At 38.6% G+C, this 144,179-nt stretch overlaps 8 protein-coding genes across 16 annotated transcripts; all 8 read right to left on the bottom strand.

The window, feature by feature from the left end:
* Nucleotides 1–15,400: 15,400 nt before the first annotated feature.
* On the bottom strand, nucleotides 15,401–16,950 carry LOC114473044 (zinc finger protein OZF-like). The gene has a single exon (XM_028462434.1). It carries the CDS (start codon nucleotides 16,916–16,918, stop codon nucleotides 15,635–15,637), a length of 1,284 nt encoding a protein of 427 aa, XP_028318235.1. The 5' UTR covers nucleotides 16,919–16,950; the 3' UTR covers nucleotides 15,401–15,634.
* Nucleotides 16,951–35,407: 18,457 nt separating this feature from the next.
* Nucleotides 35,408–36,981, bottom strand: LOC114473049 (zinc finger protein OZF-like). The gene is made up of 2 exons (XM_028462438.1): nucleotides 35,922–36,981; nucleotides 35,408–35,837 (listed from the first exon to the last, which is right to left on the bottom strand). Exons 1-2 carry the CDS (start codon nucleotides 36,947–36,949, stop codon nucleotides 35,741–35,743), a joined length of 1,125 nt encoding a protein of 374 aa, XP_028318239.1. The 5' UTR covers nucleotides 36,950–36,981; the 3' UTR covers nucleotides 35,408–35,740.
* A 13,609-nt stretch (nucleotides 36,982–50,590) lies between these two features.
* On the bottom strand, nucleotides 50,591–74,106 carry LOC114473031 (zinc finger protein OZF-like). 3 transcript variants are annotated; one of them, XM_028462410.1, is made up of 2 exons: nucleotides 58,193–59,781; nucleotides 50,591–51,624 (listed from the first exon to the last, which is right to left on the bottom strand). In XM_028462410.1, the coding sequence occupies exons 1-2, from the start codon at nucleotides 59,747–59,749 to the stop codon at nucleotides 50,806–50,808; spliced, it is 2,376 nt and encodes a 791-aa protein (XP_028318211.1). In that variant the 5' UTR covers nucleotides 59,750–59,781; the 3' UTR covers nucleotides 50,591–50,805. The 3 variants fall into 3 exon arrangements, with proteins under 3 accessions (XP_028318211.1, XP_028318210.1, XP_028318209.1); XM_028462409.1 differs by lacking the exon at nucleotides 58,193–59,781 and adding an exon at nucleotides 64,031–64,183 and having other exon boundaries at nucleotides 50,601–51,962; XM_028462408.1 differs by lacking the exon at nucleotides 50,591–51,624 and adding an exon at nucleotides 72,117–74,106 and having other exon boundaries at nucleotides 57,900–59,237.
* Nucleotides 74,107–86,797: 12,691 nt separating this feature from the next.
* On the bottom strand, nucleotides 86,798–95,443 carry LOC114473036 (zinc finger protein OZF-like). 2 transcript variants are annotated; one of them, XM_028462420.1, is made up of 2 exons: nucleotides 95,267–95,443; nucleotides 86,798–88,855 (listed from the first exon to the last, which is right to left on the bottom strand). In XM_028462420.1, the coding sequence occupies exons 1-2, from the start codon at nucleotides 95,409–95,411 to the stop codon at nucleotides 87,030–87,032; spliced, it is 1,971 nt and encodes a 656-aa protein (XP_028318221.1). In that variant the 5' UTR covers nucleotides 95,412–95,443; the 3' UTR covers nucleotides 86,798–87,029. The 2 variants fall into 2 exon arrangements, with proteins under 2 accessions (XP_028318221.1, XP_028318222.1); XM_028462421.1 differs by lacking the exon at nucleotides 95,267–95,443 and adding an exon at nucleotides 94,981–95,255 and having other exon boundaries at nucleotides 86,798–88,536.
* An 8,430-nt stretch (nucleotides 95,444–103,873) lies between these two features.
* LOC114473042 (oocyte zinc finger protein XlCOF6.1-like) lies at nucleotides 103,874–124,344 on the bottom strand. Of its 5 annotated transcripts, none has more exons than XM_028462429.1 (3): nucleotides 123,850–124,344; nucleotides 123,564–123,765; nucleotides 103,874–105,018 (listed from the first exon to the last, which is right to left on the bottom strand). In XM_028462429.1, the coding sequence occupies exons 1-3, from the start codon at nucleotides 124,339–124,341 to the stop codon at nucleotides 104,168–104,170; spliced, it is 1,545 nt and encodes a 514-aa protein (XP_028318230.1). In that variant the 5' UTR covers nucleotides 124,342–124,344; the 3' UTR covers nucleotides 103,874–104,167. The 5 variants fall into 5 exon arrangements, with proteins under 5 accessions (XP_028318230.1, XP_028318231.1, XP_028318232.1 ...); XM_028462430.1 differs by having other exon boundaries at nucleotides 124,018–124,344; XM_028462431.1 differs by having other exon boundaries at nucleotides 103,874–104,380; nucleotides 123,346–124,344.
* On the bottom strand, nucleotides 113,608–114,588 carry LOC114473054 (zinc finger protein 813-like). Its single transcript, XM_028462443.1, has one exon. The coding sequence runs from the start codon at nucleotides 114,564–114,566 to the stop codon at nucleotides 113,640–113,642; it is 927 nt and encodes a 308-aa protein (XP_028318244.1). The 5' UTR covers nucleotides 114,567–114,588; the 3' UTR covers nucleotides 113,608–113,639.
* A 6,352-nt stretch (nucleotides 124,345–130,696) lies between the features above and the next one.
* On the bottom strand, nucleotides 130,697–132,021 carry LOC114473052 (zinc finger protein 813-like). Its single transcript, XM_028462442.1, has one exon. The coding sequence runs from the start codon at nucleotides 131,987–131,989 to the stop codon at nucleotides 131,033–131,035; it is 957 nt and encodes a 318-aa protein (XP_028318243.1). The 5' UTR covers nucleotides 131,990–132,021; the 3' UTR covers nucleotides 130,697–131,032.
* Nucleotides 132,022–137,176: 5,155 nt separating this feature from the next.
* LOC114473051 (fructose-1,6-bisphosphatase 1-like) lies at nucleotides 137,177–143,575 on the bottom strand. 2 transcript variants are annotated; one of them, XM_028462440.1, is made up of 8 exons: nucleotides 143,320–143,575; nucleotides 141,999–142,161; nucleotides 141,821–141,913; nucleotides 140,453–140,593; nucleotides 140,230–140,367; nucleotides 138,764–138,883; nucleotides 138,485–138,687; nucleotides 137,177–137,402 (listed from the first exon to the last, which is right to left on the bottom strand). In XM_028462440.1, the coding sequence occupies exons 1-7, from the start codon at nucleotides 143,487–143,489 to the stop codon at nucleotides 138,499–138,501; spliced, it is 1,014 nt and encodes a 337-aa protein (XP_028318241.1). In that variant the 5' UTR covers nucleotides 143,490–143,575; the 3' UTR covers nucleotides 137,177–137,402; nucleotides 138,485–138,498. The 2 variants fall into 2 exon arrangements, with proteins under 2 accessions (XP_028318241.1, XP_028318242.1); XM_028462441.1 differs by having other exon boundaries at nucleotides 137,177–137,399.
* Between the last annotated feature and the right edge of the window lie 604 nt (nucleotides 143,576–144,179).

Below are 144,179 nucleotides of genomic sequence, written 5' to 3'. Positions count from 1 at the left end.
AAGTCGCTCCCCTGGAGGCTGGATCTGGCGATACAAAACTCCATCTTTAACTTTTATTCTTGACCACTGCTGTACCAGTTTCTTTACGTCTTTGCTTGCAGCATTTAGAGCTTGTTTGTTCGGGGGGACCCCACTGCTCCAGTACTTCAGGAACTCACTAATACTAGGGTCAGCTGCTTGTAGTGTGGTGAGGTCAGCACTTGGGCGAAAGGGGTGGGCTGATATTGCATTGCACTGTGCTCTGGTCATTGAACTGGATGGCTGAGTCGACTGATGGACCTCTCCTGGGACCATAAAGCCCGGGGCAACTAACGAGATGTCTTGTGGTTGTGTTTGACGTGATAAGGCATCGGCATTTCGATTGGCCGGACCAGGGCGGTACTTTATTTCAAAGTTAAATACTGCTAGCTCCGCAGCCCAGCGTTGTTCAACTGCACTCAAATTTGCTGTCTGAAGGTAACTTAATGGGTTGTTATCAGTAAAAACGCAAAACGTGCTACCCAACAGATATTCACGAAACTTTTGGGTGACAGCCCATTTGAGGGCCAAAAACTCAAGCTTTCGAGAACTGTAGTTAGACATGTTTCTCTCTGTGGGTCTAAGTCCGCGACTAGCGAAAGCAATTGGCCTGCGTCTACCATCTTGGTCTTGTGATAACACTGCCCCTAGCCCTGCATGGCTTGCATCCACTTCAAGGATGAAAGGTTTTGTAAAATCAGCATAGCCGAGTACTGGAGTGGTCGCTAGCATCTTTTTGAGTGTCTGGAATGCACTTTCACAATCCTCTGCCCAGAGCTCTGCAATAGCATTTTTTCCTCTAGACTTTCCCTGTTTTATGCCCCCCAACGTTGCTACGAGCTTGTGAAGGGGCACTGCATGTTTGGAGAACCCTTCCACGAACCGGCGATAATAGGAGGCGAATCCTAAGAAAGACTGCAGCTCTTTACATGTAGTAGGTCTTGGCCACTCAGTGACTGCACTTATTTTAGCTGGATCTGTCGCTACTCCGGCAGCTGATATAACGTGACCCAAGTATTTGACTTCAGATTGGAAAAAGTTACATTTTTTTCGCTTCAGCTTAAGGTTATTTTGTTTTAGCCGGGACAGAACCAGATCGAGTCGATGAAGGTGCTGATCAAAGTTGGGGGAAAAAATAATGATGTCGTCAAGATACAACAACAACGTTTGGAAGCTTTGATCTCCAAATATGCGCTCCATTAGTCTTTGAAATGTACTTGGTGCATTGCACAGCCCGAACGGCATTCGATTAAACTCAAAAAGCCCAAATGGTGTGCAAAAGGCGGTTTTATTCTTATCCTTTTCTGCCACCGGCACCTGATTATAACCACTTGCGAGATCTAGTGTTGAAAACCACTGGGCACCAGTAAGAGAGTCTAAAGTCTCCTCTATTCGCGGCAATGGATACGCGTCTTTCTTGGTTTTGGCATTCAACATTCTGTAATCTACGCATAGTCTCATTTCCCCCGTTTTCTTAAAAACAGGCACAATCGGTGATGAAAATGGACTTGAACTTGGTCGCGCCACCCCTTTGTCTAACAGCTCCTGGATGTGAGTCTTTACCTCTTCATACTGGGATGGGGGGAGGCGTCGATAGCGCTGCCGCACTGGAGCGTCATCCTGCAAGTGAATCTCATGTTCCACTAATTCAGTGCACCCCAGGTCCCCACCCCCCTGACTGAACACTGAATTATGCTTCTCCAACAGTTTAGCCGCCTGCTGACTTTGCTCAGGGGAAAGGTTTGACCAGGAGAAATTTGGGGGGTCAAGAGGCAACTCATCCGCTTCCACCTGTCAGATAACTGCCACAGCGTCTTGGTCTTCCACCTCTTCAAACACAACAGCCTTTCTAGATTGTTTTAAGTCTACTACATGGAGCGCACCTAGTTGAGAGAGAGGCCGCAGCCAAACATCCTCGGAGCCCACATTAACAACAGGGATCTCCACATTTCCTTGATGAATGGCGAGGAGGGCTGATGAGACCAGGAGACCTGCTGGCAGGGTAACTGTTGCTGCTGGTGGCTCGAATAACACAGATGGAAGTGTTAATTGGGAGGCAGAAGTGCATACAGTGTGGATCCACGTCAGGGAGCCGGCTGGGACACACACGGCTTGGCCTGGGGCTCTGGCTTTTCCCAGATACCCTTTTGAGGTCAGAGCTTCTATGCTTTGGCATTTCACTAGTGCTTCCCCCCAACTTCTGTCAGCAGCTTGAATGACAGGCGCTTGAAGAAGACCAGGGCCAAACTGTTCAAACAAACGATTATAACAGCAACGAATGATATTCATTCCGAGGAGCCCAGGCACCGCAAGTTGTGGTTCTGTGGACTCATTGGGGGGATCTTCAACCACCAGAACTCCCATATTAGGCAGAGTTCTTCCTAGGACATCAACTTCAAGCTCCATATAGCCCTTATAGGGGATTTTTAACCCATTAGCAGCCTTAAGTTGTAACCAATGGCATTTTTTTAGCAATCCCATCCCCTCAGGCTTGAAGAATTTTTCAAAAAAACTTTCTCGAATTGTGGTGACCATGGATCCAGTATCCAGTAGGCAGGGGACCATGACATCCCCCATTTTGACCTGTACCACTGGACATCTGCCCACCAGGCGGGAGTAAAGCCTGGTTTGTTCTTTGGGTGAGCCCACAGATCCCATTTCTGATGCTTGGCTCTCTGCACCAGAGGGGCTTAGTTTCCCGACAGCTGAGAGTCAGGACCCCCCCCAACCACTTGACTACATGCGACAGCTTCTGAAGTAGAAAATGCACGACGGTTAATGTTTAAATTTACCCTACAGAACCTTGCAATATGTCCCACTTTATTGCAACGATGGTAGATAAGCTTACCATCGCCCTGTACACGGGGCCGTTTTACAAAGCTCTGAGGTTCATCATCAACCTTAGGCTGAGGAAGCTGTGCCGTGAGATGCTGCATTATGGTGTCTAATTGAGACTGCTGTTTACGGAGTGATTCTTTTATCTCTGCTATTTCATCACTCGGTTTAATAGCCACTAGATTAGCACTAGCTTCAACCATTTCCGCACACTGGGAGTCACAGGAAAATGCTCGAGATCGACTTTTGTTAGAGGTTCTACTGGCTTCTGTCCATTTTATGGCCACCGCACGAAGTTCAATAAAGGAAAGGTTAGGTTCTTTGGAGACACACTGCTTCAGTTCCCTACGTAAGGTATCATCCGAGATGTGTTCCACGAACTGGTCACGCAGAATCAAATCATTATTTGGAATACCGCCGGGCGTTTTACGGATGGCTATATCCATTAATGACTTTAACACATGTGAATAATCACGAAGCGTTTCGCCTTCCCGCGGTCTACGTTGGAATAATTGTAATTGTGCGGCTATGTAAGACTGTGTGCAACTGTAATTCTCAGTTAAAATGGTGAAAATTTTGTCTGGAGTATCTCGGTTAACACTCGGGTAGAGATCAACTTCAGCCTTGGCACTACCATCCAAGTGGTCTCTAACAAATAACATTTGTTCAGCCCTAGGCATGTATTTAACCTCCAAACACCTACGTACCTCTTCAAGCCATTGGTCAACAGTAAGCAAATCAACACTCATGTTACCAGTAAACTTCGGACACTTGCGTTCTTTAGGCACATATACATAGCGTATCTCAGTTTCATTGTGTAAAATACCAGTGCTAGAGGAAGCCATGTTCAGGGTGGAAGGCCCAGGCCTAGAGTCAGATGCCTGGCTATCTCGAGTCTGTTGGAGCTGTTCCTTCAGTTGTTCATTGGATGCTTTGAGTTGTTGTAGTTGCTCCAGAAGTTCATGCAGATTTTCCATGTTGCCCAGTCACCCCGAGGAGGATGGTGCAGCTTCAGCCGTTCCTTCCGCAGTCCCCCGACGCCGCCGACCTATCACTGTTTTATCCCACCACACCAAAACTAATCAAAACCCAAAACCAGCCACCCTGCTCGCAGCGCCAAATTCTGTAGCAATTAGAATTAAAAATAGGTGTCCAGAATTAACTGAAAAGGGCTGGAGGTAGGTTGTAGTACATTTATTAACACTGGCACATCAAACAATATAAGCCCAGTAATCACAATAAGTATACTATCACTTTGAACTCAGGGCACACAGCAAAACAGCAAAACCACAGCAACTTCAAATACGGCCGCAGTGATAGATAAATATAATGATTACCAGCAATACATGATTACCAATTAAGGTGACATGATTACATTAAAACATATACAAATGGTTAAAAGGTTGGTGGGATAAAAACAGTGACAGGTAAAAAGGATTCACTCACAGTCCTAGAGAGAATACAAGTTATTAGACAATCAATCAAACAGAATTAAACAAATCTATTACAAGTGGAATTCATACCTTTGCCAAAACGGGTCCTTTTACAGCCCTTTACACATCCAGATAGTTATGGTAATTTAACCCATAAATATTCAACTGGAGCTTCACTGTCTCGTTCTGGCCGGAGATTCAATCCCGTTCTGCTTTGATCATGCCTAATTATACAAACGTGCATTTGTTTAGGTTAAAAGGACGGCATGTAAAGTGACTAGTGCAATGAGCTTTAAAAGGCTAAAGAAACTTACAAGCTTTATCTCGGGATTCCGTGCACAGCAGCCGTGTTGTGCTTTCAGTGAGGAGCAGAGAGGGAGACGGACTGCTTGTGCGTCGGTTAAATAGGTCCGTCAATACCACGGACGTCCTCCGTGGTTCCCACCCACTGACTTCCGTTCACCCGTTACACTTGTAAGTACTGAAGAAAATTACTTTTATTTATATTGAATGTTTGGGTTCGATTGTTATTAGTCCTGAGCTTATCATTTTCGAAGAGGTCTTGAAGATGAATAACTCTGCTCTCTTCCCTTTTTTTTCTGTTTCTAAAGTCGGGGTTATGCCAGATTGGAGACAGCATGCTAGTTTTTAAATGAACATTTGTAATGTCCATGGCTTTCCACCACGCAGTTAGGGTGGAGACAATCAGTGGGTTTTTAAAGCAGTTATAACGTTTGAGGGTTGCGGTGATAAAGGGGAGATCAGAGAGTTTAATATGTTTGCAGTCTAGCTGTTCTATTTCGAGCCAGGTGTTGTGGTATTCTGTTGTAGGTTTTGGGCCAATGAGAACGTTGACACCGGTGTTGGTCGTTATCAGGAACATGGGAACCTATTATCTGTTCTAGATGTAAGACTTGTTTTACCAAATCTGTGATACTGAGATGATGAGGCCCCTATCTTATGTCTCAAGATGATGATAAACTGTTTCTCTGTACATTCACAACCTAGAACTGGGCTGTTTTATTATAGGGTGATGAGCTAATGTTAAAGGTGGGAGGACTTATTTTGAAACATATATGGGAACACAAACTCTGACCAGCTCAGAGTTTTGCATCAATTGGCCAGCAGCTATCAGCAGGTCTTATTTTTCGTAACCTGTTAGGACTTTTGATTGTATTAATAAACTGCATATTATTTACAAGTCTCTGGTCCCGAAGACTTTTTCCACACCACCTTTTTGTCATCACTTCCACACCACAAGAAACAACATTACCCATTCTGTTAAATATAAAATTTGATTTGCTAAGTAATAATACATGAAATTAGGGGCTTCCAACCCACCCTCGCTTTTATTTTTTGAAGGGTTGAAAGGCTTATTTTGGGTTTTTTATTTCTAGCATAGAATTTTGTAATTGCTAAGTCTAATCTTTTGAACCATTGCGTTGGTGGTTTCAGTGGGATCATAGAGAACAGATAGTTTATTTTAGGTAAGATTTTCATTTTAACTGAGGCTATTCTGCCAAGGAGTGAGATGGGGAGATTGTTCCATCTCCGCAGATCTTCTGTGACTTTATCCAACAGCGGATTTAGGTTCAGATTAATTAATTCATTTAGGTTTGGTGATATATTTAAGCCTAGATATTTAACTGTATTTGTGGGGGAGGGGTATTGTGGGTTTTGGCTTGCCGGGTTCCATTAATTTTTTGTTAATGGAAGGATTGATGATTTTGACCAGTTAATCGAATACTCTGATAATTTAGAGAAGCTGTTTATTAGTTTAAATAATTCTTCTAATGAGGATTGGGGTTCTTCCAAATAGAGTAAAATATCAGCCGCATAAAGATTAATTTTGTGTTCTGAAATGGATGAGTGGATTCCTTTAATAACAGTATTCTGACGAACAGCTGCTGCGAGAGGTTCAACAAATATTGCAAAAAGCAAAGGTGAGAGTGAGAAACCTTGTGGAGATCCATTGTATGAATGATTCTCCAAAGCCAAATTTGCCAAGGACAGCAAGGAGGAATGACCAGTTGACTCTATCAAATGCTTTTTCTGTGTCAAGTGACATGATTATTGTTTTCTTTTTAGAGTTCTGTGCCATGTTGATTAAATTAAAGTCTTCTAACATTGTCTGTGGAGTGTCTATTTTTAATAAATCCTGTCTGGTCTTGGTATATAATTGACTGTACTACTTTCTCTAACCTGGAAGTGAGTGCTTTGGAAATAATTTTTGTCTGTGTTAATAAGTGAAATGGGACGGTAGCTTAAGGGTAACATGGGGTTTTTGTCTGGTTTAAGTAATAATTTAATGTTTGCTGTATTCATGTGGCCTCCTACGTAACCTTTATTTTTAATCTCTGTTACTACTCTGAAAAGGAGCGGAGCCAGCATTGACCAGAAATGTTTTAGGAATTCAGCAGGGAACCCATCTGGACCGGGTGCTTTGCCTGTTGACATGCTATCCAAAGCATTTTGTAGTTCTTGTAAGGTTAATGGTGAGTCTAAGGTGGTTTTCTGATCTATGGTGAGCTGTGGTAGGTTTAAGTTATTGAGGAAGGTTTTAATATCTTCAGGGTCAGGGTTTAAGTTTGATGAGTATAGGTTTTGATAATAATCATGAAAAACCTTAAGGTAAGTTTAAAGTTTTACCTGAATTATCAGAAATTGCCGCTATGAAATAGTTTTTTTTGTTGTGTTTAAGCTGATTTGCTAAATATTTGCATGATTTATTATTGTAGTCCACGTTTTTGTACCATAATTGCTGCTAAATAAAATCAGTTTTTTTTAGATAAAATGATGTCCAGATTAAGTTTTTATATATTGGAGTTTTTTTAATAAAAGTTCAGATGGGTTAGCTGCGTATTTTTTGTAAGTTTCTTAATTTTTTCTTCAATCGTTTTTTTCTGCTATCCGTTCCTGTTTTTTCTTGTAAGAAGAGTATGATATAATCTTCCCTCTGATGACAGCCTTGCCGGTTTCCCAGAGTAAGGACACTTCCAGAGAATCGTTTGTTAATAGAAAGTCCTCCCATTCTTTTCTCATCATTTTACCAAATTTCCCAGATCCCAAGGGAAGTGGGAGACATGGAGTCCGAGTGGACCATGTTCTCCTCCTCCATTGTCGATGCGGCTGTTCGCAGCTGTGGCCGTAAAGACTCTGGTGCCTGTCGTGGGGGCAATCCCCGAACCCGGTGGTGGCGCCCGGAAGTAAGGGATGCCGTCAAGCTGAAGAAGGATACCTACCTGGCCTTTTTGGGTGGTAGGACTCCGGAGGCAGCCGAGAGGTACCGGCAGGCCAAGCATGCTGCAGCCCGCGCGATTGCTGAGGCAAAAACTCGGGTCTGGGAGGAGTTCGGAGAAGCCATGGAGGAGGACTATCGGTCGGCCTCGAAGAGATTCTGGCAAACCGTTCGGCGCCTCAGGAGGGGGAAGTAGTGCTTCACCAACACTGTTTACAGTGCTGGGGGGAGCTATTGACCTCAACTGGGGATGTTGTCAGGCGGTGGAAGGAGTACTTCGAGGGTCTCCTCAATCCCACCGCCATGTTTTCCAATAAGGAAGCAAAGGATGGGGACTCAGAGGCGGACTCGCCCATCACCCGGGCTGAAGTCTCCAAGGTGGTTGGAAAGCTCCTCGGGGGTAGGGCTCCGGGGGTGGATGAGATTCATCCTGAGTACCTTAAGGTTCTGGATGTTGTACGACTGTCTTGGTTGACACGTCTCTGCAACATCGCGTGGCAGTTGGGGACAGTGCCTCTGGATTGGCAGACTGGGGTGGTGGTCCCTCTCTTTAAGAAGGGGGATCGGAGGGTGTGCTCCAACTACAGAGGGATCACAAGGCAAGGTCGACTCCAGGGTGCTGGAGAGGAGGATCCGGCCAATAGTCGAACCTCGGATTCAGGAGGAACAATGCGGTTTCGTCTTGGACCTGGTCCAGTTTCATCCTGGACCAGCTCTATACCCTTCATCGGGTGCTCTAGGGTTCGTGGGAGTTCGCCCAACCAGTCCACATGTGTTTTGTGGATCTGGAGAAGGCGTTCGACCGTGTCCCTCGTGGTGCCCTGTGAGGGGTGCACCGGGAGTATGGGGTCCGGGGCCCTTTGCTAAGGGCTGTCCGTTCCCTGTATGAACGCAGCAGGAGCCTGGTTCGCATTGCCGGCAGTAAGTCAGACCTGTTCCCAGTGCATGTTGGTCTCCGCCAGGGCTGCCCTTTGTCACCGGTTCTGTTTATTATTTTTATGGATGAGGATCAGCACCTCCAAATCTGAGGCCATGGTTATCCACCGGAAAAAGGTGGCTTCCCCTCTCTGGGTCGGTGTAGAGTCCTTGCCTCAAGTGGAGGAGTTCAAGTATCTCGGTGTCTTGTTCACAAGTGAGGGTTGGATGGCGTGTGAGATCGATAGACAGATCGGTGCGGCGTCAGCAGTGATGCGTCGCTGTATCGGACCGTCGTGGTGAAGAGGGAGCTGAGTCGGGGGGCAAAGCTCTCAATTTACTGATCAATCTACGTTCCTACCCTCACCTATGGTCATGAGATTTGGGTAATGACCGAAAGGACAAGATGGCGGATGCAGGCGGCCGAAATTAGTTTCCTTCGCAGGGTGGCTGGGTGCACCCTTCGTGATAGGGTGAGAAGCTCAGTCACTCGGGATGAACTCGGAGTAGAGTCGCTGCTCCTTCACGTCGAAAGTAGCCAGCTGAGGTGGCTTGGGCATCTGTATTGGATGCCTCCTGGCATGTCCTACTGGGAAGAGGCCTCGTGGAAGGCCCAGGACATTCTGGATGGACTGTCTCTGAGCTGGCCTGGTGTCGCCTCGGGGTCCCCCCAGAACGGCTGGAGGAGGTGTGTGTGGATCGGGAGGTCTGGGCATCTCTGCTGAGACTGCTGCCTCCGCGACCCGGCCCCAGATAAAAGCGGAACAAAATGGATGGCTGGATGGATGGATAGTAGAGCCCTAAACAGCTGGCCATCAACGTAAAGCTTGTCTACGACCAGTTAGGAATTAGAGCCTCTCTGTCGGTTTTCTTTCAAGATAGGATATAGGGTTTTTCGGTGTTCATTTATTTCTCGAGGGAATTGATCTTTCATGCCGAATTGCGTATTTTTAAGTTCCCAACCTTTACTTTTGACCTGCATTTTCTGTTGAAAGTGTTCAAATTTGGCAATGATAGGGCGTGGGTGGTTACCTCTGCGTGGACCGAGACAATGGACACGGTGAAAGGTGATGTTTTTCACGGTTTCTGCCAGGATTTTAAGTGCAGACGACATGAAGTTTTTCAGCAGAGCCTCTGGGTCGTCATTGGGGGTTCCTGGGATACCTGAGAAGATCACGCATACTGCGAGATTGGATATCCAGGACTGTCTCTATAAGAAGCTTGTTTTCATTTTTCAGTTCTTTTACCTCCGAGGTCACCACAAATGAAGCCAAATGGATATCTTGATTGACATTTTGTAAGTACTGAATTTGTTGGTATGCAAATTCCAGGCTGGTTTTCCTTTCCTGAAAATCTTGGTGCAGTAAATCGACCACACCCAGCCTCTTATTGATGGATTTTAGGACCTCCGTGTGAGACTCTGCCTCCAGATCTGACGTGTCTGTTGATGTCGATGATGAATTTTTTTGGCGTTTTGCAGACTTTCCTGATGTACTCACGGTTTTTGGTCCGGTTTCCATCACGTACTCGGCGTAATATCGGTCGATGAACTCTTCGAGGTCCTCCACTCTGGCTGGCGAGAGGGCACGTGGTCGGCTCTCGTTTGTGCCGTGGATTTAACGGTAAGAAGCGTTAATATGTGCAAGTAAACAAAGTTGGCAGACTAGTCAAGGCAGCGAGCCTCCATGTTGAATTTTCACAGACTGTCACTTGACTCTCAGAACATCTCGCGTGACTTACCTCTCTCCTCTTCCATCATGTACTGAGATTTGAAGAGAAACTCAGTACAATGTGAACTCAGACCGTGACACCGGAGTGTGTGTCAGACAGCAAGGCCTACACCCAATCACACACACCCTCATTCACTCATTCTCTGGTCCTACCAGAAACCACCTAAAGAGTTAGAACATTTAAAAGTAAAATTATGACATATTAAATAGATTTTAAAAATAAAGCCTTTTATTAACTATGTGATGTGCTCGCTGCTCATCTGCAAGTTTTTTTTTTTATGTCCCTGTATTATTAGCAATGAAATGCTGGGATTAAAGTATTTCGTTTTTACTGGTCTTTTAACCTTTTTAATATTTTATTGGTCTTAACTTGAATATTGAATTTAATCCAAGTGTGAGGTCAATGTGATAGTTAGCTGCTGTGATAGTTAGCTGCTGTTGTAGTTGGCTGCTGTTATAGCTTGCTGCTGTTATAGTTGGTTGCTGTGATAGTTAGCTGCTGTTGTAGTTAGCTGCTGAGATAGTAAGCTGCTCGGGGACGATGAGGCTGCTTTCGTTCCGTGAGTACCGCAGATGGCCGGATCTACAAATGCATCAACAGACGGTGGAGACACTGCTCCTAACCTGTCATCAGAGAAAGACAATTTGCTACTAAACGGCAACAAAAAAATTAACAAACTACGGGAAGACATTCATCGCCTTTCTAACGAGCTAAAAAAGAAAGATGAATTACTCACCAAACATACAGACACTGTTGTACAGCAGTCAGTAGCGCTGTCATCCTTCCTCTTTAATAATCCATTTGACAATGACACAGTTCCCTGGGAGAATCCGGGTCCAGGACTGTCCTGTTCCACACCACGCCTGCCATCGTGGGCTGAGGTTGTTGTCTGCAGACATAGATGACAGAATAACACAGAAAGTGGTGTTCCTCCTCCTCCGCTTACTCTCCACAATCGTTTTGAAGCTCTCTCATATGAAAACGGGGACAAACTCAGTCCAATGAAGCTGACCGAAACAACCACCAAAATAACGCCTCTACCACCACCTGGATTAAATTCTCACCAGCCGAAAACCTCCTCTGTAGCCCTTCAAAACCTCCTCAAAGCTGCAGTCCAGAGGCATGCTACTGCAGCACCACTTCAATGCCATCTGATGACGGAGGATCACCCACCGACATCAGCAACCCTCGCGCCGTTAGAAGCAGAACCTTCTCTTTAATGTTCTAAAGGCAAGTGGGAAATCAATTTTAATTTCTGGCCCTCTTCCTACATTAAATAGGGGTATAGAACGATTTAGTCGCCTACTACAGCAGCAAAACTTCTTACAATCCTGCTGCAAACTCCATAATTTCACATTTAATGATAATTTTGATTTCTTTTGGAAACACACTGATTTATCCAAAAAAAACAGTGTCCACCCTAATTTACATGGAGCACAAATGCTAAAATTAAATCTAGTCTGTGATTCACAATTCCACAAGCGCATGACTAGCTGAGAATAAACCGGCAGTTACAACAAACACTTCTATAGATAAGCCCCTTACTCAAAACATAGAGCAATTATACATCATTAACACTGTGCTGAGCAGTATAATAATAAAAATCTCATCAAAATTAAAACTACAAACAGAACACAATACAATGAAAAAACCATTAAATGTGGACTATTAAATATCAGATCACTTTCATCTCAATCCCTCTTAGTGAGTGATCTTATAAATGACCATCAATTAGGTGTACTGTGCCTCACAGAGACTTGGCTCAAAAATGAAAATTTTATTGCTCTTAATGAAGCCAGCTCTCCCAATTATGGTAATCACCATATTCCCCGTGAGAGTGGTCGGGGAGGAGGAGTAGCAGCAGTTTTTCACTCAAACTTATCAGTTACCCCAAAAAGCAAACCTAACCAAAATTCATTCGAAAGCCTCTCACTTGAAATTGGTAATCCCAAAAACAAGATAGAAAAACCCACTTTACTGGTTATAGTTTACCGTCCTCCTGGTCCATTATCGGAGTTTCTCTCTGAATTATCTGACTTTCTCACTGATCTAGTGCTGAGCACTGATAAAGCTATCATAGTAGGTGATTTTAACATTCATGTTGATAATGAAAACAACAGCATAAATAAATATTTTACCTCACTATTAGATTCAATCGGTTTCACACAAAATGTAAACAAACCAACTCATTGTCATATTCGTACCCTGGACCTTGTTCTAACATATTGTTTAGATATTGACCACCTGACAATATATCCTCAAAATCCTATTCTTTCAGATCACTTCCTGTTATCCTTTGAATTCAAAATATCAGCCTGCTTAAATTCTGAGAGAAGAGTACACTATAGTAGATCACTGTCTGAAAAAGCTGTAGCTATATTTAAAGATTTAGTTCCATCATTGCTTACCTCTGATCCATATGATGTCGCAACAGAAAGGAGCTATCAATGTCTAACAACAGAGAAAATGGATTTTCTTGTCAACAGTGCAATGTTGTCACTGCACACAGCTCTGAAAACTATTGCTCTGCTTCAAAAGAAGACGAGATGTTATAAAAAGGTAGCTTCCTGGTATAATTCTGAATTGCGTCATTTAAAACAGGCATCGCGGAAATTGGAAAGGAAGTGGCTCTCTTCAAACATGGTAGAAGTTCATATAGCCTGTAGAAAGAGTTTAATTTATTTTAAAAAAAAAAGCTCTTTGCAAAGCTAGAACTTCCTATTACTCAACTCTAATAGAAGAAAACAAAAATAATCCTGGGTTTTTATTCAACACTGTAGCCAGGCTCACCAAAAGCCACAGCTCTGTCGAACCCTCTATTCCTGTTAACCTGAGCAGTGATGACTTCATCAACTTCTTTACTGATAAAATTCTAACAATTACAAACAAAGCTAATGCCCTTTGCAGGAATGCTCAATTATTTCTTAAACAAAGCAGCTCCTGAAATATCCCCAACATGCAGCTTTTATTTACATAGTTTCACTCCACTTGGTCTATCTGAACTGACCTCAATAGTTAGTGCTTCTAAACCAACAACCTGTCTTTTAGATCCAATTCCAACTCCACTATTTAATTATGTTCTTCCACTAATTAGCACTAATATGGTGAACTGTATTAACACATCTCTAGTAACAGGTTATGTACCACAGGCCTTTAAAACGACTGTAATCAAACCTCTCCTTAAAAAACCTACCCTCGATCCAAGTGACTTGTCCAATCATAGGCCAATATCCAATCTCCCTTTTGTTTCCAATTTCTTGAAAAAGTCATTGCAAGTCAACTATGTGATCACCTACCTAGGAACAATTTATACAAGAACTTTCAGTCTGGCTTTAGAGCCTATCACAGCACAGAGACTGCCTTAGTAAAAGTGACCAATGATCTGCTCTTAGCCTCAGACAGAGGGTTGATCTCGGTTCTGGTGCTCTTGGATCTCAGTGCAGCTCGATACAGTGGATCATGATCTACTGCTGCAGAGACTGGAAAGTGTTTTTGGGATTAAAGAAACAGCATTGGGTTGGTTTAAATCCTACCTATCAGACAGAACCCACTTTGTTCATGTTAATAATCTCTCCTCAGCGCATGCCAGAGTTAATCATGGAGTTCCACAAGGTTCAGTTTTCGGACCAATACTATTTACATTATATATGCTTCCACTAGGTAACATTATCAGAGAACATGATACAAAGCTCTACATGATCAAGCTCCTGTATATCTTAGAGACCTGTTAGTACCCTATCGTACGGGCAGATCACTCCGCTCTCAATTTGCTGGCCTTCTGGAAGTTCCTAACGTGTCTAGAAATAGAACAGGAGGAAGAGTTTTCAGCTACCAGGCCCCTCGCCTTTGGAACCATCTTCCAGTCTCAGTACAAGAGGCTGCTACTCTCTCCACCTTTAAGGCTAAACTCAAAACCTACTCATATGCTGAACCGTATACCGTATAAAAACATTAACTTAACGGCTAGAGCAGACATGAGCTCGTCCTTAAACGGTCGCATTTTAGAGTCCCTGGAGTCACTATTAGATTGCATATAAACTGGAAGAGATTCAAATTTTGATGTAGCTGGTTATGATTTACAGTCCGTATAAACAGGACTGAATCAAAACACAATCTGATCGCTAGAACGAACGGGCTCGTCTGTAAACGGTCGCATTTTCTGGTTCAATAAATGGGAAGAGATTCAAATTCTGATGTCGCTGGTTATGATTTACAGTCTGCACAAACAGGACTGAATCATAAGATAATCTAACCACTAGAGCGGACATAGGCTTGTCTGTGAACGGTCGCATTTACAGACCTTGGAGTCACTGTTAGCTCACCAATAACCAGGAAGAGATGTCACTTTTATAATAAGTGCTGACTAGGCCACTGGGAGTGAGGCCCAAGGCCAAGGCAGGCTGACTTAATAATACTGAATCATCTTTTTCTGCAGTCAGTGCCTTCTCCTCGCCCTTCTCTATTTCAGGTGTCGTGAAGCTGATGATGGCAGTTCGTGGTTCGCGGCTCAACTAGTCTGCAACACTCTGATGTTCTATCTCTCTATCCTGTTCTGTTGGTCTCTCTGTTGACTAACCCCAACCAGTCGATGCAGATGGCTGCCACCTCTGAACTTGGTTCTAACGGAACACATACAATATGACGATAAAAAAAACAAAAAACTCCTTAAAAATATACACAAACATACATGAAAATACACAAAAGAATTCCAAACACACAACAAAAGCGCACTTTGCTGTTTCATGCGTTAATGCTCAGATTGGTCTATATTCTAATGCTGACATGAATGTTGATCATGTGACCCTCAGATCAGATACAATCAGTTTTGTGGCTGCGCTGTGATAAAAGCTGTTCATCTCTAGGTTAGATCTTTTTCCTTCTAACAAAGGAAGACACATTTCTCCACAGATTGGTTAGAAACACTTGTATAATAATTGAGTCATATAGTGTGAGCAGTAAACCACTGGACCCATGTTGAGTTTGCTCGCTGCTTTTAAATGGATCCCAAGATGTCAGCTAGTTAATAATTAATTATCTAACCAATATTGCAATCTGTAAAAACAAACTGCAGAAGTGTAAAATGTTTAATGAAGAGCAAACTTTTTTAATACAACACAGATGAGATTTTAATATTTAAAAGTAAAGCAAGTAACACAAAATCTTTATAGTCATACTTTTAGAAGGTAAACAATTACACACAAAAAATCAATTGTAAAAACAAACTGCCAACTCTAAAACTTCTGCCAAAATCTGTTACATTAACTTACTGAAAGAAGTAACTTACAAAACTCTAACAACACTTAAAACTTCAACTATACCAAATCATATGTAGCTAAAAAAAAAAAAAAAAACAATGAAAAACTAATATTAAAATATTTACTACACACATAACATTTTAAAGTTTTTTGTGTATGAACTCTCACGTGGATCTTTAGTTCAGACTTCTTTTCATAACATTTCCATGTCAAACATCACATTTAAATAGTTTCTCTCTTGCGTGGATTCTAATGTGTTTCTTAAGGTTGCCCCTCTCTGTAAAACATTTAAAACAAACATCACATTTAAATGGTTTCTCTCCTGTGTGGAGTCTCATGTGTCTTTTCAGGTGAGCCTTTTGAATAAAACATTTATTACAAATATCACATTTAAATGGTTTCTCTCCTGTGTGGATTCTCATGTGTTTTTTAAGGGCAGACTTTTGATTAAAACATTTATTACAAACATCGCATTTGAATAATTTTTCTCCTGTGTGGATTCTCATGTGTAACTGCAGGTGACACTTTCGAATGAAACATTTACTACAAACTTTACATTTAAATGGTTTATCTCCTGTGTGGATTCTCACATGTGAATTAAGGCCAGACTTATCACTAAAACATTTACCACAAATGTCACATTTAAATGGTTTCTCTCCTGTGTGGATTCTCACATGTGAATTAAGGCCAGACTTATCACTAAAACATTTACTACAAACTTCACATTTAAATGGTTTCTCTCCTGTGTGGATTCTCACATGTGAATTAAGGCCAGATTTATCACTAAAACATTTACTACAAACATCACATTTAAATGGTTTCTCTCCTGTGTGGATTCTCACATGTGAATTAAGGCCAGATTTATCACTAAAACATTTACCACAAATGTCACATATAAGTGGTTTCTCTCCTGTGTGGATTTTCATGTGTTTTATAAGGTTAGACTTTTGACTAAAACATTTATTACAAACATCACATTTAAATGGTTTCTCTCCTGTGTGGATTCTCTCATGTAAATTAAGGCCAGACTTATCACTAAAACATTTACCACAAATGTCACATTTAAATGGTTTCTCTCCTGTGTGGATTCTCAGTCCTGAAGCTGCACTGAGTGATGCTTTCTCACCACCCACACATTCAGATCTCATTTTTACCTGAACCTTCTTCTTTGAACAAATCTGTTGAAATGAATTAATCTGTGTTTTGGAAGCTTTACATCCCATTTCAGCATTTTTACTTGAGTCAGACATCTTTCTATTTTTCCTGGTGGAGTCACAGTCAGCTTCAGTTTCAGTCTCTGACAAAGGTTTCTGCCAACAGTCTTCATCATCATCATCATCATCATCATCTTCAGCATCATCATCGCTACTACCTTCAGTCTGAGACGAGTCTGTTTCCGTTCCATCAGGACCTTGTAGTACTAAACTGCTTGGATCTGGGTTCTGGGCTGCTTCTGGTCCTTTGCTGTTAATTCCCACACTTTGTCTTGTCATTAATTCATTTAAACTGTAGGTTGAAGGTTCCTCCTTCATGTTCATTTCTGTTAGTTGTCTCCAGTGTAGCTGGGAGGCCTGAGGCTTCTCCTCTTCATCTTCACATTTAACAGGACAAGCAGCACTGTTTGTCTCCTGCTGCACACAAAGCTGCTTTTCCTCCTGACCTTCACTGAACATCTCTGGTTCCTCCTTTATGTGGAGACGCTCTGGGAGCAGCTGCTCCACATTCTTCCTCTCACTGAAAACACAATCAGTGACTGACGGCTGCTGGAGCTGTAATCTGTGCAGATGAACTTTGGGCATGAAAGCATCCAGCACAAGTTTTACACTTTGATCCATATTTGGAACAGATTGGTAACCTGAAGGTAGACACAAAACACAATATTACAAGAAAACTCAAACAATGTTTCTACTCATTTGACTTTAACAGAAAAAACCTAACTGTTGTTCAGCCTGTGTTTAATGTAATTTATTATTTATTTTATATTTAAGATCATGTATTATTAATTTCTTAAATGAGTTAATGTATTTTACTTAAAATGTTTTGTTTGCTAAAAAAAAAATAAAAATAAATATAAACACTAAAAAAATTAAATACTTTGTAATTTAGGTTAAATTATTGTGGAACTGAAACATTTCATTTCTTAACATTATAATAACCACTATGAGGTGATGTCATCATAAACCAACTGTCAGTAGTTTGTCCAAAAAACAACATTCATTTCTGTGACTCACTGAGGGATTTGAACCAGTTTCCCTTCATTCTGTTGTGCTCTCTAACTTTCCAGTGAAAACACTTACCTAATAGTCTACTGGTGTTATGGTGGAGACTGTTGTCAGGAAGGATCATTTTCATTTCACCATCCACTGGAACTTCTTGCACTCCATGTTCAGTCTTGATGGTTCGTAAAGGAGTGAATGTGTTTACTGATGTCCCTGCTGTCCTCTGATGGGACCAATATTGATTTCGTTCAAAGACAACATTTCTCTGTGGACTGCAGTGATCTTTAAAGGCTTGAAGAACATCCTCCATTGTCAGCTCATCTCCCTCACCTCTAACCGTCAGTGTGTTGAACACTTCCAGTGCATCCTCGCCGATGGTGTGGAGTAAAATGTCAATCTTTCCTTGTTCATCTTTCTCCCCTGAGGCCGCTATATACCGCCGAAAGCTTTGTTCCCAGCTGCACCAGTTGTCAGCAGGGTTAGCGGTGAGAGACAGTGGTGACGGTGCTTTGAACTGCTCCATTTCCTCCACTTTTTCACCTCTTTACTTTTCTATCCTGTAGCGTCTCGGCGGTGCTAGCTCCTCTGCTAGCTCGGTTAGCATTCTGCTCCAGCCTCTCTCTGTGTCTGTAACTCCGTCTTCTGACACCGTGTTGTGCTCTGTTACTTTCCACTGGAGCTTTAAGGCGCTATTATAGTGTGGCCTGACTCCGTCTGTAGGATGGATATTAATAACATTCACTGTTAGACTCACAGAGACATTTGTTGTTGTCTCTGCCGCTCTTCTTCTTCTTCTTCTTCTTCTTCTTCGTGTTTTAATGCAGTCGACATCCACCTTAATAGAGCATTACCGCCACCTTCTGCTCCGGAGTTAACTTAATGTAACTTTATTTTTTTAAATCAGTATAACCCAGTACAGGTACATCTCAGTACGTAGACGTCATGTACTGAGATTTGAAGAGGAACTCAGTACGATGTGAACTCAGACCGTGACACTGGCGTGTGTATCAGACAGCAAGGCCTACACCCAATCACACACACCTTCATTCATTATTTTCTGGTCCTACCAGAAACCACCTAAAGAGTTAAAACATTTAAAAGTAAAATTGTGACAAATTAAATAGATTTTAAAAATGAAGCCTTTTATTAACAATGTGATGTGCTTGCTGCTAGTGTTGTGTTCAAGACCACACTATAGACCAAGACTTGCCCGAGACCAGAATGCACCGAGACCGAGACCAAGACCAAGACCATAAACATTATTTTTTTCAATTTAAAAAAATCTATAAATAAATAAAATTATGACAAGTTTCGACAGTTAAATAACATTCTCTCTTTAATTTTAGTTTATTTTAAATACATTTGACGGACAAAAAAGGTGCCTGCAAAAAATTAACTAAAATATTAAAACTACTATTGCTACTGATAAATTCACAATTATTCTACATATTTGAAAACAATATTTTTATGTCAGCTGAATGTACAGCAAGTGTTTAAAAGCATTTCTGCCAAGAAATAATGATTCTTGATTCTGATTCTTTGAGTTGTTCAGGTCAACAGGTCACAGAGTTCACAAGATAATTTTTTAGTTTGAAAAAGCCTTTAAACAGGTTATTTTTATTAATTCACTTAGCTGATGTAGTTTAATTTGGTTACTGTAATGTAACTAGGATATTCAATTAACAAAGGTTTCCAACTGTAACTGTAAAAGTTAAACTTTCTGAAATAAAACTACAAACAAGTTGTCATCAGTGTAAAAAACATAGAGCTACAGGTAGATGTGAAACTATATAAAACAAACCCTGGAACAGTCATGTGACAAATCAATCAATTGTTCTTGTTGAGAATTATTATTATTATTATTCTGGATACAGTAGAAACAGAAACTATATAAAATAATTATATTGTGAACCTGTTTATATTGTAGGGAACATATTACATAAATGTAATTGGAGTCTAAAGCCACAAAAAAACACCACTTTAAAAAGAAAATAGACTAATATAAGACCTCTTTACAGTTATTTGACTCATTCTGGCTAGTGCAACTCTGTGGCGATGACGCGCTGGTGACGACATAATCCAAGATGGCGGCGGCCCGGACTACAGCCGACATTATGTTATAAAGCCTTAAAAGACATGGATAATATAATGAAAAGAGTGGATGGACAGATGCATAAACATGCAGACTTTCACACGGACACACACGGACTTATTAAACACACACAGACTTATTAAACACACACAGACTTATTAAACACACACAGACTTATTAAACACACACGGACTTATTAAACACACACAGACTTATTAAACACACACAAACTTATTAAACACACAGACTTATTAAACACACACAAACTTATTAAACACACACAGACCTCAGTAAACACGGTAAACGGAACAGGCTTCACCGCTCGGCTGGCACTAGGACCCAGAAGCAGAGTAAGTGCGTCCCCTATCCAGCCTTCACAGGCTGTAATATCATCAGTTTATCATTTTACCAGTTATTAGAGCTACTGTCTTTACCAGGGAGATAATATTTATTACTGGTGATTGTTTTCTGGAGTTTTACTGGGATTTTTACCAGTGATTAGTTCATTTCTCCCTTGCGCTCCGCGGTCCAAACTGACACCGTAGCCACACACGTATGAGTGTCACACACGTCACTCAGTCACATTAAGGAAGGTTGTGGTCATTATACAGGGTGGATTAAATAATGAATAAAGGATTGTTTCATCCTGTTCTTCTCCGTGTTATCACATTATAAAAAAGTTTAAAAATAGTAGGAATTAGTGCTGGTCTACAACGGTCTTGATGGAAAATCCCGAGTCCGAGACAAGACCGAGTCAAAATGCTTCAGAGTCTGAGACGAGACCAAGACCTTTAAAATTTGGTCTCGAGACCAGTCTAGACCACCACAACACTACTTGCTGCTCATCTTTATTTTATTTTTATGTTCCTGTATTATTAGCAATGACATTTTGGGATTAAAGCATTTACTTTTTACTGGTATTTCAACCTTTTTAATAATTTATTGGTGTTAACTTGAATATTGAATTTAATCCAAGTGTGAGGTCAATGTGATAGTTAGCTGTTGTTGTAGTTAATTGTTGTTATAGTTAGCTGCTGTTATTGTAAGCTGCTAGGGATGATGGAGCCGCTTTCATTTCGCAAGTTTAAAATCCTCCTGTTAACATACAAAGCTCTACATGATCAAGCTCCTGTATATCTTAGAGACCTGTTAGTACCCTATTGTCCGGGCAGATCACTCCGCTCTCAATTTGCTGGCCTTCTGGAAGTTCCTAACGTGTCCTGAAATAGAACAGGAGGAAGAGTTTTCAGCTACCAACCCCTCGCCTTTGGACCCATCTTCCAGTCTCAGTACAAGAGGCTGCTACTCTCTCCACCTTTAAGGCTAAACTCAAAACCTACTCATATGCTGAACCGTATACCGTATAAAAACATTAACTTAACGGCTAGAGCAGACATGGGCTCATCCTTAAACGGTCGCACTTTAGAGTCCCTGGAGTCACTGTTAGATTGCATATAAACGGGAAGAGATTCAAATTTTGATGTAGCTGGTTATGATTTACAGTCCGTATAAACAGGACTGAATCAAAACACAATCTGATCGCTAGAACGAACATGGGCTCGTCTGTAAACGGTCACATTTTCTGGTTCAATAAATGGGAAGAGATTCAAATTTTGATGTCGCTGGTTATGATTTACAGTCTGCACAAACAGGACTGAATCATAACATATTATGATAATCTAACCACTAGAGCGGACATAGGCTTGTCTGTGAACGGTGGCATTTACAGACCTTGGAGTCACTGTTAGCTTATCAATAAACAGGAAGAGATTTGTCACTTTTATAATAAGTGCTGACTAGGCCACTGGGAGTGAGGCCCAAGGCCAAGGCAGGCTGACTTAATAATACTGAATCATCTTTTTCTGCAGTCAGTGCCTTCTCCTCGCCCTTCTCTATTTCAGGTGTCGTGAAGCTGATGATGGCAGTTCCTGATCTGTGGTTCGCGGCTCAACTAGTCTGCGACACTCTTATGTTCTATCTCTCTATCCTGTTCTGTTGGTCTTTCTGTTGACTAACCCCAACCAGTCGACGCAGATGGCTGCCACCTCTGAACGTGGTTCTAACGAAGATTTCTTCCCTTTAAAAGAGAGTTGTTTCTTCCCACTGTCGCTAAATGCTTGTTCGTGTAAATCTTTTAGGGTTTTCTCTTTCTTATTATGAATTTTCTATTTTGATAAGCGCATTGAAATGACTTAAAAATGACAATAAAAACACCTACAAAATGACAGCAAAATACACAAAATGACAAATAAAATGGCTCAATAAAAAAATTGCAATAAAAACACACAATATGACGATAAAAAAACTCAAAAAACTCCTTCAAAATATACACAAACGTACATGAAAATACACAAAAGAATTCCAAAAACACACAACAAAAGCACACTATGCTGTTTCATGTGTTAATGCTCAGATTGGTCATTATTCTAATGCTGACATGAATGTTGATCATGTGACCCTCAGATCAAATACCATCAGTTTTGTGGCTGCGCTGTGATAAAAGCTGTTCATCTCTAGGTTAGAACGTTTTCCTTCTAACAAAGGAAAACACATTTTCCCACAAATTGGTTAGAAACACTTGTATAATTGAGTCATAAAGTGTGAGCAGTAAACCACTGGACCCATGTTGTGTTTGCTCACTGCTTTCAAATAGATCCCAAGATGTCTAGTTAATAATTAATTCTCTAACTAATATTCACTATTAAAAATTAAATGCAGATTTAAGAAATATCTGCTTTTGTGCAATCTGTAAAAACAAACAAACAAACTGCAGAAGTGTAAATTGTTTAATGAAGAGTGTTACGGCAGAATTTACGGTTGACCTCATTTGAGACATGATTCATTGCTCTGGTTGAATGATGGAATCCAGGAGAAGCATTGATGATTTTATATAAAAAATGTTTATTCTAAACTAAGAAAAAAGGTACAAATGGAACAAAGTGAAACAAAATTAGCGTCCGTCCAGGCGGACGTCCGAAGGAAGTGCCGCGCCCCGCTCCAACAGTTTCAAAGCTTAAGCTTTTTATACAGATAAGAAAAGGTCCCAACAGTGAGAGACAAAAGGGAGGGAGTCAGATGCCCATAGTGGAAATGTTGGAGGATGATGAAGATGTTATGAGAAGGTTTGGCTCCAGTCTTTATCTGTCTTGATAAGTGTGTGCGTCAGTGTATGTCTGCATGTGAGCCTTGGCAGAGACTGTGCTGCACTGAGAATAATACAATCTGTACTGTTTAATCATGATTCAGCTGTTCAAAAGTGTAAAGATTAATGGAGTCGTCATGTATTAAAACATGACAAATTGTACACATGAACATACATTTGAGGATATGATGATGAATATAAAAATTGCCATAACATTCCCCACTTTTGGTCGCCTCAACGACCAAATCAAGAAACAAAATTATTATATTCCACCTTTGCTGTCTGTCAGGGTTAACCATTAGCATCGTTATTGTCATACATTGGATATATTCTTCTTTTGTGAGGCACAGATATATCAAGAAAAATGTGTAAATAAACCTTAAAAAAAACTTCATCATTATTATCAATGGCATGAATCATCAAAAATCATCCTTTATTACATCTAGATAAGCAAAAATCATCATTTGCATCAAGGGCATCACTCGTCTTCATCGGCTGAGTTCAGTGGTAACTGGGGTAACCAATAGCCATGGTTAGAATCACCGCACTTGATTGGTGGCATCATGAGTGAAGAACCTTGAGTATTTTCCTCAATCGTAGCAGAAGGGTTTATGACTGTATTCCTGCAGCTAGGTGTGAGGTTGTCCTCCCTCAACCTAGCTATGAGCATTTGGTGTGGCTTATAAACAAAGCTAGGCCCTTGTTCTAGAGCGTTTTCTTGTGTGTGTCTCAGTGGCCTTGTCGGTTCCCCCTTCATTGTTCGGTCAGCCTCCGTCTCAGCATCAGCTGGTCTCGGCAATCATCTTGGATCCATGTTGCCTGCTCCGCGACCTTCACTGCCGTGTGGGTCGTTGTTTCCGGTCGGCGTTGTAGATGATTGGTTGTTGTCTGAGGAAGGGTAGTCTCCACACACCTGGCAACCTCTCTTGGGATCGGAAGGTACCTGAACAGAAGAGGGGGAAAAACACCGAAACAGAACTCTTGGGATTGGCTGGTACCTGAACACAGGCGCGATCCCACTACTGAGGCTTTAGCTGGTACCTGGACAGAAAAAAAAAGGGGTGGGGGGGAAAAACACTCACCCAAAATAAAATAAAATAAAATAAAATAAAACGAAATGAAATGAAATAAAATAAAATAAAATAAAATAAAATAAAATAAAATAAAATAAAATAAAATAAAATAAAATAAAATAGAATAGAATAGAATAGAATAGAATAGAATAGAATAAAATAAAAGTTTAGGGGTGTTAGGTTTAGTTAACTAACTAAATGAATAGTTAGTATGGCCAGGAAGGCAGAGACAGGTCAGAGGTCAGGATCTGAGAGCTTTTCAGATCCTAAAAGGTGCTGCTGCACAATCACACAATGGTTAGGTGTGGGTTAGTGAGCTTTTAGCCATGCTAGCTCTGTAGCCCATTCGCACGCGAGTGGGAAAATATGAGGCTTGAAAGAAAAGCAGGAAGTATTAATTCAATTTTCTTTTCCTGGAGTAAGAAGAAGCATAACTGGAGTTGCAGTGATTATCTGTGGTACATCTACTTACCTGGTGAGAAGCAATTTGAGAACCACTGTTTACAAGGACATGCAAGTCGGACGGAGAAGGACATGCAAGTCAGACGGAGAAGTGTGGAGTGTGATTACATGTCTTCTCAAGATGAAAACATACAATTGGGAGACATGGAGATGTGAGAAAGCTAAATGAGTTTAACCAAATAAATAAATAATGTTATTTATTTATTTAAATTGTTTGTTTCATTTTTTCTATCTCTTATTTGTGAAGGAGAAATCTTATTCTATCCTTTATTTATTCTGAATAATGTTAACACTCCACACCTATTCACATAGCCTAATTCTTTTATAGAGCTGAATTTTGTCAGTTCATTTATTTCATTCATTTCCCTCATAATTATTATTTGAGATGTAATTTACTTAATTTTGAAGGTCAATTGGTGGCAAAAGTGTCTCCTATTCTGTGTCTGAACCAGAGTTTAGCAAGATTATTGGCCCTTTAAGGTTAGACAGAATTAAAGTTAAGTTGAGTCGAACAATCATATTGTCTTTTGCTCTCTGTATTTATCCCATTCGTAGGGGTGACGAGCCCCAGCACGGTTTGGAGAGCTTCCTTAAATGCTTGGAAGTTACTCAACTTTAAACTTATTTCAATCAATTATCAAGAATTTCAGGAGGACCCTTTTTTAAATCTCAGGCGACCCAGATTGGGCCACCAACCCAATGTTGAGAACACTTAATTTTTCCCTTAAAAGTGTCTAAACCCAGTGAAGGTGTTTTATGGTCTTGCACGCTAAGTGCTGGTGGAACAAGAAGAAAATAGTTGGAGGGTTTGATGTATATTTTCCTATGATAAAATATAAATAAAAAACCAGAGGGACGTTGGCCCGCTCCCTTCCCTTTTTTACATAAGAATACATTTGGATTCTTAAAACCATATGATAAATATCATTGGAAAATCACTTATCTGATCATTTTGGATGTGTCTCCGTTTTCCTCTCTCTTGTGTCCGCCTGCCTTTGTGCCCTCCAACCTCCTCGACCTCCTTCTCCTCAGCCATAAAGGTCAAAGCCAGGGTCAACTGTACGCTCCTTTTGGAAATTTGAAGATCTGTCCCCACTTTTGCAGTTGGATTGGAAGTCGCTGTAGTCTCTGGAATAGATATTATGTTAGAACATCCACAATATGTCATATTGTCACGTGTCTATTTCAATCTATTTCCCCTTTGCTTCCCAGTTACAGTTATGGACAATACTTCCCTTTAATTCTCATCCTTCATCATAACAAGCAGTGACCAGGCATGGCGGCTGGAGGAAGGATCGGAGTCGAGAAGGCGGTGGCATTCTGTTAGGAAACACTCAGAAACAGAAAGAGAGGAAACCATTAAGACTTAACTGGATAATTTAAAATATCTCTTTTCTTTAGTTGGATCTGATTCGTCTCCTTACAGCGACCTGTATTTTGGAAAAAGCTACATAATAACAACAACTAAGACGAAGACGTAGACAAGTACACACCACAACGAGTATACACATATAACAACAAAAAACATGGACACTGAACATGAACAGTAAGGTCAGTCAAGGTCAAAGCCAGTCATTCCACTGAAAGTGGTATCATATATAAAAAACGTCGTTTGGTGTTTTTAAACACCCAGAAAAAAAACCCTTTAAAACCTGGTAAACTTTTTAGAAGGCCCAAGGCCTAAAACCATAGTTCTTTTAACAAGCAGCAGTGTTTTCTGAACACCCCACTACATAATTGGCAAAAACAGGGAGAAGATCTAGTGCATCAAAACCCAGGAGGAAAAGAAGGTGAAACAGAGGAACATGTGTAGTCAAACAGCCATTCATCGGTCAATCACTCAATGACACGTCCACGGCACATTCGCACTCACAACGCGGTTCTCTCAGGCATACGTAACGTGTCATCATTCAGTCACTCGTGCACCGCACACGTTCATGCCTCAATTTTCACGTCCATGCATTCACAAGGTTTTGCTGCAGTGTCTAAGTGGAATATAGGTCTCATCTAACCCACCAATGGCGATAGCCAGTCCACCTCGTCTCTCGGGGTCAATGAGCTCTTATTGCCCCCCCATGCTTGGCAACCTTTTAGTGTTAATTAATTGCTTTTTACTGGTATCATCTGATTACTAAGAGGTACGCTCCTTTTTACTTCCGCCTTTGCGGAGTCTTAGATTATCGCCCGTGGTACTGACAGTCTGCTCATCTGCTGATCAGGCAGGAATAGCACAGCCGTGTCTAACTCAACAAACTCAACCGCGGTACCAAACCGCGGGAAATTCACCCGCCGTCCGTCTCCAGAAATGTAAAAAAGAATCTCTGAATCAGCAGGGCTCAACCACCGCTCTCGAAAATAAGAGTTTGGGAGATAATTCACAACAGTACCAAACTGAAGGAAAACACAACCTTTGGTACCAAACCGAAGGAAAACTCACCCGCCGTCCGTCTCCAAAGATATAAAAAGAATCTCTGAATCAGCGAGGCTCAACCACCGCTCTTGAAAATAAGAGTTTGGGAGATAATTCACAACAGTACCAAACTGAAGGAAAACATCACACAACTGTCAGGACTTTTATTGGGCACCTCTAAGATTGGACGGAGCACGCAACCTCTAATAACCCTCACTCTAAGGGAACGTAGAAATTTGTTCAGAACGGTATTCGGTTACCAAGCATGTATCAAATCAGGTGGACCGCTATCCCCCAAAGAGCGCTTTCCCTAGCAAGGTTTATCCTTTTTCTGCACATTAAACCAGGACTTCTTGTTTGAAAAGTAATTGCCTATGTACTCATAGCAACTAATGGGACATTTTTTCTCAGGAAAAATTTGGTACCCCCCCCCCATGCTGTCGAGTGGCTTTGGGCCGGCCAGACAGTCCGACGCGGTAAGGGGGGAAGCGCGCAAAATGAAAACAATGAATGTTGAACTAGGCTGTCTGTCGCAAGCAGCTTCAAAAAGGGTAAGGTACAGATTGTTTACGAGGGTATCGGTCAAAAAAATGTCAAAATTTAAACTTGTTGAGGCTGCAGTCCTCAATCTCTGTCTCAATTTTCCTGAAATTGAGTAAAAACAAAAGAGAAAAAGAAGAATCGTTCAGAAATAACAAAGGAGAAAACGTGTGAGCTCAAAAAAATCATGACCAATAAAAATTAAAACTTCAGCTCCAAAAGCTGAGGCAACAGAGGGCTCTTTCTTCAGCGGATGTAACCATATCTTGCATTGTGGGGGCCTCCCCTCAATCAAGAAAATAAATGAAAGAAAAGCAAACAAAAACAACCTTATCAGTAACACTATTTTCTTCCCCTTTGTTTGTTGTTTTCTCATAAAGGCCAAAGCAGTGTAAATAAATGAGCAACATAATGAATAAAAGCAAAGATAAATGATGGGCACACTTGATCTCATGTGGCAAACAGAAGGGTTCTGTGTGAAGTTCTGTGTTTCTCATAGTTATGAATGTGGGTGTGTGACTGTATGTCTGGTCTGTCTGCGTGTGAGAGAATAAATGAAAACAAAATAATCTAGTGCACAGTCAGAAGATAGAGGGGTTAGTATTGTGCGAAGGAGAAGCTTGTTGGCTATTTGCTAGTTGTCCCCCTCCATGCCAAAGTTCAAGGCTAAAGTGATTTAGCTCTGTGCGTGCGCGTGCGCGTGCCTGTGCGTGTGCGTGCGCACTACCACCAAAGGCTGTGGTGGACTTCTTGTGGCTTGGTATCCTTGTGGCTTTTGAAACAGTGTCTTTTTGGTGAAGATTTCCAGCAGACGTGTGACCAGTCTGCAGTTGCTGCCCATCATTCAGGCAGTAGTCGTGGCGTTTAACTCGCAACTCATTGGTGGGGGGAGTGTCCACTCCGACGCCCACAGGTTCTCAGTCTTTGATGATGGGGCAGGATGTGTTAATCCAGCATTGGCATGCGGCCCATTCATAGACGATGAAGAGTTGACTTGGGACTGAGCGAGTTATTTCAGCATTGCTTTGCTGAATGGGAGTTGAGTCCTTGAGTCCTGAAAGGTCACACACCTTTGATTGTCCATTTCCTTCTGATGCTTGGTCCTTTGAATGATGTTGACATTCCATTAGCGTAAGAGTTGAAGATGTCGTTTCTTCAGGGGACAACCACAAAGCCAACAGAAACTAACAATTTAAATAATAAAAAATGATAATGATGGTAACAGTAATATTAAAATAAAATAAAATGAAATACTGTATTCATCTGTGTGTGTGTGTTTGAGTGTGCGTTGCCCATCAAACATGAAATCAAAATAAAATTTTAAATAAAAAATAAAAATAGTGTCTGTGTGTAATGGCACTATTCTATCGGCAGGGGGCAAGGTGAGAAATCACAATGTTGTGCCACAAGTGTGTAGTGCACTAAACTGGCCAGTGAGGGGCGCCACCTCTCTCTCTTGGGATGGGTGTGGCTGTGCGTGTGCGTGCGCCCGTGCGCGTGCGTGTGCTCTCTCTCTCTCCCTTTCTCTCTCTGTACGTGTGTGTGGGTGTGTGGGTGTGTGTGTGTGTGTGTGTGTGTCTCTGTGTGTGTGTGTGTATGTATGTGTGTGTGTGTGTAGTGTGTGTGTGTGTGTGTGTGTGTGTGTGTGTGTGTGTTCACACGTCCAAAAAAAAAGAAAAACACAGCAGCGACGTGTGTGTGTTTGGCTCTCTGTCTTTCTCTCCCTTTCCAAATGAAAGCATTAAAGCCAAGCCAAAGGGAGAAATCTGATTCCACGTTTAAACAAAATAAAAACAAAGATAAAAAAAAAGTAAAACTCGCCTGAAAGCATGATCTGAGTTCACATCATACCAAGATTGTATATGCGTATGCATATATTATTTGTTTATTGGGTTGTTCATCACAGAAACACAATTTACGTTAGATTCGGGGTTTTAATCTATTTTGCTTTCGGTAAGGCAAGGCAAGGCAAGGCAAATTTATTTATATAGCGCATTTCATACTCAAGGCAACTCAATGTGCTTTACATGATAAAACATTCAATTGTTTAAAATCAATAAGAACATTTAAATCAATAAGAACAATTAAAATCATCAGTAAAATCAATTAAAATCATCAGTAAAATCATCATTACATCAACAACATGACAAAAAATCTCTCTCTCAATCATATGCAGTAGAGAAAAAAAGTGCCTTTAACTTTGATTTAAAAATGTTCACATTGGATGCTGACTTCAGCTCTGCTGGCAGTTTGTTCCACTTCTTTGCAGCATAACAACTAAAAGCAGCATCACCATGTTTACTGTGAGCTCTGGGCTCCACTATCTGACCTGTGTCCATAGATCTGAGAGACCTGCTGGGTTCATACCTGACCAACATGTCACTGATGTATTCTGGACCAAACCCATTCACAGATTTATACACCAGCAGCAGAACTTTAAAGTCTATTCTGAGGCTGACTGGGAGCCAGTGTAAAGACTTTAAAACTGGAGTAATGTGCTCTGACCTCTTTGTTCTGGTTAAGACCCGAGCTGCAGCGTTCTGAACCAGCTGTAGCTGTTTGATGCTCTTTTGGGGGATTCCTGTCAGAAGACCATTACAATAGTCCAGTCTGCTGGAGATAAAAGCATGGACCAGTTTCTCCTGATCTTTCTGAGCCATTAAACCTTTCACTCTGGAGATGTTCTTTAGGTGGTAGAAGGCTGTTTTTGTGATAGATTTGATCTGACTGCTGAATGTAAGATCTGAGTCAATCAGAACACCAAGGTTTTTGACTTGGTCTTTAGCTTTTAAAGATCGAGACTCAAGATAATTGCTGACAGCAGTCCTCTTTTCCTTGTTACCAAAGACAATCACCTCCGTCTTGTCATGGTTTAGTTGAAGGAAGTTTTCACTCATCCAGCAGTTTACTTTTTCTAAACAGTCACACAACACCTCAATGGGACCATGGTCATCTGGGTTCAGTGATAGATATAGTTGTGTGTCATCTGCATAGCTCTGATAATCAACCTTACAGTTCTGTAAAATTTGTCCTAAAGGAAGCATGTAAAGGTTAAACAGAAGGGGTCCAAGAACAGATCCCTGAGGAACCCCACAGGACATTGGTAATCTGTCAGATTCAAAGTTTCCAATGCTTACAAAATAGCTTCGCTCCTCCAAGTATGACTTAAACCATTGCATTACTTTTCCATTTAGTCCGACCCATGTTTGCACTCTGTGCAACAAAATTGTATGATCTACAGTGTCAAATGCAGCACTTAGATCCAACAGAATGAGAACAGATACTTTTCCTGAATCAGTGTTCAACCTTATGTCATTGATCACTTTGATAAGAGCAGTTTCAGTGCTGTGATGAGAACGAAAACCTGACTGAAATTTATCAAATATTTTGTTGAATGTTAAGAATTGACTCAGTTGGTTGAAGACCACCTTCTCAATGATCTTGGCCATGAATGGAAGGTTGCTGATTGGTCTATAGTTAGCCAGTATAGAGGCATCCAGTGTTCTCTTTTTTAACAGCGGTTTCACAGCAGCTACTTTCAGGGATTTTGGTACGGTGCCTGATTGGAATGAGCAGTTAATTATCTGACACAGATCAGTGACAATTGACTTTACAACAGTTTTAAAGAAGTTTGAGGGTATTGTGTCAAGGCAACACGTTGATGGATTCAGCTGCTGAACAGTTTCCTCTATTGTTTTTGGGTTCACTGTAATAAACTCTAACATTGTAATTGACTCATCCCTCAGTGGTTGAAGCTGTTCAAGCTTTTTGTGATTTTGCTGGTTTGTTCTGATGTTTGACCTTATTGATTGTATTTTTTCATTGAAATATACAGCAAATTCATTGCATTTTCCAGCTGACAGTAATTCAGGGGCTATCTGATCTGGGGGGGTTGTGAGCTTTTCAATTACAGAAAACAACGTGCGAGAGTTGTTGACATTTTTGGCAATAATTTCAGAAAAGTATTGCTGCCTTGCTTTGAACAAGCCATCATTGAATTTTCGCAGACTTATTTTGTATAGTTCTAGATGAATTTGGAGTTTTGTTGATCTCCATTTACGCTCAGCTCTTCTACAGTCAGATTTCAAATTCTGCATTATCTCAGTCCTCCTCCAAGGTGTTTTCTGTGTGTTTGGTTTTCTCTTAGTTTTGATTGGAGCCACCACATCTATGACATTACAGACGTTTCTATTATACTCATCCAGAAGATCATCAACTGTCTCAGCACTCAATGTTGGTGTCATTGCTATGGCTTCCATAAACTGTGCACTTGTGTTCTCATTTATGTACCTTTTCTTTAAACACACATAACTAGGGGGAACAGATGTTACAGTCTCTAGGTCAAAAAGACACAGAAATGATCAGATAGAGCTAAGTCTCTTACATCAACAGCAGAGATATCAACACCTTTAGAGATAACCAGATCCAAAGTGTGACCTTGAGTGTGTGTCGGACCAGTCACATGTTGTGTAAGACCAAAAGTATCCATTAAAGCATACAGTTCTTTGGAAGTATTGTCCATGTTATTGTCTACATGAATATTTAAGTCACCTGTTAATATTAAAAAGTTGTATTCAGTGCATACAACTGACAGCAGTTCAGCGAACTCATCCATGAATTCTCCAGAATATTTTGGGGGTCTATAAATGACTAAAAACAGAACTCTTGAATCACCCTTCAGTAAGAATGACATATATTCAAAGGAGATAAAATCCCCAAATGTTATTTCTTTGCACTGAAATATTGATTTAAAAATGGCAGCAACTCCACCACCTTTCCTGCAAGTACGACACTTATTTAAATAAATAAAGTCTTGTGGCGCACTTTCATTGAGAATAGTATTACTGATACCATCATTCAGCCATGTTTCATTAAGAAATAAAAAGTCCAAGTGATGTGTCAAAATAAAATCATTAATTATTAGTGACTTGTTAACAAGAGATCTAACATTAAGAAGAGCTAATTTTAAAAACTTTACTGGAGACACTGGTGGACTTTTTGGATGACATGTTATAGGAGTCAAATTTTTATCTCTATAAAGCTTTTTGCTTTTCTTTAATTTCACAATTTTACCTGTGTTACCTGTCACCACAGGAATTAAAGAAGCTGCATTAACTCCATAGGGCCCTGACTTTTTCTGGTTGTTCCTAAAAATAGAGCTATTGCAGTCTGGACCCAGCACACATCAGGCCTGTGTCGCTCTAAGTTGAACACAGCTGGCCTGAGGAGAAGAGTGATCCTGAGCCTGGTATCTTCGAGGAGGGATGGGTGGTGCAGATTGACCATGGTGGGGTAAAGGGTGGGGTGTTAGTCTTGTGCCAGCCAGAACCAGCTCGTTCATCTGGGCAGTTAAATCCAAGAAGGCAGGGGTAGGAGAGAAGCTGGATGAGGTGGAAGTAGGTGAATTTTGGGGTGAAGCAGGTGGGTCCTGAGATGCGGGGGTTGGGTTGACCTCTTCATTTTGGCGATTTTTATTTCTTGCTGGAAGCTCATTGACTCCATGTTCTTTCCTTGTTGTTTTGTTCTCCGATGGTACATGTTGTCCTCTGTCTTTATCAGAACTGATAGCAGTGTGACTGGTGAAGTAAAACAAGTTGGATGTGAAGAGTTTTACTCCAGCCTTGTTTAGACACAGTCCATCTGCTCTAAAAAGATGACGACGTTCCCAAAAAATAGGAAAATTTTCTATAAAATTTAGTGAAAGGGCAGCACAAGCCGAAGACAGAAATTTATTCAAAGAGTAAATCCTTGAGAATTTCAGATCTCCTTTGCGGACTGGAGGTATCGGGCCACTGATGAACACTTTAGGCTGTATACAGCTCACAGTTTTTAGCAGATGGGTGAAATCCAGCTTTAACACCTCAGACTCCTCCTTGGCTAAATCATTTAACCCAAAATGAATCACAACATTTTTCAAATGTGGGTAATCTGCAACGATATGCAAGATTTTGTCAGCCAGGTCTGATACTGTGTCATTAGGTAAGCAGATCACTTTCACGTTGCTGCTAAACATCTTCTGAGCATCTTTAACAGAAACGTCTCCCACTATCAGTGTGTGAGGTTGTTGCTTTGGCCTACCATGTCGCTTTTGTTTTCCTGAAGCACTTTCAGTCTTCGCAGTTCCAGAAGGTTGTGTGTTGACCTCATTAGAGCCAGATCCTAGGTCATTCAGCAGTGGGGCGAATCGATTACCCAGTTCTACATGAAACTGGGTTTGTGACTTGGTGATACTCCTGCCTTTAGCAGATGTCCACTTTTGTGCCTGGGCAGACAAGGGAGTTGATGTTGAGGCTGCAGTCTGCGAAGCCAGTGCAGGCCAGTCCGTCTCATTATTGATATCAGGGCGCTTTGCTCGGCCCGTTAGCCTTTGAAGTGGATATGACTTTTTCTTAGGCTTAGCTCCCAGAGTATTCCAGGGAGGACTCGCACCTGTTGGCTTATCAACGGGAACAGGATCCTCCCTAGGCCTGATAGCTTTGTTAGCACAGGCTGGTAGCGAGTTAGCTTTATCCACTCCGCTGTTTTGAAACAGCGGCACAGTCGTATCATTATCATATCCACAGTGTCCATTAACCTCAATGTTTACTTGTATTCCTCGCACTGTAGTCTCCAGTTCAGTAATCTTTTGGAGAAGACTGCTGTATTCTGTTGTGGAAAGAGCCATTCTTCTGCTAGTTAGCTTGCTACTTGTAGCTAGCTAGCTTGCTACTTAGCTTTCCAGTTGAGCCAGCAAATAAAAAAGCAGTAGATGATTACCTCAGAGCCAGAGTCAGATGGTAAATGATAGAGTTTGATGTTGAGGTATCGTATCATTTCTCAGAAGAAAAAGTTCATGTTTAGTAAATAAATTCCTCTGTGAGCTCCGCTCTGCTCTTTTGCTGCTGTCAGCTCAGCTGCCGGAAGTATTTTTTGTACAGAGGTGAACTCAGATCATGGCACCGCTGGGATGTTTTGGAAACTTTGGTTGCCCGTCTATCTATGGTCAGGACCTCACAGGCTGTCTGTGGGTGTCCGAACAAAACCAAAGTAAATAATGACCAGCCGTATTTTATGCCTAAACAAAATATCCGAGCCCGAAGAAAACCAGAGAGAACCTACAGCATTAAAAAGCACAGAACCTCAACCATTTGAGCCTTTCTCATGGCTATTCACTGCGTCAAAACACAGAACAGCTGAGGATCAAAATCAAAGCTCAAAGCTGAAAATCAATACAATGCTTGACTGGTTCCAAAAAAAATCAACACAGAGCAAATATATATATATGTAAATGAAAATTTATACATATATGTTTATAAAGGCAGCTTTACCTTAGTCCGAATTGGTGTTTGAGGTTCAACCGATGGTTCGTGCTCCAGTCTCTGTCCGAGGGCGGACCACCGCGGGCCAGCCCCGGGGCTTCAAATGTGTCGACCCAGTGCTGGTCCACGATCGACGCCCCACAGAGCAGAAGATGGATTCAGTTCGTCGACGCCAATTGTTACGGCAGAATTTACGGTTGACCTCATTTGAGACATGATTCATTGCTCTGGTTGAATGATGGAATCCAGGAGAAGCATTGATGATTTTATATAAAAAATGTTTATTCTAAACTAAGAAAAAAGGTACAAATGGAACAAAGTGAAACAAAATTAGCGTCCGTCCAGGCGGACGTCCGAAGGAAGTGCCGCGCCCCGCTCCAACAGTTTCAAAGCTTAAGCTTTTTATACAGATAAGAAAAGGTCCCAACAGTGAGAGACAAAAGGGAGGGAGTCAGATGCCCATAGTGGAAATGTTGGAGGATGATGAAGATGTTATGAGAAGGTTTGGCTCCAGTCTTTATCTGTCTTGATAAGTGTGTGCGTCAGTGTATGTCTGCATGTGAGCCTTGGCAGAGACTGTGCTGCACTGAGAATAATACGATCTGTACTGTTTAATCATGATTCAGCTGTTCAAAAGTGTAAAGATTAATGGAGTCGTCATGTATTAAAACATGACAAATTGTACACATGAACATACATTTGAGGATATGATGATGAATATAAAAATTGCCATAACAAGAGCAAACTTTTTTAATACAACACAGATGAGGTTTTAATATTTAAAAGTAAAACAAGTAACACAAAATGTTTACAGTTATACTTATAGAAGGTAAACTATTACACAAAATAAATCAACTGTAAAAACAAACTGCCAACTCTAAAACTTCTGCCAAAATCTGTTCCAATAACTTACAAAACTCTAACAACACTTCAAACTTCAACTATACCAAATCATATGTAGCTAAAAAAAACAATTAATAACTAATAATAAATTAACGACACACATAACATTTGAAAGTCGGTTGTGTATGAACTCTCTTGTGGACCTTCAGTTCAGACTTTTTCATAACATTTTCATGTCAAACATCATATTTAAATGGTTTCTCTTCTGTGTGGACTCTCGTGTGTTTTTTAAGGTTAGACTTTTGACTAAAACATTTATTACAAACATCACATTTAAATGGTTTCTCGCCTGTGTGGATTCTCATGTGTTTTATAAGAGCAGACGTTCGACTAAAACATTTATTACAAACATCACATTTAAATGGTTTCTCTCCTGTGTGGATTCTCATGTGTGAATGCAGATGATACTTTCGAATAAAACGTTTATTGCAAACATCACATTGAAATGGTTTTTCTCCTGTGTGGATTCTCACATGTTTATTAAGGATAGACTTATCAGTAAAACATTTACCACAAAGGTCACATTTAAATGGTTTCTCTCCTGTGTGGATTCTCATGTGTAAATTAAGGCCAGACTTATCACTAAAACATTTACCACAAATGTCACATATAAATGGTTTCTCTCCAGCGTGGATTCTCAAGTGTAACTGCAGGTGATGCTTTTGACCAAAACATTTATTACAAACATCACATATAAATGGTTTCTCTCCTGTGTGGATTCTCGTGTGTTTTTTAAGGTTAGACTTTTTACTACAACATTTATTACAAACATCACATATAAATGGTTTCTCTCCTGTGTGGGTTCTCACATGTAAGTTAAGGCCAGATTTATCTCTAAAACATTTACCACAAATGTCACATTTAAATGGTTTATCTCCTGTGTGCATTCTCATGTGTTTTTTAAGGTCAGAATTTTGACTAAAACATTTACTACAAACATCACATTTAAATGGTTTCTCTCCTGTGTGGATTCTCAGTTCTGAAGCTGCACTGAGTGATGCTTTCTCACCACCCACACATTCAGATCTCATTTTTACCTGAACCTTCTTCTTTGAACAAATCTGATGAAATGAATTAATCTGTGTTTTGGAAGCTTTACATCCCATTTCAACATTTTTACTTGAGTCAGACATCTTTCTATTTTTCCTGGTGGAGTCACAGTCAGCTTCAGTTTCAGTCTCTGACAAAGGTTTCTGCCAACAGTCTTCATCATCATCATCATCATCATCATCATCATCATCTTCAGCATCATCATCGCTACTACCTTCAGTCTGAGACGAGTCTGTTTCCGTTCCATCAGGACCTTGTAGTACTAAACTGCTTGGATCTGGGTTCTGGGCTGCTTCTGGTCCTTTGCTGTTAATTCCCACACTTTGTCTTGTCATTAATTCATTTAAACTGTAGGTTGAAGGTTCCTCCTTCATGTTCATTTCTGTTAGTTGTCTCCAGTGTAGCTGGGAGGCCTGAGGCTTCTCCTCTTCATCTTCACATTTAACAGGACAAGCAGCACTGTTTGTCTCCTGCTGCACACAAAGCTGCTTTTCCTCATGACCTTCACTGAACATCTCTGGTTCCTCCTTTATGTGGAGACGCTCTGGGAGCAGCTGCTCCACATTCTTCCTCTCACTGAAAACACAATCAGTGACTGACGGCTGCTGGAGCTGTAATCTGTGCAGATGAACTTTGGGCATGAAAGCAGCCAGCACAAGTTTTTCACTTTGATCCATATTTGGAACAGATTGGTAACCTGAAGGTAGACACAAAACACAATATTACAAGAAAACTCAAACAATGTTTCTACTCATTTGACTTTAACAGAAAAAACCTAACTGTTGTTCAGCCTGTGTTTAATGTATTTTATGACTTATTTTATATTTAAGATCATGTATTATTTATTTCTTAAATAAATTAATGTATTTTACTCAAAATGTATTGGTTGCTAAATAGAAATATTAAATATACACACTAAAACAATTAATGACTCTGTAATTTATGTTAAATTATTGTGGAACTGAAACATTTCATTTCTTAACATTATAATAATAACCACTATGAGGTGATGTCATTATAAACCAACTGTCAGTAGTTTGTGCAAAGAACAACATTCATTTCTGTGACTCACTGAGGGATTTGAACCAGTTTCCCTTCATTCTGTTGTGCTCTCTAACTTTCCAGTGAAAACACTTACCTAATAGTCTACTGGTGTTATGGTGGAGACTGTTGTCAGGAAGGATCATTTTCATTTCACCATCCACTGGAACTTCTTGCACTCCATGTTCAGTGTTGATGGTTCGTAACGGAGTCTTTTCTTGCTCTGTTGCTCTGCATATTTCTATTGCTCTGTGTAACGTTAGACGTCTTTCCTGTATCAGTCTCTTTTTTAGGTGACAGTCTGTGATGCTTAACACAAGCTTATCTCTGAGCATGTCATTCTCACTTATTCCAAACTCACAGTCTTTGCTTTTGTGTCGCAGCTCTGTTATGAATGTGTTTACTGATGTCCCTGCTGTCCTCTGATGGGACCAATATTGATTTCGTTCAAAGACAACATTTCTCTGTGGACTGCAGTGATCTTTAAAGGCTTGAAGAACATCCTCCATTGTCAGCTCATCTCCCTCACCTCTAACCGTCAGTGTGTTGAACACTTCCAGTGCATCCTCGCCGATGGTGTGGAGTAAAATGTCAATCTTTCCTTGTTCATCTTTCTCCCCTGAGGCCGCTATATACCGCCGAAAGCTTTGTTCCCAGCTGCACCAGTTGTCAGCAGGGTTAGCGGTGAGAGACAGTGGTGACGGTGCTTTGAACTGCTCCATTTCCTCCACTTTTTCACCTCTTTACTTTTCTATCCTGTAGCGTCTCGGCGGTGCTAGCTCCTCTGCTAGCTCGGTTAGCATTCTGCTCCAGCCTCTCTCTGTGTCTGTAACTCCGTCTTCTGACACCGTGTTGTGCTCTGTTACTTTCCACTGGAGCTTTAAGGCGCTATTATAGTGTGGCCTGACTCCGTCTGTAGGATGGATATTAATAACATTCACTGTTAGACTCACAGAGACATTTGTTGTTGTCTCTGCCGCTCTTCTTCTTCTTCTTCTTCGTGTTTTAATGCAGTCGACATCCACCTTAATAGAGCATTACCGCCACCTTCTGCTTCGGAGTTAACTTAATGAAACTTTATTTTTTTAAATCAGTATAACCCAGTACAGGTACATCTCAGTACGTAGACGTCATGTACTGAGATTTGAAGAGGAACTCAGTACGATGTGAACTCAGACCGTGACACTGGCGTGTGTATCAGACAGCAAGGCCTACACCCAATCACACACACCTTCATTCATTATTTTCTGGTCCTACCAGAAACCACCTAAAGAGTTAAAACATTTAAAAGTAAAATTGTGACAAATTAAATAGATTTTAAAAATGAAGCCTTTTATTAACAATGTGATGTGCTTGCTGCTAGTGTTGTGTTCAAGACCACACTATAGACCAAGACTTGCCCGAGACCAGAATGCACCGAGACCGACCATAAACATTATTTTTTTCAATTTAAAAAAATCTATAAATAAATAAAATTCTGACAAGTTTCGACAGTTAAATAACATTCTCTCTTTAATTTTAGTTTAATTTAAATACATTTGACGGACAAAAAAGGTGCCTGCAAAAAATGAACTAAAATATTAAAACTACTACTGCTACTGATAAATTCACAATTATTCTACATATTTGAAAACAAGATTTTTATGTCAGCTGAATGTACAGCAAGTGTTTAAAAGCATTTCTGCCAAGAAATAATGATTCTTGATTCTGATTCTTTGAGTTGTGCAGGTCAACAGGTCACAGAGTTCACAAGATAATTTTTTAGTTTGAAAAAGCCTTTAAACAGGTTATTTTTATTAATTCACTTAGCTGATGTAGTTTAATTTGGTTACTGTAATGTAACTAGGATATTCAATTAACAAAGGTTTCCAACTGTAACTGTAAAAGTGAAACTTTCTGAAATAAAACTACAAACAAGTTGTCAGCAGTGTAAAAAACATAGAGCTACAGGTAGATGTGAAACTAAATAAAACAAACAAACCCTGGAACAGTCATGTGACAAATCAATCAATTGTTCTTGTTGAGAATTATTATTATTATTATTCTGGATACAGTAGAAACAGAAACTATATAAAATAATTATATTGTGAACCTGTTTATATTGTAGGGAACATATTACATAAATGTAATTGGAGTCTAAAGCCACAAAAAAACACCACTTTAAAAAGAAAATAGACTAATATAAGACCTCTTTACAGTTATTTGACTCATTCTGGCTAGTGCAACTCTGCGGCTGGTGACGACATAATCCAAGATGGCGGCGGCCCGGACTACAGCCGACATTATGTTATAAATCCTTAAAAGACATGGATAATATAATGAAAAGAGTGGATGGACAGATGCATAAACATGCAGACTTTCACACGGACACACACGGACTTATTAAACACACACAGACTTATTAAACACACACAGACTTATTAAACACACACAGACTTATTAAACACACACAGACCTCAGTAAACACGGTAAACGGAACAGGCTTCACCGCTCGGCTGGCACTAGGACCCAGAAGCAGAGTAAGTGCGTCCCCTATCCAGCCTTCACAGGCTGTAATATCATCAGTTTATCATTTTACCAGTTATTAGAGCTACTGTCTTTACCAGGGAGATAATATTTATTACTGGTGATTGTTTTCTGGAGTTTTACTGGGATTTTTACCAGTGATTAGTTCATTTCTCTCTTGCGCTCCGCGGTCCAAACTGACACCGTAGCCACACACGTATGAGTGTCACACACGTCACTCAGTCACATTAAGGAAGGTTGTGGTCATTATACAGGGTGGATTAAATAATGAATAAAGGATTGTTTCATCCTGTTCTTCTCCGTGTTATTATCACATTATAAAAAAAGTTTAAAAATAGCAGGAATTAGTGCTGGTCTACAACGGTCTTGACGGAAAATCCCGAGTCCGAGACAAGACCGAGTCAAAATGCTTCAGAGTCTGAGACGAGACCAAGACCTTTAAAATTTGGTCTCGAGACCAGTCTAGACCACCACAACACTACTTGCTGCTCATCTTTATTTTATTTTTATGTTCCTGTATTATTAGCAATGAAATTTTGGGATTAAAGCATTTACTTTTTACTGGTATTTTAACCTTTTTAATAATTTATTGGTGTTAACTTGAATATTGAATTTAATCCAAGTGTGAGGTCAATGTGATAGTTAGCTGTTGTTGTAGTTAATTGTTGTTATAGTTAGCTGCTGTTATTGTAAGCTGCTAGGGATGATGGAGCCGCTTTCGTTTCGCAAATTTAAAATCCTCCTGTTAACATACAAAGCTCTACATGATCAAGCTCCTGTATATCTTAGAGACCTGTTAGTACCCTATTGTCCGGGCAGATCACTCCGCTCTCAATTTGCTGGCCTTCTGGAAGTTCCTAACGTGTCTAGAAGTAAAACAGGAGGAAGAGTTTTCAGCTACCAGGCCCCTCGCTTTGGAACCATCTTCCAGTCTCAGTACAAGAGGCTGCTACTCTCTCCACCTTTAAGGCTAAACTCAAAACCTACTCATATGCTGAACCGTATACCGTATAAAAACATTAACTTAACGGCTAGAGCAGACATGGGCTCATCCTTAAACGGTCACACTTTAGAGTCCCTGGAGTCACTGTTAGATTGCATATAAACGGGAAGAGATTCAAATTTTGATGTAGCTGGTTATGATTTACAGTCCGTATAAACAGGACTGAATCAAAACACAATCTGATCGCTAGAACGAACATGGGCTCGTCTGTAAACGGTCGCATTTTCTGGTTCAATAAACGGGAAGAGATTCAAATTCTGATGTCGCTGGTTATGATTTACAGTCTGCACAAACAGGACTGAATCATAACATATTATGATAATCTAACCACTAGAGCGGACATAGGCTCGTCTGTGAACGGTGGCATTTACAGACCTTGGAGTCACTGTTAGCTTATCAATAAACAGGAAGAGATTTGTCACTTTTATAATAAGTGCTGACTAGGCCACTGGGAGTGAGGCCCAAGGCCAAGGCAGGCTGACTTAATAATACTGAATCATCTTTTTCTGCAGTCAGTGCCTTCTCCTCGCCCTTCTCTATTTCAGGTGTCGTGAAGCTGATGATGGCAGTTCCTGATCTGTGGTTCGCGGCTCAACTAGTCTGCGACACTCTTATGTTCTATCTCTCTATCCTGTTCTGTTGGTCTTTCTGTTGACTAACCCCAACCAGTCGACGCAGATGGCTGCCACCTCTGAACGTGGTTCTAACGAAGATTTCTTCCCTTTAAAAGAGAGTTGGTTCTTCCCACTGTCGCTAAATGCTTGTTCGTGTAAATCTTTTAGGGTTTTCTCTTTCTTATGTTACGGCAGAATTTACGGTTGACCTCATTTGAGACATGATTCATTGCTCTGGTTGAATGATGGAATCCAGGAGAAGCATTGATGATTTTATATAAAAAATGTTTATTCTAAACTAAGAAAAAAGGTACAAAATGGAACAAAGTGAAACAAAATTAGCGTCCGTCCAGGCGGACGTCCGAAGGAAGTGCCGCGCCCCGCTCCAACAGTTTCAAAGCTTAAGCTTTTTATACAGATAAGAAAAGGTCCCAACAGTGAGAGACAAAAGGGAGGGAGTCAGATGCCCAATAGTGGAAAGATTTGAGGATGATGAAGATGCGTATGTTATGATGAAGATGTGACGCCACCCTTATCTCCATGATAGTGTGTGCTGCATGCGAGCAGAGATTCTGGCCTTGGCAGAGACTGTGCTGCACTGAGAATAATACGATCTGTACTGTTTAATCATGATTCAGATGTGCAAAAGTGTAATGAGTAATGGAGTCGTCATGTATTAAAACATGACAAATTGTACACATGAACATACATTTGAGGATATGATGATGAATATAATAATTGACCATAACATTCCCCACTTTTGGTCGCATCAACGACCAAATCAAGAAACAAAATTATTATATTCCACCTTTGCTGTCTGTCAGGGTTAACCATTAGCATCGTTATTGTCATACATTGGATATATTCTTCTTTTGTGAGGCACGGATATAGATATATCAAGAAAAATGTGGAAATAAACCTTAAAAAAAAACTTCATCATTATTATCAATGGCATGAATCATCAAAAATCATCCTTTATTACATCTAGATAAGCAAAAATCATCATTTGCATCAAGGACATCACTCGTCTTCATCGGCTGAGTTCAGTGGTAACTGGGGTAACCAATAGCATCATGAGTGAAGAACCTTTTTCCTCAATCGTAGCAGAAGGGTTTATGACTGTATTCCTGCAGCTAGGTGTGAGGTTGTCCTCCCTCAACCTAGCTATGAGCATTTGGTGTGGCTTATAAACAAAGCTAGGCCCTTGTTCTAGAGAGTTTTCTTGTGTGTGTGTGTCTCAGTGGCCTTGTCGGTTCCCCCTTCATTGTTCGGTCAGCCTCCGTCTCAGCATCAGCTGGTCTCGGCAATCATCTTGGATCCATGTCGCCCGCTGTGCGACCTTCACTGCCGTGTGGGTCGTTCATTTCCGGTCGGCGTTGTAGATGATTGGTTGTTGTCTGAGGAAGGGTAGTCTCCACACACCTGGCAACCTCTCTTGGGATCGGCTGGTACCTGAACAGAAAAAAAAAGGGGGGGGTGGGGGGGAAAAACACTCACCCAAAATAAAATAAAATAAAATAAAATAAAACGAAATGAAATAAAATAAAATAAAATAAAATAAAATAAAATAAAATAGAATAGAATAGAATAGAATAGAATAGAATAGAATAGAATAGAATAGAATAGAATAAAATAAAAGTTTAGGGGTGTTAGGTTTAGTTAACTAACTAAATGAATAGTTAGTATGGCCAGGAAGGCAGAGACAGGTCAGAGGTCAGGATCTGAGAGCTTTTCAGATCCTAAAAGGTGCTGCTGCACAATCACACAATGGTTAGGTGTGGGTTAGTGAGCTTTTAGCCATGCTAGCTCTGTAGCCCATTCGCACGCGAGTGGGAAAATATGAGGCTGAAAGAAAAGCAGGAAGTATTAATTCGATTTTCTTTTCCTGGAGTAAGAAGAAGCATAACTGGAGTTGCAGTGATTATCTGTGGTACATCTACTTACCTGGTGAGAAGCAACAATTTGAGAACCACTGTTTACAAGGACATGCAAGTCGGACGGAGAAGGACATGCAAGTCAGACGGAGAAGTGTGGAGTGTGATTACATGTCTTCTCAAGATGAATACATACAATTGGGAGACATGGAGATGTGAGAAAGCTAACTGAGTTTAACCAAATAAATAAATAATGTTATTTATTTATTTAAATTGTTTGTTTCATTTGTTCTATCTCTTATTTGTGAAGGAGAAATCTTATTCTATCCTTTATTTATTCTGAATAATGTTAACACTCCACACCTGATTACATAGCCTAATTCTTTTATAGAGCTGAATTTGTCAGTTCATTTATTTCATTATTTTCCCTCATAATTATTATTTGAGATGTAATTTACTTAATTTTGAAGGTCAATTGGTGGCAAAAGTGTCTCCTATTCTGTGTCTGAACCAGAGTTTAGCAAGATTATTGGCCCTTTAAGGTTAGACAGAATTAAAGTTAAGTTGAGTCGAACAATCATATTGTCTTTTGCTCTCTGTATTTATCCCATTCGTAGGGGTGACGAGCCCCAGCACGGTTTGGAGAGCTTCCTTAAATGCTTGGAAGTTACTCAACTTTAAACTTATTTCAATCAATTATCAAGAATTTCAGGAGGACCCTTTTTTAAATCTCGGGCAACCCAGATTGGGCCACCAACCCAATGTTGAGAACACTTAATTTTTCCCTTAAAAGTGTCTAAACCCAGTGAAGGTGTTTTATGGTCTTGCATGCTAAGTGCTGTTGGAACAAGAAGAAAATGGTTGGAGGGTTTGAGGTATATTTTCCTATGATAAAATATAAATAAAAAACCAGAGGGACGTTGGCCCGCTCCCTTCCCTTTTTTACATAAGAATACATTTGGATTCTTAAAACCATATGATAAATATCATTGGAAAATCACTTATCTGATCATTTTGGATGTGTCTCCGTTTTCCTCTCTCTTGTGTCCGCCTGCCTTTGTGCCCTCCAACCTCCTCGACCTCCTCCTCCTCAGCCTTAAAAGGTCAAAGCCAGGGTCAACTGTACGCTCCTTTTGGAAATTTGAAGATCTGTCCCCACTTTTGCAGTTGGATTGGAAGTCGCTGTAGTCTCTGGAATAGATATTATGTTAGAACATCCACAATATGTCATATTGTCACGTGTCTATTTCAATCTATTTCCCCTTTGCTTCCCAGTTACAGTTATGGACAATACTTCCCTTTAATTCTCATCCTTCATCATAACAAGCAGTGACCAGGCATGGCGGCTGGAGGAGACAGGATCGGAGTCGAGAAGGCGGTGGCATTCTGTTAGGAAACACTCAGAAACAGAAAGAGAGGAAACCATTAAGACTTAACTGGATAATTTAAAATATCTCTTTTCTTTAGTTGGATCTGATTCGTCTCCTTACAGCGACCTGTATTTTGGAAAAAGCTACATAATAACAACAACTAAGACGAAGACGTAGACAAGTGCACACCACAACGAGTATACACATATAACAACAAAAAACATGGACACTGAACATGAACAGTAAGGTCAGTCAAGGTCAAAGCCAGTCATTCCACTGAAAGTGGTATCATATATAAAAACGTCGTTTGGTGTTTTTAAACACCCAGAAAAAAACCTTTAAAACCTGGTAACTTTTTAGAAGGCCCAAGGCCTAAAACCTTAATTTTTAACAAGCAGCAGTGTTTTCTGAACACCCCACTACATAATTGGCAAAAACAGGGAGAAGATCAAGTGCATCAGAACCCAGGAGGAAAAGAAGGTGAAACAGAGGAACATGTGTAGTCAAACAGCCATTCATCGGTCAATCACTCAATGACATGTCCACGGCACATTCGCACTCACAACGCTCTCAGGCATACGTAACGTGTCATCATTCAGTCACTCATGCACCGCACACGTTCATGCCTCAATTTTCACGTCCATGCATTCACAAGGTTTTGCTGCAGTGTCTAAGTGGAATATAGGTCTCATCTAACCCACCAATGGCGATAGCCAGTCCACCTCGTCTCTCGGGGTCAATGAGCTCTTATTGCCCCCCCCCATGCTTGGCAACCTTTTAGTGTTAATTAATTGCTTTTCACTGGTATCATCTGATTACTAAGAGGTACGCTCCTTTTTACTTCCGCCTTTGCGGAGTCTACACTTAGATTATTGCCCGTGTGGTACCGACAGTCTGCTCATCTGCTGATCAGGCAGGAATCGCACGGCCGTGTCTAACTCAACAAACTCAACAACTCTCGACCTCCGGCTTTGTAAAAGATAAAGCTGGGGAGAACTCTCAACCTCCGGCTAAAGCTCAACAACTAAAGCTGGGGAGAACTATGGGCACAACAACAACTCTCGACCTCCGGCTAACTGGGGAGAACTAACCTCCGGCTAACTGGGGAGAACTCTCGACCTCCGGCTAACTGGGGAGAACAACTCTCTAACCTCCGGCTAACTGGGGAGAACAACAATAAACACCAACTCTCGACCTCCGGCTAACTGGGGAGAACAACTCTCTAACCTCCGGCTAACTGGGGAGAACAACAATAAACACCAACTCTCGACCTCCGGCTAACTGGGGAGAACAACTCTCTAACCTCCGGCTAACTGGGGAGAACGCAGACTGTCAGGACTTTTATTGGGCACCTCTAAGATTGGACGGAGCACGCAACCTCTAATAACCCTCACTCTAAGGGAACGTAGAAATTTGTTCAGAACGGTATTCGGTTACCAAGCATGTATCAAATCAGGTGGACCGCTATCCCCCAAAGAGCGCTCTCCCTAGCAAGGTTTATCCTTTTTCTGCACATTAACCCAGGACTTCTTGTTTGAAAAGTAATTGCCTATTAAGTAATTGCAACTATTGGGACATTTTTTTTTTTTTTTTTTTTTCTCAGGAAAAATTTGGTACCCCCCCCTGTTGTCGAGTGGCTTTGGGCCGTCCAGACAGTCCGACGCGGTTAAGGGGGAGGCGCGCAAAATGAAAACAATGAATGTTGAACTAGGCTGTCTGTCGCAAGCAGCTTCAAAAAGGGTAAGGTACAGATTGTTTACGAGGGTATCGGTCAAAAAAATGTCAAAATTTAAACTTGTTGAGGCTGCAGTCCTCAATCTCTGTCTCAATTTTCCTGAAATTGAGTAAAAACAAAAGAGAAAAAGAAGAATCGTTCAGAAATAACAAAGGAGAAAAACGTGTGAGCTCAAAAAAATCATGGCCAATAAAAATTAAAACTTCAGCTCCAAAAGCTGAGGCAACAGAGGGCTCTGTCTTCAGCGGATGTAACCATATCTTGCATTGTGGGGGGCCTCCCCTCAATCAAGAAAATAAATGAAAGAAAAGCAAACAAAAACAACCTTATCAGTAACACTATTTTCTTCCCCTTTGTTTGTTGTTTTCTCATAAAGGCCAAAGCAGTGTAAATAAATGAGCAACATAATGAATAAAAGCAAAGATAAATGATGGGCACACTTGATCTCATGTGGCAAACAGAAGGGTTCTGTGTGAAGTTCTGGTGGTCCTGTGTTTCTCATAGTTATGAATGTGGGTGTGTGACTGTATGTCTGGTCTGTCTGCGTGTGAGAGAATAAATGAAAACAAAATAATCTAGTGCACAGTCAGAAGATAGAGGGGTTAGTATTGTGCGAAGGAGAAGCTTGTTGGCTATTTGCTAGTTGTCCCCCTCCATGCCAAAGTTCAAGGCTAAAGTGATTTAGCACTACCACCAAAGGCTGTGGTGGACTTCTTGTTGCTTGGTATCCTTGTGGCTTTTGAAACAGTGTCTTTTTTGGTGAAGATTTCCAGCAGACATGTGACCAGTCTGCAGTTGCTGCCCATCATTCAGGCAGTAGTCGTGGCGTTTAACTCGCAACTCATTGGTGGGGGGAGTGTCCACTCCGACGCCCACAGGTTCTCAGTCTTTGATGATGGGGCATTGGCATGCGGCCCATTCGTAGACGATGAAGAGTTGACTTGGGACTGAGCGAGTTATTTCAGCATTGCTTTGCTGAATGGGAGTTGAGTCCTTGAGTCCTGAAAGGTCACACACCTTTGATTGTCCATTTCCTTCTGATGCTTGGTCCTTTGAATGATGTTGACATTCCATTAGCGTAAGAGTTGAAGGTGATTTCATTCTTTCATTGAAGATGTCGTTTCTTCAGGGGACAACCACAAAGCCAACAGAAACTAACAATTTAAATAATAAAAAATGATAATGATGGTAACAGTAATATTAAAATAAAATAAAATGAAATACTGTATTCATCTGTGTGTGTGTGTTTGAGTGTGTGTTGCCCATCAAACATGAAATCAAAATAAAACTTAAAATTAAAATAAAAATAGTGTCTGTGTGTAATGGCACTATTCTGTCACAAGTGTGTAGTGCACTAAACTGGCCAGTGAGGGGCGCCACCTCTCTCTCTTGGGATGGGTGTGGCTGTGCGTGTGCGTGCGCCCGTGCGCGTGCCTGTGCGTGCGCTGTGCGTGCGCGTGTTTGTGTGTGTGTGCTCTCTCTCTCTCCCTTTCTCTCTCTGTACGTGTGTGTGTGTGTGTGTGTGTGTGTGTGTGTGTGTGTGTGTGTGTGTGTGTGTGTGTGTGTGTGTGTGTGTGTGTTCACACGTCCAAAACAAAAGAAAAACACAGCAGCGACGTGTGTGTGTTTGGCTCTCTGTCTTTCTCTCCCTTTCCAAATGAAAGCATTAAAGCCAAGCCAAAGGGAGAAATCTGATTCCACGTTTAAACAAAATAAAAACAAAGATAAAAAAAAAAAAAGTAAAACTCGCCTGAAAGCATGATCTGAGTTCACATCATACCAAGATTGTATATGCGTATGCATACATTATTTGTTTATTGGGTTGTTCATCTGTTTGATTCACAGAAACACAATTTAGGTTAGATTCGGGGTTTTAATCTATTTTGCTTTCGGTACAGAGGTGAACTCAGATCATGGCACCGCTGGGATGTTTTGGAAACTTTGGTTGCCCGTCTATCTATGGTCAGGACCTCACAGGCTGTGGGTGTCCGAACAAAACCAAAGTAAATAATGACCAGCCGTATTTTATGCCTAAACAAAATATCCGAGCCCGAAGAAAACCAGAGAGAACCTACAGCATTAAAAAGCACAGAACCTCAACCATTTGAGCCCTTCTCATGGCTATTCACTGCGTCAAAACACAGAACAGCTGAGGATCAAAATCAAAGCTCAAAGCTGAAAATCAATACAATGCTTGACTGGTTCCAAAAAAAAAAAATCAACACAGAGCGAATATATATATATGTAAATGAAAATTTATACATATATGTTTATAAAGGCAGCTTTACCTTAGTCCGAATTGGTGTTGAGGTTCAACCGATGGTTCGTGCTCCAGTCTCTGTCCGAGGGCGGACCACCGCGGGCCAGCCCCGGGGCTTCAAGTGTTTCGACCCAGTGCTGGTCCACGATCGACGCCCCACAGAGCAGAAGATGGATTCAGTTCGTCGACGCCAATTGTTACGGCAGAATTTACGGTTGACCTCATTTGAGACATGATTCATTGCTCTGGTTGAATGATGGAATCCAGGAGAAGCATTGATGATTTTATATAAAAAATGTTTATTCTAAACTAAGAAAAAAGGTACAAAATGGAACAAAGTGAAACAAAATTAGCGTCCGTCCAGGCGGACGTCCGAAGGAAGTGCCGCGCCCCGCTCCAACAGTTTCAAAGCTTAAGCTTTTTATACAGATAAGAAAAGGTCCCAACAGTGAGAGACAAAAGGGAGGGAGTCAGATGCCCAATAGTGGAAAGATTTGAGGATGATGAAGATGCGTATGTTATGATGAAGATGTGGCGCCACCCTTATCTCCATGATAGTGTGTGCTGCATGCGAGCAGAGATTCTGGCCTTGGCAGAGACTGTGCTGCACTGAGAATAATACGATCTGTACTGTTTAATCATGATTCAGATGTGCAAAAGTGTAATGAGTAATGGAGTCGTCATGTATTAAAACATGACAAATTGTACACATGAACATACATTTGAGGATATGATGATGAATATAATAATTGACCATAACACTTATTATGAATTTTCTATTTTGATAAGCGCATTGAAATGACTTAAAAATGACAATAAAAACACCTACAAAATGACAGCAAAATACACAAAATGACAAATAAAATGGCTCAATAAAAAAAATTGCAATAAAAACATACAATATGACGATAAAAAAACTCAAAAAACTCCTTCAAAATATACACAAACGTAGATGAAAATACACAAAAGAATTCCAAAAACACACACAAAAGCACACTATGCTGTTTCATGTGTTAATGCTCAGATTGGTCATTATTCTAATGCTGACATGAATGTTGATCATGTGACCCTCAGATCAAATACCATCAGTTTTGTGGCTGCGCTGTGATAAAAGCTGTTCATCTCTAGGTTAGAACTTTTTCCTTCTAACAAAGGAAAACACATTTTCCCACAAATTGGTTAGAAACACTTGAATAATAATTGAGTCAAAGTGTGAGCAGTAAACCACTGGACCTATGTTGAGTTTACTCGCTGCTTTCAAATAGATCCCAAGATGTCTACTCGTTAATAATTAATTCTCTAACTAATATTCACTATGAAAAATTAAATGCAGATTAAAGAAATATCTGCTTTTGTGCAATCTGTAAAAACAAACAAATAAACTGCAGAAGTGTAAATTGTTTAATGAAGAGCAAACTTTTTTAATACAACACAGATGAGGTTTTAATATTTAAAAGTAAAACAAGTAACACAAAATGTTTATAGTGATACTTATAGAAGGTAAACTATTACACAAAATAAATCAACTGTAAAAACAAACTGCCAACTCTAAAACTTCTGCCAAAATCTGTTACATTAACTTACTGAAAGAAGTAACTTACAAAACTCTAACAACACTTCAAACTTCAACTATACCAAATCATATGTAGCTAAAAAAAAAATGAATAACTAATAATAAATTAACGACACACATAACATTTGAAAGTCGTTTGTGTATGAACTCTCTTGTGGACCTTCAGTTCAGACTTTTTTTCATAACATTTCCATGTCAAACATCACATTTAAATGGTTTCTCTTCTGTGTGGATTCTCATGTGTTTTATAAGAGCAGACGTTCGACTAAAACATTTACTACAAACATCACATTTAAATGGTTTCTCTCCTGTGTGGATTCTCATGTGTGAGTGCAGTTGATACTTTCGAATAAAACGTTTATTGCAAACATCACATTTAAATGGTTTTTCTCCTGTGTGGATTCTCACATGTTTATTAAGGATAGACTTATCACTAAAACATTTACCACAAAGGTCACATTTAAATGGTTTCTCTCCTGTGTGGATTCTCATGTGTAAATTAAGGCCAGACTTATCACTAAAACATTTACCACAAATGTCACATATAAATGGTTTCTCTCCAGCGTGGATTCTCATGTGTTTTTTAAGGTCAGACTTTTGACTACAACATTTATTACAAACATCACATTTAAATGGTTTCTCTCCTGTGTGGATTCTCGTGTGTTTTTTAAGGTTAGACTTTTTACTACAACATTTATTACAAACATCACATTTAAATGGTTTCTCTCCTGTGTGGATTCTCACATGTAAGTTAAGGCCAGATTTATCTCTAAAACATTTACCACAAATGTCACATTTAAATGGTTTCTCTCCTGTGTGCATTCTCATGTGTTTTTTAAGGTCAGACTTTTGACTAAAACATTTACTACAAACATCGCATTTGAATGGTTTATCTCCTGTGTGGATTCTCACATGTGAATTAAGGCCAGACTTAACACTAAAACATTTACCACAAATATCACATTTAAATGGTTTCTCTCCTGTGTGGATTCTCATGTGTGACTGCAGATGATCCTTTCGAATAAAACATTTACTACAAACATCACATTTAAATGGTTTCTCTCCTGTGTGGATTCTCAGTTCTGAAGCTGCACTGAGTGATGCTTTCTCACCACCCACACATTCAGATCTCATTTTTACCTGAACCTTCTTCTTTGAACAAATCTGTTGAAATGAATTAATCTGTGTTTTGGAAGCTTTACATCCCATTTCAACATTTTTACTTGAGTCAGACATCTTTCTATTTTTCCTGGTGGAGTCACAGTCAGCTTCAGTTTCAGTCTCTGACAAAGGTTTCTGCCAACAGTCTTCATCATCATCATCATCATCATCATCTTCATCATCGCTACTACCTTCAGTCTGAGACGAGTCTGTTTCCGTTCCATCAGGACCTTGTAGTACTAAACTGCTTGGATCTGGGTTCTGGGCTGCTTCTGGTCCTTTGCTGTTAATTCCCACACTTTGTCTTGTCATTAATTCATTTAAACTGTAGGTTGAAGGTTCCTCCTTCATGTTCATTTCTGTTAGTTGTCTCCAGTGTAGCTGGGAGGCCTGAGGCTTCTCCTCTTCATCTTCACATTTAACAGGACAAGCAGCACTGTTTGTCTCCTGCTGCACACAAAGCTGCTTTTCCTCCTGACCTTCACTGAACATCTCTGGTGCCTCCTTTATGTGGAGACGCTCTGGGAGCAGCTGCTCCACATTCTTCCTCTCACTGAAAACACAATCAGTGACTGACGGCTGCTGGAGCTGTAATCTGTGCAGATGAACTTTGGGCATGAAAGCAGCCAGCACAAGTTTTACACTTTGATCCATATTTGGAACAGATTGGTAACCTGAAGGTAGACACAAAACACAATATTACAAGAAAACTCAAACAATGTTTCTACTCATTTGACTTTAACAGAAAAAACCTAACTGTTGTTCAGCCTGTGTTTAATGTATTTTATGACTTATTTTATATTTAAGATCATGTATTATTTATTTCTTAAATAAATTAATGTATTTTACTCAAAATGTATTGGTTGCTAAATAGAAATATTAAATATACACACTAAAACAATTAATGACTCTGTAATTTATGTTAAATTATTGTGGAACTGAAACATTTCATTTCTTAACATTATAATAATAACCACTATGAGGTGATGTCATTATAAACCAACTGTCAGTAGTTTGTCCAAAGAACAACATTCATTTCTGTGACTCACTGAGGGATTTGAACCAGTTTCCCTTCATTCTGTTGTGCTCTCTAACTTTCCAGTGAAAACACTTACCTAATAGTCTACTGGTGTTATGGTGGAGACTGTTGTCAGGAAGGATCATTTTCATTTCACCATCCACTGGAACTTCTTGCACTCCATGTTCAGTCTTGATGGTTCGTAACGGAGTCTTTTCTTGCTCTGTTTCTCTGCATATTTCTATTGCTCTGTGTAACGTTAGACGTCTTTCCTGTATCAGTCTCTTTTTTAGGTGACAGTCTGTGATGCTTAACACAAGCTTATCTCTGAGCATGTCATTCTCACTTATTCCAAACTCACAGTCTTTGCTTCTGTGTCGCAGCTCTGTTATGAATGTGTTTACTGATGTCCCTGCTGTCCTCTGATGGGACCAATATTGATTTCGTTCAAAGACAACATTTCTCTGTGGACTGCAGTGATCTTTAAAGGCTTGAAGAACATCCTCCATTGTCAGCTCATCTCCCTCACCTCTAACCGTCAGTGTGTTGAACACTTCCAGTGCATCCTCGCCGATGGTGTGGAGTAAAATGTCAATCTTTCCTTGTTCATCTTTCTCCCCTGAGGCCGCTATATACCGCCGAAAGCTTTGTTCCCAGCTGCACCAGTTGTCAGCAGGGTTAGCGGTGAGAGACAGTGGTGACGGTGCTTTGAACTGCTCCATTTCCTCCACTTTTTCACCTCTTTACTTTTCTATCCTGTAGCGTCTCGGCGGTGCTAGCTCCTCTGCTAGCTCGGTTAGCATTCTGCTCCAGCCTCTCTGTGTGTCTGTAACTCCGTCTTCTGACACCGTGTTGTGCTCTGTTACTTTCCACTGGAGCTTTAAGGCGCTATTATAGTGTGGCCTGACTCCGTCTGTAGGATGGATATTAATAACATTCACTGTTAGACTCAGAGACATTTGTTGTTGTCTCTGCCGCTCTTCTTCTTCTTCTTCTTCTTCTTCTTCTTCGTGTTTTAATGCAGTCGACATCCACCTTAATAGAGCATTACCGCCACCTTCTGCTTCGGAGTTAACTTAATGTAACTTTATTTTTATAAATCAGTATAACCCAGTACAGGTACATCTCAGTACGTAGACGTCATGTACTGAGATTTGAAGAGGAACTCAGTACGATGTGAACTCAGACCGTGACACTGGCGTGTGTGTCAGACAACAAGGCCTACACCCAATCACACACACCTTCATTCATTATTTTCTGGTCCTACCAGAAACCACCTAAAGAGTTAAAACATTTAAAAGTAAAATTGTGACAAATTAAATAGATTTTAAAAATGAAGCCTTTTATTAACAATGTGATGTGCTTGCTGCTAGTGTTGTGTTCAAGACCACACTATAGACCAAGACTTGCCCGAGACCAGAATGCACCGAGACCGAGACCGACCATAAACATTATTTTTTTCAATTTAAAAAAATCTATAAATAAATAAAATTCTGACAAGTTTCGACAGTTAAATAACATTCTCTCTTTAATTTTAGTTTATTTTAAATACATTTGACGGACAAAAAAGGTGCCTGCAAAAAATGAACTAAAATATTAAAACTACTATTGCTACTGATAAATTCACAATTATTCTACATATTTGAAAACAAGATTTTTATGTCAGCTGAATGTACAGCAAGTGTTTAAAAGCATTTCTGCCAAGAAATAATGATTCTTGATTCTGATTCTTTGAGTTGTTCAGGTCAACAGGTCACAGAGTTCACAAGATAATTTTTTAGTTTGAAAAAGCCTTTAAACAGGTTATTTTTATTAATTCAGTTAGCTGATGTAGTTTAATTTGGTTACTGTAATGTAACTAGGATATTCAATTAACAAAGGTTTCCAACTGTAACTGTAAAAGTGAAACTTTCTGAAATAAAACTACAAACAAGTTGTCAGCAGTGTAAAAAACATAGAGCTACAGGTAGATGTGAAACTATATAAAACAAACCCTGGAACAGTCATGTGACAAATCAATCAATTGTTCTTGTTGAGAATTATTATTATTATTATTCTGGATACAGTAGAAACAGAAACTATATAAAATAATTATATTGTGAACCTGTTTATATTGTAGGGAACATATTATATACATAAATGTAATTGGAGTCTAAAGCCACAAAAAAACACCACTTTAAAAAGAAAATAGACTAATATAAAACCTCTTTACAGTTATTTGACTCATTCTGGCTTGTGCAACTCTGCGGCTGGTGACGACATAATCCAAGATGGCGGCGGCCCGGACTACAGCCGACATTATGTTATAAATCCTTAAAAGACATGGATAATATAATGAAAAGAGTGGATGGACAGATGCATAAACATGCAGACTTTCACACGGACACACACGGACTTATTAAACACACACAGACTTATTAAACACACACAGACTTATTAAACACACACGGACTTATTAAACACACACTGACCTCAGTAAACACGGTAAACGGAATAGGCTTCACCGCTCGGCTGGCACTAGGACCCAGAAGCAGAGTAAGTGCGTCCCCTATCCAGCCTTCACAGGCTGTAATATCATCACTTTATCATTTTACCAGTTATTAGAGCTACTGTCTTTACCAGGGAGATAATATTTATTACTGGTGATTGTTTTCTGGAGTTTTACTGGGATTTTTACCGGTGATTAGTTCATTTCTCCCTTGCGCTCCGCGGTCCAAACTGACACCGTAGCCACACACGTATGAGTGTCACACACGTCACTCAGTCACATTAAGGAAGGTTGTGGTCATTATACAGGGTGGATTAAATAATTAATAAAGGATTGTTTCATCCTGTTCTTCTCCGTGTTATTATCACATTATAAAAAAAGTTTAAAAATAGCAGGAATTAGTGCTGGTCTACAACGGTCTTGATGGAAAATCCCGAGTCCGAGACAAGACCGAGTCAAAATGCTTCAGAGTCCGAGACGAGACCAAGACCTTTAAAATTTGGTCTCGAGACCAGTCTAGACCACCACAACACTACTTGCTGCTCATCTTTATTTTATTTTTATGTTCCTGTATTATTAGCAATGACATTTTGGGATTAAAGCATTTACTTTTTACTGGTATTTTAACCTTTTTAATAATTTATTGGTGTTAACTTGAATATTGAATTTAATCCAAGTGTGAGGTCAATGTGATAGTTAGCTGTTGTTGTAGTTAATTGTTGTTATAGTTAGCTGCTGTTATTGTAAGCTGCTAGGGATGATGGAGCCGCTTTCGTTTCGCAAATTTAAAATCCTCCTGTTAACATACAAAGCTCTACATGATCAAGCTCCTGTATATCTTAGAGACCTGTTAGTACCCTATCGTCCGGGCAGATCACTCCGCTCTCAATTTGCTGGCCTTCTGGAAGTTCCTAACGTGTCTAGAAGTAAAACAGGAGGAAGAGTTTTCAGCTACCAGGCCCCTCGCTTTGGAACCATCTTCCAGTCTCAGTACAAGAGGCTGCTACTCTCTCCACCTTTAAGGCTAAACTCAAAACCTACTCATATGCTGAACCGTATACCGTATAAAAACATTAACTTAACGGCTAGAGCAGACATGGGCTCGTCCTTAAACGGTCACACTTTAGAGTCCCTGGAGTCACTATTAGATTGCATATAAACGGGAAGAGATTCAAATTTTGATGTAGCTGGTTATGATTTACAGTCCGTATAAACAGGACTGAATCAAAACACAATCTGATCGCTAGAACGAACGGGCTCGTCTGTAAATGGTCGCATTTTCTGGTTCAATAAACGGGAAGAGATTCAAATTCTGATGTCGCTGGTTATGATTTACAGTTTGCACAAACAGGACTGAATCATAACATATTATCATAATCTAACCACTAGAGCGGACATAGGCTCGTCTGTGAACGGTGGCATTTACAGACCTTGGAGTCACTGTTAGCTCACCAATAAACAGGAAGAGATTTGTCACTTTTATAATAAGTGCTGACTAGGCCACTGGGAGTGAGGCCCAAGGCCAAGGCAGGCTGACTTAATAATACTGAATCATCTTTTTCTGCAGTCAGTGCCTTCTCCTCGCCCTTCTCTATTTCAGGTGTCGTGAAGCTGATGATGGCAGTTCCTGATCTGTGGTTCGCGGCTCAACTAGTCTGCGACACTCTTATGTTCTATCTCTCTATCCTGTTCTGTTGGTCTTTCTGTTGACTAACCCCAACCAGTCGACGCAGATGGCTGCCACCTCTGAACGTGGTTCTAACAAAGATTTCTTCCCTTTAAAAGGGAGTTGTTTCTTCCCACTGTCGCTAAATGCTTGTTCGTGTAAATCTTGTAGGGTTTTCTCTTTCTTATTATGAATTTTCTATTTTGATAAGCGCATTGAAATGACTTAAAAATGACAATAAAAACACCTACAAAATGACAGCAAAATACACAAAATGACAAATAAAATGGCTCAATAAAAAAAATTGCAATAAAAACATACAATATGACGATAAAAAAACTCAAAAAACTCCTTCAAAATATACACAAACGTACATGAAAATACACAAAAGAATTCCAAAAACACACACAAAAGCACACTATGCTGTTTCATGTGTTAATGCTCAGATTGGTCATTATTCTAATGCTGACATGAATGTTGATCATGTGACCCTCAGATCAAATACCATCAGTTTTGTGGCTGCGCTGTGATAAAAGCTGTTCATCTCTAGGTTAGAACGTTTTCCTTCTAACAAAGGAAAACACATTTTCCCACAAATTGGTTAGAAACACTTGAATAATAATTGAGTCAAAGTGTGAGCAGTAAACCACTGGACCCATGTTGAGTTTGCTTGCTGCTTTCAAATAGATCCCAAGATGTCTACTCGTTAATAATTAATTCTCTAACTAATATTCACTATGAAAAATTAAATGCAGATTTAAGAAATATCTGCTTTTGTGCAATCTGTAAAAACAAACAAATAAACTGCAGAAGTGTAAATTGTTTAATGAAGAGCAAACTTTTTTAATACAACACAGATGAGGTTTTAATATTTAAAAGTAAAACAAGTAACACAAAATGTTTATAGTGATACTTATAGAAGGTAAACTATTACACAAAATAAATCAACTGTAAAAACAAACTGCCAACTCTAAAACTTCTGCCAAAATCTGTTACATTAACTTACTGAAAGAAGTAACTTACAAAACTCTAACAACACTTCAAACTTCAACTATACCAAATCATATGTAGCTAAAAAAAACAATGAATAACTAATAATAAATTAACGACACACATAACATTTGAAAGTCGTTTGTGTATGAACTCTCTTGTGGACCTTCAGTTCAGACTTTTTCATAACATTTCCATGTCAAACATCACATTTAAATGGTTTCTCTTCTGTGTGGATTCTCATGTGTTTTATAAGAGCAGACGTTCGACTAAAACATTTACTACAAACATCACATTTAAATGGTTTCTCTCCTGTGTGGATTCTCATGTGTGAGTGCAGTTGATACTTTCGAATAAAACGTTTATTGCAAACATCACATTTAAATGGTTTTTCTCCTGTGTGGATTCTCACATGTTTATTAAGGATAGACTTATCAGTAAAACATTTACCACAAAGGTCACATTTAAATGGTTTCTCTCCTGTGTGCATTCTCATGTGTTTTTTAAGGTCAGACTTTTGACTAAAACATTTACTACAAACATCGCATTTGAATGGTTTATCTCCTGTGTGGATTCTCACATGTGAATTAAGGCCAGACTTAACACTAAAACATTTACCACAAATGTCACATTTAAATGGTTTCTCTCCTGTGTGGATTCTCATGTGTGAGTGCAGTTGATACTTTCGAATAAAACGTTTATTGCAAACATCACATTTAAATGGTTTTTCTCCTGTGTGGATTCTCACATGTTTATTAAGGATAGACTTATCAGTAAAACATTTACCACAAAGGTCACATTTAAATGGTTTCTCTCCTGTGTGGATTCTCATGTGTGAGTGCAGTTGATACTTTCGAATAAAACGTTTATTGCAAACATCACATTTAAATGGTTTTTCTCCTGTGTGGATTCTCACATGTTTATTAAGGATAGACTTATCAGTAAAACATTTACCACAAAGGTCACATTTAAATGGTTTCTCTCCTGTGTGCATTCTCATGTGTTTTTTAAGGTCAGACTTTTGACTAAAACATTTACTACAAACATCGCATTTGAATGGTTTATCTCCTGTGTGGATTCTCACATGTAAGTTAAGGCCAGACGTATCTCTAAAACATTTACCACAAATGTCACATTTAAATGGTTTCTCTCCTGTGTGCATTCTCATGTGTTTTTTAAGGTCAGACTTTTGACTAAAACATTTACTACAAACATCGCATTTGAATGGTTTATCTCCTGTGTGGATTCTCACATGTGAATTAAGGCCAGACTTAACACTAAAACATTTACCACAAATGTCACATTTAAATGGTTTCTCTCCTGTGTGGATTCTCATGTGTGACTGCAGATGATCCTTTCGAATAAAACATTTACTACAAACATCACATTTAAATGGTTTATCTCCTGTGTGGATTCTCAGTTCTGAAGCTGCACTGAGTGATGCTTTCTCACCACCCACACATTCAGATCTCATTTTTACCTGAACCTTCTTCTTTGAACAAATCTGTTGAAATGAATTAATCTGTGTTTTGGAAGCTTTACATCCCATTTCAGCATTTTTACTTGAGTCAGACATCTTTCTCTTTTTCCTGGTGGAGTCACAGTCAGCTTCAGTTTCAGTCTCTGACAAAGGTTTCTGCCAACAGTCTTCATCATCATCATCATCATCATCATCATCATCATCATCGCTACTACCTTCAGTCTGAGACGAGTCTGTTTCCGTTCCATCAGGACCTTGTAGTACTAAACTGCTTGGATCTGGGTTCTGGGCTGCTTCTGGTCCTTTGCTGTTAATTCCCACACTTTGTCTTGTCATTAATTCATTTAAACTGTAGGTTGAAGGTTCCTCCTTCATGTTCATTTCTGTTAGTTGTCTCCAGTGTAGCTGGGAGGCCTGAGGCTTCTCCTCTTCATCTTCACATTTAACAGGACAAGCAGCACTGTTTGTCTCCTGCTGCACCAAAGCTGCTTTTCCTCCTGACCTTCACTGAACATCTCTGGTTCCTCCTTTATGTGGAGACACTCTGGGAGCAGCTGCTCCACATTCTTCCTCTCACTGAAAACACAATCAGTGACTGACGGCTGCTGGAGCTGTAATCTGTGCAGATGAACTTTGGGCATGAAAGCAGCCAGCACAAGTTTTACACTTTGATCCATATTTGGAACAGATTGGTAACCTGAAGGTAGACACAAAACACAATATTACAAGAAAACTCAAACAATGTTTCTACTCATTTGACTTTAACAGAAAAAACCTACCTGTTGTTCAGCCTGTGTTTAATGTAATTATTTATTTTATATTTAAGATCATGTATTATTTATTTCTTAAATAAATTAATGTATTTTACTCAAAATGTATTGGTTGCTAAATAGAAATATTAAATATACACACTAAAACAATTAATGACTCTGTAATTTATGTTAAATTATTGTGGAACTGAAACATTTCATTTCTTAACATTATAATAATAACCACTATGAGGTGATGTCATTATAAACCAACTGTCAGTAGTTTGTCCAAAGAACAACATTCATTTCTGTGACTCACTGAGGGATTTGAACCAGTTTCCCTTCATTCTGTTGTGCTCTCTAACTTTCCAGTGAAAACACTTACCTAATAGTCTACTGGTGTTATGGTGGAGACTGTTGTCAGGAAGGATCATTTTCATTTCACCATCCACTGGAACTTCTTGCACTCCATGTTCAGTCTTGATGGTTCGTAACGGAGTCTTTTCTTGCTCTGTTGCTCTGCATATTTCTATTGCTCTGTGTAACGTTAGACGTCTTTCCTGTATCAGTCTCTTTTTTAGGTGACAGTCTGTGATGCTTAACACAAGCTTATCTCTGAGCATGTCATTCTCACTTATTCCAAACTCACAGTCTTTGCTTCTGTGTCGCAGCTCTGTTATGAATGTGTTTACTGATGTCCCTGCTGTCCTCTGATGGGACCAATATTGATTTCGTTCAAAGACAACATTTCTCTGTGGACTGCAGTGATCTTTAAAGGCTTGAAGAACATCCTCCATTGTCAGCTCATCTCCCTCACCTCTAACCGTCAGTGTGTTGAACACTTCCAGTGCATCCTCGCCGATGGTGTGGAGTAAAATGTCAATCTTTCCTTGTTCATCTTTCTCCCCTGAGGCCGCTATATACCGCCGAAAGCTTTGTTCCCAGCTGCACCAGTTGTCAGCAGGGTTAGCGGTGAGAGACAGTGGTGACGGTGCTTTGAACTGCTCCATTTCCTCCACTTTTTCACCTCTTTACTTTTCTATCCTGTAGCGTCTCGGCGGTGCTAGCTCCTCTGCTAGCTCGGTTAGCATTCTGCTCCAGCTTCTTCTTCTTCTTGGGTTTTAGTGCAGTTGGCAAACTAAAAGTGCATTACCGCCACCTACTGGATACTATGTCCCTCAAATATTGAAATGTTCTCCAGCCTCTGACTGACTGGTCACTAATAACTCTTTGCTGTAACAATTGTCCAACTTCTTCTTAACCCATATCCAAGAATTTCTCCACCGATTTCACGATTATCTTAATCTTTTCAGTTTTTTGGTAGCTTGAGCCGAACAGTTTATGACCTCTACTCATACCTGTCAAGTTTTGGATTCGAAAATAAGAGAAATGTTCTGACGCCGACTACGAGCCGTCCCACTTACCCAACCAAGCTCCAGTATCTCTTATATTTTAAGATAGGTGTACAAGAAATCTAAAATAGCCACTTACTAAATACAATTATGTGATTAGAATCTGGTAGATCGACCTTTATTAACATTGAAATGCTGTGAACATTCCTCCTAGGGCTGGGCGATATGGACCAAAACTCATATCTCAATATATTTTCTCAAAATGGTGATATATGATATAAATCTTGTTTTATCAAATAAAGTCTGACCAGAAAGACAATTCTGGGTTAAATTTGCTGATGCAAAATGTTACACAGACACATTTATTAACAAACAGCTGATCAATATGTGACTCATTAATTATCTAACTGAGCTTTACATATATATATAGTATCTATTGATATATGAAATATTATAGTTTTCTATATCGCCAAAATAGAAAACTTGATACATCTTGAATCTCGATATATCGCCCAGCTCTAACTCCTAAATTATAAAACAACCTAAATAAAAACATAAATGGGTATGTGAAGCACATGTGTTTATTTAATATACTTACAGTTTATATACAAGTCAACACATTTAATATTTACTGTTAATTTCACGTTGCTTGTCTTTAAGTTAGACATTTACATTTTATTTTCATTATACGTTTTCTTTTAAATTCTCATGCTCACTCATGTGGTTCTCTGGTATTCACTAATGACTTATTAGACACATTTATTACAGACTTTACATTATTTAACACTTTATAAAGCAGTGTATATTTGTGGAGCTTGTGATTGGATGATTTTTCATGGTGACTTACGTGGTTCCTTCCGCTGTGGTTGACGCTAAAATCTCAGTTATTAATCTAACAGAACGTGTAACTGTGTCACATCCTGATGCTCTTTAGGGAGGTAAACTATCTGTCATATTTCACATCGTATTTACACGAGTTCTTTGGTTTGTTTTTTTTCGCCGGAACGTCTTCATTCATCATCTCTCTCCTATGTTGCTTCCGGGTTTGTTGTCGCTGTCAGCACTAATATCGCGGTAACTGCCACCCAGGCTACTTCAGATGGCAGTCCTCGCGAGGCTCGTGACAGCGTTCATTTTAGTAAGGCATCTTTTAATTATTATTACATTAAAATACGGGATATTTACGGGAAAATACTAATACGGGAAGATGATCTCCAGCACATCGTTGCTTCCTCCTGTACAGAGACACTTGTTTTTGTCCCGCCGCTCTTCTTCTTCTTCGTCGTTTTATTGCGGTTTACATCCAGCTTAATGGAGCATTACCGCCACCTTCTGCTCCGGAGTGTGTGTCATACAGCAAGGCCTACACTCAATCACACACACCCTCATTCACTCATTTTCTGGTCCTTCCAGAAAACCCCTAAACTTTAGGGGGTTTAACCCTTTAGGGCTTAAAGGGTTAAAACATTTAAAAGTAAAATTATGACAAATTAAATAGATTTAAAAAGTAAAGCCTTTTATTAACTTTGTGATGTGCTCGCTGCTCATCTACAAGTTGTTTTTTTTAATGTCCCTGTATTATTACCAATGAAATGCTGGGATGAAAACATTTAGTTTTTACTGGTATTTTAACCTTTTTAATATTTTAATGGTGTTAACTTGAATATTGAATTTAATCCAAATAAAATCGAATGACTAGACCCTAAAATATCCTAGTAACACTGCCTTTACACATTGGAACATGATATGTCTGCTTCCTGCACTGATTTTTCATTACAAGGAGAAAAAAAAATAAGAGAAAGAGAGATTTGACAAGTGAGACATAATGAAAGAGTGCTGATGATGTGAGAGAAAATGAAAAAAACAAAGGACTTTGAATGTTCTTTACTACTTCTCTGACGTCAATTAATTTCCTAAATGTAAGACTGAAGTGTAAAATGTTCAATGAAGAGCAAACATTTTTAATACAACACAGATGAGGTTTAAATATTTAAAGTAACACAAAATGTTTATAGTCATTTATAGAAGGTAAACAATTACACACAAAAAATCAACACATAACATTTGAAAGTCTTTTGTGGATGGACTCTCTTGTGGACCTTCAGTTCAGACTTTTTTTCACATTTCCATGTCAAACATCACATTTAAAAGTTTCTCTCTTGCATGGATTCTAATGTGTTTCTTCAGGTGAGCCTTTCGAATAAAACATTTATTACAAATATCACATTTAAATGGTTTCTCTCCTGTGTGGATTCTCAGTTCTGAAGCTGCACTGAGTGATGCTTTCTCACCACCCACACATTCAGATCTCATTTTTACCTGAACCTTCTTCTTTGAACAAATCTGTTGAAATGAATTAATCTGTGTTTTGGAAGCATTACATCCCATTTCAACATTTTTACTTGAGTCAGACATCTTTCTATTTTTCCTGGTGGAGTCACAGTCAGCTTCAGTTTCAGTCTCTGACAAAGGTTTCTGCCAACAGTCTTCATCATCATCATCATCCTCGCTACTACCTTCAGTCTGAGACGAGTCTGTTTCCGTTCCATCAGGACCTTGTAGTACTAAACTGCTTGGATCTGGGTTCTGGGCTGCTTCTGGTCCTTTGCTGTTAATTCCCACACTTTGTCTTGTCATTAATTCATTTAAACTGTAGGTTGAAGGTTCCTCCTTCATGTTCATTTCTGTTAGTTGTCTCCAGTGTAGCTGGGAGGCCTGAGGCTTCTCCTCTTCATCTTCACATTTAACAGGACAAGCAGCACTGTTTGTCTCCTGCTGCAAAGCTGCTTTTCCTCCTGACCTTCACTGAACATCTCTGGTTCCTCCTTTATGTGGAGACGCTCTGGGAGCAGCTGACGGATTTACAGCTGAGAATAAACCGGCAGTTACAACAAACACTGCCCCTGACTCAAAACATCCATCCATTTTCATACCCGCTTATTCCTGTTTATCAGGGTCGCGGGGGTCTGCCGGTGCCAATCTCCGGCTCTCATAGGGCGCTGGGTGGGGGTACAGGGCGCCAGTCCATCACAGGGCAACACAGACAGACAACCATTCACTCCTATGGGCAATTTAGAGACTCTAATCAACCTTACAGTCATGTTTTTCAGAAAGGACCACCCCAGGGCTTGAACCCAGGACCTTCTTGCTGTGAGGCGGACGTGCTAACCACTAAGCCACCGTGCGCCCTGACTCAAAACATAGAGCAATTATACATCATAAACACTGTGCTGAGCAGTACAGAACAACATGCAATACAAATTAAAGCCCACAATAGAGGAGTTAACCATCAAAATATCATCAAAATTCAAACTACAAACAGAACACAAAACAATGAAAAAACCATTAAATGTGGACTATTAAATATCAGATCACTTTCATCTCAATCCCTCTTAGTGAGTGATCTTATAACTGACCATCAATTAGGTGTACTATGCCTCACAGAGACTTGGCTCAAAAATGCAGATTTTATTGCTCTTAATGAAGCCAGCTCTCCCACCGTGAGAGTGGTCGGGGTGGAGGAATGGCAACAGTTTTTCACTCAAACTTATCAGTTACCCCAAAAAGCAAACCTAACCAAAATTCATTCAAAAGCCTCTCACTTGAAATTGGTAATCCCAAAAACAAGATAGAAAAACCCACTTTACTGGTTATAGTTTACCGTCCTCCTGGTCCATATTCGGAGTTTCTCTCTGAATTCTCTGACTTTCTCACTGATCATTGGAAAAAGGAGGCAGGGGTGTCCCAGAAATTGAGAGTAAACTGAAGGCCATGTTTGTGACCCCAATGTTGAAAGCATGTCTGACCCCACAGGGAGGCTTAAGTTGGACCTATTTTGCCATTTTCTGGTTTGGCAGGAGTGTTATTAATGCATGGGGGAAAAGACCTCCTCAAAACAGACCTTATGCAGAAACCTGCCCCAAAATGTATAATGTAGTTTTCCAAGTACTGGGAAAATGTGCAATGGAACTCCCCTCTGACAAAATCACAAGAAGAGGTGTTGAAGAGATTATGTCCCCCGAACTTTCAAGGTGAACTCATGCAGGCACACTAACCAAAGTAAATGCAATAAAAGTTTGGTCAAATGTTAACAATCCCATACTATTATATAAGCACAAAGACTTAGCTTGGAAAATAGTCCACCGGGTTTTGCCCACACGAGACCTTTTAAAAAGACGAGGGTGCTGCAGCAGTTCCAAATGTCCAAGGCCTACCTGTGGAGACAGAGAAACTGTAAAACATCTTTTCTGGTCATGCCCCACTGTTGAAGGAGTTTGGTTTTTAGTATCACCATGGTTAAAAGCTTTATATAGAGAACCACTCTGTTATGATGAGATTGCTTATGGTTGCCTAGAAAAATATCAAACAGATGCACAAAAAAATGGTGGGCAGTCATTAACTGTGTAAAAGAAAGTATTTGGAAAGCAAGAAATGTATATGTTTCAAGAAAGTACTGCATGTCAAATGATGTTGTCATTAAGTCCATGTTAAATGGTTTGAATGACTATTTGTTAAAAGACATGTCGATGGGACACAGGGGAAAGAAAACCATGTTGTGGAAAGTACCGAAAACCAAAATGTTTCAAATGTTTCATTAACTGAAAGTATTCCCCCAGTTTTTTTGTCTTGTACTAATGTGACTTTGTACTGCTCTTGAGAGCAACCCTGCTTTTGGATTGATTTCACAATTATCTTAATCTTTTCAGTTTTTTTGGCAGCTTGAGCCGAACAGTTTATGACCTCTACCATGAGGAGTACAAAGCTTTTTTTTAATCCACAATCAACATGACCTTTTTTTTAAAATCTGAGAACAACTTCCACAAGCATTAACTACCGATTCTCTCTTTCCTTGGCATTCCTGTCAAGTTTCCCGTTTTGGCCGGGAAACTGCCGTATTTTGCCCTTCTTTCCCACCATCTTCCCGTATTATTATTTTCCTGTAAATATCCCGTATTTTAATATAATAATAAATAAAAGATGCCCTACTAAACTGAACGCCGTCACTCGCCTCGTGAGAACTGCCTCCTGAAATGGCCTGAGTGACAGTTCTCGCGATATTAGTGCCGACAGCCGCAATCCACACATGAGAATCCACACAGGAGAGAAACCATTTTAATGTAATGTTTGTAGTAAATGTTTCATTCAAAAGCCTCAACTGCAGTTACACATGAGAATGCACACTGGAGAAAAACCATTCAAATGCAATGTTTGTAATAAATGTGTTAGTCAAAGGTCTGTTCTTAAAAAACTCATGATAATCCACACATGACAGAAATCATTTAAATGTGATGTTTGTTTTAAATGTTTTACAGAGAGGGGCAACCTTAAGAAACACATTAGAATCCATGCAAGAGAGAAACTATTTAAATGTGATTTGAAAATGGAGCAGATATAGATATAGATATTAACTATGGAAATGGTCACTTGCGGCCCTTGTTTTATTTCTGTGTTGATCCAAAGCAAAAGCACAAAACAAAAATAAACAAAATGGCCCAAAAATCCCACAAAATAACTTACAGTAAAATGCAGTAAATTACAAAGATACACAAAAATATTCTAAAATGACAATAAAAAAAACCCCAAAAAAATGACAGTAAAATACATAAAATTACATAACGTAAAATGGCTCCATGAACACAATAAAATACAATGAAAACACACAAAAAACTTCTTCAAAATATAAACAAAATTACATGAAAATACACAAAAGGACTCCAAAAACACACAACAGCCATTTGTAAAGATGGCTGACAGTGCAGTAGGGCTGGCGTGAGCTCTCCATTTATCTCAGTCTGTCGCTGTTAATGCTGATAATGCAGTGATCGGACGTGATTCCAAAGCAGGTCCTCGGCCAATCATTGTAAAGTTCCTCTACTTTCAGCAGAAGCTCAGAGTTCTCCATCTCTCCCGCGACAAAAAGGAGCTTGTGTACAATGGAGCCAGAGTGCATATTTATCCTGACTTCAGTGTGGCACTGATGGAGAAGCGCCGCTCATTTAATACCGCAAAGAAGAAGCACCGTGACCTGGAGAACTGGGTCTATCCCTCTACTCTTCGAATCCATGCAGACAACGGCAAATTCCTACTGCTCCGTTCTCCTGATGAGGTGGAGGTGTACATCCGTAACGTTTCCAAATGATCCACACGACTCTGGTCTGTAAACCTTCTTTCTGCGTGTCACTTATATTTAAGTTTCTGATCTGATGCGGCTGACTGCTGACTGCTAACTATTGTGCACGCTGTTCTCTGTTTGCCGTAAACGGTGGCTGTCGTGATTTAATCACCTGATGCATATCCCGTCTATTTGACTGTTTGGAGCAGCAGATTCGACTGTTATAAAGTCAATAATATTAATGGTTGAGTGGTTTCCGTTTTTGTTACATTAATTAGGGTTTATTTAATTTTTCTCTAACAAATCCTATGTCTTTGATTGATATACATTTTGATATGCTATCTAGTCTAAGAAGATCTCCCTAATTTAATATTGCAGACTGAGATTTCTGTTCTGAGATTTCTGTTTTGTTTTTGTTGCTGTTTCTTGTATTATGTATGCATGTGTGATTGTGTGGTGGTGTGGAAGTGTATGTATGATTATAAGTGCTCTTGACTGGTTGTTCTCACTCTTATTTGTTGTAAATCGCTTTATATTTTTTCTCTATATTTTCTTTTTTTATTAAGTATGGTTAATGGTCTTAAAATGATTCATGTGAACATTAGAAGCTTACTTCCTAAAATCGACCAATTGAGAGCCTGGATAACTTACAATAAACCTAGCATTATTACAATATCTGAAACATGGCTTTCTTCTAGCATCTCTGACAATGATATTCATCTGGAGAATTATATTTTGTACAGAGCAGACCGAGGCTCTAGAGGCAGCGGCGTAGCCACCTTTATAGCATCTAATCTTCAAGCTCTGCTTATTCACCCAAAAGAAAAACAAGTGCACTTTGAAGGTCTGTTTGTAAAAGTTATTTTGCATGAAAATAAACAATTAATCATTGGTAATATTTACAGATCTCCTAACTCCCCTTCTGATTCAGTGAAAAATATATTGTCTACAGTTTCATCCTTAGGCCGTAATAATGAGATGATATTACTGGGTGACTTTAACATAAACTGGTTGGCTCCTTCCTCTGCATCTGAGTCAAACATTATTAATAGCTCAAACTTCTCCCAGTTGATTAATGACCCTACAAGAATTAGTCCCACATCACAATCTCTTCTTGATCTGATCTTAGTAACTCACCCTGAGCGCTTTTTAGACTCTGGTGTGTTATCTGACTGCTTTAGCGATCACTGTATTGTGTATTGTACAGTATATGGAAAATTAAACCTCCATGTCTCCCCCCAAAAATTATTAAAGTTCGTAGAACAAAATGGTTAAACAGTGAAAACTTTATTAACGATATTTTAAATATTAACTGGGACAGATTTTATTTAATACCTTCCATAAATGAAGCCTGGGACTATTTCTCCTCTGAACTGCTAAATGTTATTAATCTTCATGCTTCATTTACAGAAATCAGAGTTAAAGGAAGCCATCTTCCCTGGGTGAATGGAGAACTCCTCAGTCTGTTTAGACAACGGGATAAGGCCTGGTCAACATTTAATCAAACTAAGCTTGCTGCTGACTGGGATGTATATCGACACCTGCGAAATATATGTACCACTCAAACTAGAAATGCTTGATCAAATTATGACAAAAACAGTCTTACAAATAACTTTAAACATCCTAAACAGTTTTGGAAGCAAATAAACAAATTATCAGGTAAATCTAACTCTGCAACACATAATATGCTTATTAATGATGTAATTACTAATGACTCTGGTGCGATTGCTTCTGCCTTTAGCCAACATTTTTCACAACTTCCACAGGTCCATTCTCCTCCCCATGCTTCACTTTCTTCCTCTGATGCTCCATCTTGCAGCAGTTTCTCATTCAGTAGGGTAAGCCCAGCTGTAGTAGAGCAGATCATAAATTAACTTTCTCATAGCAGTGCTGGTCCAGACGGCATTGAGACCAAGTTTATCAAGCTCATGTTCTATGTTTTCCTCTAGCCGATTTGTTTAACTTATCATTTAGTACATGTGAAGTTCCCTCTGCCTGGAAATGTGCAAAGGTCATCCCCCTGCATAAAGGGGGTGACACTAGTAATGTAAATAACTACAGACTCTCTATGATTAACAGTATTGTTAAAGTCTATGAGAAAATAGTCTTTAATCAACTATCAGAACACCTCTCAACCAATAACCTCTTATCTCCATTTCAATCTGGCTTTAGAAAACACTTCTCTACTACATCTGCTTTATTAAAATTTACCAATGATATTTTTTCTGGCTTTGACAATAATCTGCTTACTGGTGCTTTATTTATAGATCTCACCAAAGCGTTTGATATGGTCGATCACTATTTGCTTTTAGACAAGCTTCATTCTATAGGCCTGGATAGGTCTTCGCTCCTCTGGTTCAATTCTTACCTTCATCATCGGCAACAGTGTGTGTTTTACAATGGCAGCTACTCTGAATTTTTATTTATTGAGGAAGGTGTTCCGCAGGGTTCTTCTCTTGGCCCACTTTTATTTTCAATATTTATTAATGATCTCCCTCTTGCATGCAATGACTAACATCCAACTTTATGCTGATGACACCGTGATTTATTCTGCAAAATCTAATATCTCAGATATTAATCACTCTATTCAGCATGATTTCAATGCAGTTCAATCCTGGCTACAATCTAATAAACTATTACTCAATAACTCGAAATCAAATTTTATGTTGTTCCAGAAGCGGGTTCGCCAGTCTCAGCCAATGAGATTAAACTTACTTTTTCTGATTTGTCACCAGTCCCAGTTGTTGATCAGTTTAAATGTCTTGGTCTATGACTAGACTCCTCACTGTCATTTAAAAATCATATACAAACTATTACAAACAAAATTTCTTATCGCTTAAAATTGCTTTATCAATCAGTTAATTCTTTTAGTTACTCAGTTAGAAAAAGGATAATTTTACAATTGATTCTTCCCATTATTGATTACAGTGATATTTATCAAAACACCACTGCCACGATTCTCCAACCACTTAATGTCACTTACAATAGTCTGTGTAGATTTATCCTCCGCTGTCCCTTCAGAACTCACCACTGCCAAATGTATGAACATTTGTCATGGTTCTCTCAGGCATCTAGACGACAGCTTCACTGGCTATTATTTATATTTAAATGTATTAATTTAAGTTTTCCTGATTATTTAAAACAATATATAATTCCTTTCAGATCGTCATACAGTTTGCGTCATGCTGATCAACCATCTCTTGTAGTCCCTAGAGTCAAAAAAGTAGTCGGTAAATTTTCATTCAAATATAAAGCCCCATTTGAGTGGAACATTCTCCCATTATCGATCCGCTCTCTAACCTCTGTCTGTTTAAAAATGCTCTTATCCTCCATCTCCAGAATATCTGTCAGTGTTTTTGATTATAGGCTATGTAACCTAAACCTTTTTTATTCATTTAGTTTAATGAAAGTTTTTACTATAATTAGATAGCTACTATTAATGATATCACTGTTATTACTTATTTATTTTTGTATAAAATATTTACTGTTTTGAGCAACTGTTAAATGTATACTGTGTGTGTGGGTGTGTATGTGTGTGTGTTTATCTATATTTTGTTGTATTTATTATTTTTGAAATATTGAATTATTGTATTGTCTGCTCTGCTGTATCTGTCATTTTATGTAAGTTGAGGACCACCTCGAAAACGAGATGTTCCATCTCAAGGGGCATATCCTCCAATAAATAAATTTGTAACAAAAGCACACACATGTTGCTGTTTCTTGTGTTAATGCTCAGATTGGTCATTATTTTAATGCTGACATGAATGTTGATCATGTGACCCTCAGATCAGATACAATCAGTTTTGTGGCTGTGCTGTGATAAAAGCTGTTCATCTCTGGGGTTAGATTTTATTCTTTCTAACAAAGGAAAACACATTTTCCCACAGATTGGTTAGAAAAACTTGAATAATAATTGAGTCATAAAGTGTGAGCAGTAAACCACTGGACCTATGTTGAGTTTACTCGCTGCTTTCAAATAGATCCCAAGATGTCAGTTAGTTAATAATTAATTCTCTAACTAATATTCACTATGAAAAATTAAATGCAGATTTAAGAAATCTGCAATCTGTAAAAACAAACAAATCAAATGCAGATTGTAAATTGTAAATTGTTTAATGAAGAGCAAACTTTTAATACAACACAGATGAGGTTTTAATATTTAAAGGTAAAACAAGGACCACCAAATGTTTATAGTCGTACTAATAGAAGGTAAACAATTACACACAACAAAATCAACTAAACAAACTGCCAACTCTAAAATTTCTGCTAAAATCTGTTACATTAACTTACTGAAAGAAGTAACTTACAAAACTCTAACAACACTTCAAACTTCAACTATAACTAAACACATGTAGCTAAAAAAAAACAATGAATAACTAATAATAAAATATTTACTACACACAACATTTGAAAGTCTTTTGTGTATGAACTCTCTTGTGGACCTTCAGTTCAGACTTATTTTCATAACATTTCCATGTCAAACATCACATTTAAATGGTTTTTCTCCTCTGTGCATTCTCATGTGTAACTGCAGGGTAGACTTTTGAATGAAACATTTACTACAAATGTCACATTTAAATGGTTTATCTCCTGTGTGGATTCTCACATGTGAATTAAGGCCAGACTTACCACTAAAACATTTACCACAAATGTCACATTTTAATGGTTTCTCTCCAGTGTGCATTCTCATGTGTTTTTTAAGGGCGTCCTTTTTAATAAAACATTTACTACAAACATCGCATTTAAATGGTTTCTCTCCAGTGTGGATTCTCATGTGTATCTGCAATTGACACTTTTGAATGAAACATTTACTACAAATATCGCATTTGAATGGTTTTTCTCCTGTGTGGATTCTCACATGTGAATTAAGGCCAGACTTAATACTAAAACATTTACCACAAATGTCACATTTAAATGGTTTTTCTCCTCTGTGCATTCTCATGTGTAACTGCAGGGCAGACTTTTGAATGAAACATTTACTACAAATGTCACATTTAAATGGTTTATCTCCTGTGTGGATTCTCACATGTGAATTAAGGCCAGACTTACCACTAAAACATTTACCACAAATGTCACATTTTAATGGTTTCTCTCCAGTGTGCATTCTCATGTGTTTTTTAAGGGCGTCCTTTTTAATAAAACATTTACTACAAACATCGCATTTGAATGGTTTATCTCCTGTGTGGATTCTCACATGTGAATTAAGGATAGATTTAATACTAAAACATTTACCACAAATGTCACATTTAAATGGTTTCTCTCCAGTGTGCATTCTCATGTGTATCTGCAATTGACACTTTTGAATGAAACATTTACTACAAACATTGCATTTGAATGGTTTTTCTCCTGTGTGGATTCTCACATGTGAATTAAGGCCAGACTTAACACTAAAACATTTACCACAAATGTCACATTTAAATGGTTTTTCTCCTCTGTGCATTCTCATGTGTAACTGCAGGGTAGACTTTTGAATGAAACATTTACTACAAATGTCACATTTAAATGGTTTCTCTCCTGTGTGGATTCTCATGTGTGACTGCAGATGATCCTTTTGACTAAAACATTTACCACAAACATCACATTTAAATGGTTTCTCTCCTGTGTGGATTCTCATGTGAATATGAAGGTCAGACTTACGAATAAAACATTTACTACAAACATCACATTTAAATGGTTTCTCTCCTGTGTGGATTCTCATGTGAATATGAAGGTCAGACTTACGAATAAAACATTTACCACAAACATCACATTTAAATGGTTTCTCTCCTGTGTGGATTCTCATGTGAATATGAAGGTCAGACTTACGAATAAAACATTTACTACAAACATCACATTTAAATGGTTTCTCTCCTGTGTGGATTCTCATGTGAATATGAAGGTCAGACTTACGAATAAAACATTTACTACAAACATCACATTTAAATGGTTTCTCTCCTGTGTGGATTCTCATGTGTTTTTTAAGGTTAGACTTTTGACTAAAACATTTACTACAGACATCACATTGAAATGGTTTCTCTCCTGTGTGGATTCTCAGTTCTGAAGCTGCACTGAGTGATGCTTTCTCACCACCCACACATTCAGATCTCATTTTTACCTGAACCTTCTTCTTTGAACAAATCTGTTGAAATGAACTAATCTGTGTTTTGGAAGCTTTACATCCCATTTCAACATTTTTACTTGAGTCAGACATCTTTCTATTTTTCCTGGTGGAGTCACAGTCAGCTTCAGTTTCAGTCTCTGACAAAGGTTTCTGCCAACAGTCTTCATCATCATCATCATCATCATCATCATCATCATCATCTTCATCATCATCATCATCGCTACTATCTTCAGTCTGAGACGAGTCTGTTTCCGTTCCATCAGGACCTTGTAGTACTAAACTGCTTGGATCTGGGTTCTGGGCTGCTTCTGGTCCTTTGCTGTTAATTCCCACACTTTGTCTTGTCATTAATTCATTTAAACTGTAGGTTGAAGGTTCCTCCTTCATGTTCATTTCTGTTAGTTGTCTCCAGTGTAGCTGGGAGGCCTGAGGCTTCTCCTCTTCATCTTCACATTTAACAGGACAAGCAGCACTGTTTGTCTCCTGCTGCACACAAAGCTGCTTTTCCTCCTGACCTTCACTGAACATCTCTGGTTCCTCCTTTATGTGGAGACGCTCTGGGAGCAGCTGCTCCACATTCTTCCTCTCACTGAAAACACAATCAGTGACTGACGGCTGCTGGAGCTGTAATCTGTGCAGATGAACTTTGGGCATGAAAGCATCCAGCACAAGTTTTACACTTTGATCCATATTTGGAACAGATTGGTAACCTGAAGGTAGACACAAAACACAATATTACAAGAAAACTCAAACAATGTTTCTACTCATTTGACTTTAACAGAAAAAACCTAACTGTTGTTCAGCCTGTGTTTAATGTATTTTACGACTTATTTTATATTTAAGATCATGTATTATTAATTTCTTAAATAAATTAATGTATTTTACTTAAAATGTTTTGGTTGATAATAGAAATATTAAATATATACACACTGAAACAATTAATTACTCTGTAATTTATGTTAAATTATTGTGGAACTGAAACATCTCATTTCTTAACATTATAATAATAACCACTATGAGGTGATGTCATTATAAACCAACTGTCAGTAGTTTGTCCAAAGAACAACATTCATTTCTGTGACTCACTGAGGGATTTGAACCAGTTTCCCTTCATTCTGTTGTGCTCTCTAACTTTCCAGTGAAAACACTTACCTAATAGTCTACTGGTGTTATGGTGGAGACTGTTGTCAGGAAGGATCATTTTCGATTCACCATCCACTGGAACTTCTTGCACTCCATGTTCAGTGTTGATGGTTCGTAACGGAGTCTTTTCTTGCTCTGTTGCTCTGCATATTTCTATTGCTCTGTGTAACGTTAGACGTCTTTCCTGTATCAGTCTCTTTTTTAGGTGACAGTCTGTGATGCTTAACACAAGCTTATCTCTGAGCATGTCATTCTCACTTATTCCAAACTCACAGTCTTTGCTTCTGTGTCGCAGCTCTGTTATGAATGTGTTTACTGATGTCCCTGCTGTCCTCTGATGGGACCAATATTGATTTCGTTCAAAGACAACATTTCTCTGTGGACTGCAGTGATCTTTAAGGGCTTGAAGAACATCCTCCATTGTCAGCTCATCTCCCTCACCTCTAACCGTCAGTGTGTTGAACACTTCCAGTGCATCCTCGCCGATGGTGTGGAGTAAAATGTCAATCTTTCCTTGTTCATCTTTCTCCCCTGAGGCCGCTATATACCGCCGAAAGCTTTGTTCCCAGCTGCACCAGTTGTCAGCAGGGTTAGCGGTGAGAGACAGTGGTGACGGTGCTTTGAACTGCTCCATTTCCTCCACTTTTTCACCTCTTTACTTTTCTATCCTGTAGCGTCTCGGCGGTGCTAGCTCCTCTGCTAGCTCGGTTAGCATTCTGCTCCAGCTTCTTCTTCCTCTTCTTGGGTTTTAGTGCAGTTGGCAAACTAAAAGTGCATTACCGCCACCTACTGGATTCTATGTCCCTCAAATATTGAAATGTTCTCCAGCCTCTGACTGACTGGTCACTAATAACTCTTTGCTGTAACAATTGTCCAACTTCTTCTTAACCCATATCCAAGAATTTCTCCACCGATTTCACGATTATCTTAATCTTTTCAGTTTTTTGGTAGCTTGAGCCGAACAGTTTATGACCTCTACTCATACCTGTCAAGTTTTGGATTCGAAAATAAGGGAAATGTTCTGACGCCGACTACGAGCCGTCCCACTTACCCAACCAAGCTCCAGTATCTCTTATATTTTAAGATAGGTGTACAAGAAATCTAAAATAGCCACTTACTAAATACAATTATGTGATTAGAATCTGGTAGATCGACCTTTATTAACATTGAAATGCTGTGAACATTCCTCCTAGGGCTGGGCGATATGGACCAAAACTCATATCTCAATATATTTTCTCAAAATGGTGAAATGTGATATAAATCTTGTTTTATCAAATAAAGTCTGACCAGAAAGACAATTCTGGGTTAAATTTGCTGATGCAAAATGTTACACAGACACATTTATTAACAAACAGCTGATCAATATGTGACTCATTAATTATCTAACTGAGCTTATATATATATATATATATAGTATCTATTGATATATGAAATATTATAGTTTTCTATATCGCCAAAATAGAAAACTTGATACATCTTGAATCTCGATATATCGCCCAGCTCTAACTCCTAAATTATTAAACAACCTAAATAAAAACATAAATGGGTATGTGAAGCACATGTGTTTATTTAATATACTTACAGTTTATATACAAGTCAACACATTTAATATTTACTGTTAATTTCACGTTGCTTGTCTTTAAGTTAGACATTTACATTTTATTTTCATTATACGTTTTCTTTTAAATTCTCATGCTCACTCATGTGGTTCTCTGGTATTCACTAATGACTTATTAGACACATTTATTACAGACTTTACATTATTTAACACTTTATAAAGCAGTGTATATTTGTGGCGCTTGTGATTGGATGATTTTTCATGGTGACTTACGTGGTTCCTTCCGCTGTGGTTGACGCTAAAATCTCAGTTATTAATCTAACAGAACGTGTAACTGTGTCACATCCTGATGCTCTTTAGGGAGGTAAACTATCTGTCACATTTTACATCGTATTTACACGAGTTCTTTGTTTTGTTTTTTTTTTCGCCGGAACGTCTTCATTCATCATCTCTCTCCTATGTTGCTTCCGGGTTTGTTGTCGCTGTCAGCACTAATATCGCGGTAACTGCCACCCAGGCTACTTCAGATGGCAGTCCTCGCGAGGCTCGTGACAGCGTTCATTTTAGTAAGGCATCTTTTAATTATTATTACATTAAAATACGGGATATTTACGGGAAAATACTAATACGGGAAGATGATGATGATGATGTTTTTGTCCCGCCGCTCTTCTTCTTCTTCGTCGTTTTATTGCGGTTTACATCCAGCTTAATGGAGCATTACCGCCACCTTCTGCTCCGGAGTGTGTGTCATACAGCAAGGCCTACACTCAATCACACACACCCTCATTCACTCATTTTCTGGTCCTTCCAGAAAACCCCTAAACTTTAGGGGGTTTAACCCTTTAGGGCTTAAAGGGTTAAAACATTTAAAAGTAAAATTATGACAAATTAAATAGATTTAAAAAGTGAAGCCTTTTATTAACTTTGTGATGTGCTCGCTGCTCATCTACAAGTTGTTTTTTTTAATGTCCCTGTATTATTACCAATGAAATGCTGGGATGAAAACATTTAGTTTTTACTGGTATTTTAACCTTTTTAATATTTTAATGGTGTTAACTTGAATATTGAATTTAATCCAAATAAAATCGAATGACTAGACCCTAAAATATCCTAGTAACACTGCCTTTACACATTGGAACATGATATGTCTGCTTCCTGCACTGATTTTTCATTACAAGGAGAAAAAAAAATAAGAGAAAGAGAGATTTGACAAGTGAGACATAATGAAAGAGTGCTGATGATGTGAGAGAAAATGAAAAAAAACAAAGGACTTTGAATGTTCTTTACTACTTCTCTGACGTCAATTAATTTCCTAAATGTAAGACTGAAGTGTAAAATGTTCAATGAAGAGCAAACATTTTTAATACAACACAGATGAGGTTTAAATATTTAAAGTAACACAAAATGTTTATAGTCATTTATAGAAGGTAAACAATTACACACAAAAAATCAACACATAACATTTGAAAGTCTTTTGTGGATGGACTCTCTTGTGGACCTTCAGTTCAGACTTTTTTTCACATTTCCATGTCAAACATCACATTTAAAAAGTTTCTCTCTTGCATGGATTCTAATGTGTTTCTTCAGGTGAGCCTTTCGAATAAAACATTTATTACAAATATCACATTTAAATGGTTTCTCTCCTGTGTGGATTCTCAGTTCTGAAGCTGCACTGAGTGATGCTTTCTCACCACCCACACATTCAGATCTCATTTTTACCTGAACCTTCTTCTTTGAACAAATCTGTTGAAATGAATTAATCTGTGTTTTGGAAGCATTACATCCCATTTCAACATTTTTACTTGAGTCAGACATCTTTCTATTTTTCCTGGTGGAGTCACAGTCAGCTTCAGTTTCAGTCTCTGACAAAGGTTTCTGCCAACAGTCATCATCATCATCATCATCATCGTTACTACCTTCAGTCTGAGACGAGTCTGTTTCCGTTCCATCAGGACCTTGTAGTACTAAACTGCTTGGATCTGGGTTCTGGGCTGCTTCTGGTCCTTTGCTGTTAATTCCCACACTTTGTCTTGTCATTAATTCATTTAAACTGTAGGTTGAAGGTTCCTCCTTCATGTTCATTTCTGTTAGTTGTCTCCAGTGTAGCTGGGAGGCCTGAGGCTTCTCCTCTTCATCTTCACATTTAACAGGACAAGCAGCACTGTTTGTCTCCTGCTGCACACAAAGCTGCTTTTCCTCCTGACCTTCACTGAACATCTCTGGTTCCTCCTTTATGTGGAGACGCTCTGGGAGCAGCTGACGGATTTACAGCTGAGAATAAACCGGCAGTTACAACAAACACTGCCCCTGACTCAAAACATCCATCCATTTTCATACCCGCTTATTCCTGTTTATCAGGGTCGCGGGGGTCTGCCGGTGCCAATCTCCGGCTCTCATAGGGCGCTGGGTGGGGGTACAGGGCGCCAGTCCACCACAGGGCAACACAGACAGACAACCACTCACTCATTCACTCCTATGGGCAATTTAGAGACTCTAATCAACCTTACAGTCATGTTTTTCAGAAAGGACCACCCCAGGGCTTGAACCCAGGACCTTCTTGCTGTGAGGCGGACGTGCTAACCACTAAGCCAACGTGCGCCCTGACTCAAAACATAGAGCAATTATACATCATAAACACTGTGCTGAGCAGTACAGAACAACATGCAATACAAATTAAAGCCCACAATAGAGGAGTTAACCATCAAAATATCATCAAAATTCAAACTACAAACAGAACACAAAACAATGAAAAAACCATTAAATGTGGACTATTAAATATCAGATCACTTTCATCTCAATCCCTCTTAGTGAGTGATCTTATAACTGACCATCAATTAGGTGTACTATGCCTCACAGAGACTTGGCTCAAAAATGAAGATTTTATTGCTCTTAATGAAGCCAGCTCTCCCACCGTGAGAGTGGTCGGGGTGGAGGAATGGCAACAGTTTTTCACTCAAACTTATCAGTTACCCCAAAAAGCAAACCTAACCAAAATTCATTCAAAAGCCTCTCACTTGAAATTGGTAATCCCAAAAACAAGATAGAAAAACCCACTTTACTGGTTATAGTTTACCGTCCTCCTGGTCCATATTCGGAGTTTCTCTCTGAATTCTCTGACTTTCTCACTGATCATTGGAAAAAGGAGGCAGGGGTGTCCCAGAAATTGAGAGTAAACTGAAGGCCATGTTTGTGACCCCAATGTTGAAAGCATGTCTGACCCCACAGGGAGGCTTAAGTTGGACCTATTTTGCCATTTTCTGGTTTGGCAGGAGTGTTATTAATGCGTGGGGGAAAAGACCTCCTCAAAACAGACCTTATGCAGAAACCTGCCCCAAAATGTATAATGTAGTTTTCCAAGTACTGGGAAAATGTGCAATGGAACTCCCCTCTGACAAAATCACAAGAAGAGGTGTTGAAGAGATTATGTCCCCCGAACTTTCAAGGTGAACTCATGCAGGCACACTAACCAAAGTAAATGCAATAAAAGTTTGGTCAAATGTTAACAATCCCATACTATTATATAAGCACAAAGACTTAGCTTGGAAAATAGTCCACCGGGTTTTGCCCACACGAGACCTTTTAAAAAGACGAGGGTGCTGCAGCAGTTCCAAATGTCCAAGGCCTACCTGTGGAGACAGAGAAACTGTAAAACATCTTTTCTGGTCATGCCCTACTGTTAAAGGAGTTTGGTTTTTAGTATCACCATGGTTAAAAGCTTTATATAGAGAACCACTCTGTTATGATGAGATTGCTTATGGTTGCCAAGAAAAAAATCAAACAGATGCACAAAAAAATGGTGGGCAGTCATTAACTGTGTAAAAGAAAGTATTTGGAAAGCAAGAAATGTATATGTTTCAAGAAAGTACTGCATGTCAAATGATGTTGTCATTAAGTCCATGTTAAATGGTTTGAATGACTATTTGTTAAAAGACATGTCGATGGGACACAGGGGAAAGAAAACCATGTTGTGGAAAGTACCGAAAACCAAAATGTTTCAAATGTTTCATTAACTGAAAGTATTCCCCCAGTTTTTTTGTCTTGTACTAATGTGACTTTGTACTGCTCTTGAGAGCAACCCTGCTTTTGGAAAATAAACGTCTAAAAATTGAAAAATTGATTTCACAATTATCTTAATCTTTTCAGTTTTTTTGGCAGCTTGAGCCGAACAGTTTATGACCTCTACCATGAGGAGTACAAAGCTTTTTTTTAATCCACAATCAACGTGACCTTTTTTTTAAAATCTGAGAACAACTTCCACAAGCATTAACTACCGATTCTCTCTTTCCTTGGCATTCCTGTCAAGTTTCCCGTTTTGGCCGGGAAACTGCCGTATTTTGCCCTTCTTTCCCACCATCTTCCCGTATTATTATTTTCCTGTAAATATCCCGTATTTTAATATAATAATAAATAAAAGATGCCCTACTAAACTGAACGCCGTCACTCGCCTCGCGAGAACTGCCTCCTGAAATGGCCCGAGTGACAGTTCTCGCGATATTAGTGCCGACAACCGCAATCCACACATGAGAATCCACACAGGAGAGAAACCATTTTAATGTAATGTTTGTAGTAAATGTTTCATTCAAAAGCCTCAACTGCAGTTACACATGAGAATGCACACTGGAGAAAAACCATTCAAATGCAATGTTTGTAATAAATGTGTTAGTCAAAGGTCTGTTCTTAAAAAACTCATGATAATCCACACATGACAGAAATCATTTAAATGTGATGTTTGTTTTAAATGTTTTACAGAGAGGGGCAACCTTAAGAAACACATTAGAATCCATGCAAGAGAGAAACTATTTAAATGTGATTTGAAAATGGAGCAGATATAGATATAGATATTAACTATGGAAATGGTCACTTGCGGCCCTTGTTTTATTTCTGTGTTGATCCAAAGCAAAAGCACAAAACAAAAATAAACAAAATGGCCCAAAAATCCCACAAAATAACTTACAGTAAAATGCAGTAAATTACAAAGATACACAAAAATATTCTAAAATGACAATAAAAAAACCCCAAAAAAATGACAGTAAAATACATAAAATTACATAACGTAAAATGGCTCCATGAACACAATAAAATACAATGAAAACACACAAAAAACTTCTTCAAAATATAAACAAAATTACATGAAAATACACAAAAGGACTCCAAAAACACACAACAGTCATTTGTAAAGATGGCTGACAGTGCAGTAGGGTTGGCGTGAGCTCTCCATTTATCTCAGTCTGTCGCTGTTAATGCTGATAATGCAGTGACCCACTCAACCCACTCAACCCAAATATATCTTGCCACTTCCTTTGCCATTTTTTAGCACTTTTTTCTGTTTTTGGGCCCAGTTTGAGAGTCAAACAACGTTCTCTACTTACCTGTGCCCTGTGACTCTTATAACATCGGCTCGCTCAGGCATGGATGCGGTCACTAACAAAACTTTGATCGATACCCTACAGAAATTCAAAAATGACTTGTTATCTCACTTTGACTCTAAACTGGACTGCGTTCAAAGCAGCATGGATTCTATGAAAGAGTCGCTCATGTCGATGGGTGCTAAAGTCGGTGAGCTGGAAGCCAGGGTTAGCACTAATCAAGACACCCTGTCTACTCTGGAGGAACGGGTTAAGGCCCTGGAAAAACAAAATGCTTATCTGGCTGAAAAAGCGGATGACGCCGAGAACCGTAGCAGGTCCTCAAATCTACGTCTTGTCCGTGTTCTAGAGGGTTCCGAAGGCCGGGACATGATCGGCTTTGTCGGGCAGTTCCTCACTCAACTCTTCGGTAAAGAAAACCTCCCTTCTCCTTTGGTCATCGAGAGGGCACATCGATCTCCAGGAATGATCGGACGTGATTCCAAAGCAGGTCCTCGGCCAATCATTGTAAAGTTCCTCTACTTTCAGCAGAAGCTCAGAGTTCTCCATCTCTCCCGCGACAAAAAGGAGCTTGTGTACAATGGAGCCAGAGTGCATATTTATCCTGACTTCAGTGTGGCACTGATGGAGAAGCGCCGCTCATTTAATACCGCAAAGAAGAAGCACCGTGACCTGGAGAACTGGGTCTATCCCTCTACTCTTCGAATCCATGCAGACAACGGCAAATTCCTACTGCTCCGTTCTCCTGATGAGGTGGAGGTGTACATCCGTAACGTTTCCAAATGATCCACACGACTCTGGTCTGTAAACCTTCTTTCTGCGTGTCACTTATATTTAAGTTTCTGATCTGATGCGGCTGACTGCTGACTGCTAACTATTGTGCACGCTGTTCTCTGTTTGCCGTAAACGGTGGCTGTCGTGATTTAATCACCTGATGCATATCCCGTCTATTTGACTGTTTGGAGCAGCAGATTCGACTGTTATAAAGTCAATAATATTAATGGTTGAGTGGTTTCTGTTTTTGTTACATTAATTAGGGTTTATTTAATTTTTCTCTAACAAATCCTATGTCTTTGATTGATATACATTTTGATATGCTATCTAGTCTAAGAAGATCTCCCTAATTTAATATTGCAGACTGAGATTTCTGTTCTGAGATTTCTGTTTTGTTTTTGTTGCTGTTTCTTGTATTATGTATGTATGTGTGATTGTGTGGTGGTGTGGAAGTGTATGTATGATTATAAGTGCTCTTGACTGGTTGTTCTCACTCTTATTTGTTGTAAATCGCTTTATATTTTTTCTCTATATTTTCTTTTTTTATTAAGTATGGTTAATGGTCTTAAAATGATTCATGTGAACATTAGAAGCTTACTTCCTAAAATCGACCAATTGAGAGCCTGGATAACTTACAATAAACCTAGCATTATTACAATATCTGAAACATGGCTTTCTTCTAGCATCTCTGACAATGATATTCATCTGGAGAATTATATTTTGTACAGAGCAGACCGAGGCTCTAGAGGCGGCGGCGTAGCCACCTTTATAGCATCTAATCTTCAAGCTCTGCTTATTCACCCAAAAGAAAAACCAGTGCACTTTGAAGGTCTGTTTGTAAAAGTTATTTTGCATGAAAATAAACAATTAATCGTTGGTAATATTTACAGATCTCCTAACTCCCCTTCTGATTCAGTGAAAAATATATTGTCTACAGTTTCATCCTTAGGCCGTAATAATGAGATGATATTACTGGGTGACTTTAACATAAACTGGTTGGCTCCTTCCTCTGCATCTGCGTCAAACATTATTAAAAGCTCAAACTTCTCCCAGTTGATTAATGACCCTACAAGAATTAGTCCCACATCACAATCTCTTCTTGATCTGATCTTAGTAACTCACCCTGAGCGCTTTTTAGACTCTGGTGTGTTATCTGACTGTTTTAGCGATCACTGTATCGTGTATTGTACAGTATATGGAAAATTAAACCTCCATGTCTCCCCCCAAAAATTATTAAAGTTCGTAGAACAAAATGGTTAAACAGTGAAAACTTTATTAACGATATTTTAAATATTAACTGGGACAGATTTTATTTAATACCTTCCATAAATGAAGCCTGGGACTATTTCTCCTCTGAACTGCTAAATGTTATTAATCTTCATGCTTCATTTACAGAAATCAGAGTTAAAGGAAGCCATCTTCCCTGGGTGAATGGAGAACTCCTCAGTCTGTTTAGACAACGGGATAAGGCCTGGTCAACATTTAATCAAACTAAGCTTGCTGCTGACTGGGATGTATATCGACACCTGCGAAATATATGTACCACTCAAACTAGAAATGCTTGATCAAATTATGACAAAAACAGTCTTACAAATAACTTTAAACATCCTAAACAGTTTTGGAAGCAAATAAACAAATTATCAGGTAAATCTAACTCTGCAACACATAATATGCTTATTAATGATGTAATTACTAATGACTCTGGTGCGATTGCTTCTGCCTTTAGCCAACATTTTTCACAACTTCCACAGGTCCATTCTCCTCCCCATGCTTCACTTTCTTCCTCTGATGCTCCATCTTGCAGCAGTTTCTCATTCAGTAGGGTAAGCCCAGCTGTAGTAGAGCAGATCATAAATGAACTTTCTCATAGCAGTGCTGGTCCAGACGGCATTGAGACCAAGTTTATCAAGCTCATGTTCTATGTTTTCCTCTAGCCGATTTGTTTAACTTATCATTTAGTACATGTGAAGTTCCCTCTGCCTGGAAATGTGCAAAGGTCATCCCCCTGCATAAAGGGGGTGACACTAGTAATGTAAATAACTACAGACTCTCTATGATTAATAGTATTGTTAAAGTCTATGAGAAAATAGTCTTTAATCAACTATCAGAACACCTCTCAACCAATAACCTCTTATCTCCATTTCAATCTGGCTTTAGAAAACACTTCTCTACTACATCTGCTTTATTAAAATTTACCAATGATATTTTTTCTGGCTTTGACAATAATCTGCTTACTGGTGCTTTATTTATAGATCTCACCAAAGCCTTTGATATGGTCGATCACTATTTGCTTTTAGACAAGCTTCATTCTATAGGCCTGGATAGGTCTTTGCTCCTCTGGTTCAATTCTTACCTTCATCATCGGCAACAGTGTGTGTTTTACAATGGCAGCTACTCTGAATTTTTATTTATTGAGGAAGGTGTTCCGCAGGGTTCTTCTCTTGGCCCACTTTTATTTTCAATATTTATTAACGATCTCCCTCTTGCATGCAATGACTAACATCCAACTTTATGCTGATGACACCGTGATTTATTCTGCAAAATCTAATATCTCAGATATTAATCACTCTATTCAGCATGATTTCAATGCAGTTCAATCCTGGCTACAATCTAATAAACTATTACTCAATAACTCGAAATCAAATTTTATGTTGTTCCAGAAGCGGGTTCGCCAGTCTCAGCCAATGAGATTAAACTTACTTTTTCTGATTTGTCACCAGTCCCAGTTGTTGATCAGTTTAAATGTCTTGGTCTATGGCTAGACTCCTCACTGTCATTTAAAAATCATATACAAACTATTACAAACAAAATTTCTTATCGCTTAAAATTGCTTTATCAATCAGTTAATTCTTTTAGTTACTCAGTTAGAAAAAGGATAATTTTACAATTGATTCTTCCCATTATTGATTACAGTGATATTTATCAAAACACCACTGCCACGATTCTCCAACCACTTAATGTCACTTACAATAGTCTGTGTAGATTTATCCTCCGCTGTCCCTTCAGAACTCACCACTGCCAAATGTATGAACATTTGTCATGGTTCTCTCAGGCATCTAGACGACAGCTTCACTGGCTATTATTTATATTTAAATGTATTAATTTAAGTTTTCCTGATTATTTAAAACAATATATAATTCCTTTCAGATCGTCATACAGTTTGCTTCATGCTGATCAACCATCTCTTGTAGTCCCTAGAGTCAAAAAAGTAGTCGGTAAATTTTCATTCAAATATAAAGCCCCATTTGAGTGGAACATTCTCCCATTATCGATCCGCTCTCTAACCTCTGTCTGTTTAAAAATGCTCTTATCCTCCATCTCCAGAATATCTGTCAGTGTTTTTGATTATAGGCTATGTAACCTAAACCTTTTTTATTCATTTATTCTAATGAAAGTTTTTACTATAATTAGATAGCTACTATTAATGATATCACTGTTATTACTTATTTATTTTTGTATAAAATATTTACTGTTTTGAGCAACTGTTAAATGTATACTGTGTGTGTGGGTGTGTATGTGTGTGTGTTTATCTATATTTTGTTGTATTTATTATTTTTGAAATATTGAATTATTGTATTGTCTGCTCTGCTGTATCTGTCATTTTATGTAAGTTGAGGACCACCTCGAAAACGAGATGTTCCATCTCAAGGGGCATATCCTCCAATAAATAAATTTGTAACAAAAGTACACACACGTTGCTGTTTCTTGTGTTAATGCTCAAATTGGTCATTATTTTAATGCTGACATGAATGTTGATCATGTGACCCTCAGATCAGATACAATCAGTTTTGTGGCTGTGCTGTGATAAAAGCTGTTCATCTCTGGGGTTAGATTTTATTCTTTCTAACAAAGGAAAACACATTTTCCCACAGATTGGTTAGAAAAACTTGAATAATAATTGAGTCATAAAGTGTGAGCAGTAAACCACTGGACCTATGTTGAGTTTACTCGCTGCTTTCAAATAGATCCCAAGATGTCAGTTAGTTAATAATTAATTCTCTAACTAATATTCACTATGAAAAATTAAATGCAGATTTAAGAAATCTGCAATCTGTAAAAACAAACAAATAAAATGCAGATTGTAAATTGTAAATTGTTTAATGAAGAGCAAACTTTTAATACAACACAGATGAGGTTTTACTATTTAAAAGTAAAACAAGGACCACCAAATGTTTATAGTCGTACTAATAGAAGGTAAACAATTACACACAACAAAATCAACTAAACAAACTGCCAACTCTAAAATTTCTGCTAAAATCTGTTACATTAACTTACTGAAAGAAGTAACTTACAAAACTCTAACAACACTTCAAACTTCAACTATAACTAAACACATGTAGCTAAAAAAAAACAATGAATAACTAATAATAAAATATTTACTACACACAACATTTGAAAGTCTTTTGTGTATGAACTCTCTTGTGGACCTTCAGTTCAGACTTATTTTCATAACATTTCCATGTCAAACATCACATTTAAATGGTTTCTCTCTTGTGTGGATTCTCACATGTGCATTAAGGCCAGACTTATTACTAAAACATTTACTACAAATGTCACATTTAAATGGTTTATCTCCTGTGTGGATTCTCACATGTGAATTAAGGCCAGACTTACCAATAAAACATTTACCACAAATGTCACATTTTAATGGTTTCTCTCCAGTGTGCATTCTCATGTGTTTTTTAAGGGCGTCCTTTTTAATAAAACATTTACTACAAACATCGCATTTAAATGGTTTCTCTCCAGTGTGGATTCTCATGTGTATCTGCAATTGACACTTTTGAATGAAACATTTACTACAAACATCGCATTTGAATGGTTTTTCTCCTGTGTGGATTCTCACATGTGAATTAAGGCCAGACTTAATACTAAAACATTTACCACAAATGTCACATTTAAATGGTTTTTCTCCTCTGTGCATTCTCATGTGTAACTGCAGGGTAGACTTTTGAATGAAACATTTACTACAAATGTCACATTTAAATGGTTTATCTCCTGTGTGGATTCTCACATGTGAATTAAGGCCAGACTTACCACTAAAACATTTACCACAAATGTCACATTTTAATGGTTTCTCTCCAGTGTGCATTCTCATGTGTTTTTTAAGGGCGTCCTTTTTAATAAAACATTTACTACAAACATCGCATTTAAATGGTTTCTCTCCAGTGTGGATTCTCATGTGTATCTGCAATTGACACTTTTGAATGAAACATTTACTACAAACATCGCATTTGAATGGTTTTTCTCCTGTGTGGATTCTCACATGTGAATTAAGGCCAGACTTAATACTAAAACATTTACCACAAATGTCACATTTAAATGGTTTTTCTCCTCTGTGCATTCTCATGTGTAACTGCAGGGCAGACTTTTGAATGAAACATTTACTACAAATGTCACATTTAAATGGTTTATCTCCTGTGTGGATTCTCACATGTGAATTAAGGCCAGACTTACCACTAAAACATTTACCACAAATGTCACATTTTAATGGTTTCTCTCCTGTGTGGCTTCTCATGTGTTTTTTAAGGGCGTCCTTTTTAATAAAACATTTACTACAAACATCGCATTTGAATGGTTTATCTCCTGTGTGGATTCTCACATGTGAATTAAGGATAGACTTAATACTAAAACATTTACCACAAATGTCACATTTAAATGGTTTCTCTCCAGTGTGCATTCTCATGTGTATCTGCAATTGACACTTTTGAATGAAACATTTACTACAAACATCGCATTTGAATGGTTTTTCTCCTGTGTGGATTCTCACATGTGAATTAAGGCCAGACTTAACACTAAAACATTTACCACAAATGTCACATTTAAATGGTTTTTCTCCTCTGTGCATTCTCATGTGTAACTGCAGGGTAGACTTTTGAATGAAACATTTACTACAAATGTCACATTTAAATGGTTTCTCTCCTGTGTGGATTCTCATGTGTGACTGCAGATGATCCTTTCGAATAAAACATTTACAACAAACATCACATTTAAATGGTTTCTCTCCTGTGTGGATTCTCAGTTCTGAAGCTGCACTGAGTGATGCTTTCTCACCACCCACACATTCAGATCTCATTTTTACCTGAACCTTCTTCTTTGAACAAATTTGATGAAATGAATTAATCTGTGTTTTGGAAGCTTTACATCCCATTTCAACATTTTTACTTGAGTCAGACATCTTTCTATTTTTCCTGGTGGAGTCACAGTCAGCTTCAGTTTCAGTCTCTGACAAAGGTTTCTGCCAACAGTCTTCATCATCATCATCATCATCATCATCATCATCATCATCATCTTCAGCATCATCATCGCTACTATCTTCAGTCTGAGACGAGTCTGTTTCCGTTCCATCAGGACCTTGTAGTACTAAACTGCTTGGATCTGGGTTCTGGGCTGCTTCTGGTCCTTTGCTGTTAATTCCCACACTTTGTCTTGTCATTAATTCATTTAAACTGTAGGTTGAAGGTTCCTCCTTCATGTTCATTTCTGTTAGTTGTCTCCAGTGTAGCTGGGAGGCCTGAGGCTTCTCCTCTTCATCTTCACATTTAACAGGACAAGCAGCACTGTTTGTCTCCTGCTGCACACAAAGCTGCTTTTCCTCCTGACCTTCACTGAACATCTCTGGTTCCTCCTTTATGTGGAGACGCTCTGGGAGCAGCTGCTCCACATTCTTCCTCTCACTGAAAACACAATCAGTGACTGACGGCTGCTGGAGCTGTAATCTGTGCAGATGAACTTTGGGCATGAAAGCAGCCAGCACAAGTTTTTCACTTTGATCCATATTTGGAACAGATTGGGAACCTGAAGGTAGACACAAAACACAATATTACAAGAAAACTCAAACAATGTTTCTACTCATTTGACTTCAACAGAAAAAACCTAACTGTTGTTCAGCCTGTGTTTAATGTATTTTATGACTTATTTTATATTTAAGATCATGTATTATTTATTTCTTAAATAAATTAATGTATTTTACTTAAAATGTTTTGGTTGATAATAGAAATATTAAATATATACACACTGAAACAATTAATGACTCTGTAATTAATGTTAAATTATTGTGGAACTGAAACATCTCATTTCTTAACATTATAATAATAACCACTATGAGGTGATGTCATTATAAACCAACTGTCAGTAGTTTGTCCAAAGAACAACATTCATTTCTGTGACTCACTGAGGGATTTGAACCAGTTTCCCTTCATTCTGTTGTGCTCTCTAACTTTCCAGTGAAAACACTTACCTAATAGTCTACTGGTGTTATGGTGGAGACTGTTGTCAGGAAGGATCATTTTCATTTCACCATCCACTGGAACTTCTTGCACTCCATGTTCAGTCTTGATGGTTCGTAACGGAGTCTTTTCTTGCTCTGTTGCTCTGCATATTTCTATTGCTCTGTGTAACGTTAGACGTCTTTCCTGTATCAGTCTCTTTTTTAGGTGACAGTCTGTGATGCTTAACACAAGCTTATCTCTGAGCATGTCATTCTCATTTATTCCAAACTCACAGTCTTTGCTTTTGTGTCGCAGCTCTGTTATGAATGTGTTTACTGATGTCCCTGCTGTCCTCTGATGGGACCAATATTGATTTCGTTCAAAGACAACATTTCTCTGTGGACTGCAGTGATCTTTAAAGGCTTGAAGAACATCCTCCATTGTCAGCTCATCTCCCTCACCTCTAACCGTCAGTGTGTTGAACACTTCCAGTGCATCCTCGCCGATGGTGTGGAGTAAAATGTCAATCTTTCCTTGTTCATCTTTCTCCCCTGAGGCCGCTATATACCGCCGAAAGCTTTGTTCCCAGCTGCACCAGTTGTCAGCAGGGTTAGCGGTGAGAGACAGTGGTGACGGTGCTTTGAACTGCTCCATTTCCTCCACTTTTTCACCTCTTTACTTTTCTATCCTGTAGCGTCTCGGCGGTGCTAGCTCCTCTGCTAGCTCGGTTAGCATTCTGCTCCAGCCTCTCTCTGTGTCTGTAACTCCGTCTTCTGACACCGTGTTGTGCTCTGTTACTTTCCACTGGAGCTTTAAGGCGCTATTATAGTGTGGCCTGACTCCGTCTGTAGGATGGATATTAATAACATTCACTGTTAGACTCAGAGAGACATTTGTTGTTGTCTCTGCCGCTCTTCTTCTTCTTCTTCTTCTTCTTCTTCTTCGTGTTTTAATGCAGTCGACATCCACCTTAATAGAGCATTACCGCCACCTTCTGCTCCGGAGTTAAATTAATGTAACTTTATTTTTTTAAATCAGTATAACCCAGTACAGGTACATCTCAGTACGTAGACGTCATGTACTGAGATTTGAAGAGGAACTCAGTACGATGTGAACTCAGACCGTGACACTGGCGTGTGTATCAGACAGCAAGGCCTACACCCAATCACACACACCTTCATTCATTATTTTCTGGTCCTACCAGAAACCACCTAAAGAGTTAAAACATTTAAAAGTAAAATTGTGACAAATTAAATAGATTTTAAAAATGAAGCCTTTTATTAACAATGTGATGTGCTTGCTGCTAGTGTTGTGTTCAAGACCACACTATAGACCAAGACTTGCCCGAGACCAGAATGCACCGCGACCGAGACCGACCATAAACATTATTTTTTTCAATTTAAAAAAATCTATAAATAAATAAAATTATGACAAGTTTCGACAGTTAAATAACATTCTCTCTTTAATTTTAGTTTAATTTAAATACATTTGACGGACAAAAAAGGTGCCTGCAAAAAATGAACTAAAATATTAAAACTACTACTGCTACTGATAAATTCACAATTATTCTACATATTTGAAAACAATATTTTTATGTCAGCTGAATGTACAGCAAGTGTTTAAAAGCATTTCTGCCAAGAAATAATGATTCTTGATTCTGATTCTTTGAGTTGTTCAGGTCAACAGGTCACAGAGTTCACAAGATAATTTTTTAGTTTGAAAAAACTTTTAAACAGGTTATTTTTATTAATTCACTTAGCTGATGTAGTTTAATTTGGTTACTGTAATGTAACTAGGATATTCAATTAACAAAGGTTTCCAACTGTAACTGTAAAAGTGAAACTTTCTGAAATAAAACTACAAACAAGTTGTCATCAGTGTAAAAAACATAGAGCTACAGGTAGATGTGAAACTATATAAAACAAACCCTGGAACAGTCATGTGACAAATCAATCAATTGTTCTTGTTGAGAATTATTATTATTATTATTCTGGATACAGTAGAAACAGAAACTATATAAAATAATTATATTGTGAACCTGTTTATATTGTAGGGAACATATTATATACATAAATGTAATTGGAGTCTAAAGCCACAAAAAAACACCACTTTAAAAAGAAAATAGACTAATATAAGACCTCTTTACAGTTATTTGACTCATTCTGGCTAGTGCAACTCTGCGGCTGGTGACGACATAATCCAAGATGGCGGCGGCCCGGACTACAGCCGACATTATGTTATAAAGCCTTAAAAGACATGGATAATATAATGAAAAGAGTGGATGGACAGATGCATAAACATGCAGACTTTCACACGGACACACACGGACTTATTAAACACACACGGACTTATTAAACACACACGGACTTATTAAACACACACAGACCTCAGTAAACACGGTAAACGGAACAGACTTCACCGCTCGGCTGGCACTAGGACCCAGAAGCAGAGTAAGTGCGTCCCTTATCCAGCCTTCACAGGCTGTAATATCATCAGTTTATCATTTTACCAGTTATTAGAGCTACTGTCTTTACCAGGGAGATAATATTTATTACTGGTGATTGTTTTCTGGAGTTTTACTGGGATTTTTACCAGTGATTAGTTCATTTCTCCCTTGCGCTCCGCGGTCCAAACTGACACCGTAGCCACACACGTATGAGTGTCACACACGTCACTCAGTCACATTAAGGAAGGTTGTGGTCATTATACAGGGTGGATTAAATAATGAATAAAGGATTGTTTCATCCTGTTCTTCTCCGTGTTATTATCACATTATAAAAAAGTTTAAAAATAGCAGGAATTAGTGCTGGTCTACAACGGTCTTGATGGAAAATCCCGAGTCCGAGACAAGACCGAGTCAAAATGCTTCAGCGTCTGAGACGAGACCAAGACCTTTAAAATTTGGTCTCGAGACCAGTCTAGACCACCACAACACTACTTGCTGCTCATCTTTATTTTATTTTTATGTTCCTGTATTATTAGCAATGAAATTTTGGGATTAAAGCATTTACTTTATACTGGTATTTCAACCTTTTTAATAATTTATTGGTGTTAACTTGAATATTGAATTTAATCCAAGTGTGAGGTCAATGTGATAGTTAGCTGTTGTTGTAGTTAATTGTTGTTATAGTTAGCTGCTGTTATTGTAAGCTGCTAGGGATGATGGAGCCGCTTTCGTTTCGCAAATTTAAAATCCTCCTGTTAACATACAAAGCTCTACATGATCAAGCTCCTGTATATCTTAGAGACCTGTTAGTACCCTATTGTCCGGGCAGATCACTCCGCTCTCAATTTGCTGGCCTTCTGGAAGTTCCTAACGTGTCCTGAAATAGAACAGGAGGAAGAGTTTTCAGCTACCAGGCCCCTCGCCTTTGGACCCATCTTCCAGTCTCAGTACGTTAGGCTGCTACTCTCTCCACCTTTAAGGCTAAACTCAAAACCTACTCATATGCTGAACCGTATACCGTATAAAAACATTAACTTAACGGCTAGAGCAGACATGGGCTCGTCCTTAAACGGTCGCACTTTAGAGTCCCTGGAGTCACTGTTAGATTGCATATAAACGGGAAGAGATTCAAATTTTGATGTCGCTGGTTATGATTTACAGTCTGCACAAACAGGACTGAATCATAACATATTATCATAATCTAACCACTAGAGCGGACATAGGCTCGTCTGTGAACGGTGGCATTTACAGACCTTGGAGTCACTGTTAGCTTATCAATAAACAGGAAGAGATTTGTCATTTTTATAATAAGTGCTGACTAGGCCACTGGGAGTGAGGCCCAAGGCCAAGACAGGATGACTTAATAATACTGAATCATCTTTTTCTGCAGTCAGTGCCTTCTCCTCGCCCTTCTCTATTTCAGGTGTCGTGAAGCTGATGATGGCAGTTCCTGATCTGTGGTTCGCGGCTCAACTAGTCTGCGACACTCTTATGTTCTATCTCTCTATCCTGTTCTGTTGGTCTTTCTGTTGACTAACCCCAACCAGTCGACGCAGATGGCTGCCACCTCTGAACGTGGTTCTAACGAAGATTTCTTCCCTTTAAAAGAGAGTTGTTTCTTCCCACTGTCGCTAAATGCTTGTTCGTGTAAATCTTGTAGGATTTTCTCTTTCTTATTATGAATTTTCTATTTTGATAAGCGCATTGAAATGACTTAAAAATGACAATAAAAACACCTACAAAATGACAGCAAAATACACAAAATGACAAATAAAATGGCTCAATAAAAAAAATTGCAATAAAAACATACAATATGACGATAAAAAAACTCAAAAAACTCCTTCAAAATATACACAAACGTACATGAAAATACACAAAAGAATTCCAAAAACACACACAAAAGCACACTATGCTGTTTCATGTGTTAATGCTCAGATTGGTCATTATTCTAATGCTGACATGAATGTTGATCATGTGACCCTCAGATCCCATACAATCAGTTTTGTGGCTGCGCTGTGATAAAAGCTGTTCATCTCTAGGTTAGAACTTTTTCCTTCTAACAAAGGAAAACACATTTTCCCACAAATTGGTTAGAAACACTTGAATAATAATTGAGTCAAAGTGTGAGCAGTAAACCACTGGACCCATGTTGAGTTTGCTCGCTGCTTTCAAATAGATCCCAAGATGTCTACTCGTTAATAATTAATTCTCTAACTAATATTCACTATGAAAAATCAAATGCAGATTTAAGAAATATCTGCTTTTGTGCAATCTGTAAAAACAAACAAATAAACTGCAGAAGTGTAAATTGTTTAATGAAGAGCAAACTTTTTTAATACAACACAGATGAGGTTTTAATATTTAAAAGTAAAACAAGTAACACAAAATGTTTACAGTTATACTTATAGAAGGTAAACTATTACACAAAATAAATCAACTGTAAAAACAAACTGCCAACTCTAAAACTTCTGCCAAAATCTGTTACATTAACTTACTGAAAGAAGTAACTTACAAAACTCTAACAACACTTCAAACTTCAACTATACCAAATCATATGTAGCTAAAAAAAACAATGAATAACTAATAATAAATTAACGACACACATAACATTTGAAAGTCGTTTGTGTATGAACTCTTTTGTGGACCTTCAGTTCAGACTTTTTTTCATAACATTTCCATGTCAAACATCACATTTAAATGGTTTCTCTTCTGTGTGGATTCTCATGTGTTTTATAAGAGCAGACGTTCGACTAAAACATTTACTACAAACATCACATTTAAATGGTTTCTCTCCTGTGTGGATTCTCAGTTCTGAAGCTGCACTGAGTGATGCTTTCTCACCACCCACACATTCAGATCTCATTTTTACCTGAACCTTCTTCTTTGAACATATCTGTTGAAATGAATTAATCTGTGCTTTGGAAGCTTTACATCCCATTTCAGCATTTTTACTTGAGTCAGACATCTTTCTATTTTTCCTGGTGGAGTCACAGTCAGCTTCAGTTTCAGTCTCTGACAAAGATTTCTGCCAACAGTCTTCATCATCATCATCATCATCATCGCTACTACCTTCAGTCTGAGACGAGTCTGTTTCCGTTCCATCAGGACCTTGTAGTACTAAACTGCTTGGATCTGGGTTCTGGGCTGCTTCTGGTCCTTTGCTGTTAATTCCCACACTTTGTCTTGTCATTAATTCATTTAAACTGTAGGTTGAAGGTTCCTCCTTCATGTTCTTTTCTGTTAGTTGTCTCCAGTGTAGCTGGGAGGCCTGAGGCTTCTCCTCTTCATCTTCACATTTAACAGGACAAGCAGCACTGTTTGTCTCCTGCTGCACACAAAGCTGCTTTTCCTCCTGACCTTCACTGAACATCTCTGGTTCCTCCTTTATGTGGAGACGCTCTGGGAGCAGCTGACGGATTTACAAGTCCACAAGTGCATGACTAGCTGAGAATAAACCGGCAGTTACAACAAACACTTCCATAAATAAGCCCCTGACTCAAAACATCCATCCATCTTCATACCCGCTTATTCCTGTTTATCAGGGTCGCGAGGGTCTGCCGGTGCCAATCTCCGGCTCTCATAGGGCGCTGGGTGGGGGTACACCCTGGACAGGGCGACATTCCATCACAGGGCAACACAGACAGACAACCACTCACTCATTCACTCCTATGGGCAATTTAGAGACTCTAATCAACCTTACAGTCATGTTTTTGGATTGTGGGAGGAAGCCGGAGTACCCGGAAGAAACCCACGCAGCACAGGGAGAACATGCAAACTCCACACAGAAAGGACCCAAGTGTCCACCCCAGGGCTTGAACCCAGGACCTTCTTGCTTTGAGGCGGACGTGCTAACCACTAAGCCACCGTGCGCCCTGACTCAAAACATAGAGCAATTATACATCATAAACACTGTGCTGAGCAGTACAAAACAACATGCAATACAAATTAAAGCCCACAATAGAGGAGTTAACCATAAAAATATCATCAAAATTCAAACTACAAACAGAACACAAAACAATGAAAAAAACATTAAATGTGGACTATTAAATATCAGATCACTTTCATCTCAATCCCTCTTAGTGAGTGATCTTATAACTGACCATCAATTAGGTGTACTATGCCTCACAGAGACTTGGCTCAAAAATGAAGATTTTATTGCTCTTAATGAAGCCAGCTCTCCCAATTATGGTAATCACCATATTCCCCCGTGAGAGTGGTCGAGGTGGAGGAATGGCAACAGTTTTTCACTCAAACTTATCAGTTACCCCAAAAAGCAAACCTAACCAAAATTCATTCAAAAGCCTCTCACTTGAAATTGGTAATCCCAAAAACAAGATAGAAAAACCCACTTTACTGGTTATAGTTTACCGTCCTCCTGGTCCATATTCGGAGTTTCTCTCTGAATTCTCTGACTTTCTCACTGATCATTGGAAAAAGGAGGCAGGGGTGTCCCAGAAATTGAGAGTAAACTGAAGGCCATGTTTGTGACCCCAATGTTGAAAGCATGTCTGACCCCACAGGGAGGCTTAAGTTGGACCTATTTTGCCATTTTCTGGTTTGGCAGGAGTGTTATTAATGCGTGGGGGAAAAGACCTCCTCAAAACAGACCTTATGCAGAAACCTGCCCCAAAATGTATAATGTAGTTTTCCAAGTACTGGGAAAATGTGCAATGGAACTCCCCTCTGACAAAATCACAAGAAGAGGTGTTGAAGAGATTATGTCCCCCGAACTTTCAAGGTGAACTCATGCAGGCACACTAACCAAAGTAAATGCAATAAAAGTTTGGTCAAATGTTAACAATCCCATACTATTATATAAGCACAAAGACTTAGCTTGGAAAATAGTCCACCGGGTTTTGCCCACACAAGACCTTTTAAAAAGACGAGGGTGCTGCAGCAGTTCCAAATGTCCAAGGCCTACCTGTGGAGACAGAGAAACTGTAAAACATCTTTTCTGGTCATGCCCTACTGTTAAAGGAGTTTGGTTTTTAGTATCACCATGGTTAAAAGCTTTATATAGAGAACCACTCTGTTATGATGAGATTGCTTATAGTTGCCAAGAAAAAAATCAAACAGATGCACAAAAAAATGGTGGGCAGTCATTAACTGTGTAAAAGAAAGTATTTGGAAAGCAAGAAATGTATATGTTTCAAGAAAGTACTGCATGTCAAATGATGTTGTCATTAAGTCCATGTTAAATGGTTTTAATGACTATTTGTTAAAAGACATGCCGATGGGACACAGGGGAAAGAAAACCATGTTGTGGAAAGTACCGAAAACCAAAATGTTTCAAATGTTTCATTAACTGAAAGTATTCCCCCAGTTTTTTTGTCTTGTACTAATGTGACTTTGTACTGCTCTTGAGAGCAACCCTGCTTTTGGAAAATAAACGTCTAAAAATTGAAAAATTGATTTCACAATTATCTTAATCTTTTCAATTTTTTTGGCAGCTTGAGCCGAACAGTTTATGACCTCTACCATGAGGAGTACAAAGCTTTTTTTTTATCCACAATCAACGTGACCTTTTTTTTTTAATCTGAGAACAACTTCCACAAGCATTAACTACCGATTCTCTCTTTCCTTGGCATTCCTGTCAAGTTTCCCGTTTTGGCCGGGAAAATGCCGTATTTTGCCCTTCTTTCCCACCATCTTCCCGTATTATTATTTTCCTGTAAATATCCCGTATTTTAATATAATAATAATTAAAAGATGCCTTACTAAACTGAACGCCGTCACTCGCCTCGTGAGAACTGCCTCCTGAAATGGCCCGAGTGACAGTTCTCGCGAGATTAGTGCCGACAGCCGCAATCCACACATGAGAATCCACACAGGAGAGAAACCATTTTAATGTATTGTTTGTAGTAAATGTTTCATTCAAAAGCCTCAACTGCAGTTACACATGAGAATGCACACTGGAGAAAAACCATTCAAATGCAATGTTTGTAATAAATGTGTTAGTCAAAGGTCTGTTCTTAAAAAACTCATAATAATCCACACATGACAGAAATCATTTAAATGTGATGTTTGTTTTAAATGTTTTACAGAGAGGGGCAACCTTAAGAAACACATTAGAATCCATGCAAGAGAGAAACTATTTAAATGTGATTTGAAAATGGAGCAGATATAGATATAGATATTAACTATGGAAATGGTCACTTGCGGCCCTTGTTTTATTTCTGTGTTGATCCAAAGCAAAAGCACAAAACAAAAATAAACAAACTGGCCCAAAAATCCCACAAAATAACTTACAGTAAAATGCAGTAAATTACAAAGATACACAAAAATATTCTAAAATGACAATAAAAAACCCCCAAAAAAATGACAGTAAAATACACAAAATTACATAACGTAAAATGGCTCCATGAACACAATAAAATACAATGAAAACACACAAAAAAACTTCTTCAAAATATATACAAAATTACATGAAAATACACAAAAGGACTCCAAAAACACACAACAGCCATTTGTAAAGATGGCTGACAGTGCAGTAGGGCTGGCGTGAGCTCTCCATTTATCTCAGTCTGTCGCTGTTAATGCTGATAATGCAGTGATCGGACGTGATTCCAAAGCAGGTCCTCGGCCAATCATTGTAAAGTTCCTCTACTTTCAGCAGAAGCTCAGAGTTCTCCATCTCTCCCGCGACAAAAAGGAGCTTGTGTACAATGGAGCCAGAGTGCATATTTATCCTGACTTCAGTGTGGCACTGATGGAGAAGCGCCGCTCATTTAATACCGCAAAGAAGAAGCACCGTGACCTGGAGAACTGGGTCTATCCCTCTACTCTTCGAATCCATGCAGACAACGGCAAATTCCTACTGCTCCGTTCTCCTGATGAGGTGGAGGTGTACATCCGTAACGTTTCCAAATGATCCACACGACTCTGGTCTGTAAACCTTCTTTCTGCGTGTCACTTATATTTAAGTTTCTGATCTGATGCGGCTGACTGCTGACTGCTAACTATTGTGCACGCTGTTCTCTGTTTGCCGTAAACGGTGGCTGTCGTGATTTAATCACCTGATGCATATCCCGTCTATTTGACTGTTTGGAGCAGCAGATTCGACTGTTATAAAGTCAATAATATTAATGGTTGAGTGGTTTCTGTTTTTGTTACATTAATTAGGGTTTATTTAATTTTTCTCTAACAAATCCTATGTCTTTGATTGATATACATTTTGGTATGCTATCTAGTCTAAGAAGATCTCCCTAATTTAATATTGCAGACTGAGATTTCTGTTCTGAGATTTCTGTTTTGTTTTTGTTGCTGTTTCTTGTATTATGTATGCATGTGTGATTGTGTGGTGGTGTGGAAGTGTATGTATGATTATAAGTGCTCTTGACTGGTTGTTCTCACTCTTATTTGTTGTAAATCGCTTTATATTTTTTCTCTATATTTTCTTTTTTTATTAAGTATGGTTAATGGTCTTAAAATGATTCATGTGAACATTAGAAGCTTACTTCCTAAAATCGACCAATTGAGAGCCTGGATAACTTACAATAAACCTAGCATTATTACAATATCTGAAACATGGCTTTCTTCTAGCATCTCTGACAATGATATTCATCTGGAGAATTATACTTTGTACAGAGCAGACCGAGGCTCTAGAGGCGGCAGCGTAGCCACCTTTATAGCATCTAATCTTCAATCTCTGCTTATTCACCCAAAAGAAAAACAAGTGCACTTTGAAGGTCTGTTTGTAAAAGTTATTTTGCATGAAAATAAACAATTAATCATTGGTAATATTTACAGATCTCCTAACTCCCCTTCTGATTCAGTGAAAAATATATTGTCTACAGTTTCATCCTTAGGCCGTAATAATGAGATGATATTACTGGGTGACTTTAACATAAACTGGTTGGCTCCTTCCTCTGCATCTGAGCGAAACATTTTTAATAGCTCAAACTTCTCCCAGTTGATTAATGACCCTACAAGAATTAGTCCCACATCACAATCTCTTCTTGATCTGATCTTAGTAACTCACCCTGAGCGCTTTTTAGACTCTGGTGTGTTATCTGACTGCTTTAGCGATCACTGTATTGTGTATTGTACAGTATATGGAAAATTAAACCTCCATGTCTCCCCCCAAAAATTATTAAAGTTCGTAGAACAAAATGGTTAAACAGTGAAAACTTTATTAACGATATTTTAAATATTAACTGGGACAGATTTTATTTAATACCTTCCATAAATGAAGCCTGGGACTATTTCTCCTCTGAACTGCTAAATGTTATTAATCTTCATGCTCCATTTACAGAAATCAGAGTTAAAGGAAGCCATCTTCCCTGGGTGAATGGAAAACTCCTCAGTCTGTTTAGACAACGGGATAAGGCCTGGTCAACATTTAATCAAACTAAGCTTGCTGCTGACTGGGATGTATATCGACACCTGCGAAATATATGTACCACGTGTGGGGGCGAAATTATTAGTTATGCTTAATAATATATTTACTCATATATTTTAATCCTTAAGCCTTGGGGTGTAACTTTCCATTGTGTGATTTTTCATGTCTTCAACTTTGCCAGGTCAGAACGCCTTGTCCAAAGTTCCCAAAACAACCCCAAGGGCAGATGCGTAGGCACTCACATGGCTACACACACTCACATAGCACACCCCATACACATTCATTCACACACACGAACACATAAAACGCACACACCTCCGTCTCCATGGCAATCAGATACCGGGGGACAGACTGTTTTGACTCAAAGGAGAAACTGTCTTTCTTTTCACCCGCTGTCCCTCCCTCCTCCTTCTCTCTCTATCTTTATCTCCCAGGGGGGAGGAGGGAGGGGGAACTGCAGGGATATACGTGTCAGAACTGTGTGTCACTCGATCATCGGACCTCGGACCGGACGGTCACTGGTTTTGTTTCACTTTGTTCCATCTTGTACTTTTTTTACTTAGTTTTAGAATAAACTTTTTTTATAAAATCATCAATGCTTTGCCTGGACTCCATCATTCAACCAGAGCAATAAATCATGTGTCCAAATGAGGTCAACCGCAAATCTTGCCGTAACACATGCAAACTAGAAATGCTAGATCAAATTATTACAAAAACAGTCTTACAAATAACTTTAAACATCCTAAACAGTTTTGGAAGCAAATAAACAAATTATCAGGTAAATCTAACTCTGCAACACATAATATGCTTATTAATGATGTAATTACTAATGACTCTGGTGCGATTGCTTCTGCCTTTAGCCAACATTTTTCACAACTTCCACAGGTCCATTCTCCTCCCCATGCTTCACTTTCTTCCTCTGATGCTCCATCTTGCAGCAGTTTCTCATTCAGTAGGGTAAGCCCAGCTGTAGTAGAGCAGATCATAAATGAACTTTCTCATAGCAGTGCTGGTCCAGACGGCATTGAGACCAAGTTTATCAAGCTCATGTTCTATGTTTTCCTCTAGCCGATTTGTTTAACTTATCATTTAGTACATGTGAAGTTCCCTCTGCCTGGAAATGTGCAAAGGTCATCCCCCTGCATAAAGGGGGTGACACTAGTAATGTAAATAACTACAGACCAATCTCTATGATTAACAGTATTGTTAAAGTCTATGAGAAAATAGTCTTTAATCAACTATCAGAACACCTCTCAACCAATAACCTCTTATCTCCATTTCAATCTGGCTTTAGAAAACACTTCTCTACTACATCTGCTTTATTAAAATTTACCAATGATATTTTTTCTGGCTTTGACAATAATCTGCTTACTGGTGCTTTATTTATAGATCTCACCAAAGCCTTTGATATGGTCGATCACTATTTGCTTTTAGACAAGCTTCATTCTATAGGCCTGGATAGGTCTTTGCTCCTCTGGTTCAATTCTTACCTTCATCATCGGCAACAGTGTGTGTTTTACAATGGCAGCTACTCTGAATTTTTATTTATTGAGAAAGGTGTTCCGCAGGGTTCTTCTCTTGGCCCACTTTTATTTTCAAGATTTATTAATGATCTCCCTCTTGCATGCAATGACTGTAACATCCAACTTTATGCTGATGATACCGAGATTTATTCTGCAAAATCTAATATCTCAGATATTAATCACTCTATTCAGCATGATTTCAATGCAGTTCAATCCTGGCTACAATCTAATAAACTATTACTCAATAACTCGAAATCAAATTTATGTTGTTCCAGAAGCGGGTTCGCCAGTCTCAGCCAATGAGATTAAACTTACTTTTTCTGATTTGTCACCAGTCCCAGTTGTTGATCAGTTTAAATGTCTTGGTCTATGGCTAGACTCCTCACTGTCATTTAAAACTCATATACAAACTATTACAAACAAAATTTCTTATCGCTTAAAATTGCTTTATCAATCAGTTAATTCTTTTAGTTACTCAGTTAGAAAAAGGATAATTTTACAATTGATTCTTCCCATTATTGATTACAGTGATATTTATCAAAACACCACTGCCACGATTCTCCAACCACTTAATGTCACTTACAATAGTCTGTGTAGATTTATCCTCCGCTGTCCCTTCAGAACTCACCACTGCCAAATGTATGAACATTTGTCATGGTTCTCTCAGGCATCTAGACGACAGCTTCACTGGCTATTATTTATATTTAAATGTATTAATTTAAGTTTTCCTGATTATTTAAAACAATATATAATTCCTTTCAGATTGCCATACAGTTTGCTTCATGCTGATCAACCATATCTTGTAGTCCCTAGAGTCAAAAAAGTAGTCGGTAAATTTTCATTCAAATATAAAGCTCCATTTGAGTGGAACATTCTCCCATTATCGATCCGCTCTCTAACCTCTGTCTGTTTAAAAATGCTCTTATCCTCCATCTCCAGAATATCTGTCAGTGTTTTTGATTATAGGCTATGTAACCTAAACCTTTTTTATTCATTTATTCTAATGAAAGTTTTTACTATAATTAGATAGCTACTATTAATGATATCACTGTTATTACTTATTTATTTTTGTATAAAATATTTACTGTTTTGAGCAACTGTTAAATGTATACTGTGTGTGTGGGTGTGTATGTGTGTGTGTTTATCTATATTTTGTTGTATTTATTATTTTTGAAACATTGAATTATTGTATTGTCTGCTCTGCTGTATCTGTCATTTTATGTAAGTTGAGGACCACCTCGAAAACGAGATGTTCCATCTCAAGGGGCATATCCTCCAATAAATAAATTTGTAACAAAAGTACACACACGTTGCTGTTTCTTGTGTTAATGCTCAGATTGGTCATTATTTTAATGCTGACATGAATGTTGATCATGTGACCCTCAGATCAGATACAATCAGTTTTGTGGCTGTGCTGTGATAAAAGCTGTTCATCTCTGGGTTAGATTTTATTCTTTCTAAGAAAGGAAAACACATTTTCCCACAGATTGGTTAGAAAAACTTGAATAATAATTGAGTCATAAAGTGTGAGCAGTAAACCACTGGACCTATGTTGAGTTTACTCGCTGCTTTCAAATAGATCCCAAGATGTCAGTTAGTTAATAATTAATTCTCTAACTAATATTCACTATGAAAAATTAAATGCAGATTTAAGAAATATCTGCTTTTGTGCAATCTGTAAAAACAAATAAAATGCAGATTGTAAATTGTAAATTGTTTAATGAAGAGCAAACTTTTAATACAACACAGATGAGGTTTTACTATTTAAAGGTAAAACAAGGACCACCAAATGTTTATAGTCGTACTAATAGAAGGTAAACAATTACACACAACAAAATCAACTAAACAAACTGCCAACTCTAAAATTTCTGCTAAAATCTGTTACATTAACTTACTGAAAGAAGTAACTTACAAAACTCTAACGACACTTCAAACTTCAACTATAACTAAACACATGTAGCTAAAAAAAAACAATGAATAACTAATAATAAAATATTTACTACACACAACATTTGAAAGTCTTTTGTGTATGAACTCTCTTGTGGACCTTCAGTTCAGACTTATTTTCATAACATTTCCATGTCAAACATCACATTTAAATGGTTTCTCTCTTGTGTGGATTCTCACATGTGCATTAAGGCCAGACTTATTACTAAAACATTTACTACAAATGTCACATTTAAATGGTTTCTCTCCTGTGTGGATTCTCACATGTGTATTAAGGCCAGACTTATCACTAAAACATTTACCACAAATGTCACATTTAAATGGTTTCTCTCCTGTGTGGATTCTCATGTGTAACTTCAGGTGACACTTTTGAATGAAACATTTACTACAAACATTACATTTAAATGGTTTCTCTCCTGTGTGGATTCTCACATGTGAATTAAGGCCAGACTTATGACTAAAACATTTACCACAAATGTCACATTTTAATGGTTTCTCTCCTGTGTGGCTTCTCATGTGTTTTTTAAGGGCGTCCTTTTTAATAAAACATTTACTACAAACATCGCATTTGAATGGTTTATCTCCTGTGTGGATTCTCACATGTGAATTAAGGACAGACTTATCACGAACACATTTACCACAAATTTCACATTTAAATGGTTTCTCTCCAGTGTGCATTCTCATGTGTATCTGCAATTGACACTTTTGAATGAAACATTTACTACAAACATCGCATTTGAATGGTTTATCTCCTGTGTGGATTCTCACATGTGAATTAAGGCCAGACTTAACACTAAAACATTTACCACAAATGTCACATTTAAATGGTTTCTCTCCTCTGTGCATTCTCATGTGTAACTGCAGGGTAGACTTTTGAATGAAACATTTATTACAAACATTACATTTAAATGGTTTATCTCCTGTGTGGATTCTCATGTGTGACTGCAGATGATCCTTTCGAATAAAACATTTACTACAAACATCACATTGAAATGGTTTATCTCCTGTGTGGATTCTCAGTTCTGAAGCTGCACTGAGTGATGCTTTCTCACCACCCACACATTCAGATCTCATTTTTACCTGAACCTTCTTCTTTGAACAAATCTGATGAAATGAACTAATCTGTGTTTTGGAAGCTTTACATCCCATTTCAGCATTTTTACTTGAGTCAGACATCTTTCTATTTTTCCTGGTGGAGTCACAGTCAGCTTCAGTTTCAGTCTCTGACAAAGGTTTCTGCCAACATTCATCATCATCATCATCATCATCATCATCATCATCATCATCATCGCTACTACCTTCAGTCTGAGACGAGTCTGTTTCCGTTCCATCAGGACCTTGTAGTACTAAACTGCTTGGATCTGGGTTCTGAGCTGCTTCTGGTCCTTTGCTGTTAATTCCCACACTTTGTCTTGTCATTAATTCATTTAAACTGTAGGTTGAAGGTTCCTCCTTCATGTTCATTTCTGTTAGTTGTCTCCAGTGTAGCTGGGAGGCCTGAGGCTTCTCCTCTTCATCTTCACATTTAACAGGACAAGCAGCACTGTTTGTCTCCTGCTGCACACAAAGCTGCTTTTCCTCCTGACCTTCACTGAACATCTCTGGTTCCTCCTTTATGTGGAGACGCTCTGGGAGCAGCTGCTCCACATTCTTCCTCTCACTGAAAACACAATCAGTGACTGACGGCTGCTGGAGCTGTAATCTGTGCAGATGAACTTTGGGCATGAAAGCATCCAGCACAAGTTTTACACTTTGATCCATATTTGGAACAGATTGGTAACCTGAAGGTAGACACAAAACACAATATTACAAGAAAACTCAAACAATGTTTCTACTCATTTGACTTTAACAGAAAAAACCTACCTGTTGTTCAGCCTGTGTTTAATGTATTTTATGACTTATTTTATATTTAAGATCATGTTTTATTTATTTCTTAAAGAAATTAATGTATTTTACTCAAAATGTTTTGGTTGCTAAATAGAAATATTAAATATACACAAAAACAATTAATGACTCTGTAATTAATGTTAAATTATTGTGGAACTGAAACATTTCATTTCTTAACATTATAATAATAACCACTATGAGGTGATGTCATTATAAACCAACTGTCAGTAGTTTGTCCAAAGAACAACATTCATTTCTGTGACTCACTGAGGGATTTGAACCAGTTTCCCTTCATTCTGTTGTGCTCTCTAACTTTCCAGTGAAAACACTTACCTAATAGTCTACTGGTGTTATGGTGGAGACTGTTGTCAGGAAGGATCATTTTCATTTCACCATCCACTGGAACTTCTTGCACTCCATGTTCAGTCTTGATGGTTCGTAACGGAGTCTTTTCTTGCTCTGTTGCTCTGCATATTTCTATTGCTCTGTGTAACGTTAGACGTCTTTCCTGTATCAGTCTCTTTTTTAGGTGACAGTCTGTGATGCTTAACACAAGCTTATCTCTGAGCATGTCATTCTCACTTATTCCAAACTCACAGTCTTTGCTTTTGTGTCGCAGCTCTGTTATGAATGTGTTTACTGATGTCCCTGCTGTCCTCTGATGGGACCAATATTGATTTCGTTCAAAGACAACATTTCTCTGTGGACTGCAGTGATCTTTAAAGGCTTGAAGAACATCCTCCATTGTCAGCTCATCTCCCTCACCTCTAACCGTCAGTGTGTTGAACACTTCCAGTGCATCCTCGCCGATGGTGTGGAGTAAAATGTCAATCTTTCCTTGTTCATCTTTCTCCCCTGAGGCCGCTATATACCGCCGAAAGCTTTGTTCCCAGCTGCACCAGTTGTCAGCAGGGTTAGCGGTGAGAGACAGTGGTGACGGTGCTTTGAACTGCTCCATTTCCTCCACTTTTTCACCTCTTTACTTTTCTATCCTGTAGCGTCTCGGCGGTGCTAGCTCCTCTGCTAGCTCGGTTAGCATTCTGCTCCAGCCTCTCTCTGTGTCGGTAACTCCGTCTTCTGACACCGTGTTGTGCTCTGTTACTTTCCACTGGAGCTTTAAGGCGCTATTATAGTGTGGCCTGACTCCGTCTGTAGGATGGATATTAATAACATTCACTGTTAGACTCACAGAGACATTTGTTGTTGAACCTCCGCTTTCTCTTTTTCTTCTTCTTCTGCTCTAATTCAGTCCGCAGTTCGGGGCGGAGCTCAATGCGGCATGCTATTGTACTTTGTGATTCTCACACAGTTAAAAATAACCCACCTCAAAATAAATAAATCGTTCCATATAAATAATTTCATGTTAGATGTTTCTATAAGCATACAAAATAGATATGGATTAGAGTAAGTCTGAATGCGATTGGCACACCGAGCTACAGTCAGAGGATTCTCTCCAATTCGGCGGTTCTTCTTCTTCGTCTTGTTTTATTGCGGTTTACATCCAGCTTAATGGAGCATTACCGCCACCTTCTGCTCCGGAGTGTGTGTCAGACAGCAAGGCCTACACTCAATCACACACACCCTCATTCACTGGTCCTACCAGAAACCACCTAAAGAGTTAAAACATTTAAAAGTAAAATTATGACAAATTAAATACATTTTTAAAAATAAAGCCTTTTATTATCTTTGTGATGTGCTTGTCGCTCATCTGCAAGTCTTTTTTTAAATTTCCCTGTATTATTACCAATGAAATGTTGGGATAAAAGCATTTAGTTTTTACTGGTATTTTAACCTTTTTAATGTTTTAATGGAGGAACTTAAATATTGAATTTAGTCCAAAGAAAATCGATTGACTAGACCCTAAAATATCACAGTAACACTGCCTCTACAAATTGGAACATGAGATCTCTGCTTACTGCACTGATTTTTCATTACAAGGAGAAAAAAATAAGAGAGAGATTTGACAAGTGAGACATAATGAAAGAGCGTTGATGATGTTAGAGAAATGAAATAACAAAGGACTTTGAAAGTTATTTACTACTTCTCTGACGTCAATTCATTTATTTTATTTTTTATTTATTTATTCAGTTTATTTCCGACATATTTACATTCACTTTTTTTTTTTTTTTTTTACCTGCCGAAACAGGAGACGAGAGAAGCAGTTTGCTTATCTAAGTCCCGTCCCCTGTTTTGAACACAGAAAATTTACATCAAAGCTTGTCTATCTGGTCAAACATTCTTAGGTTGTTCTGAACACAATTTCATTTTTTTTTTTTTCTGTCCCTATTTGTGTAGGATTTATTCTCATCTGTAGTCAGTGTTGTCTTTTTTTTATTCCTCCTCCTCTCTATCGTTTCGTGTCGGCCTTGTTCCCTGCGGATTTCATTCCCAGACGTTGTTTGCGTTCCTCCAGTTCAAAAGAAAAGTTCATCTTTTTTCGAAGTACCTTGATATTTTCCGAAAGTTTTCTTAGCATACGAAGGATTAGAAAGGCACATACCCCCATCATTAGCAGGCCAATGATCATGACCCCTAACAGGTAGAGGTCCTCCACATTTTCCACTGAGAGGATTGAGAGGCACAGCATTTGGGTTTTTCCCTTTCCATCCATGATGTAACCACTTGGGAATGTCTCTTTTGGACACACTGGCTCGTGTTGTTGTGATCTTCTGTTCGTGAAGATTGAGTCAATTGTGTTCAATGACCAGTTGATAAGTTCCATCTTGTTGCTGTGTTGATCTCGTATTCGTGTAAGAATGTGTTCCGAGTTTTTTATTTAAATCTAGTCAAGTTTGCAGCTTGTTTTGTCTCTACATCAAGGTTATTCCAGCTGTTGATAGCTCTAGTGACAGTGCTGTATTTTCCAATATTAAATTTAACCCTTTCTTGTATAAACACATTACTATGTCTTAGTTCATAAGCCGTTTGTTTGTATGTGAAACTTTTTTGTATTTGATATGGGAGTGTTTTAAGTGAGGCCCTAAATGCGAGAATTTGTGTGTTGCAGTGTATTATTTCTTGCAGTTTTCCTTTTCCTTTGCCTTTTCAAATAGTTCGTTTGTGTGTGCGTTGCTTTATATAGAATTCTAATAGCTTTTTTTTTTTGAAGTTTAAATAAAGGTTCAAGATACGTTTTGTAGGTGTTTCCCCAGATTTCAGAGCAGTTATTTAAATGTGACCCAATAAGGGAAGAATAGATTGTCTTAAGTGATTTGGTATGTAGTATTTGTTGTAATTTCCATAGGATGTAGCTGCTTTTGGCAACTTTGTTTTTAACTACTTGTATGTGCTTTTTCCAAGTCCGTTTCTCATCTATCCACACTCGTAGTGCTCTATATTCTTTTACTTGTTCAATTATATCCATGTCTAGTTTCAGTCTAATGTCTTCTGTTATTTTTTTATTTCCAAAACTGATGAATTTTGTTTTGCTGACGTTTAGGGCTAGTTTATTTACATTGAGCCATGTTTGGATTTTTGCTAGGTCCTCATTCATCGTTTCTATTAGAGTTTTAATGTCTTTACCTGAACATAGGATGGTTTTGTCGTCTGCAAACAGCGTTAGTTTAAGGCAATTTGAGACTTTAAAATGTCGTTTATATATACAATGAACAGTTTTGGCCCTAATATCGAACCCTGTGGCACACCACATTGTATGGTTTGGCATATTGATATGTGTTGTTCAAAGTCAACATATTGTCTTCTATTTGTCATATAACTTTTAATCCAGTTTAGGGCGTTGTGCCTAATGCCGTATTTTTGAAGTTTTTCTTCCAGAATGTCATGGTTTATTGTGTCAAATGCTTTTTTAAGGTCCAAAAAAATGCTGACTACAAATAAATTATTTTCTAATGCATCGCTTATATTTTCCGTGGAGTCAGTTATAGCCATTGCTGTTGAACGTCCTTTTCTGAACCCATATTGGCCTTCATGTAATATATTATTCTCTTCTCTGAATTTGTCCAGCCTTTTCATGAACAATTTTTCTAGAATTTTCGATAATTGCGGTAATATTGAAATAGGTCGATAGTTGGTGAACTCTCGTTTGTCTACACTCTTGTGGATCGGTCTGATTTTTGCGATTTTCATTTGGTCTGGGAAAATACCATTTTTGAATGAGAGATTGCTAATATATGTTAGCGGTGGGGTTATTTCAGCTATTTTAGTTTTTAGTAGACTCATAGTTAGATTATTAACGTCTCTGGATTTTTTTGAATTACAGGTTGTAATGATTGCTTTCACCTCTGCTTCCGTTACTTCTTCAAGTGTTAAATACTTATCAATCTCTATATTCTCATTGTCAAAATTGTTTCATTTAAATGTTGAATGTTGATAGATTCCTCTTCCAGTCTCCATTCCAATATTTATGAAGAAATTATTAAGTTCTTCTGCAATTTTTTTCTTATTGTATTCCTTTAAGTTGTTTATTATAAAGTGGTCTGTGGCTTCCTCTTTGCTTTTACGCATAGTTATGGAGTATATAATTTCCCAAAGTTTTTGGTTTTTGTTTTTATTCTCTTTTAATTGTTTTTCATAATATTCTTTTTTTCTCTTAGGAGATTGTTGACTTTGTTTCTGTATTTTTTGTATCGTTGTTCTGTTTTCAATGTTTTATCTTTAAGATATTTTTTATATAATGTAATTTTTTTTGTGCATGCGTTTGCTAATTTTTTTTTATCAATCCATGGTATTTTGTTTGTCTTACGTTTGATTGTTATTTGTTTCAAAGGGCAGCATTTCTCATATATTGTAGTTATTGTGTCTGTGAATGTGTCATATGCAATGTTCACATCTTGTTTTGTAAAAACCTCCTTCCACATTTTTGTTCTTATCTGTTGTTTAAAGTTTTCTAGCTGTTTTTCTCCTTCCAGTCTTTTGTATGTTATTGGTTTGTGTGTTTCTGGGTGGATGTTGTCGTTAGTGTTAAATATTGTAAATATTGGTAAATGGTTGGAGATGTCATTTATTAATATTCCATTGGTTAGATCTGAATTTTGTATGTTTGTGAAGATGTTCTCTATCAGTGTTGAGCTGTGTTTATTGATTCTAGTTGGTTTCTTTATAAGAGGTTTTAGTCCATTTGTGTACATGTAATTAGTAAAGTCTTCGATGTGTGTGTTTTTTAAGGGATTTAGAATGTTTATATTGAAGTCTCCACAGATCAATATGCTCTTGTATTTAGCCTTTTCTATTATTTAGGCTAGGTTCTCATTAAATATGTCTATTTTGCAATCAGGAGCTCGATACAAACAGCAGATTAATATGTTCTCTCCCTTTGGTCTCGTTATTTTTACTGTTACACATTCCATTACTCCTTCCACAGTTGTACTCATCGATTCTAGTATCTCCATTTCATTGTTATCTTTTATGTATAATGCCACCCCACCACCTGGCTTATATAATCTGTTCTTACAGACAAATTTATATCCTTTTATCGTAAAGTTCATACCGTTTTGTTCATTTAGAACAAATAAGTTTCTGACAGTGCTATTATTTCAAACTCGTACAAGGTAGTAATGTAATCCTTAATGTGGTCAAAATTTGCATACATACTATGACAATTGACATGAATAAGTGACAGCCCTTTTTTACTCTTGGTTTTGACATTGAATTCAGTGTCTGTAAAATAAGCACAGTCTGAGTCTTGTTTCCAGTGTGTGTATTGATCTGGGTCCATATCCATGATTACCATCAGTAATGTTGTTGTTTAGGTGGATCCTTCGTATTTTCCCAAGTCTTCCATCATTTTGATGAAGATTGGTTTTCCGTTCTCTTCTCCCAGTGGTGTGATACAAATCCTGCAGTTTCTTGTCCACGTCTTTAGATTTTTCCTCCTTTTTTATTTGGCGTGCCTTCCATGCGATGCTTGCATTTTGTTTTGTCAGGTTTTCATTCATGAACACCTTCGTTTCCTTCAGTTTCTTGCCTTCCTTCAGTAGTTCTTCTTTAAATTTCACGTTCGTGAAGGTGATTTTTACAGCTCTGGTGTCATTACACTTTGGAAGGAGTTGATGTTGTTAGGGTTCAAGACAATGTCCTTCGATTCCAAGTAATCAATGACCTGTTGTTCAATCAATTTTCCGTCTCAACGCACTCGCGTAACTCCTGGGTGTTATCTTTAGGCCTGTAATGATGACATCTTTCCCTCTTTCCTTTTGTTCCAGCTCTTCAACCCTCGCGTTTAGCAGTTTTATCTCTTCAGCATTCATTACATTCTGTTGTTTCAGTACCTTTGCTTCACTTTGAAGGCATTCCAATGTTTTTTCCAGCGTCTTTTCCAACGACTTTATCTCGGCAGTGAACTTCAGAGATAGATCGTCTTTGAGGTTTCGTATCATCTCCTTTACCTCTTCCAAACCCGGATCAGTTTCTGGAGGGCCTCCTTACGGTTTTTTAACCATTTTTTCTTTTCGTCTTGGGCCCAAGTTTTCTTTTCAGGCTGTTCAGCTGTAGCTGTGAGCTGTTAATCTCCCAAGGTCGTGTTATCGGAGCAAGTGAAACACGTCTGCTCTCTCCGAAGACCAGAGGTTTTACTAAATGTAAGACTTCACAGCTGAGTTCATTCTTTTATAGTTAGACTTTGTTATTGATTTGCAGAATTTATTAACTGTAAGGGGCTGAAATTGTACAATACTGTAGATATTAACTATGGAAATTGTCACTTGCGGCCTTTGTTTTAATTCTGTGTAGATCCAAAGCAAAAGCACAAAACAACAACAAAAATAAACAAAATGGCCCAAGAATCCCACAAAATAACTTACAGTAAAACGCAGTAAAATACAAAAAAGAATTCTAAAAATGACAACAAAAACACCTACAAAATGACAGTAAAATACACAAAATGACAGAACGTAACATGGCTCCATAAACACAAAAAACACAATTAAAACACACAATATGACAAACAAAAAAACTCCTTCAAAATATACACAAACGTACATGAAAATACACAAAAGAATTCCAAAAACACACACAAAAGCACACTTTGCTGTTTCATGTGTTAATGCTCAGATTGGTCATTATTCTAATGCTGACATGAATGTTGATCATGTGACCCTCAGATCAGCGCTGTGATAAAAGCTGTTCATCTCTGGGTTAGATCTTTTTCCATCTAACAAAGGAAGACACATTTTCCCACAGATTGGTTAGAAACACTTGTATAATAATTATGATGAGTCATAAAGTGTGAGCAGTAAACCATTGGACCCATGTTGAGTTTGCTCGCTGCTTTCAAATAGATCCCAAGATGTCTACGAGTTAATAATTTGTTCTCCAAATAATATTCACTATGAAAAATTAAATGCAGATTTAAGAAATATCTGCTTTTGTGCAATCTGTAAAAACAAATAAACTGCAGAAGTGTAAATTGTTTAATGAAGAGCAAACTTTTTTAATACAACACAGATGAGGTTTTAATATTTAAAAGTAAAGCAAGTAACACAAAATGTTTATAGTCATACTCATAGAAGGTAAACAATTACACACAAAAAATCAACTGTAAAAACAAACTGCCAACTCTAAAATTTCTGCCAAAATCTGAAAGAAGTAACTTACAAAACTCTAACAACACTTCAAACTTCAACTATAACTAAACATATGTAGCTAAAAAAAAAAACAATGAAAAACTAATAATAAAATATTTACTACACACAACATTTGAAAGTTTTTTGTGTATGAACTCTCTTGTGGACCTTCAGTTCAGACTTTTTTTCACATTTCCATGTCAAACATCATTCTTAAATAGTTTCTCTCTTGCGTGAATTCTAATGTGTTTCTTAAGGTTGCCCCTCTCTGTAAAACATTTAAAACAAACATCACATTTAAATGGTTTCTCTCCTGTGTGGATTCTCGTGTGTAAATTAAGGCCAGACTTATCACTAAAACATTTACCACAAAAATCACATTTAAATGGTTTCTCTCCTGTGTGGATTCTCAAGTGTTTTTTAAGGTCAGACTTTTTACTACAACATTTATTACAAACATCACATTTAAATGGTTTCTCTCCTGTGTGGATTCTCATGTGATTTTTAAGGTTATACTTTTGACTAAAACATTTACTACAAACGTCACATTTATATGGTTTCTCTTCTGTGTGGATTCTCATGTGTGACTGCAGGTGATGCTTTAGAATGAAACATTTACTACAAACATAACATTTAAATGGTTTCTCTCCTGTGTGGATTCTCATGTGTTTTTTAAGGTCAGACTTTTGACTAAAACATTTACCACAAATGTCACATTTAAATGGTTTATCTCCTGTGTGGATTCTCAGTTCTGAAGCTGCACTGAGTGATGCTTTCTCACCACCCACACATTCAGATCTCATTTTTACCTGAACCTTCTTCTTTGAACAAATCTGTTGAAATGAATTAATCTGTGTTTTGGAAGCTTTACATCCCATTTCAGCATTTTTACTTGAGTCAGACATCTTTCTATTTTTCCTGGTGGAGTCACAGTCAGCTTCAGTTTCATTCTCTGACAATGGTTTCTGCCAACAGTCTTCATCATCATCATCATCATCGCTACTACCTTCAGTCTGAGATGAGTCTGTTTCCGTTCCATCAGGACCTTGTAGTACTAAACTGCTTGGATCTGGGTTCTGGGCTGCTTCTGGTCCTTTGCTGTTAATTCCCACACTTTGTCTTGTCATTAATTCATTTAAACTGTAGGTTGAAGGTTCCTCCTTCATGTTCATTTCTGTTAGTTGTCTCCAGTGTAGCTGGGAGGCCTGAGGCTTCTCCTCTTCATCTTCACATTTAACAGGACAAGCAGCACTGTTTGTCTCCTGCTGCACACAAAGCTGCTTTTCCTCCTGACCTTCACTGAACATCTCTGGTTCCTCCTTTATGTGGAGACGCTCTGGGAGCAGCTGCTCCACATTCTTCCTCTCACTGAAAACACAATCAGTGACTGACGGCTGCTGGAGCTGTAATCTGTGCAGATGAACTTTGGGCATGAAAGCATCCAGCACAAGTTTTACACTTTGATCCATATTTGGAACAGATTGGTAACCTGAAGGTAGACACAAAACACAATATTACAAGAAAACTCAAACAATGTTTCTACTCATTTGACTTTAACAGAAAAAACCTAACTGTTGTTCAGCCTGTGTTTAATGTATTTTATGACTTATTTTATATTTAAGATCTTGTATTATCGATTTCTTAAATAAATTCATGTATTTTAATTAAAATGTTTTGTTTGCTAAATAGAAATATTAAATATATACACACTGAAACAATTAACACTAGAAGTCCCATTGAGGGGTCATTTGACCTGAAGGTTTTTACCTAACACCTTCTCCTGAGCTGCAAACAGAAGCTTTTGTTATGTAAACAAGGCACCACAGGAGGGGGAGCAACTTTTTTTCACTTCTTGCTGAGGTTTATTGATGAGTGTGTGACATGAGAAATATACAAAAGAACAACTGAGATTTGTTTTTTGTTTGCTTTTATCATAGTTTAGGAAAACAGGAAAATAGTACAAAATACAAGTAATAAAACAAATATTTACAATTTCAAAAAAGTATGCATTATTAGGTGTGTGTGTGTGTGTGTGTGTGTGTGTGTGTGTGTGTGTGTGTGTGTGTGTGTGTGTGTGTGTGCGTGTGTGTGTGTGTGTGTGTCATTTCAGCTCTTACTCCCTAACTCAGCTTTGGTCAGAACATACCTGGCACTGCCATGGTATGTTCTTTCTACATTTGCCACATGTGTATTTGTAGCAGTCAACACATCGTACAGAGACACAATTTTTCTTGCATCAATGGTTGACCTGACACTTGGCCCTTTTCCCAGGACCAGGTGTGGGAGGTTGTTGAATTAGAAGTTGCTCCTTGCATGCCTTCATCGCACCCACATGAGAGTTAGCCAACTCTGTTGCAAGCTCCAACAGGAAGTCTATCCGTCTCTCCTGCCTCCCGGTGCATGTTTGATAAAGCACATATGCATTCAGTGCTGCCATGTCAATCATGTTGTAGAACACTGCGACTGGCCATCGCCGTGTTCCTGTGCGCACACTGTACTCCCGCACCATCTGGTCCATCACATCTACGCCGCACTTTGTGGCGTTGTATTGGGTGATGGTGTTTTACTTCCTTTTGGTGGTATCCTCAGTCTCAACCATGCTGTGCATGCTGCTGAGAACGTAGACGGTCTTCTTCCGTTTGGGCACTGTCAGTGTGGCACCAGTGGTTGAAAACACCTAATAAATAAGATAAATTGTTATTTTCACAGCACACACAATGACACACAGGTGTTGATGAAAAAAAGACCTGCAACATACCTGAGTGGTGAATTCAATGCAGTTCATTTGTCTAGTTGACAGAGGAATTTCCTTGCGAATCTTGTTAACTGTGCCAAGGATGGTGGTTTTCAGGCTAAGCAGTCGTTGTTTAAGTGACAGCGATGTGAAGAAATTGTCGGTGGTGACAGTTCGGCCCTTGTTCATGAATGGTTCCATCAGCCTCATCACTACACTCTCTGACAGTCTCTTCCCACTAGGACGACTGGGGTCCTTGCCAAGATGTGGGAGGATATTGCAGATGTACTTGGATTACAAGTCGCAAGCCACCCAAAATTTTATCCCAAACTTGTCAAGGTTTTGTTGCAATGTACTGCAGGAAACAGCAGCGAGTCTTTGACGGGAAAAGCTGTTCATCAATAGTGATGTGTCGACCAGGGTTGTAGGATGTGATGCAGTTGGTGACAAACAATCCCCACACATGGGAAATTGCAGCAAACTTATCGGTCTCTGCTCGCTCACTGCGCGTGAACATGTCGTCAAAGCGTAGGTATCGCATGATGTCTTGGAAGCGGTTTCGGGACATAGTTGCAATGATCCGTGGGTTTCCCAGGTTTGCTGACCAGCTGAAATGAATTCTCATTTGAGAGCAAGCTATAAGCTATTTCTATAAATATGCAAATTCGGACCATTTCACATCTGGCCAGTAACCCTACATGACAATGTGAGAAATGGTCAATCGAGTCCTCTGCTTGTTATAAATGAACGATCCTCTCAAAACTCCCGTTTGTACGCCTCTTTTTGTGCCACAGTCAGCCAATTGAGCAACAAACAAGTGAAATCTGTATTACAGTTGATGATACTCATATCCGATGTGAGAAGCAGTATTATAGCTAGCTTCTCTGCTTCCTACTCTTGTATTTTCTCTATTTACGTTTGTTGATAGTATTTTTTTTATTTTATTTACTTTTTTTAACAACTGTAAAATGTTTTTGAAATGTGCTAATAAATAAAATGTATTGTTATTATTGATAGTAAAACTAGATTTTCAAATGTGAAAAGCACAATGAGTTCTCACTTTGAAAAGGTAAATTTACGAGGTACACCATTCTCTAACCAGGTTCATGATTATTTTTATTAAGATATTATTTTACAAATTTGAAGGAAGTGCACAAGATGGACAGGCCAATAAGTGAAACTGCACTGTTTAGCTGATTGATTTTTTTAGCTTGTGTGCAGCATTAGCTTTAGCAGCTAAATAATCGTTTCTACTGTAGAGACCAAATGCAGAAATACTGAACCAGAGCGAGAATGTGAAAAGGCTTGTAGAGTGTGAAAAATTCCTCTCCCCCTCCCCTGCTGAGTCCTCCAGCAATGGTCACATTGCTTCATTTACAAATGAAAGGATGCTGATTGTTGGTGTCAGTTTGAACTGAGGGTCTTTTGACCCATTGGACTTATATGAGGTCTGGAAAATCCTGGAACTTCTAGTGTTAATTACTCTGTAATTTATGTTAAACTACTACTGAAACATCTCATTTCTTAACATTATAATAACCACTATGAGGTGATGTCATTATAAACCAACTGTCAGTAGTTTGTCCAAAGAACAACATTCATTTCTGTGACTCACTGAGGGATTTGAACCAGTTTCCCTTCATTCTGTTGTGCTCTCTAACTTTCCAGTGAAAACACTTACCTAATAGTCTACTGGTGTTATGGTGGAGACTGTTGTCAGGAAGGATCATTTTCATTTCACCATCCACTGGAACTTCTTGCACTCCATGTTCAGTCTTGATGGTTCGTAACGGAGTCTTTTCTTGCTCTGTTGCTCTGCATATTTCTATTGCTCTGTGTAACGTTAGACGTCTTTCCTGTATCAGTCTCTTTTTTAGGTGACAGTCTGTGATGCTTAACACAAGCTTATCTCTGAGCATGTCATTCTCACTTATTCCAAACTCACAGTCTTTGCTTCTGTGTCGCAGCTCTGTTATGAATGTGTTTACTGATGTCCCTGCTGTCCTCTGATGGGACCAATATTGATTTCGTTCAAAGACAACATTTCTCTGTGGACTGCAGTGATCTTTAAAGGCTTGAAGAACATCCTCCATTGTCAGCTCATCTCCCTCACCTCTAACCGTCAGTGTGTTGAACACTTCCAGTGCATCCTCGCCGATGGTGTGGAGTAAAATGTCAATCTTTCCTTGTTCATCTTTCTCCCCTGAGGCCGCTATATACCGCCGAACGCTTTGTTCCCAGCTGCACCAGTTGTCAGCAGGGTTAGCGGTGAGAGACAGTGGTGACGGTGCTTTGAACTGCTCCATTTCCTCCACTTTTTCACCTCTTTACTTTTCTATCCTGTAGCGTCTCGGCGGTGCTAGCTCCTCTGCTAGCTCGGTTAGCATTCTGCTCCAGCCTCTCTCTGTGTCTGTAACTCCGTCTTCTGACACCGTGTTGTGCTCTGTTACTTTCCACTGGAGCTTTAAGGCGCTATTATAGTGTGGCCTGACTCCGTCTGTAGGATGGATATTAATAACATTCACTGTTAGACTCACAGAGACAGTTGTTGTTGTCTCTGCCGCCCATCTTTATCATCATCATCTTCTTCTTCTTCTTCTTCTTCGTGTTTTAATGCAGTCGACATCCACCTTAATAGAGCATTACCGCCACCTTCTGCTCCGGAGTTAAATTAATGTAACTTTATTTTTTAAAATCAGTATAACCCAGTACAGGTACATCTCAGTACGTAGACGTCATGTACTGAGATTTGAAGAGGAACTCGAAGTACGGTGTGAACTCAGACCGTGACACCGGAGTGTGTGTCAGACAGCAAGGCCTACACCCAATCACACACACCTTCATTCATTATTTTCTGGTCCTACCAGAAACCACCTAAAGAGTTAAAACATTTAAAAGTAAAATTATGATAAATGAAATAGATTTTTAAAAAAAAAAGCCTTTTATTAACTTTATGATGAGCTCGCCGCTCGTCTGCAAGTTTTTTTTTATGTCCATGTAGTATTAGCAATGAAATTTTGGGATTAAAGCATTTACTTTTTACTGGTATTTAAACCTTTTTAATATTTTATTGGTGTTAACTTGAATATTGAATTTAATCCAAGTGTGAGGTCAATGTGATAGTTAGCTGCTGTTGTAGTTAGCTGCTGGGGACGATGGAGCCACTTTCGTTTCGTGAGAACCGCAGATGCCCGCATCTACAAATGCATCTACAGGCGGTGGAGACACTGCTCCTCAGCTGTCATCAGAGAAAGACATTTTGCTACTAAACGCCAACAAAAAAATGACCAAACTATGGGAAGAGATTAATAGCCTTTCTAATAAGCTAAAAAAGAAAGATGAATTACTCACCAAATATACAGGCACTGTTGTACAGCAGTCAGTAGCACTGTCATCCTTCCTCCTTAATAATCCATTTGTCAATGACACAGTTCCCTGGGAGAATCCGGGTCCAGGACTGTCCTGTTCCACACCACGCCTGCCATCGTGGGCAGAGGTTGTTGTCCACAGACATAGACGACAGAATAAAACAAAAAGTGGCGTCCCTCCTCCTCCGCTTACTCTCCACAATCGTTTTGAAGCTCTCTCATATGAAAACGGGGACAAACTCAGTCCAATTAAGCCGACCGAAACAACCGCCAAAAAAACGCCTCTACTACCACCTGGATTAAATTCCCACCGGCCAAAAACCTCCTCTGTGGCCCGTCGAAACCTCCTAAAAGCTGCAGTCCAGAGGCATGCTACTGCAGCACCACTTCAATGCCATCTGATGACGGAGGATCACCCACAGACATCAGCGACCCTCGCACCGTTAGAAGCAGAGCCGATAACAGAGACTTTCCCGCAGCTTTCTGCAACCCGAGCACCCCCAGACATTCCCACACAGATGCCCCAACGCCATTCAACTCCGAGGGCAGAAACTCCACCACAGCCAGTTGTGATTCACTCGGCGGACGTTCCCGGCAAGTATAACAGGTGCACACTCACTCCTAACACTCTCTTCCCACAAACTACACTCATTATCAGTGATTCAATAACAAGGAATATTAGATTCTTTAATGCCATCACACACTGTATTCCAGGTGCTGCAGTTCACACTATCTTAAATAAACTCAATCAAATGTTACCCACGCTGCAAGCAACTGTCACTAAAATAGTGATACATGTAGGGACGAACAATACCACCTGATGTGAATCAATACAAACCGTGAACGAGTTTAACCTTCTCTTTAATGTTGTAAAGGCAAGTGGGAAATCAATATTCATTTCCGGCCCTCTTCCTACATTAAATAGGGGTATAGAACGATTTAGTCTCCTACTACAGCAGCACAACTTCTTATAATCCTGCTGCAAACTCCATAATTTCACATTTATTGATAACTTTGACTTCTTTTGGAAACACGCTGATATATCCAAAAAAGACAGTGTCCACCCTAATTTACAGGGAGCACGAATGCTAAAATTAAATCTCCAGTCTGTGATTTACAACTCCAGAAGCGCATGACTAGCTGAGAATAAACCGGCAGTTACAACAAACACTTCCATAGATAAGCCCCTTACTCAAAACATGGAGCAATTATATCTCATAAACACTGTGCTGAGCAGTACAGAACAACATGCAATACAAATTAAAGCCCACAATAGAGAGGTTAACCATGAAAATATCATCACAATTCAAACTACAAACAGAACACAAAACAATGAAAAAAAACATTAAATGTGGACTATCAAATATCAGATCACTTTCATCTCAGTCCCTCTTAATGAGTGATCTTATAACTGACCATCAATTAGGTGTACTATGCCTCACAGAGACTTGGCTCAAAAATGAAGATTAATGAATGCCAGCCCTCCCAATTATGGTAATCACCATATTCCCCCGTGAGAGTGGTCAGGGACGAGGAGTGGAGGCAGTTTTTCACTCAAACTTATCAGTTACCCCAAAAAGCAAACCTAACCAAAATTCATTCGAAAGCCTCTCACTTGAAATTGGTAATCCCAAAAACAAGATAGAAAAACCCACTTTACTGGTTATAGTTTACCGTCCTCCTGGTCCATATTCGTAGTTTCTCTCTGAATTCTCTGACTTTCTCACTGATCTAGTGCTGAGCACTGATAAAGCTATTATAGTAGATGACTTTAACATTCATGTTGATAATGAAAACAACAGCATAAATAAATAATTTAACTTACTACTAGATTCAATCGGCTTTCCACAAAATGTAAACAAACCAACTCATTATCTTAATCATACCCTGGACCTTGTTCTAGCATATTGTTTAGATATTGACCACTTGACAATATATCCTCAAAATCCTATTCTTTCAGATCACTTCCTGTTATCCTTTGAATTCAAAATATCAGCCTGCTTAAATTCTGAGAGAAGAGTACACTATAGTAGATCACTGTCTGAAAAAGCTGTAGCTATATTCAAAGATTTAGTTCCATCATTGCTTACCCCTGATCGATATGATATCTCAACAGAGAGTAGCTATCAATGTCTAACGACAGAGAAAATAGATTATCTTGTCAACAGTACAATGTCGTCACTGCACACAGCTCTGGATGCTATTGCTCCGCTTCAAAAGAAGACGATATGTTATGAAAAGGTCACTCCCTGGTATAATTCTGAAGGATCCTGTTTGTGGACTTCAGCTCTGCTTTTAATACAATAATCCCAGCTCTCCTTCAGTAAAAGCTTTCCCAGCTGAACGTGCCAGACTCCACCTGCAGGTGGATCACAGACTTCCTGTCTGACAGGAGGAAGCATGTGAAGCTGGGAAAAATCATCTCTGCTACCCGGACCATCAGCACTGTTCTCCTCAGGGCTGTGTTCTTTCTCCTCTGCTCTTCTCCCTGTACACCAACAGCTGCACCTCCTCTCACCAGTCGGTCAAACTCCTGAAGTTTGCAGACGACACGACCATCATCGGTCTCATCTCTGATGGATACGAGTTGGACTACAGGTGGGAGACAGACCGGCTGGTGTCCTGGTGCAGCCAGAACAACCTGGAGCTCAATGCTTTAAAGACAGTGATGATAGCAGACTTCAGGAAGAACCCAGCCCCCCTCACCCTGGGAGACTCTACAGTGAGCTTTGTGGAGTACTTCTGCTTCCTGGGGACCATCATCACCCAGGACCTCAAGTGGGAACTGAACATCAGCTCCCTCATCAAAAAAGCTCAGTATAGGATGTACTTCCTGCGGCAGCTGAAGAAGTTCAGTCTGCCAACAAAGATGTTGAACTTCTACAGCTCCATCCTCTGCTCCTCCATCACCATCTGGTACGCTGCAGCTACGGCCAAGGACAAGGCCAGACTGCAGCGTATCATCCACTCAGCAGAGAAGATCGTCGGCTGCAATCTGCCCTCCCTCTAGGACCTGTACGCCTCCAGGATTTTGAGGCGTGCAGGAAAGATTGTGGCTGACCCCTCCCACCCCGGTCATAAACTTTATCAATCTCTCCCTTCTGGAAGGAGGTTTCGGTCCATCAGGACCAGAACCTCCAGACACAAAAACAGCTTCTTTCCCTCTGCCACCATCCACATGAACCCCCCCCCCCCCCCCCCCCCCCCCCCAGATCACCACCTCCATGAAGACATCATCTGCTGCACTGTATCTATATATATATATATTTATCCTTTATTCTCTATCCTTCATTAAACATTTCTGATTCTGATGAGCAAACTTTTTTAATACAACACAGATGAGGTTTTAACATTTAAAAGTAAAACAAGTAACACAAAATGTTTACAGTTATACTTATAGAAGGTAAACTATTACACAAAATAAATCAGCTGTAAACACAAACTGCCAACTCTAAAACTTCTGCCAAAATCTGTTACATTAACTTACTGAAAGAAGTAACTTACAAAACTCTAACAACACTTCAAACTTCAACTATACTAAAACATAAGTAGCTAAAAAAAACAATGAATAACTAATAATAAAATAATAACTACGCACATAACATTTGAAAGTCGTTTGTGTATGAACTCTCTTGTGGACCTTCAGTTCAGACTTTTTTTCTTAACATTTCCATGTCAAACATCAGATTTAATTGGTTTCTTCTCTATGTGGATTGTCATGTGTTTTTTAAGGGCATACTTTTGATTAAAACACTTATTACAAGCATCACATTTGAATGGTTTTTCTCCGGTGTGGATTCTGATGTGTTTTTTAAGGGCAGACTTTTGATTAAAACATTTATTACAGACATCACATTTAAATGGCTTCTCTCCTGTGTGGATTCTCATGTGTTTCTTCAGGTGAGCCTCTTGAATAAAACATTTATTACAAATGTCACATTTGAATGGTTTTTCTCCTGTGTGGATTCTCATGTGTTTTTTAAGAGCAGATGTTTGACTAAAACATTTATTACAAACATCACATTTGAATGGTTTTTCTCCTGTGTGGATTCTCATGTGTAACTGCAGGTTAGGCTTTCGAATAAAACATTTGCTACATACATTACATTTAAATTGTTTATCTCCTGTGTGGATTCTCACGTGTGAATTAAGGTCAGACTTATCACTAAAACATTTACTACAAATGTCACATTTAAATGGTTTCTCTCCTGTGTGGATTCTCATGTGTTTTTTAAGAGCAGACGGTTGACTAAAACATTTATTACAAACATCACATTTGAATGGTTTTTCTCCTGTGTGGATTCTCATGTGTATCTGCAGGTTAGGCTTTCGAATAAAACATTTACTACAAACATTACATTTAAATTGTTTATCTCCTGTGTGGATTCTCACGTGTGAATTAAGGTCAGACTTATCACTAAAACATTTACTACAAACATCACATTTATATGGTTTCTCTTCTGTGTGGATTCTCATGTGTGACTGCAGATGATGCTTTAGAATGAAACACTTACTACAAACATCACATTTAAATGGTTTATCTCCTGTGTGGATTCTCATGTGTTTTTTAAGGTCAGACTTTTGACTAAAACATTTACCACAAACATCACATTTAAATGGTTTCTCTCCTGTGTGGATTCTCAGTTCTGAAGCTGCACTGAGTGATGCTTTCTCACCACCCACACATTCAGATCTCATTTTTACCTGAACCTTCTTCTTTGAACAAATCTGTTGAAATGAACTAATCTGTGTTTTGGAAGCTTTACATCCCATTTCAGCATTTTTACTTGAGTCAGACATCTTTCTGTTTTTACTGGTGGAGTCACAGTCAGCTTCAGTTTCAGTCTCTGACAAAGGTTTCTGCCAACTGTCTTCATCATCATCATCATCATCATCGCTACTACCTTCAGTCTGAGACGAGTCTGTTTCCGTTCCATCAGGACCTTGTAGTACTAAACTGCTTGGATCTGGGTTCTGGGCTGCTTCTGGTCCTTTGCTGTTAATTCCCACACTTTGTCTTGTCATTAATTCATTTAAACTGTAGGTTGAAGGTTCCTCCTTCATGTTCATTTCTGTTAGTTGTCTCCAGTGTAGCTGGGAGGCCTGAGGCTTCTCCTCTTCATCTTCACATTTAACAGGACAAGCAGCACTGTTTGTCTCCTGCTGCACACAAAGCTGCTTTTCCTCCTGACCTTCACTGAACATCTCTGGTTCCTCCTTTATGTGGAGACGCTCTGGGAGCAGCTGCTCCACATTCTTCCTCTCACTGAAAACACAATCAGTGATTGACGGCTGCTGGAGCTGTAATCTGTGCAGATGAACTTTGGGCATGAAAGCATCCAGCACAAGTTTTACACTTTGATCCATATTTGGAACAGATTGGTAACCTGAAGGTAGACACAAAACACAATATTACAAGAAAACTCAAACAATGTTTCTACTCATTTGACTTTAACAGAAAAAATCTAACTGTTGTTCAGCCACAAGGCCAGTGACGTTATGGGGATCAAACTGGACTCTCTGACATTGATGACAGAGAGGAGGAGCCAGTCCAAAGTGAAATTAATCTTGGTCAATGAGTCCCACCCACTCCATGATGTGCTGGTCAGTCACAGAAGCACCTTCAGCACCAGGCTGATCCAACCACGGTGCTCCACAGAACGCCACAGGAAATCATTCCTGCCTTTGGCAATCAAACTGTATAATTCATCACTGTAATATCATAGCTTTTTTGTTGTAAATATCTCAATCATATTTGTAGTATTATCAATATTAGTATTATACTGTATATCCTACTTTATTTTCTACTACTGTAGTGTGTTAAGGTCAGACTAATCACTAAAACATTTGTGTGTATCTGATTCCTACCTTTAACTTTTTTTTTTTTTTTTTCTATTTCGTCTTTGTTACAGTTTTTATTCTTTTATTTGTGTTTTTGTTTTTTTTTCTGTGGCTGTAACATATGCAATTTCCGTCTGGGATTAATAAAGGAATTCTGAATCTTTCCTTGTTCATCTTTCTCCCCTGAGGCCGCTATATACCGCCGAAAGCTTTGTTCCCAGCTGCACCAGTTGTCAGCAGGGTTAGCGGTGAGAGACAGTGGTGACGGTGCTTTGAACTGCTCCATTTCCTCCACTTTTTCTACTCTCTTTACTTTTCTATCCTGTAGCGTCTCGGCGGTGCTAGCTCCTCTGCTAGCTCGGTTAGCATTCTGCTCCAGCCTCTCTCTGTGTCTGTAACTCCGTCTTCTGACACCGTGTTGTGCTCTGTTACTTTCCACTGGAGCTTTAAGGCGCTATTATAGTGTGGCCTGACTCCGTCTGTAGGATGGATATTAATAACATTCACTATTAGACTCACAGAAACAGTTGTAGTTGTCCGTCCGCTCGTTCTTCTTCTGCTGCTCTAATTCAGCGGTTCTTCTTCTTCGTCTTGTTTTATTGCGGTTTACATCCAGCTTAATGGAGCATTACCGCCACCTTCTGCTCCGGAGTGTGTGTCATACAGCAAGGCCTACACCCAATCACACACACCTTCATTCACTGGTCCTACCAGAAACCCCCTAAAGGGTTAAAGCATTAAAGAGTAAAAATATGACAAAGTAAATATATATATATTTTTAAATGAAGCCTTATATTAACATTTCCCTGTATTATTTATCACCAATGAAATGTTGTTAGTGAATCATTTCGTTTTTACTGCTATTTTATCCTTTTTACTATTTTAATGGCGTTAACTTAAATATTGAATTTAATCCAAAGAAAATCGAACGACAAACAGACCCAAAAATATCATAGTAACACTGACTCTACACATTGACACACGATATCTCTTCTTCCTGCACTGATTTTTCATTACAATCTGACAAATGACACATAATTAAAGAGCGTTGATGTTAGAGAAAATGAGATAAAGGACTTTGGAAGTTATTTACTACTTCTCTGATGTCAATTAATTTCCAAACTATAAGACTTCACAGCTGAGTTCATTCTTTAACAGTTAAGACTGCTATTGATTTTTGCAGAATCAAACCTGAAAATGTACAATACTATAAATACTAACTTTTGAATTTGTCACTTACAGCCCTTGTTCTAATTCTGTGTGGAACCAAAGCAAACACACAAAACGACAACAAAAATGCACAAAAGGGCCGAAGAATCCCACACAAAATGACAGGAAAATGTAGTAAATTACACAAATACACAGTAAGGATTCAAAAAATGACAATTAAAACACACACAAAGACTCAAAAACATTAAGTGTCTCCTTGTACGTTTGATGTACAGAGAACCTCCTGTGCTATTGGTACGGTTACCAAAAGACAAGCACGTAGCGTCTTAGAGTTCGGTTTTGGTTATAACCCAATATCGCAACAATTTTTAGGGTTAGGTTTAGGGTACGGTTTAGTCTTAGTCACGTGACATAAAATGCCCAAATAAGGGCGAAGCATACTGATAGAATGTTGGTATATTGATTCGGCAACCGTACGGATAGCCACTGTCTAAAAAAGACAGAAACAATTCACAAAATGACAAAAAAATAAACAAAAATAAAATAACACAAAAGGGATCCACAAAAACATGAAATTAATATAAAAACACAAAATATGACTAACAAAAAACACACACAAAATGCCTTCAAAATTACACAAATTTACAAGAAAATACACAAAAGGACTCCAAAAACACACAACAGAAGTACACTCTGTGGTTTCTTGTGTTAATGCTCAGATTGGTCATTTTTCTAATCATGACATGAACGTTGATCATGTGAACCTCAGATGAGATACAATCAGTTTTGTGGCCACGCTGTGTTAAAAGCTGATCATCTCTGGATTAGAACTTATTCCTACTTACTAAGGAAGACACATTTTCCCAGAGATTGGTTAGAAACACTTGTATAATAATTATGACGAGTCATAAAGTGTGAGCAGTAAACCACTGGACCCATGTTGAGTTTGCACGCTGATTTCAAATAGATCCCAAGATGTCTACTAGTTAATAATTAACTCCACAAACGCACTCACACATGCAGAACTTCCTTGATTTATTAGAAATATATTAAAGCCTCATCTGTGTGCGTTCAGCATGTACATCCACATTGCACATTTGGTTATATAGCACGTGGTGAAAAGATTAGTGTTTATAATGACTTATCCGCGGAGAATTGTGCATTTTTTGTGGTTCAACACAGCCGCGGCCATTGCCCGCCAATAACTTCCGGATCCCGTCCGTCCGGTCCAAACAGCGGACGATCAAACAAACATGGAAAAAAAAAGTTTTGAAATCACCAAATAAGTTCAAAATGATGCGTGCACACACTCATGCTATGTGCAAGCAGTTCATAAAGTTTCAGGTCGAACAGACACTGTGTTGGGGAGAAATTCACTCTACAATCATACGCACACGCATGCAGAACTTCCTTGCTTTTATAGACTAGTACAGTGCCCGTCGGAAGTATGCATTCATGTGGGAGCATAAGTACAGTTGTCAATTATGGCCAAATGAGAATATGTTTGAAGGTTGGATGTACAAAGTGGTATACATACTCTGTACTATGTAGTGTTATAAAGGGGTACATTCACGGGTGCAAAGTAAAATAGCGTGTGCAATTTGCCTGGTTTAATTTTATGGGACATACGCATGACAAATGTGTTTGTTGTTTTTTATACTCATTTTTATTTATTTTTTCTTTGATGTATTTTTCTGTATTGTATGTTTTTTGGAGTAATTATGCATATTTTTGTATCTTTGTTGTGTTTTTGTGCATTTTTTGTATAATTATTTTTTTTTTTTGCCATTGTAGTGTGATTCTGGAGTAATTTTGTGCATTTTGGGGGGGGGGGGGGTTTGGGTAGTTTTGTGCATTTCTGTCGTCATTTTAGTGTATTTTGAGTAATTTTCATGTTTTTGTTGTCGTTTGCTGTATTTTTCTGTAATGATGTTTTTTGGAGTCATGGGTATTTTAGTATCTTTCTGTTGTGTTGTGCATTTTTTTTGTAATTATAGTCTTTTGTTGCCATTGTAGTGTAATAGAGTTGTCAATTATGGCCAAATGAATGTGTTTTGAAGCTTAGATGTACAAAGAGGTGTACATACTGTTACTGTTATAAAGGGGTATATTTGCGAGTGCAAAATAAAATAGTGTGCAATTTACCTGGTTTAATTCTATGGGACATGTGCATAATAATTTTTTTTCATTTGGTGTATTTTTCTGTAATGGATGTTTTTTGGAGTCATGTGTATTTTTGTATCTTTCTGTTGTGTTGTTGTGCATTTTTTCTGTAAGTATAGTTTTTGCCGCCATTGTAGTTTAATACTGGAGTCATTTTGTGTATTTTTGTATCTTTTTGGTGTAGCTTTGACCATTTCTGTTGTCATTTGGTGTATAAATGTTTATTTTTTTGTGTATTTGGAGTCATTTTCATATTTTTTGTACACTTATTGTTTAGTTTTTGTTTTATTTTACTCATTTAGTATATTTTTATTATAAATACTGTGTGTGTACCTCCACCTCCTCCGTGCGTTCTCTCTTACACACGCGTCATGCACATAATGTGTGTGTGTCGACCTCTAGCTCTCTCACACGTGCGCGCGTCACACATAATCCTCAGGTTGTTGAGAGATTTAAAAAAGAAAAAAAAAAAAAGAGAGAGACCCGAAAGTACCATGAAAAATAAACGTTTTGCAACACCACTCTCTCTCTCTCTTGCGCAAAACAAACGTTAATTATAGTGGTGCCGTGTTGTGGACCCATCCGCTCACAAAAAAGTTACATTTCTCTGTCTGAAGAATCAAATAGCTTGTGATATGGTCGGCTAATGCTAGTATATCAGTGTGAGCACGGATGCTCAGACGCCCCTCCCCCTCCCCCCTCTAAACTATCTCTCTCTCACTTGTGTGTTTACAGTCTGTCTACAGCGATTGGCTCTGGCTGCACACGTGACTCTTGCTCGGGAGTGGAGCTGTGCAGTGAAATAGATATAGATGGTGCGCTAGCGCCCCCTCACACTCTGAGGTCAAAAGCTGAATAGGTTTCATTTCGGGGCCGTCCAGAAGTGAAATAAAATTAAAATAAACATTTTGAAATGACCAAATTACTCCAAAATAACAGATACACCCACTCGGGGTATTTGGAACCCGTTGACCGAGTTTCAGGTCGAACTCGCACCACGTCGGGCAGATATTTGCTCCACACACACATACGTTTCCGTCATTATAGTATAGAAATGAAACCTATTCAACTTTTGACCTCAGTGTGAAGGGGCGCTAGCACACCAATCTGTTCATTTACAACCTCTAATAATCAGTAGAAGAAGATCCTCCTCCAGTCCACAAAAGTAGGTCAATATAAAAAACGTTTTTGTACTGCTAAAAAATATTCAAATGTGTTGCAAAATGTTTATTTCCATTTTGTTTTGAGAATACGGCTCTCAATTTCGATCGTGTCGTGGTACTTCCAGGTCCATTTTTTTCTCTCTCAAGAGAACACATATTTCAACAACCTGTGACGGAGTATGTACATGCATGCAGCTAATGCGCATGGGTGTGTGAGAGATAACCCACGGAGGAGATGGAAAGAGTCCCATATGGCAACCAGGAGGACATTAGGTATTTATAATAAAAATATACTAAAAGAGTAAAATAAAACAAAAAAACCAAATAATATTTACACAAAAAGTACACAAAACAGAAATGCACAAAAATATACAAAAAGGCTTTAAAAACACACAAAATAGCTCCAAATACCATACATTACAGAAAAATACACCAACAGACAACAAAAATATTTATACAAAAAATCCACAAAATGACAACAGAAATGCACAAAACTACACCAAAAAGATACAAAAATACACTAAATAATTCCTGAATCATACTACAATGGCAACAAAAAACAATAATTATACAAAAGACAACAGAACGATACAAAAATACACAATGACTCCAACAAACATTACAAAAAAAAAACACCAAATGAAAAATATATAAAAATGAGTAAAAAAAACAACAACAAACATTTATCATGCACATGTCACAAAGAATTAAACCAGGAAAATCACACACGCTATTTTACTTTGCACCCACAAATAAACCCCTTTATAACACTACAGAGTACAGAGTATGCACACCTCTTTGTACATCCAACCTTCAAAGACATACTCATTTGGCCATAATTGACAACTCTACTCAAGCTCCTCCCACTATATGAATACATACTTCCGACGGGCACTGTACTAGTTCTAAGGTAAAACAAGTTACACAAAATGTTTACAGTTACAAAAACAAACTGCCCAACTCTAAAACTTCTGCCAAAATCTGTTACTTACTGAAAGAACTAACTTACAAAATTCTAACTACGCTTCAAACATCGATACCGAAAAACATATGTAACTTAAAAAAACAATGTTCACAATATTTACTACAAACATAACAATTTTTTCTTAAATGTGGACCTTCAGTTCATACGTTTTTTCATAACATTTCCATTGTCATTTATCACATTTAAATGGTTTCTCTCCTGTGTGGATTCTCATGTGTTTCTTAAGGTTACCCAACTCTGTAAAACATTTACAACAAACATTACATTTAAATGGTTTCTCACCTGTGTGAATTCTCATGTGTTTCTTAAGGCTGACCTTACCTGGAAAACATTTTGTACAAACATCACATTTATATGGTTTCTCTCCAGTGTGGATTCTCATGTGTTTCTTAAGGTTGCCCTTCTCGGTAAAACAATTACTACAAACATCACATTTAAATGGTTTCTCTCCTGTGTGGATTCTCATGTGTGACTGCAAGTTATCTTTACGGGTAAACCATTTATTACAAAAATCACATTTAAATGGTTTCTCTCCTGTGTGGATTCTCATGTGAATATGAAGGTCAGACTTACGAATAAAACATTTACTACAAACATCACATTTAAATGGTTTCTCTCCTGTGTGGATTCTCATGTGTGACTGCAAGTTATTCTTACGGGTAAAACATTTATGACAAACATCACATTTAAATGGTTTCTCTCCTGTGTGAATTCTCAGTTCTGAAGCTGCACTGAGTGATGCTTTCTCACCACCCACACATTCAGATCTCATTTTTACCTGAACCTTCTTCTTTGAACAAATCTGTTGAAATGAATTAATCTGTGTTTTGGAAGCTTTACATCCCATTTCAGTATTTTTACTTGAGTCAGACATCTTTCTATTTTTCCTGGTGGAGTCACAGTCAGCTTCAGTTTCAGTCTCTGACAAAGGTTTCTGCCAACAGTCTTCATCATCATCATCATCATCATCATCATCATCATCTTCAGCATCATCATCGCTACTACCTTCAGTCTGAGACGAGTCTGTTTCCGTTCCATCAGGACCTTGTAGTACTAAACTGCTTGGATCTGGGTTCTGGGCTGCTTCTGGTCCTTTGCTGTTAATTCCCACACTTTGTCTTGTCATTAATTCATTTAAACTGTAGGTTGAAGGTTCCTCCTTCATGTTCATTTCTGTTAGTTGTCTCCAGTGTAGCTGGGAGGCCTGAGGCTTCTCCTCTTCATCTTCACATTTAACAGGACAAGCAGCACTGTTTGTCTCCTGCTGCACACAAAGCTGCTTTTCCTCCTGACCTTCACTGAACATCTCTGGTTCCTCCTTTATGTGGAGACGCTCTGGGAGCAGCTGCTCCACATTCTTCCTCTCACTGAAAACACAATCAGTGACTGACGGCTGCTGGAGCTGTAATCTGTGCAGATCAACTTTGGGCATGAAAGCAGCCATCTTAAATGTTTCTGTTTCATCTGTATTTGGAACAGATTGGGTACAGAATAGTCTACTGGTGTTATGGTGGAGACTGTTGTCAGGAAGGATAATTTTCATTTCACCATCCACTGGAACATCTTGCACTCCATGTTCAGTCTTGATGGTTCGTAACGGAGTGAATGTGTTTACTGATGTCCCTGCTGTCCTCTGATGGGACCAATATTGATTTCGTTCAAAGACAACATTTCTCTGTGGACTGCAGTGATCTTTAAAGGCTTGAAGAACATCCTCCATTGTCAGCTCATCTCCCTCACCTCTAACCGTCAGTGTGTTGAACACTTCCAGTGCATCCTCGCCGATGGTGTGGAGTAAAATGTCAATCTTTCCTTGTTCATCTTTCTCCCCTGAGGCCGCTATATACCGCCGAAAGCTTTGTTCCCAGCTGCACCAGTTGTCAGCAGGGTTAGCGGTGAGAGACAGTGGTGACGGTGCTTTGAACTGCTCCATTTCCTCCACTTTTTCACCTCTTTACTTTTCTATCCTGTAGCGTCTCGGCGGTGCTAGCTCCTCTGCTAGCTCGGTTAGCATTCTGCTCCAGCCTCTCTCTGTGTCTGTAACTCCGTCTTCTGACACCGTGTTGTGCTCTGTTACTTTCCACTGGAGCTTTAAGGCGCTATTATAGTGTGGCCTGACTCCGTCTGTAGAATGGATATTAATAACATTCACTATTAGACTCAGAGACATTTGTTGTTGTCCCTCCGTCTTTTCTTCTTCTGCTGCTCTAATTCAGCGGTTCTTCTTCTTCTTCGTCTTCGTCTTGTTTTATTGCGGTTTACATCCAGCTTAATGGAGCATTACCGCCACCTTCTGCTCCAGAATGTGTGTCAGCCAGCAAGGTCTACACCCAATCACACACACCCTCATTTTTCTGGCCCTACCAGAAACCTCCTAAATGGTTAAAACATTGAAAAGTAAAATCAAGACAAATTAAAGCCTTTTATTAATATTGTGATGTGCTAACTGCTTATTTTTATTTATAATAAGAGAGAGAGAGAGAGAGATCTGACAAGAGAAACATAATGAAAGAGCGTTGATGATGTTAGAGAAAATTAATTAACAAAGGACTTTGGAAGTTCTTTATATGGAAGAGTATCAGTACGGAAGAGTATTTGGGCCACAGAAGAAAAAAAATAAAAAAAATTTGGAGGCTAAAAAAAAAAACCTCATGCACTTCAGAAAAAAAAGTCGAAAATCAAAGTCGAGATTTTTTTTCGGAGGTAAAAAAATAAAATAAAATAACGAAAGTCAATGTCAGGATTTTTTGGGGCCACTTAAGAAAAAAAAAATGTTTGACGTAAAAAAAAAATAATAAAAATTCACGTCAACAAAATAGTCGAAAATCGATGTCAACTTTTTTTTTCATTATGCTGACTGTTTGTATAAAATGCCTGTTTGAGGAACTCATCAAACTACGCTTACCATTATCCTATCCATTAAGGATTTTGTAAACCAGGAAGTAGGTCATCCGTAATTATTATTAAGTATAACCAGTTCCTCAAACTGGCGGGCAGGCATTTTGCACAAGCAGTCAGTATAGTGATCGGTGCTTGGCCTTTGGCTCTAATCTGCTGAAATATTCAAACAACATTGAGTAAATCCTTCGTGTTGTCCACGGTAAATAGTGTAAATAGCGGTTGTCAGGCAAATGTAAACCCCTCTTAAAATGGCAGAGGGCGTTGCTATGACAAATGTCCCGGATAATGATGTCACCGCGAAAGGTGTATAGCGTCAGCAGCAGCACCACGTGTGTGTCGGTGACAGGGAAGAAGCCAAAATACAGCGCACAGTAAAACAAGTAAACACAAGCCATGCGTGTTTGTATGATTACTGAAGGGGGCGTGTTCAAGGCCAGCTTGGAATTTCTTAAAGAGACAGAGGCGAAATCGAGGCTTCATGAACTGTGTGCTACAGAGGGAAATTTCTTTTAAGTTTTTTTTTTAAATATTTGCTGCATTTTCCAAAAAAAAAAAAAAAAAAAATGGGTAGCGTCGTTATTTGAGTAAACTATAGAATGGTATTATGTGCCTGAAAAAAAAAAAAAAACATGATATCCCCCTTTTAAAGGTTTAAGTGTAGTTGAAGTTTGAAGTGTAATTAGAGTTTTGGATGTTAGTTCTTTCAGTAAGTTAACATAGATTTGGGCAAAAGTTTAATAGTTGGGCAGTTTGTATTTACAATTGATTTATTTTGTAGAATAAGTGTAACTATAAACATTTTGTTTACTTTTAAATATGAAATTATTTTGTAAATTAAAACAGAGGTTAGAATATTTAATGTGATTTTCCCAGGTTAACAGGTTGTGCTTTTCTAAAATATTGCAGTGGTGATACTGTAATGTTTTTTTTTTTTTTTATTGTTTATAGAGTGACCTCGAAGGTTAGTGTGGTTGTGATTGAAAAAGTTTGCTCTTTAATAAATAATTTACAATTCTGTTGTTTATTAGTTTTCCCACAGATTGCACAAAATGAGATGTTTCTTGAATCTGCATTTAATTTTTTAGGGGTTCTCAAACCCTTTTGGATACAGGAACTCCTTACAGGAGAGAACATTTTTCAAGGACCCCTCATAATTCTCACATCAATAAATAACAATTTACAACCATTTGTAGCCCTAGAGGCCACAGGAATGATCTATTTTCAACTTGCATATTTAGGATCTTTGTGGAAGAACTTAACTAAAGACTTTCTGTACTAGTCTTATAAATAACATAAAATGTGTCTAATTTATTACCAATAAACAAAATATGTGCACAATTTGTTGTTGTTTTTTTCCCTTTTTATTACACATTTTATACTTTCATAGCGCTTTGAGATGACTTATGTTGTAATTACTGCTATATAAATAAAGTTGAATTGAATTTTTTCTTCATAGTTTCTTTTTTTTCCCCACAACTTATAGCCAATTCGACCACGTGTTAAATCCAAGGCCCGGGGGCCAAATCTGGCCCTTTAGGCCGTCCAATTTGGCCCGCAGGAGAAAATTAAAAAAACAGAAAACACAAATTATTGTCTAAATGACCAAATATTTCATTTGTAGATATCTCACCCCTTTTAACACAAATTTAATGAAACATCACAATATTTGAAGATCACAATTTTCTAATGCATTTATCATGACTGCATTAATTTTTAAGAACTTAATTTTCCCAAAATTAATAACTTCCCTAAATTGAATACAAATTGTTCACAAAATCAATGAAAGACAAAATCCTACATGGACTGATATCTTTCACTTATTGCCTGGATATTGTTGGCTCCTTACATACTTTTTGTATCATTTATACGTTGTGTAAAACACAATCTTGGACAAATTAATGTTGAAATTGCTCATTTTCCCACCTAAAATCTGCGGCCCACTTATGACCAAACTACTACTGGACTAAAATGAGTTTGGCACCCCTGAATTAGACAGTCCTATACTGTACATGTAAAGTATGTTTGTAGAGGGTTTTCACGGCGCATCATCAAACTGGAAGTCACCATATTGGAGGTACTCAGCAGGTAAACAAAGCAGATCCCGAACGTTGAACCAAAGGAAATGGTGAATTATTGCCGTGGTTTTGGCTGTACCAATCGGTCAGACTGTGTAAAACATTTAGAGTTGTATAGACTGCCAAAAGTTAGAACAAATCAGGGAGAACAATGTCAAAAGTTATCAGAGGAAAGGAGGCGCTTGTGAAGCTAAACCAGGATCTACAAGGCAAAAATCTGGACAACATCCAAATTTGTTCGTCCCATTTCTTGTCAGGTAAATGAATTGTTGATAGCAGCAGCTCTTAAAATTTTTTCTAGTGTGATAATATAATTCAAATCAAGCATGTGGCATTATTGACTTAATATAATCACATTTAATAGCCTGCTACATTAGCAACACAGTTGTTAAAATGTAGAGCTAAACTGTGCTGTATATCTCATTGTATTCCAGGTAAAAGGTCTGAACTTTATCAAAAGGAAGACCCAGATTGGGTTAGGGTTAAAACCATTGTAGATATCAGGATACGCAATAGACGAAAGATTCTCTGGGTCGTCGAGACAAGGGAGCCAACTTGTATGGATCTGCACCACAAATAAACCACAACTTTTCCAAATATCATGATCAATATCATCAGGAGCTTTTCTGTGGTTTCGGACATTTATCCATCGCAGTGTTTACCTCAGTGTGCCTCCAATATGGCTGCGCATCCGGGTTACTGCCCAGAATGTGACGTAAGTGAAAACCCTCTATTGGTGTGTTGGTCCCCATATGTAGATATACACTTTTGTAACGATACAACATGAATAATTGTTTTTTAAAATTATTTTACAGATGGCTAAAGTACCCCTGGGGTTCCTCGGACCCCACTTTGAGAACCATTGCTTTAGAGTGTCTATATATTTTACAGACTGACCTGTTTGTATTGATGAGACTATTTGCCTTTTTTTTTTTTTTAAAGGATTTTTTTGGCTCTAGTGGCCTTTATATGACAGTTGCTTGACAGGAAAGGGGGTCAGAGAGAGCAGGGAATGACACGCAGGAAAGGGTCCCAGGCCGGGAATCGAACCTGGACCCGCTGCAGGTGAGGAGCTATAGCCTCTGTACATGGGGCGGGCGCTCTACCCACTGAGCTACACACCGCCCCGAGACTATTTGCCTTTTGATAAGAATTTGACAAAAAGGTGGTAAAGCTTCAGACTACATCATAGGGAAACAGAAGTTACTGTAGGTTTATGTTTAATTGTTTATGCTCATAGAGGCATTAAAATGACTTTGGACTTGACTTGAATAGGATTGATTGACAGGTTCCCATCATTCAGCAGTGTGTGGAACATAAATGACCAAAATCAACACTTTCTTTTGGCAAAGTCAGGCATAATCTCACCAAAGGGAAATTTGCCATGACCATGCGCACATGTCCATTTGTTTTTATTAAAAAAACATGAGTATTACTCCATACTCGTGGGGAGGCAGAGTTGATCACCACACAGAAGCTTCTGTTTCATCCATGGAAACCAGTAGATTACATGTCCAGGAGAGTCTGAGCCTCTTTTATCTAGTCACCATCAGACCTGACCTGCTAAAATCAAGGAAACAGAAACAAATGAAAATTGTTTTTTTTTTTTTGTGGCACAGAATCTGTGTACCCTTCGTTCTTTGGTTACTTCATTTGAAAACCAAATCAAAATATCAGTAAACAGTGTGGTTATTTTGTTTTACTGACTTAAAACCTAAACACAAATACAGAAACAACAAAAACCAGAAAAGCAGCATTTTTCTGTTTTAAAATTAAATCTTGTTCCATTTGTGTGATATTTGTACATTTATGGGGGAAATTAGAGTGAGAACTAATGCACGTCACATTCTGTCATAGCGTGTTACAGTCCAAACAGTATTTAAATAAACTGGTGACTTATCTACTGTGAGACTGGTGTGAGGACCAATAGATCTTAAAACTTCTACCATTTGACACTTCTGTAAAAACAATTACAGCTTTTTTGAGGGCAGTAAAACTATACATTTTTGCAGGTTATAATACTGTTAATAATGCAGCTAACAGCAGCCATCAACACACACAGAAGTTGATAACAAAAAACGAGGAGCAACAGTAGATTCATTACACCACCTGTAGTTCTTTAATCACATACTGTATCATGTGCATGCTTTTCGTAACATCCATTTTTAGTTTGTATCTATTCATGTATTAATAACATTTCTATTCACCAGTTCATCAGTAATGTGACTTATGCGTTGCTTCTTTTTTGTCCGGGCAAACTTTCTGATTCAACGTTAGATTGTATTCTCAAACTTTGTCTCAACTTGTACTAGTTCTATTAAAATGCATCAAAGATATGTTCACTCAGTTTGCATTGTTTCTTTAAAGGTAAATTATCCAGTAACAAAAAGTCCGCCCCCCTGTGTGTCCTCTCTGTGTGGTGAGATTAAAACATGAAGCCCTCGTCTATAGTTCCCCTAAATATTCAAATATCTCACAAACATGTCAGATGCTGCTTATCTGGTTTTTGATTTTTCGGTATTTCTGCTTTGGTTTTAAGTCAGTAAAAAAAAATGCTTATTTGTTAGTTTGATTTAGTTTTAAAATGGAATAACCAAAGAATTTAAAGTACACAGATTGCACAGGCTTCAATTTACACTACTTGCCAGAACGGGACACTTCATTTGTGGTGTTTCTTGTAGATGGAAATATACTCCTGCACATCATCAGGTGACCCCAGAACAACAGGGACTCTCTGGTGGATGTTGGTGGGCTGAATGTCCAGAACATCAACAGAGCCAGTGGTGGCCTTTCCTCCCGCCTGCTCCATGATGAACGCCATGGGGTTGCACTCGTAAAGCAGCCTCAGCTGATCAAAGCAAAGATGAAGAAACACTGAAGAACTGACCTTAAACGTCTCATATCTACTGGATGTGTGTGCCCACCTTGCCCTTTGGGCTCTTGATGTTTGCGGGGTATAAAAATATTCCTCCGTACACCAAAGTGCGATGAACATCAGCCACCATTGAACCAACGTAGCGGCTTCCATACGCAGCTGTGCCGTCCTGGAAACAACCACGTTTTTATTCTAATAACCGTTGTCTTTTTACAATAATTCCAGTTCATGTTGAATAATATATTAAGGTTTCATTTATACTTTGATCTCCCAACATGTTTCGACAGCCAACTGTCAGTCTTCCTCAGAGGTGTCTGCTGATTGCTTTGATGTGTCCATATGAGTTGGCCAGGGCCAGAAAGAACTCATAAGGACACATCAAAGGTGTAGCTGGAGTGGAAATGTATATAACAAAAATGTGTTCATGTTACCAATAAACAAAATATGTGCACCTTTTTACATTAAAAAAACATTAAAATAACTTCATAGAACAATTTTATACCTTGAGGCAAAAACTATGGAGAGCCGCCATTTTTGTCAGGATATGACGCATTTTCGTTGATTGGTATGGCCTGTCGCTTTAAATAAATGGTGCATTGTGGGAGGTAGAGGAGTAACAGGTCTGTTTACATTGTGTGAAGTGTATTTTTTTGTTAGCTCTCGGAGCGAGGCAGCCGTGCATATCTTCTCCTTCAGTGATAAAGTTCAGCATCCAAGTTAGGAGAGGATTAAATATCACCTTTCTCAGGCACTACTTGACGGACAGAGCAGAAACGAGCCATGGCTGAGCAGTTGTGTGTTGGGAAGTGCACAAATATAGTTAGCAACTGTGATGAAAGCTGCGCGAAAGGATATCTGTTCATTGACAGGATGATCCTCCACTACCTCTGAGGATCAGCACCTGATGGGAAAGTTCTCCTGAATGAATTCATCATTTAGCCACAAGGGAGCCATGACCCCCACCCCCCACCCCCCCCACCCACCATAGCATCTCCTGTAAGCAGAAACGTTGTAGTGCTCGGAACAAGTACGTTTACAAGCTGCATTCAAGGACTTTCTGTGAAGGAATTCTGTCGAACTGCGTCTGGATTCACACGTAACTTTGGCTTTGTGCCCATTAACTTAGCCCATTAGCTTAGCCCACAGATCCCTCTCATAGCAGCTCGGCTTCAAGCGGTCTTTGCAAACCACAGATTTTTGTCTTAATGTAAACATTTTTAGTGCGTATCCCGTACCGATATGATGGAGCCAACGTCTAGATAACTGAATAAATCGTTCTAAAAAGTCAATTTATTTTTTTAAATAAAAAGGTGCACATATTTTGTTTATTGGTAATACATTAAACACATTTTTTTTTGTTGTATACATTTTCACTACATGTATACTTTAAACAGCAGACACCTCTGAAGAAAACTGACAGTTGGCAGTCGAAACCTGTGAGGAGATCAAAGTAAACTTCCTGAAAAAAGTTTGTCTGAATAAATGAAACCTAAACATATAGATTTTTTTTTTTACCTCAGGGTATTTCTTCTTTTGTAGGTATTCCGTCACATCTGGATAAAACTGTTGTGCGTATCCTTCATTTAAACTGTAGATTTTTCCCTTTTTCTTAATTTTGACGTCACGATCCACCAAGATGAACTCACCGATGGCCTGAAGAAGAAAAGGAAACACAGTTGAACACAAAGACAAGATGAAAGTGTTTATTTGAAACTAAATAGGTATGTGTTAGTCTTACAGGGTCGAGCATGAAGCAGTTGACTCCCTGACCAGTGGAGAGGACCATCATGGTGGCGCTGCCATACAGAGCATAACCAGCTGCTACGATGTTCCTCCCAGGCTGCAGAGCATCCTGCTCCACTGGTTCTCCATCTGTGGTCTGGACCACATAGAAAATTAGAGATTCATCATCATATTATGAGTACGCCGGACATCGGTTATTCCGATTAATTTCTCCTTTATTAACCCGTAGAACAGGGTTTATCAACCATGTAAAAATACACAATATAAACACCATGTGATATTTTCTCGCTATAAGCAACACGTGTGTACTTTGTGTAAAACACAGCCATAAAAAATTAAATAATGAAAAAGAAAGACACACAACTGCCACTCAGTTCTCATTGTTCATGATAATAAACTAGATTTGCTTCATTTGTAAACATCAAATCCCTCAATAACAGCCTTTGGATCAAATCTGACACGTTTAACGTGAATTATAAAAATTTATTATATATTTATTCAATAACAATTAATGTATATATAATGTAAATACAACATAAAATTACATATTGTAAAAAAAACATAATAAACAAAACCATATTTAACAGAATAAAGTTAAATTGTATTTCTAATCATATCTAACGTTTTTTAAACTTACTCTTATCCCTCCCACGACATGTATCAAGTATGCACAATATGAAAGATGATGAAATATTTTTTAAGTATGCACGGTGTGCACACTAGTCATGCTCAACCATCCCATGATGCATTGAGAGTGGAATGTAAAATGGTCCTGGGACCGACTATATGCTAAAAATCAAACATCCCCTTTTCAAAATAAAAGCATCTCTTCTTGTCTTCCATGAGTTCAACACTTTTGTAAATAGGACTCTTATTTTGAAGTTAACAGGAAGTTTTGTCAGAAGGGTCTCTGAAAATGTGTGAAATGTGTCTACGTGAGTTTTATGGATCAAATGAGCACATGTTGATATTCTACTTGGTCACTTTCTCACTTCAAATGATTTCAGAACTTTCAAAGTAAAAGTGGAGAATCAACAGAGATATTTAGCCTCAGTGTGAACAAGGTTTTTAACACTACGATGAACTTGAGTGAGAATGCTCATCATTCGACATTCTAACCATACTTATTGTATATAATAGACAGTATATACTCATTGAGTTTGTAGTGGATAGTACGTGAGTGTGACATTTACAACACAGCCTAAGTGTCCACTCTGGGGCTCAAACCTAGGACCTTCTAGCTGTGAGGCAGACATTGTGACTGCAAAGCACAGCCTTTGTCCATACTCGTCTATTGATTATTTATTGGAGACCTCAGCTGTTCTCTCCTTCCACTCTTTGAAAAGTAAAATCAAACACTGACCTTTCTGTAGATCGCAAATATCGTCCCGATGGAGACGAGGCAGTCGATGTTGGACGAACCGTCCAGAGGATCAAAACACACAATGTATTTCCCCTGTTGGGTGATAAATATCTGTTTATTACCAACCCAGAGATGAGCACACACATGTAGATAGCTGGGTAATCAATAGTATACATACTCTCTTATCAGGCTCCACAATGATGGCCTTCTCGTCTTCCTCAGAGACCAGAACACAGGACGTGAAGGAGGATTTGATCATGTTGATGACCAGGTCGTTGGAGAGGACGTCCAGCTTCTTCACCTGGTCCCCCGTCACGTTGGTGCTTCCAGCGATACCATATCTACCAATAGGAAAGCAGCTCTGTCAGATGCCTTCAGCAAATTAAGAATATTTTCTGAACAATTTCAGCCCATTTTTGCTTATTTTTACCCTTTTTCTGGCCATATTTTCATCACTTTTTCTTGCCATATTTTTGCTCCTTTTAATGCATTTTTTCTACATTATTCCCATTTCTGACACTTCTACATCAAATTTCAATAACTTTTCTGCACATTTTTTTCACTTTCAAGACATTTTCAGCACTTATAAACCCTTTCCACCACATGTGACATATGTTGGCCCCTCTTTTCACCATATTTCATGCTTATTTTTGCCAATTTAACCATATTCATGATTTGTCATGCCAATAATTATCAAGTTTAAACTATTTTTTCAACTTTTAAACCAATATTGACACTTTTTCTGTCTGTTTTTTTGCCCACTTTAATTTGCAAATTTTAACCAATTTCTGTGGTTTTTGAAAATCCCATTTCACCACATTTTCCACCATTTTTGGTCACTTTATTTCTGATTAAAACAAGGATTTATTTCTTTTAGATGACTATATACTATGGCCCAAATAATGGGCTTTACAATACAACAAGTAAGATGTTTGTGCACCAATGGAAAGGAAAAGACTATTCACCGTTATCTATTTGACCTCTGCACTCTGCAGACTTTACCTTTGCCCCAAGGCTGAGTTCACATTCTGCACGCGTTATGCTCTGTGCATGCAAGCTGTGTTTCTTTCCCCTATATATCAACCATTTTTTATTTAAAAAAAAATACAAAGGGTATTACGTTATTTTTGTCCACTGTAATTTGCAACTTTTAACCAATTTCCATGGTTTTTAAAATCCCATTTCTCCATTTCCACCATTTTTGGTCACTTTCAACCCATTTTATTTCTGATCAAAACAAGGATTACTATGGCACAAATAATACTAAACTTCCTGGATAACAGTGGATATTATGCAGATGAATAAATAAATGTGGTTATCACAGATTCATTTATTTCCATTGAGAGGCATCGACTATTATTGACCATTTCAATCAGAACAAACAAATTAAAAAAGCAATCATTTTTTAAACTCACAGGTTATATATATATATATATATATATATATATATATATATATATATATATATATATCTTAATTTTTTGTCCAGGTCTACTCACAGGTTGGCAATGCCAGCCTTCCTGACGGCGGTTGAAATGGCTTTGACGGCCGTGCAGATGGAGTTGAGCAGGGTGGTCAGCTCCCCTGTCCCCTGGGCCTTCCTCCCCTCCTCCAGGACAAACCTGGTGAGGGTCAGCACGTTGGTGTCAAATGCTCCTTTATCTGACATGCTGGCTGTTCTGAACCCAGAGGTTACGGGACCTAAAGTGACAGGTTGAGCCGGATTCCTCACAGTTAAAAAGTCAACTCTTTAACAGAGATAAGTGGGTGGAGCCATGGGGGGAGGGGTGTGCAGCTCTGTCAACCAATCACAGCAGCTCTTTCTGCTGTGATCAGCTCTGGGTTTTTAGGTGAAAAGGAGCAAAGTTCAAAGATAGTGGGACACAAATGTTCAACTACTACACGAATTATTAGATTTAAGTTAATAAAATGTAGAAAGAAGCCTTTAGCGTCACCTTTTATATATTACTGAAAATATAAACTCAAGGCCCGGGGGCCAAATCGCACCCTTTAGAGCAGAGGTTCTCAACTGGAGGTACACAATGACACTACAGGGGGTAGTTGAGAGAGTAGACATTGAACAAAATAAAAGCTTTAAAAAATATGTTATTTCATGATGTTTATTTTTAGTTAAAAATGATAATCATACTAAATATTAGCAGCAACTCACAAAAATGACAATAAAAACACACAAAATAAAACAAAAAATATACTGAATAATAAAAAGAACAGAAAAACAACAACACAATACACAAAATGACACCGAAAACACTGAGAAAAATACATACAGGCAACTCACAAAACGACAACAAAGACACACTAATTGAGAGAAAAATACACATGATCACTACAAAATACA

The sequence above is a fragment of the Gouania willdenowi genome, chromosome 12 (genome assembly GCF_900634775.1).
Source record: "Gouania willdenowi chromosome 12, fGouWil2.1, whole genome shotgun sequence".
Classification (NCBI taxonomy): Eukaryota; Metazoa; Chordata; class Actinopteri; order Blenniiformes; family Gobiesocidae; genus Gouania; species Gouania willdenowi.
Note: the sequence above shows the minus strand (reverse complement) of the source record. Positions and strands in the feature narration are given on the sequence as shown.

Coding starts and splice junctions, on each gene's coding strand:
- LOC114473031 (XM_028462408.1), bottom strand. CDS start 74,074: ATGACAAGACAAAGTGTGGGAATTAACAGCAAAGGACCAGAAGCAGCC. Junction 59,238..72,116: donor AGAGGAGAAAAACCATTTAA/ATGTGATGTTTG, acceptor GAAACCATTTAA/ATGTGACATTTGTGGTAAAT.
- LOC114473052 (XM_028462442.1), bottom strand. CDS start 131,989: ATGACAAGACAAAGTGTGGGAATTAACAGCAAAGGACCAGAAGCAGCC.
- LOC114473042 (XM_028462428.1), bottom strand. CDS start 124,341: ATGTCTGACTCAAGTAAAAATGCTGAAATGGGATGTAAAGCTTCCAAA. Junction 105,019..123,563: donor AGGAGAAAAACCATTCAAAT/GTGATGTTTGTA, acceptor AACCATTTCAAT/GTGATGTTTGTAGTAAATGT.
- LOC114473049 (XM_028462438.1), bottom strand. CDS start 36,949: ATGACAAGACAAAGTGTGGGAATTAACAGCAAAGGACCAGAAGCAGCC. Junction 35,838..35,921: donor ACAGGAGAGAAACCATTTAA/ATGTGATGTTTG, acceptor GAAACCATTTAA/ATGTGATGTTTGTAATAAAT.
- LOC114473044 (XM_028462434.1), bottom strand. CDS start 16,918: ATGACAAGACAAAGTGTGGGAATTAACAGCAAAGGACCAGAAGCAGCC.
- LOC114473036 (XM_028462420.1), bottom strand. CDS start 95,411: ATGACAAGACAAAGTGTGGGAATTAACAGCAAAGGACCAGAAGCAGCC. Junction 88,856..95,266: donor TAGCGATGATGATGATGATG/ATGATGAAGACT, acceptor ATGATGCTGAAG/ATGATGATGATGATGATGAT.
- LOC114473051 (XM_028462440.1), bottom strand. CDS start 143,489: ATGTCAGATAAAGGAGCATTTGACACCAACGTGCTGACCCTCACCAGG. Junction 138,884..140,229: donor AAAAGAAGAAATACCCTGAG/GTAAAAAAAAAA, acceptor GGTTGTTTCCAG/GACGGCACAGCTGCGTATGG. Junction 138,688..138,763: donor TCAAGAGCCCAAAGGGCAAG/GTGGGCACACAC, acceptor TGCTTTGATCAG/CTGAGGCTGCTTTACGAGTG.
- LOC114473054 (XM_028462443.1), bottom strand. CDS start 114,566: ATGACAAGACAAAGTGTGGGAATTAACAGCAAAGGACCAGAAGCAGCC.